Genomic DNA, 103,351 nt, shown 5'->3' with positions numbered 1-103,351 from the left:
ATCACAGCAGCAATGCAGCTTAAGGCTTGGCAAGTACCAGCATGGGAGACTGGCTGGGAATCCCAAGTTCCGTTGACCTTTTTGAACCTGAAAATTGTGTTAGTTTCTCTATGAGATAGTAAAAGAAGGTTCAAATTGAACAGCTGCTGTCAACGGCCATTCTAAGCTGAATGTGCGTGCTCTTGTCGGAGCACAGCAGCGATGCGGCTTAAGGCTTGGCAAGTACCAGCATGGGAGACTGGCTGCGAATTCCAAGTTCCGTTGACCTTTTTGAACCTGAAAATTGTGTTAGTTTCTCTATGAGATAGTAAAAGAAGGTTCAAACTGAACAGCTGCTGTCAACGGCCATTCTAAGCTGAATGTGCCTGCTCTCGTCAGATGGCAGCAGCAATGCAGCTTAAGGCTTGGCAAGTACCAGCATGGGAGACTGGCTGGGAATCCCAAGTTCTGTTGAGCTTTTTGAACCTGAAAATTGTGTTAGTTTCTCTATGAGATAGTAAAAGAAGGTTCAAATTGAACAGCTGCTGTCAACGGCCATTCTAAGCTGAATGTGCGTGCTCTTGTCGGATCACAGCAGCGATGCGGCTTAAGGCTTGGCAAGTACCAGCATGGGAGACTGGCTGCGAATTCCAAGTTCCGTTGACCTTTTTGAACCTGAAAATTGTGTTAGTTTCTCTATGAGATAGTAAAAGAAGGTTCAAACTGAACAGCTGCTGTCAACGGCCATTCTAAGCTGAATGTGCCTGCTCTCGTCAGATCGCAGCATCAATGCAGCTTAAGGCTTGGCAAGTACCAGCATGGGAGACTGGCTGGGAATCCCAAGTTCTGTTGACCTTTTTGAACCTGAAAATTGTTAGTTTCTCTGTCAAAGATGGTAAAAGAAGGTTCAAATTGAACAGCTGCTGTCAACGGCCATTCTAAGCTGAATGTGCCTGCTCTCGTCAGATCGCAGCAGCAATGCAGCTTAAGGCTTGGCAAGTACCAGCATGGGAGACTGGCTGGGAATACCAAGTTCCGTTGACCTTTTTGAACCTGAAAATTGTGTTAGTTTCTCTATGAGATAGTAAAAGAAGGTTCAAATTGAACAGCTGCTGTCAACGGCCATTCTAAGCTGAATGTGCGTGCTCTTGTCGGATCACAGCAGCGATGCGGCTTAAGGCTTGGCAAGTACCAGCATGGGAGACTGGCTGCGAATTCCAAGTTCCGTTGACCTTTTTGAACCTGAAAATTGTGTTAGTTTCTCTATGAGATAGTAAAAGAAGGTTCAAACTGAACAGCTGCTGTCAACGGCCATTCTAAGCTGAATGTGCCTGCTCTCGTCAGATCGCAGCATAAATGCAGCTTAAGGCTTGGCAAGTACCAGCATGGGAGACTGGCTGGGAATCCCAAGTTCTGTTGACCTTTTTGAACTTGAAAATTGTTAGTTTCTCTGTCAAAGATGGTAAAAGAAGGTTCAAATTGAACAGCTGCTGTCAACGGCCATTCTAAGCTGAATGTGCCTGCTCTCGTCAGATCGCAGCAGCAATGCAGCTTAAGGCTTGGCAAGTACCAGCATGGGAGACTGGCTGGGAATCCCAAGTTCTGTTGACCTTTTTGAACCTGAAAATTGTGTTAGTTTCTCTATGAGATAGTAAAAGAAGGTTCAAATTGAACAGCTGCTGTCAACGGCCATTCTAAGCTGAATGTGCCTGCTCTCGTCAGATCGCAGCAACAATGCAGCTTAAGGCTTGGCAAGTACAAGCATGGGAGACTGGCTGGGAATCCCAAGTTCTGTTGACCTTTTTGAACCTGAAAATTGTTAGTTTCTCTGTCAAAGATGGTAAAAGAAGGTTCAAATTGAACAGCTGCTGTCAACGGCCATTCTAAGCTGAATGTGCCTGCTCTCGTCAGATCGCAGCAGCAATGCAGCTTAAGGCTTGGCAAGTACCAGCATGGGAGACTGGCTGCGAATTCCAAGTTCCGTTGACCTTTTTGAACCTGAAAATTGTGTTAGTTTCTCTATGAGATAGTAAAAGAAGGTTCAAACTGAACAGCTGCTGTCAACGGCCATTCTAAGCTGAATGTGCCTGCTCTCGTCAGATCGCAGCATCAATGCAGCTTAAGGCTTGGCAAGTACCAGCATGGGAGACTGGCTGGGAATCCCAAGTTCTGTTGACCTTTTTGAACCTGAAAATTGTTAGTTTCTCTGTCAAAGATGGTAAAAGAAGGTTCAAATTGAACAGCTGCTGTCAACGGCCATTCTAAGCTGAATGTGCCTGCTCTCGTCAGATCGCAGCAGCAATGCAGCTTAAGGCTTGGCAAGTACCAGCATGGGAGACTGGCTGGGAATACCAAGTTCCGTTGACCTTTTTGAACCTGAAAATTGTGTTAGTTTCTCTATGAGATAGTAAAAGAAGGTTCAAACTGAACAGCTGCTGTCAACGGCCATTCTAAGCTGAATGTGCCTGCTCTCATCAGATCAGAGCAGCAATGCAGCTTAAGGCTTGGCAAGTACCAGCATGGGAGACTGGCTGGGAATCCCAAGTTCCGTTGACCTTTTTGAACCTGAAAATTGTGTTAGTTTCTCTATGAGATAGTAAAAGAAGGTTCAAATTGAACAGCTGCTGTCAACGGCCATTCTAAGCTGAATGTGCGTGCTCTTGTCGGATCACAGGAGCGATGCGGCTTAAGGCTTGGCAAGTACCAGCATGGGAGACTGGCTGCGAATTCCAAGTTCCGTTGACCTTTTTGAACCTGAAAATTGTGTTAGTTTCTCTATGAGATAGTGAAAGAAGGTTCAAACTGAACAGCTGCTGTCAACGGCCATTCTAAGCTGAATGTGCCTGCTCTCGTCAGATCGCAGCATCAATGCAGCTTAAGGCTTGGCAAGTACCAGCATGGGAGACTGGCTGGGAATCCCAAGTTCTGTTGACCTTTTTGAACCTGAAAATTGTTAGTTTCTCTGTCAAAGATGGTAAAAGAAGGTTCAAATTGAACAGCTGCTGTCAACGGCCATTCTAAGCTGAATGTGCCTGCTCTCGTCAGATCGCAGCAGCAATGCAGCTTAAGGCTTGGCAAGTACCAGCATGGGAGACTGGCTGGGAATCCCAAGTTCCGTTGACCTTTTTGAACCTGAAAATTGTGTTAGTTTCTCTATGAGATAGTAAAAGAAGGTTCAAATTGAACAGCTGCTGTCAACGGCCATTCTAAGCTGAATGTGCCTGCTCTCGTCAGATCGCAGCAGCAATGCAGCTTAAGGCTTGGCAAGTACCAGCATGGGAGACTGGCTGGGAATCCCAAGTTCTGTTGACCTTTTTGAACCTGAAAATTGTGTTAGTTTCTCTGTCAAAGATGGTTAAAGAAGGTTCAAATTGAACAGCTGCTGTCAACGGCCATTCTAAGCTGAATGTGCCTGCTCTCGTCAGATGGCAGCAGCAATGCAGCTTAAGGTTTGGCAAGTACCAGCATGGGAGACTGGCTGGGAATCTCAAGTTCTGTTGACCTTTTTGAACCTGAAAATTGTGTTAGTTTCTCTATGAGATAGTAAAAGAAGGTTCAAATTGAACAGCTGCTGTCAACGGCCATTCTAAGCTGAATGTGCGTGCTCTCGTCAGATCGCAGCAGCAATGCAGCTTAAGGCTTGGCAAGTACCAGCATGGGAGACTGGCTGGGAATCCCAAGTTCTGTTGACCTTTTTGAACCTGAAAATTGTGTTAGTTTCTCTATGAGATAGTAAAAGAAGGTTCAAATTGAACAGCTGCTGTCAACGGCCATTCTAAGCTGAATGTGCCTGCTCTCGTCAGATCGCAGCAGCAATGCAGCTTAAGGCTTGGCAAGTACCAGCATGGGAGACTGGCTGGGAATCCCAAGTTCCGTTGACCTTTTTGAACCTGAAAATTGTGTTAGTTTCTCTATGAGATAGTAAAAGAAGGTTCAAATTGAACAGCTGCTGTCAACGGCCATTCTAAGCTGAATGTGCCTGCTCTCGTCAGATCGCAGCAGCAATGCAGCTTAAGGCTTGGCAAGTACCAGCATGGGAGACTGGCTGGGAATCCCAAGTTCTGTTGACCTTTTTGAACCTGAAAATTGTGTTAGTTTCTCTGTCAAAGATGGTAAAAGAAGGTTCAAATTGAACAGCTGCTGTCAACGGCCATTCTAAGCTGAATGTGCCTGCTCTCGTCAGATGGCAGCAGCAATGCAGCTTAAGGCTTGGTAAGTACCAGCATGGGAGACTGGCTGGGAATCCCAAGTTCCGTTGACCTTTTTGAACCTGAAAATTGTGTTAGTTTCTCTATGAGATAGTAAAAGAAGGTTCAAATTGAACAGCTGCTGTCAACGGCCATTCTAAGCTGAATGTGCCTGCTCTCGTCAGATCGCAGCAGCAATGCAGCTTAAGGCTTGGCAAGTACCAGCATGGGAGACTGGCTGGGAATCCCAAGTTCTGTTGACCTTTTTGAACCTGAAAATTGTGTTAGTTTCTCTATGAGATAGTAAAAGAAGGTTCAAATTGAACAGCTGCTGTCAACGGCCATTCTAAGCTGAATGTGCCTGCTCTCGTCAGATGGCAGCAGCAATGCAGCTTAAGGCTTGGTAAGTACCAGCATGGGAGACTGGCTGGGAATCCCAAGTTCTGTTGACCTTTTTGAACCTGAAAATTGTGTTAGTTTCTCTATGAGATAGTAAAAGAAGGTTCAAATTGAACAGCTGCTGTCAACGGCCATTCTAAGCTGAATGTGCGTGCTCTTGTCGGATCACAGCAGCGATGCGGGTTAAGGCTTGGCAAGTACCAGCATGGGAGACTGGCTGCGAATTCCAAGTTCCGTTGACCTTTTTGAACCTGAAAATTGTGTTAGTTTCTCTATGAGATAGTAAAAGAAGGTTCAAACTGAACAGCTGCTGTCAACGGCCATTCTAAGCTGAATGTGCCTGCTCTCGTCAGATCGCAGCAGCAATGCAGCTTAAGGCTTGGCAAGTACCAGCATGGGAGACTGGCTGGGAATACCAAGTTCCGTTGACCTTTTTGAACCTGAAAATTGTGTTAGTTTCTCTATGAGATAGTAAAAGAAGGTTCAAATTGAACAGCTGCTGTCAACGGCCATTCTAAGCTGAATGTGCCTGCTCTCGTCAGATCGCAGCAGCAATGCAGCTTAAGGCTTGGCAAGTACCAGCATGGGAGACTGTCTGGGAATCCCAAGTTCCGTTGACCTTTTTGAACCTGAAAATTGTGTTAGTTTCTCTATGAGATAGTAAAAGAAGGTTCAAATTGAACAGCTGCTGTCAACGGCCATTCTAAGCTGAATGTGCCTGCTCTCGTCAGATGGCAGCAGCAATGCAGCTTAAGGCTTGGTAAGTACCAGCATGGGAGACTGGCTGGGAATCCCAAGTTCTGTTGACCTTTTTGAACCTGAAAATTGTGTTAGTTTCTCTATGAGATAGTAAAAGAAGGTTCAAATTGAACAGCTGCTGTCAACGGCCATTCTAAGCTGAATGTGCCTGCTCTCGTCAGATCGCAGCAGCAATGCAGCTTAAGGTTTGGCAAGTACCAGCATGGGAGACTGGCTGGGAATCTCAAGTTCTGTTGACCTTTTTGAACCTGAAAATTGTGTTAGTTTCTCTATGAGATAGTAAAAGAAGGTTCAAATTGAACAGCTGCTGTCAACGGCCATTCTAAGCTGAATGTGCGTGCTCTTGTCGGATCACAGCAGCGATGCGGCTTAAGGCTTGGCAAGTACCAGCATGGGAGACTGGCTGCGAATTCCAAGTTCCGTTGACCTTTTTGAACCTGAAAATTGTGTTAGTTTCTCTATGAGATAGTAAAAGAAGGTTCAAACTGAACAGCTGCTGTCAACGGCCATTCTAAGCTGAATGTGCCTGCTCTCGTCAGATCGCAGCAGCAATGCAGCTTAAGGCTTGGCAAGTACCAGCATGGGAGACTGGCTGGGAATCCCAAGTTCCGTTGACCTTTTTGAACCTGAAAATTGTGTTAGTTTCTCTATGAGATAGTAAAAGAAGGTTCAAATTGAACAGCTGCTGTCAACGGCCATTCTAAGCTGAATGTGCCTGCTCTCGTCAGATCGCAGCAGCAATGCAGCTTAAGGCTTGGCAAGTACCAGCATGGGAGACTGGCTGGGAATCCCAAGTTCCGTTGACCTTTTTGAACCTGAAAATTGTGTTAGTTTCTCTATGAGATAGTAAAAGAAGGTTCAAATTGAACAGCTGCTGTCAACGGCCATTCTAAGCTGAATGTGCCTGCTCTCGTCAGATCGCAGCAGCAATGCAGCTTAAGGCTTGGCAAGTACCAGCATGGGAGACTGGCTGGGAATCCCAAGTTCTGTTGACCTTTTTGAACCTGAAAATTGTGTTAGTTTCTCTGTCAAAGATGGTAAAAGAAGGTTCAAATTGAACAGCTGCTGTCAACGGCCATTCTAAGCTGAATGTGCCTGCTCTCGTCAGATGGCAGCAGCAATGCAGCTTAAGGCTTGGTAAGTACCAGCATGGGAGACTGGCTGGGAATCCCAAGTTCCGTTGACCTTTTTGAACCTGAAAATTGTGTTAGTTTCTCTATGAGATAGTAAAAGAAGGTTCAAATTGAACAGCTGCTGTCAACGGCCATTCTAAGCTGAATGTGCCTGCTCTCGTCAGATCGCAGCAGCAATGCAGCTTAAGGCTTGGCAAGTACCAGCATGGGAGACTGGCTGGGAATCCCAAGTTCTGTTGACCTTTTTGAACCTGAAAATTGTGTTAGTTTCTCTATGAGATAGTAAAAGAAGGTTCAAATTGAACAGCTGCTGTCAACGGCCATTCTAAGCTGAATGTGCCTGCTCTCGTCAGATCGCAGCAGCAATGCAGCTTAAGGTTTGGCAAGTACCAGCATGGGAGACTGGCTGGGAATCTCAAGTTCTGTTGACCTTTTTGAACCTGAAAATTGTGTTAGTTTCTCTATGAGATAGTAAAAGAAGGTTCAAATTGAACAGCTGCTGTCAACGGCCATTCTAAGCTGAATGTGCGTGCTCTTGTCGGATCACAGCAGCGATGCGGCTTAAGGCTTGGCAAGTACCAGCATGGGAGACTGGCTGCGAATTCCAAGTTCCGTTGACCTTTTTGAACCTGAAAATTGTGTTAGTTTCTCTATGAGATAGTAAAAGAAGGTTCAAACTGAACAGCTGCTGTCAACGGCCATTCTAAGCTGAATGTGCCTGCTCTCGTCAGATCGCAGCAGCAATGCAGCTTAAGGCTTGGCAAGTACCAGCATGGGAGACTGGCTGGGAATCCCAAGTTCCGTTGACCCTTTTGAACCTGAAAATTGTGTTAGTTTCTCTATGAGATAGTAAAAGAAGGTTCAAATTGAACAGCTGCTGTCAACGGCCATTCTAAGCTGAATGTGCCTGCTCTCGTCAGATCGCAGCAGCAATGCAGCTTAAGGCTTGGCAAGTACCAGCATGGGAGACTGGCTGGGAATCCCAAGTTCCGTTGACCTTTTTGAACCTGAAAATTGTGTTAGTTTCTCTATGAGATAGTAAAAGAAGGTTCAAATTGAACAGCTGCTGTCAACGGCCATTCTAAGCTGAATGTGCCTGCTCTCGTCAGATGGCAGCAGCAATGCAGCTTAAGGCTTGGTAAGTACCAGCATGGGAGACTGGCTGGGAATCCCAAGTTCTGTTGACCTTTTTGAACCTGAAAATTGTGTTAGTTTCTCTATGAGATAGTAAAAGAAGGTTCAAATTGAACAGCTGCTGTCAACGGCCATTCTAAGCTGAATGTGCGTGCTCTTGTCGGATCACAGCAGCGATGCGGCTTAAGGCTTGGCAAGTACCAGCATGGGAGACTGGCTGCGAATTCCAAGTTCCGTTGACCTTTTTGAACCTGAAAATTGTGTTAGTTTCTCTATGAGATAGTAAAAGAAGGTTCAAACTGAACAGCTGCTGTCAACGGCCATTCTAAGCTGAATGTGCCTGCTCTCGTCAGATCGCAGCAGCAATGCAGCTTAAGGCTTGGCAAGTACCAGCATGGGAGACTGGCTGGGAATCCCAAGTTCCGTTGACCTTTTTGAACCTGAAAATTGTGTTAGTTTCTCTATGAGATAGTAAAAGAAGGTTCAAATTGAACAGCTGCTGTCAACGGCCATTCTAAGCTGAATGTGCCTGCTCTCGTCAGATCGCAGCAGCAATGCAGCTTAAGGCTTGGCAAGTACCAGCATGGGAGACTGTCTGGGAATCCCAAGTTCCGTTGACCTTTTTGAACCTGAAAATTGTGTTAGTTTCTCTATGAGATAGTAAAAGAAGGTTCAAATTGAACAGCTGCTGTCAACGGCCATTCTAAGCTGAATGTGCCTGCTCTCGTCAGATCGCAGCAGCAATGCAGCTTAAGGCTTGGCAAGTACCAGCATGGGAGACTGGCTGGGAATCCCAAGTTCTGTTGACCTTTTTGAACCTGAAAATTGTGTTAGTTTCTCTATGAGATAGTAAAAGAAGGTTCAAACTGAACAGCTGCTGTCAACGGCCATTCTAAGCTGAATGTGCCTGCTCTCGTCAGATCACAGCAGCAATGCAGCTTAAGGCTTGCCAAGTACCAGCATGGGAGACTGGCTGGGAATCCCAAGTTCCGTTGACCTTTTTGAACCTGAAAATTGTGTTAGTTTCTCTATGAGATAGTAAAAGAAGGTTCAAATTGAACAGCTGCTGTCAACGGCCATTCTAAGCTGAATGTGCGTGCTCTTGTCGGATCACAGCAGCGATGCGGCTTAAGGCTTGGCAAGTACCAGCATGGGAGACTGGCTGCGAATTCCAAGTTCCGTTGACCTTTTTGAACCTGAAAATTGTGTTAGTTTCTCTATGAGATAGTAAAAGAAGGTTCAAACTGAACAGCTGCTGTCAACGGCCATTCTAAGCTGAATGTGCCTGCTCTCGTCAGATCGCAGCATAAATGCAGCTTAAGGCTTGGCAAGTACCAGCATGGGAGACTGGCTGGGAATCCCAAGTTCTGTTGACCTTTTTGAACTTGAAAATTGTTAGTTTCTCTGTCAAAGATGGTAAAAAAAGGTTCAAATTGAACAGCTGCTGTCAACGGCCATTCTAAGCTGAATGTGCCTGCTCTCGTCAGATCGCAGCAGCAATGCAGCTTAAGGCTTGGCAAGTACCAGCATGGGAGACTGGCTGGGAATCCCAAGTTCTGTTGACCTTTTTGAACCTGAAAATTGTGTTAGTTTCTCTATGAGATAGTAAAAGAAGGTTCAAATTGAACAGCTGCTGTCAACGGCCATTCTAAGCTGAATGTGCCTGCTCTCGTCAGATCGCAGCAACAATGCAGCTTAAGGCTTGGCAAGTACAAGCATGGGAGACTGGCTGGGAATCCCAAGTTCTGTTGACCTTTTTGAACCTGAAAATTGTTAGTTTCTCTGTCAAAGATGGTAAAAGAAGGTTCAAATTGAACAGCTGCTGTCAACGGCCATTCTAAGCTGAATGTGCCTGCTCTCGTCAGATCGCAGCAGCAATGCAGCTTAAGGCTTGGCAAGTACCAGCATGGGAGACTGGCTGGGAATACCAAGTTCCGTTGACCTTTTTGAACCTGAAAATTGTGTTAGTTTCTCTATGAGATAGTAAAAGAAGGTTCAAACTGAACAGCTGCTGTCAACGGCCATTCTAAGCTGAATGTGCCTGCTCTCGTCAGATCACAGCAGCAATGCAGCTTAAGGCTTGCCAAGTACCAGCATGGGAGACTGGCTGGGAATCCCAAGTTCCGTTGACCTTTTTGAACCTGAAAATTGTGTTAGTTTCTCTATGAGATAGTAAAAGAAGGTTCAAATTGAACAGCTGCTGTCAACGGCCATTCTAAGCTGAATGTGCGTGCTCTTGTCGGATCACAGCAGCGATGCGGCTTAAGGCTTGGCAAGTACCAGCATGGGAGACTGGCTGTGAATTCCAAGTTCCGTTGACCTTTTTGAACCTGAAAATTGTGTTAGTTTCTCTATGAGATAGTAAAAGAAGGTTCAAGCTGAACAGCTGCTGTCAACGGCCATTCTAAGCTGAATGTGCCTGCTCTCGTCAGATCGCAGCATGAATGCAGCTTAAGGCTTGGCAAGTACCAGCATGGGAGACTGGCTGGGAATCCCAAGTTCTGTTGACCTTTTTGAACCTGAAAATTGTTAGTTTCTCTGTCAAAGATGGTAAAAGAAGGTTCAAATTGAACAGCTGCTGTCAACGGCCATTCTAAGCTGAATGTGCCTGCTCTCGTCAGATGGCAGCAGCAATGCAGCTTAAGGCTTGGCAAGTACCAGCATGTGAGACTGGCTGGGAATCCCAAGTTCTGTTGAGCTTTTTGAACCTGAAAATTGTGTTAGTTTCTCTATGAGATAGTAAAAGAAGGTTCAAATTGAACAGCTGCTGTCAACGGCCATTCTAAGCTGAATGTGCGTGCTCTTGTCGGATCACAGCAGCGATGCGGCTTAAGGCTTGGCAAGTACCAGCATGGGAGACTGGCTGCGAATTCCAAGTTCCGTTGACCTTTTTGAACCTGAAAATTGTGTTAGTTTCTCTATGAGATAGTAAATGAAGGTTCAAACTGAACAGCTGCTGTCAACGGCCATTCTAAGCTGAATGTGCCTGCTCTCGTCAGATCGCAGCATCAATGCAGCTTAAGGCTTGGCAAGTACCAGCATGGGAGACTGGCTGGGAATCCCAAGTTCTGTTGACCTTTTTGAACCTGAAAATTGTTAGTTTCTCTGTCAAAGATGGTAAAAGAAGGTTCAAATTGAACAGCTGCTGTCAACGGCCATTCTAAGCTGAATGTGCCTGCTCTCGTCAGATCGCAGCAGCAATGCAGCTTAAGGCTTGGCAAGTACCAGCATGGAGACTGGCTGGGAATCCCAAGTTCCGTTGACCTTTTTGAACCTGAAAATTGTGTTAGTTTCTCTATGAGATAGTAAAAGAAGATTCAAATTGAACAGCTGCTGTCAACGGCCATTCTAAGCTGAATGTGCCTTCTCTCGTCAGATCGCAGCAGCTTAAGGCTTGGCAAGTACCAGCATGGGAGACTGGCTGGGAATCCCAAGTTCCGTTGACCTTTTTGAACCTGAAAATTGTGTTAGTTTCTCTATGAGATAGTAAAAGAAGGTTCAAATTGAACAGCTGCTGTCAACGGCCATTCTAAGCTGAATGTGCCTGCTCTCATCAGATCGCAGCAGCAATGCAGCTTAAGGCTTGGCAAGTACCAGCATGGGAGACTGGCTGGGAATCCCAAGTTCCTTTGACCTTTTTGAACCTGAAAATTGTGTTAGTTTCTCTATGAGATAGTAAAAGAAGGTTCAAATTGAACAGCTGCTGTCAACGGCCTTTCTAAGCTGAATGTGCCTGCTCTTGTCAGATCACAGCAGCAATGCAGCTTAAGGCTTGGCAAGTACCAGCATGGGAGACTGGCTGGGAATCCCAAGTTCCGTTGACCTTTTTGAACCTGAAAATTGTGTTAGTTTCTCTAAGAGATAGTAAAAGAAGGTTCAAATTGAACAGCTGCTGTCAACGGCCATTCTAAGCTGAATGTGCCTGCTCTAGTCAGATCGCAGCGACAATGCAGCTTAAGGCTTGGCAAGTACCAGCATGGGAGACTGGCTGGGAATCCCAAGTTCTGTTGACCTTTTTGAACCTTAAAATTGTTAGTTTCTCTGTCAAAGATGGTAAAAGAAGATTCAAATTGAACAGCTGCTGTCAACGGCCATTCTAAGCTGAATGTGCCTGCTCTCGTCAGATCGCAGCAGCAATGCAGCTTAAGGCTTGGCAAGTACCAGCATGGGAGACTGGCTGGGAATCCCAAGTTCCGTTGACCTTTTTGAACCTGAAAATTGTGTTAGTTTCTCTATGAGATAGTAAAAGAAGGTTCAAACTGAACAGCTGCTGTCAACGGCCATTCTAAGCTGAATGTGCCTGCTCTCGTCAGATCGCAGCAGCAATGCAGCTTAAGGCTTGGCAAGTACCAGCATGGGAGACTGGCTGGGAATCCCAAGTTCCGTTGACCTTTTTGAACCTGAAAATTGTGTTAGTTTCTCTATGAGATAGTAAAAGAAGGTTCAAATTGAACAGCTGCTGTCAACGGCCATTCTAAGCTGAATGTGCGTGCTCTTGTCGGATCACAGCAGCGATGCGGCTTAAGGCTTGGCAAGTACCAGCATGGGAGACTGGCTGCGAATCCCAAGTTCTGTTGACCTTTTTGAACCTGAAAATTTTGTTAGTTTCTCTATGAGATAGTAAAAGAAGGTTCAAACTGAACAGCTGCTGTCAACGGCCATTCTAAGCTGAATGTGCCTGCTCTCGTCAGATCGCAGCATCAATGCAGCTTAAGGCTTGGCAAGTACCAGCATGGGAGACTGGCTGGGAATCCCAAGTTCCGTTGACCTTTTTGAACCTGAAAATTGTGTTAGTTTCTCTATGAGATAGTAAAAGAAGGTTCAAATTGAACAGCTGCTGTCAACGGCCATTCTAAGCTGAATGTGCCTGCTCTCGTCAGATCGCAGCAGCAATGCAGCTTAAGGCTTGGCAAGTACCAGCATGGGAGACTGGCTGGGAATCCCAAGTTCCGTTGAGCTTTTTGAACCTGAAAATTGTGTTAGTTTCTCTATGAGATAGTAAAAGAAAGTAGAAATTAGGCAGCTGCTGTCAACGGCCATTCTAAGCTGAATGTGCCTGCTCTCATCAGATCGCAGCAGCAATGCAGCTTAAGGCTTGGCAAGTACCAGCATGGGAGACTGGCTGGGAATCCCAAGTTCCGTTGACCTTTTTGAACCTGAAAATTGTTAGTTTCTCTGTCAAAGATGGTAAAAGAAGGTTCAAATTGAACAGCTGCTGTCAACGGCCATTCTAAGCTGAATGTGCCTGCTCTCGTCAGATCGCAGCAGCAATGCAGCTTAAGGCTTGGCAAGTACCAGCATGGGAGACTGGCTGGGAATCCCAAGTTCTGTTGACCTTTTTGAACCTGAAAATTGTGTTAGTTTCTCTATGAGATAGTAAAAGAAGGTTCAAATTGAACAGCTGCTGTCAACGGCCATTCTAAGCTGAATGTGCCTGCTCTCGTCAGATCGCAGCAGCAATGCAGCTTAAGGCTTGGCAAGTACCAGCATGGGAGACTGGCTGGGAATCCCAAGTTCCGTTGACCTTTTTGAACCTGAAAATTGTGTTAGTTTCTCTATGAGATAGTAAAAGAAGGTTCAAATTGAACAGCTGCTGTCAACGGCCATTCTAAGCTGAATGTGCCTGCTCTCGTCAGAGCGCAGCAGCAATGCAGCTTAAGGCTTGGCAAGTACCAGCATGGGAGACTGGCTGGGAATCCCAAGTTCCGTTGACCTTTTTGAACCTGAAAATTGTTAGTTTCTCTGTCAAAGATGGTAAAAGAAGGTTCAAATTGAACAGCTGCTGTCAACGGCCATTCTAAGCTGAATGTGCCTGCTCTCGTCAGATCGCAGCAGCAATGCAGCTTAATGCTTGGCAAGTACCAGCATGGGAGACTGGCTGGGAATCCCAAGTTCCGTTGACCTTTTTGAACCTGAAAATTGTGTTAGTTTCTCTATGAGATAGTAAAAGAAGGTTCAAACTGAACAGCTGCTGTCAACGGCCATTCTAAGCTGAATGTGCCTGCTCTCGTCAGATCGCAGCAGCAATGCAGCTTAAGGCTTGGCAAGTACCAGCATGGGAGACTGGCTGGGAATCCCAAGTTCCGTTGACCTTTTTGAACCTGAAAATTGTGTTAGTTTCTCTATGAGATAGTAAAAGAAGGTTCAAATTGAACAGCTGCTGTCAGCGGCCATTCTAAGCTGAATGTGCCTGCTCTCGTCAGATCGCAGCAGCAATGCAGCTTAAGGCTTGGCAAGTACCAGCATGGGAGACTGGCTGGGAATCCCAAGTTCCGTTGACCTTTTTGAACCTGAAAATTGTGTTAGTTTCTCTATGAGATAGTAAAAGAAGGTTCAAATTGAACAGCTGCTGTCAACGGCCATTCTAAGCTGAATGTGCCTGCTCTCGTCAGATCGCAGCAGCAATGCAGCTTAAGGCTTGGCAAGTACAAGCATGGGAGACTGGCTGGAAATCCCAAGTTCTGTTGACCTTTTTGAACCTGAAAATTGTGTTAGTTTTTCTATGAGATAGTAAAAGAAGGTTCAAATTGAACAGCTGCTGTCAACGGCCATTCTAAGCTGAATGTGCCTGCTCTCGTCAGATCGCAGCAGCAATGCAGCTTAAGGCTTGGCAAGTACCAGTATGGGAGACTGGCTGGGAATCCCAAGTTCCGTTGACCTTTTTGAACCTGAAAATTGTGTTAGTTTCTCTATGAGATAGTAAAAGAAGGTTCAAATTGAACAGCTGCTGTCAGCGGCCATTCTAAGCTGAATGTGCCTGCTCTCGTCAGATCGCAGCAGCAATGCAGCTTAAGGCTTGGCAAGTACCAGCATGGGAGACTGGCTGGGAATCCCAAGTTCCGTTGACCTTTTTGAACCTGAAAATTGTGTTAGTTTCTCTATGAGATAGTAAAAGAAGGTTCAAATTGAACAGCTGCTGTCAACGGCCATTCTAAGCTGAATGTGCCTGCTCTCGTCAGATCGCAGCAGCAATGCAGCTTAAGGCTTGGCAAGTACCAGCATGGGAGACTGGCTGGAAATCCCAAGTTCTGTTGACCTTTTTGAACCTGAAAATTGTGTTAGTTTTTCTATGAGATAGTAAAAGAAGGTTCAAATTGAACAGCTGCTGTCAACGGCCATTCTAAGCTGAATGTGCCTGCTCTCGTCAGATCGCAGCAGCAATGCAGCTTAAGGCTTGGCAAGTACCAGTATGGGAGACTGGCTGGGAATCCCAAGTTCTGTTGACCTTTTTGAACCTGAAAATTGTGTTAGTTTCTCTATGAGATAGTAAAAGAAGGTTCAAATTGAACAGCTGCTGTCAACGGCCATTCTAAGCTGAATGTGCCTGCTCTTGTCAGATCGCAGCAGCAATGCAGCTTAAGGCTTGGCAAGTACCAGCATGGGAGACTGGCTGGGAATCCCAAGTTCCGTTGACCTTTTTGAACCTGAAAATTGTGTTAGTTTCTCTATGAGATAGTAAAAGAAGGTTCAAATTGAACAGCTGCTGTCAACAGCCATTCTAAGCTGAATGTGCCTGCTCTAGTCAGATCGCAGCGACAATGCAGCTTAAGGCTTGGCAAGTACCAGCATGGGAGACTGGCTGGGAATCCCAAGTTCTGTTGACCTTTTTGAACCTTAAAATTGTTAGTTTCTCTGTCAAAGATGGTAAAAGAAGATTCAAATTGAACAGCTGCTGTCAACGGCCATTCTAAGCTGAATGTGCCTGCTCTCGTCAGATCGCAGCAGCAATGCAGCTTAAGGCTTGGCAAGTACCAGCATGGCAGAATGGCTGGGAAACCCAAGTTCCGTTGACCTTTTTGAACCTGAAAATTGTGTTAGTTTCTCTATGAGATAGTAAAAGAAGGTTCAAACTGAACAGCTGCTGTCAACGGCCATTCTAAGCTGAATGTGCCTGCTCTCGTCAGATCGCAGCAGCAATGCAGCTTAAGGCTTGGCAAGTACCAGCATGGGAGACTGGCTGGGAATCCCAAGTTCCGTTGACCTTTTTGAACCTGAAAATTGTGTTAGTTTCTCTATGAGATAGTAAAAGAAGGTTCAAATTGAACAGCTGCTGTCAACGGCCATTCTAAGCTGAATGTGCGTGCTCTTGTCGGATCACAGCAGCGATGCGGCTTAAGGCTTGGCAAGTACCAGCATGGGAGACTGGCTGCGAATCCCAAGTTCTGTTGACCTTTTTGAACCTGAAAATTGTGTTAGTTTCTCTATGAGATAGTAAAAGAAGGTTCAAACTGAACAGCTGCTGTCAACGGCCATTCTAAGCTGAATGTGCCTGCTCTCGTCAGATCGCAGCATCAATGCAGCTTAAGGCTTGGCAAGTACCAGCATGGGAGACTGGCTGGGAATCCCAAGTTCCGTTGACCTTTTTGAACCTGAAAATTGTGTTAGTTTCTCTATGAGATAGTAAAAGAAGGTTCAAATTGAACAGCTGCTGTCAACGGCCATTCTAAGCTGAATGTGCCTGCTCTCGTCAGATCGCAGCAGCAATGCAGCTTAAGGCTTGGCAAGTACCAGCATGGGAGACTGGCTGGGAATCCCAAGTTCCGTTGAGCTTTTTGAACCTGAAAATTGTGTTAGTTTCTCTATGAGATAGTAAAAGAAAGTAGAAATTAGGCAGCTGCTGTCAACGGCCATTCTAAGCTGAATGTGCCTGCTCTCGTCAGATCGCAGCAGCAATGCAGCTTAAGGCTTGGCAAGTACCAGCATGGGAGACTGGCTGGGAATCCCAAGTTCCGTTGACCTTTTTGAACCTGAAAATTGTTAGTTTCTCTGTCAAAGATGGTAAAAGAAGGTTCAAATTGAACAGCTGCTGTCAACGGCCATTCTAAGCTGAATGTGCCTGCTCTCGTCAGATCGCAGCAGCAATGCAGCTTAAGGCTTGGCAAGTACCAGCATGGGAGACTGGCTGGGAATCCCAAGTTCTGTTGACCTTTTTGAACCTGAAAATTGTGTTAGTTTCTCTATGAGATAGTAAAAGAAGGTTCAAATTGAACAGCTGCTGTCAACGGCCATTCTAAGCTGAATGTGCCTGCTCTCGTCAGATCGCAGCAGCAATGCAGCTTAAGGCTTGGCAAGTACCAGCATGGGAGACTGGCTGGGAATCCCAAGTTCCGTTGACCTTTTTGAACCTGAAAATTGTGTTAGTTTCTCTATGAGATAGTAAAAGAAGGTTCAAATTGAACAGCTTCTGTCAACGGCCATTCTAAGCTGAATGTGCCTGCTCTCGTCAGATCGCAGCAGCAATGCAGCTTAAGGCTTGGCAAGTACCATCATGGGAGACTGGCTGGGAATCCCAAGTTCCGTTGACCTTTTTGAACCTGAAAATTGTTAGTTTCTCTGTCAAAGATGGTAAAAGAAGGTTCAAATTGAACAGCTGCTGTCAACGGCCATTCTAAGCTGAATGTGCCTGCTCTCGTCAGATCGCAGCAGCAATGCAGCTTAAGGCTTGGCAAGTACCAGCATGGGAGACTGGCTGGGAATCCCAAGTTCCGTTGACTTTTTTGAACCTGAAAATTGTGTTAGTTTCTCTATGAGATAGTAAAAGAAGGTTCAAATTGAACAGCTGCTGTCAACGGCCATTCTAAGCTGAATGTGCCTGCTCTCGTCAGATCGCAGCAGCAATGCAGCTTAAGGCTTGGCAAGTACCAGCATGGGAGACTGGCTGGAAATCCCAAGTTCTGTTGACCTTTTTGAACCTGAAAATTGTGTTAGTTTTTCTATGAGATAGTAAAAGAAGGTTCAAATTGAACAGCTGCTGTCAACGGCCATTCTAAGCTGAATGTGCCTGCTCTCGTCAGATCGCAGCAGCAATGCAGCTTAAGGCTTGGCAAGTACCAGCATGGGAGGCTGGCTGGAAATCCCAAGTTCTGTTGACCTTTTTGAACCTGAAAATTGTGTTAGTTTTTCTATGAGATAGTAAAAGAAGGTTCAAATTGAACAGCTGCTGTCAACGGCCATTCTAAGCTGAATGTGCCTGCTCTCGTCAGATCGCAGCAGCAATGCAGCTTAAGGCTTGGCAAGTACCAGTATGGGAGACTGGCTGGGAATCCCAAGTTCCGTTGACCTTTTTGAACCTGAAAATTGTGTTAGTTTCTCTATGAGATAGTAAAAGAAGGTTCAAATTGAACAGCTGCTGTCAGCGGCCATTCTAAGCTGAATGTGCCTGCTCTCGTCAGATCGCAGCAGCAATGCAGCTTAAGGCTTGGCAAGTACCAGCATGGGAGACTGGCTGGGAATCCCAAGTTCTGTTGACCTTTTTGAACCTGAAAATTGTGTTAGTTTCTCTATGAGATAGTAAAAGAAGGTTCAAATTGAACAGCTGCTGTCAACGGCCATTCTAAGCTGAATGTGCCTGCTCTCGTCAGATCGCAGCAGCAATGCAGCTTAAGGCTTGGCAAGTACCAGCATGGGAGACTGGCTGGAAATCCCAAGTTCTGTTGACCTTTTTGAACCTGAAAATTGTGTTAGTTTTTCTATGAGATAGTAAAAGAAGGTTCAAATTGAACAGCTGCTGTCAACGGCCATTCTAAGCTGAATGTGCCTGCTCTCGTCAGATCGCAGCAGCAATGCAGCTTAAGGCTTGCCAAGTACCAGTATGGGAGACTGGCTGGGAATCCCAAGTTCTGTTGACCTTTTTGAACCTGAAAATTGTGTTAGTTTCTCTATGAGATAGTAAAAGAAGGTTCAAATTGAACAGCTGCTGTCAACGGCCATTCTAAGCTGAATGTGCGTGCTCTCGTCAGATCGCAGCAGCAATGCAGCTTAAGGCTTGGCAAGTACCAGTTTGGGAGACTGGCTGGGAATCCCAAGTTCTGTTGACCTTTTTGAACCTGAAAATTGTGTTAGTTTCTCTATGAGATAGTAAAAGAAGGTTCAAATTGAACAGCTGCTGTCAACGGCCATTCTAAGCTGAATGTGCGTGCTCTCGTCAGATCGCAGCAGCAATGCAGCTTAAGGCTTGGCAAGTACCAGCATGGGAGACTGGCTGGGAATCCCAAGTTCCGTTGACCTTTTTGAACCTGAAAATTGTGTTAGTTTCTCTATGAGATAGTAAAAGAAGGTTCAAACTGAACAGCTGCTGTCAACGGCCATTCTAAGCTGAATGTGCCTGCTCTCGTCAGATCGCAGCAGCAATGCAGCTTAAGGCTTGGCAAGTACCAGCATGGGAGACTGGCTGGGAATCCCAAGTTCCGTTGACCTTTTTGAACCTGAAAATTGTGTTAGTTTCTCTATGAGATATTAAAAGAAGGTTCAAATTGAACAGCTGCTGTCAATGGCCATTCTAAGCTGAATGTGCCTGATCTCGTCAGATCGCAGCAGCAATGCAGCTTAAGGCTTGGCAAGTACCAGCATGGGAGACTGGCTGGGAATCCCAAGTTCCGTTGACCTTTTTGAACCTGAAAATTGTGTTAGTTTCTCTATGAGATAGTAAAAGAAGGTTCAAACTGAACAGCTGCTGTCAACGGCCATTCTAAGCTGAATGTGCCTGCTCTCGTCAGATCGCAGCAGCAATGCAGCTTAAGGCTTGGCAAGTACCAGCATGGGAGACTGGCTGGGAATCCCAAGTTCCGTTGACCTTTTTGAACCTGAAAATTGTGTTAGTTTCTCTATGAGATAGTAAAAGAAGGTTCAAATTGAACAGCTGCTGTCAGCGGCCATTCTAAGCTGAATGTGCCTGCTCTTGTCAGATCGCAGCAGCAATGCAGCTTAAGGCTTGGCAAGTACCAGCATGGGAGACTGGCTGGGAATCCCAAGTTCCGTTGACCTTTTTGAACCTGAAAATTGTGTTAGTTTCTCTATGAGATAGTAAAAGAAGGTTCAAATTGAACAGCTGCTGTCAACGGCCATTCTAAGCTGAATGTGCCTGCTCTCGTCAGATCGCAGCAGCAATGCAGCTTAAGGCTTGGCAAGTACCAGCATGGGAGACTGGCTGGAAATCCCAAGTTCCGTTGACCTTTTTGAACCTGAAAATTGTGTTAGTTTTTCTATGAGATAGTAAAAGAAGGTTCAAATTGAACAGCTGCTGTCAACGGCCATTCTAAGCTGAATGTGCCTGCTCTCGTCAGATCGCAGCAGCAATGCAGCTTAAGGCTTGGCAAGTACCAGTATGGGAGACTGGCTGGGAATCCCAAGTTCCGTTGACCTTTTTGAACCTGAAAATTGTGTTAGTTTCTCTATGAGATAGTAAAAGAAGGTTCAAATTGAACAGCTGCTGTCAGCGGCCATTCTAAGCTGAATGTGCCTGCTCTCGTCAGATCGCAGCAGCAATGCAGCTTAAGGCTTGGCAAGTACCAGCATGGGAGACTGGCTGGGAATCCCAAGTTCCGTTGACCTTTTTGAACCTGAAAATTGTGTTAGTTTCTCTATGAGATAGTAAAAGAAGGTTCAAATTGAACAGCTGCTGTCAACGGCCATTCTAAGCTGAATGTGCCTGCTCTCGTCAGATCGCAGCAGCAATGCAGCTTAAGGCTTGGCAAGTACCAGCATGGGAGACTGGCTGGAAATCCCAAGTTCTGTTGACCTTTTTGAACCTGAAAATTGTGTTAGTTTTTCTATGAGATAGTAAAAGAAGGTTCAAATTGAACAGCTGCTGTCAACGGCCATTCTAAGCTGAATGTGCCTGCTCTCGTCAGATCGCAGCAGCAATGCAGCTTAAGGCTTGGCAAGTACCAGTATGGGAGACTGGCTGGGAATCCCAAGTTCTGTTGACCTTTTTGAACCTGAAAATTGTGTTAGTTTCTCTATGAGATAGTAAAAGAAGGTTCAAATTGAACAGCTGCTGTCAACGGCCTTTCTAAGCTGAATGTGCCTGCTCTTGTCAGATCGCAGCAGCAATGCAGCTTAAGGCTTGGCAAGTACCAGCATGGGAGACTGGCTGGGAATCCCAAGTTCCGTTGACCTTTTTGAACCTGAAAATTGTGTTAGTTTCTCTATGAGATAGTAAAAGAAGGTTCAAATTGAACAGCTGCTGTCAACAGCCATTCTAAGCTGAATGTGCCTGCTCTAGTCAGATCGCAGCGACAATGCAGCTTAAGGCTTGGCAAGTACCAGCATGGGAGACTGGCTGGGAATCCCAAGTTCTGTTGACCTTTTTGAACCTTAAAATTGTTAGTTTCTCTGTCAAAGATGGTAAAAGAAGATTCAAATTGAACAGCTGCTGTCAACGGCCATTCTAAGCTGAATGTGCCTGCTCTCGTCAGATCGCAGCAGCAATGCAGCTTAAGGCTTGGCAAGTACCAGCATGGCAGACTGGCTGGGAAACCCAAGTTCCGTTGACCTTTTTGAACCTGAAAATTGTGTTAGTTTCTCTATGAGATAGTAAAAGAAGGTTCAAACTGAACAGCTGCTGTCAACGGCCATTCTAAGCTGAATGTGCCTGCTCTCGTCAGATCGCAGCAGCAATGCAGCTTAAGGCTTGGCAAGTACCAGCATGGGAGACTGGCTGGGAATCCCAAGTTCCGTTGACCTTTTTGAACCTGAAAATTGTGTTAGTTTCTCTATGAGATAGTAAAAGAAGGTTCAAATTGAACAGCTGCTGTCAACGGCCATTCTAAGCTGAATGTGCGTGCTCTTGTCGGTTCACAGCAGCGATGCGGCTTAAGGCTTGGCAAGTACCAGCATGGGAGACTGGCTGCGAATCCCAAGTTCTGTTGACCTTTTTGAACCTGAAAATTGTGTTAGTTTCTCTATGAGATAGTAAAAGAAGGTTCAAACTGAACAGCTGCTGTCAACGGCCATTCTAAGCTGAATGTGCCTGCTCTCGTCAGATCGCAGCATCAATGCAGCTTAAGGCTTGGCAAGTACCAGCATGGGAGACTGGCTGGGAATCCCAAGTTCCGTTGACCTTTTTGAACCTGAAAATTGTGTTAGTTTCTCTATGAGATAGTAAAAGAAGGTTCAAATTGAACAGCTGCTGTCAACGGCCATTCTAAGCTGAATGTGCCTGCTCTCGTCAGATTGCAGCAGCTTAAGGCTTGGCAAGTACCAGCATGGGAGACTGGCTGGGAATCCCAAGTTCCGTTGACCTTTTTGAACCTGAAAATTGTGTTAGTTTCTCTATGAGATAGTAAAAGAAGGTTCAAACTGAACAGCTGCTGTCAACGGCCATTCTAAGCTGAATGTGCCTGCTCTCGTCAGATCGCAGCAGCAATGCAGCTTAAGGCTTGGCAAGTACCAGCATGGGAGACTGGCTGGGAATCCCAAGTTCCGTTGACCTTTTTGAACCTGAAAATTGTGTTAGTTTCTCTATGAGATAGTAAAAGAAGGTTCAAATTGAACAGCTGCTGTCAACAGCCATTCTAAGCTGAATGTGCCTGCTCTCGTCAGATCGCAGCAGCAATGCAGCTTAAGGCTTGGCAAGTACCAGCATGGGAGACTGGCTGGGAATCCCAAGTTCCGTTGACCTTTTTGAACCTGAAAATTGTGTTAGTTTCTCTATGAGATAGTAAAAGAAGGTTCAAATTGAACAGCTGCTGTCAACGGCCATTCTAAGCTGAATGTGCGTGCTCTTTTCGGATCACAGCAGCGATGCAGCTTAAGGCTTGGCAAGTACCAGCATGGGAGACTGGCTGCGAATCCCAAGTTCCGTTGACCTTTTTGAACCTGAAAATTGTGTTAGTTTCTCTATGAGATAGTAAAAGAAGGTTCAAACTGAACAGCTGCTGTCAACGGCCATTCTAAGCTGAATGTGCCTGCTCTCGTCAGATCGCAGCATCAATGCAGCTTAAGGCTTGGCAAGTACCAGCATGGGAGACTGGCTGGGAATCCCAAGTTCCGTTGACCTTTTTGAACCTGAAAATTGTGTTAGTTTCTCTATGAGATAGTAAAAGAAGGTTCAAATTGAACAGCTGCTGTCAACGGCCATTCTAAGCTGAATGTGCCTGCTCTCGTCAGATCGCAGCAGCAATGCAGCTTAAGGCTTGGCAAGTACCAGCATGGGAGACTGGCTGGGAATCCCAAGTTCCGTTGACCTTTTTGAACCTGAAAATTGTGTTAGTTTCTCTATGAGATAGTAAAAGAAAGTAGAAATTAGGCAGCTGCTGTCAACGGCCATTCTAAGCTGAATGTGCCTGCTCTCGTCAGATCGCAGCAGCAATGCAGCTTAAGGCTTGGCAAGTACCAGCATGGGAGACTGGCTGGGAATCCCAAGTTCTGTTGACCTTTTTGAACCTGAAAATTGTGTTAGTTTCTCTATGAGATAGTAAAAGAAGGTTCAAATTGAACAGCTGCCGTCAACGGCCATTCTAAGCTGAATGTGCCTGCTCTCATCAGATCGCAGCAGATTAAGGCTTGGCAAGTACCAGCATGGGAGACTGGCTGGGAATCCCAAGTTCCGTTGACCTTTTTGAACCTGAAAATTGTGTTAGTTTCTCTATGAGATAGTAAAAGAAGGTTCAAACTGAACAGCTGCTGTCAACGGCCATTCTAAGCTGAATGTGCCTGCTCTCGTCAGATCGCAGCAGCAATGCAGCTTAAGGCTTGGCAAGTACCAGCATGGGAGACTGGCTGGGAATCCCAAGTTCCGTTGACCTTTTTGAACCTGAAAATTGTGTTAGTTTCTCTATGAGATAGTAAAAGAAGGTTCAAATTGAACAGCTGCTGTCAACAGCCATTCTAAGCTGAATGTGCGTGCTCTCGTCAGATCGCAGCAGCAATGCAGCTTAAGGCTTGGCAAGTACCAGCATGGGAGACTGGCTTTGAATTCCAAGTTCTGTTGACCTTTTTGAACCTGAAAATTGTGATAGTTTCTCTATGAGATAGTAAAAGAAGGTTCAAATTGAACAGCTGCTGTCAACGGCCATTCTAAGCTTAATGTGCCTGCTCTCGTCAGATAGCAGCAGCAATGCAGCTTAAGGCTTGGCAAGTACCAGCATGGGAGACTGCCTGGGAATCCCAAGTTCCGTTGACCTTTTTGAACCTGAAAATTGTGTTAGTTTCTCTATGAGATAGTAAAAGAAGGTTCAAATTGAACAGCTGCTGTCAACGGCCATTCTAAGCTGAATGTGCGTGCTCTCATCAGATTGCAGCAGCTTAAGGCTTGGCAAGTACCAGCATGGGAGACTGGCTGGGAATCCCAAGTTCCGTTGACCTTTTTGAACCTGAAAATTGTGTTAGTTTCTCTATGAGATAGTAAAAGAAAGTAGAAATTAGGCAGCTGCTGTCAACGGCCATTCTAAGCTGAATGTGCCTGCTCTCGTCAGATCGCAGCAGCAATGCAGCTTAAGGCTTGGCAAGTACCAGCATGGGAGACTGGCTGGGAATCCCAAGTTCTGTTGACCTTTTTGAACCTGAAAATTGTGTTAGTTTCTCTATGAGATAGTAAAAGAAGGTTCAAATTGAACAGCTGCTGTCAACGGCCATTCTAAGCTGAATGTGCCTGCTCTCATCAGATCGCAGCAGCTTAAGGCTTGGCAAGTACCAGCATGGGAGACTGGCTGGGAATCCCAAGTTCCGTTGACCTTTTTGAACCTGAAAATTGTGTTAGTTTCTCTATGAGATAGTAAAAGAAGGTTCAAACTGAACAGCTGCTGTCAACGGCCATTCTAAGCTGAATGTGCCTGCTCTCGTCAGATCGCAGCAGCAATGCAGCTTAGGGCTTGGCAAGTACCAGCATGGGAGACTGGCTGGGAATCCCAAGTTCCGTTGACCTTTTTGAACCTGAAAATTGTGTTAGTTTCTCTATGAGATAGTAAAAGAAAGTAGAAATTAGGCAGCTGCTGTCAACGGCCATTCTAAGCTGAATGTGCCTGCTCTCGTCAGATCGCAGCAGCAATGCAGCTTAAGGCTTGGCAAGTACCAGCATGGGAGACTGGCTGGGAATCCCAAGTTCTGTTGACCTTTTTGAACCTGAAAATTGTGTTAGTTTCTCTATGAGATAGTAAAAGAAGGTTCAAATTGAACAGCTGCTGTCAACGGCCATTCTAAGCTGAATGTGCCTGCTCTCGTCAGATCGCAGCAGCTTAAGGCTTGGCAAGTACCAGCATGGGAGACTGGCTGGGAATCCCAAGTTCCGTTGACCTTTTTGAACCTGAAAATTGTGTTAGTTTCTCTATGAGATAGTAAAAGAAGGTTCAAACTGAACAGCTGCTGTCAACGGCCATTCTAAGCTGAATGTGCCTGCTCTCGTCAGATCGCAGCAGCAATGCAGCTTAAGGCTTGGCAAGTACCAGCATGGGAGACTGGCTGGGAATCCCAAGTTCCGTTGACCTTTTTGAACCTGAAAATTGTGTTAGTTTCTCTATGAGATAGTAAAAGAAGGTTCAAATTGAACAGCTGCTGTCAACAGCCATTCTAAGCTGAATGTGCCTGCTCTCGTCAGATCGCAGCAGCAATGCAGCTTAAGGCTTGGAAAGTACCAGCATGGGAGACTGGCTGGGAATTCCAAGTTCTGTTGACCTTTTTGAACCTGAAAATTGTGTTAGTTTCTCTATGAGATAGTAAAAGAAGGTTCAAATTGAACAGCTGCTGTCAACGGCCATTCTAAGCTGAATGTGCCTGCTCTCGTCAGATCGCAGCATCAATGCAGCTTAAGGCTTGGCAAGTACCAGCATGGGAGACTGGCTGGGAATCCCAAGTTCCGTTGACCTTTTTGAACCTGAAAATTGTGTTAGTTTCTCTATGAGATAGTAAAAGAAGGTTCAAATTGAACAGCTGCTGTCAACGGCCATTCTAAGCTGAATGTGCGTGCTCTTGTCGGATCACAGCAGCGATGCAGCTTAAGGCTTGGCAAGTACCAACATGGAAGACTGGCTGCGAATCCCAAGTTCCGTTGACCTTTTTGAACCTGAAAATTGTGTTAGTTTCTCTATGAGATAGTAAAAGAAGGTTCAAACTGAACAGCTGCTGTCAACGGCCATTCTAAGCTGAATGTGCCTGCTCTCGTCAGATCGCAGCATCAATGCAGCTTAAGGCTTGGCAAGTACCAGCATGGGAGACTGGCTGGGAATCCCAAGTTCCGTTGACCTTTTTGAACCTGAAAATTGTGTTAGTTTCTCTATGAGATAGTAAAAGAAAGTAGAAATTAGGCAGCTGCTGTCAACGGCCATTCTAAGCTGAATGTGCCTGCTCTCGTCAGATCGCAGCAGCAATGCAGCTTAAGGCTTGGCAAGTACCAGCATGGGAGACTGGCTGGGAATCCCAAGTTCTGTTGACCTTTTTGAACCTGAAAATTGTGTTAGTTTCTCTATGAGATAGTAAAAGAAGGTTCAAATTGAACAGCTGCTGTCAACGGCCATTCTAAGCTGAATGTGCCTGCTCTCATCAGATCGCAGCAGATTAAGGCTTGGCAAGTACCAGCATGGGAGACTGGCTGGGAATCCCAAGTTCCGTTGACCTTTTTGAACCTGAAAATTGTGTTAGTTTCTCTATGAGATAGTAAAAGAAGGTTCAAATTGAACAGCTGCTGTCAACGGCCATTCTAAGCTGAATGTGCCTGCTCTCGTCAGATCGCAGCAGCAATGCAGCTTAAGGCTTGGCAAGTACCAGCATGGGAGACTGGCTGGGAATTCCAAGTTCTGTTGACCTTTTTGAACCTGAAAATTGTGTTAGTTTCTCTATGAGATAGTAAAAGAAGGTTCAAATTGAACAGCTGCTGTCAACGGCCATTCTAAGCTGAATGTGCCTGCTCTCGTCAGATCGCAGCATCAATGCAGCTTAAGGCTTGGCAAGTACCAGCATGGGAGACTGGCTGGGAATCCCAAGTTCCGTTGACCTTTTTGAACCTGAAAATTGTGTTAGTTTCTCTATGAGATAGTAAAAGAAGGTTCAAATTGAACAGCTGCTGTCAACGGCCATTCTAAGCTGAATGTGCGTGCTCTTTTCGGATCACAGCAGCGATGCAGCTTAAGGCTTGGCAAGTACCAGCATGGGAGACTGGCTGCGAATCCCAAGTTCCGTTGACCTTTTTGAACCTGAAAATTGTGTTAGTTTCTCTATGAGATAGTAAAAGAAGGTTCAAACTGAACAGCTGCTGTCAACGGCCATTCTAAGCTGAATGTGCCTGCTCTCGTCAGATCGCAGCATCAATGCAGCTTAAGGCTTGGCAAGTACCAGCATGGGAGACTGGCTGGGAATCCCAAGTTCCGTTGACCTTTTTGAACCTGAAAATTGTGTTAGTTTCTCTATGAGATAGTAAAAGAAGGTTCAAATTGAACAGCTGCTGTCAACGGCCATTCTAAGCTGAATGTGCCTGCTCTCGTCAGATCGCAGCAGCAATGCAGCTTAAGGCTTGGCAAGTACCAGCATGGGAGACTGGCTGGGAATCCCAAGTTCCGTTGACCTTTTTGAACCTGAAAATTGTGTTAGTTTCTCTATGAGATAGTAAAAGAAAGTAGAAATTAGGCAGCTGCTGTCAACGGCCATTCTAAGCTGAATGTGCCTGCTCTCGTCAGATCGCAGCAGCAATGCAGCTTAAGGCTTGGCAAGTACCAGCATGGGAGACTGGCTGGGAATCCCAAGTTCTGTTGACCTTTTTGAACCTGAAAATTGTGTTAGTTTCTCTATGAGATAGTAAAAGAAGGTTCAAATTGAACAGCTGCTGTCAACGGCCATTCTAAGCTGAATGTGCCTGCTCTCATCAGATCGCAGCAGATTAAGGCTTGGCAAGTACCAGCATGGGAGACTGGCTGGGAATCCCAAGTTCCGTTGACCTTTTTGAACCTGAAAATTGTGTTAGTTTCTCTATGAGATAGTAAAAGAAGGTTCAAACTGAACAGCTGCTGTCAACGGCCATTCTAAGCTGAATGTGCCTGCTCTCGTCAGATCGCAGCAGCAATGCAGCTTAAGGCTTGGCAAGTACCAGCATGGGAGACTGGCTGGGAATCCCAAGTTCCGTTGACCTTTTTGAACCTGAAAATTGTGTTAGTTTCTCTATGAGATAGTAAAAGAAGGTTCAAATTGAACAGCTGCTGTCAACAGCCATTCTAAGCTGAATGTGCCTGCTCTCGTCAGATCGCAGCAGCAATGCAGCTTAAGGCTTGGCAAGTACCAGCATGGGAGACTGGCTTTGAATTCCAAGTTCTGTTGACCTTTTTGAACCTGAAAATTGTGATAGTTTCTCTATGAGATAGTAAAAGAAGGTTCAAATTGAACAGCTGCTGTCAACGGCCATTCTAAGCTTAATGTGCCTGCTCTCGTCAGATAGCAGCAGCAATGCAGCTTAAGGCTTGGCAAGTACCAGCATGGGAGACTGCCTGGGAATCCCAAGTTCCGTTGACCTTTTTGAACCTGAAAATTGTGTTAGTTTCTCTATGAGATAGTAAAAGAAGGTTCAAATTGAACAGCTGCTGTCAACGGCCATTCTAAGCTGAATGTGCGTGCTCTCATCAGATTGCAGCAGCTTAAGGCTTGGCAAGTACCAGCATGGGAGACTGGCTGGGAATCCCAAGTTCCGTTGACCTTTTTGAACCTGAAAATTGTGTTAGTTTCTCTATGAGATAGTAAAAGAAAGTAGAAATTAGGCAGCTGCTGTCAACGGCCATTCTAAGCTGAATGTGCCTGCTCTCGTCAGATCGCAGCAGCAATGCAGCTTAAGGCTTGGCAAGTACCAGCATGGGAGACTGGCTGGGAATCCCAAGTTCTGTTGACCTTTTTGAACCTGAAAATTGTGTTAGTTTCTCTATGAGATAGTAAAAGAAGGTTCAAATTGAACAGCTGCTGTCAACGGCCATTCTAAGCTGAATGTGCCTGCTCTCATCAGATCGCAGCAGCTTAAGGCTTGGCAAGTACCAGCATGGGAGACTGGCTGGGAATCCCAAGTTCCGTTGACCTTTTTGAACCTGAAAATTGTGTTAGTTTCTCTATGAGATAGTAAAAGAAGGTTCAAACTGAACAGCTGCTGTCAACGGCCATTCTAAGCTGAATGTGCCTGCTCTCGTCAGATCGCAGCAGCAATGCAGCTTAGGGCTTGGCAAGTACCAGCATGGGAGACTGGCTGGGAATCCCAAGTTCCGTTGACCTTTTTGAACCTGAAAATTGTGTTAGTTTCTCTATGAGATAGTAAAAGAAAGTAGAAATTAGGCAGCTGCTGTCAACGGCCATTCTAAGCTGAATGTGCCTGCTCTCGTCAGATCGCAGCAGCAATGCAGCTTAAGGCTTGGCAAGTACCAGCATGGGAGACTGGCTGGGAATCCCAAGTTCTGTTGACCTTTTTGAACCTGAAAATTGTGTTAGTTTCTCTATGAGATAGTAAAAGAAGGTTCAAATTGAACAGCTGCTGTCAACGGCCATTCTAAGCTGAATGTGCCTGCTCTCGTCAGATCGCAGCAGCTTAAGGCTTGGCAAGTACCAGCATGGGAGACTGGCTGGGAATCCCAAGTTCCGTTGACCTTTTTGAACCTGAAAATTGTGTTAGTTTCTCTATGAGATAGTAAAAGAAGGTTCAAACTGAACAGCTGCTGTCAACGGCCATTCTAAGCTGAATGTGCCTGCTCTCGTCAGATCGCAGCAGCAATGCAGCTTAAGGCTTGGCAAGTACCAGCATGGGAGACTGGCTGGGAATCCCAAGTTCCGTTGACCTTTTTGAACCTGAAAATTGTGTTAGTTTCTCTATGAGATAGTAAAAGAAGGTTCAAATTGAACAGCTGCTGTCAACAGCCATTCTAAGCTGAATGTGCCTGCTCTCGTCAGATCGCAGCAGCAATGCAGCTTAAGGCTTGGAAAGTACCAGCATGGGAGACTGGCTGGGAATTCCAAGTTCTGTTGACCTTTTTGAACCTGAAAATTGTGTTAGTTTCTCTATGAGATAGTAAAAGAAGGTTCAAATTGAACAGCTGCTGTCAACGGCCATTCTAAGCTGAATGTGCCTGCTCTCGTCAGATCGCAGCATCAATGCAGCTTAAGGCTTGGCAAGTACCAGCATGGGAGACTGGCTGGGAATCCCAAGTTCCGTTGACCTTTTTGAACCTGAAAATTGTGTTAGTTTCTCTATGAGATAGTAAAAGAAGGTTCAAATTGAACAGCTGCTGTCAACGGCCATTCTAAGCTGAATGTGCGTGCTCTTGTCGGATCACAGCAGCGATGCAGCTTAAGGCTTGGCAAGTACCAGCATGGAAGACTGGCTGCGAATCCCAAGTTCCGTTGACCTTTTTGAACCTGAAAATTGTGTTAGTTTCTCTATGAGATAGTAAAAGAAGGTTCAAACTGAACAGCTGCTGTCAACGGCCATTCTAAGCTGAATGTGCCTGCTCTCGTCAGATCGCAGCATCAATGCAGCTTAAGGCTTGGCAAGTACCAGCATGGGAGACTGGCTGGGAATCCCAAGTTCCGTTGACCTTTTTGAACCTGAAAATTGTGTTAGTTTCTCTATGAGATAGTAAAAGAAAGTAGAAATTAGGCAGCTGCTGTCAACGGCCATTCTAAGCTGAATGTGCCTGCTCTCGTCAGATCGCAGCAGCAATGCAGCTTAAGGCTTGGCAAGTACCAGCATGGGAGACTGGCTGGGAATCCCAAGTTCTGTTGACCTTTTTGAACCTGAAAATTGTGTTAGTTTCTCTATGAGATAGTAAAAGAAGGTTCAAATTGAACAGCTGCTGTCAACGGCCATTCTAAGCTGAATGTGCCTGCTCTCATCAGATCGCAGCAGATTAAGGCTTGGCAAGTACCAGCATGGGAGACTGGCTGGGAATCCCAAGTTCCGTTGACCTTTTTGAACCTGAAAATTGTGTTAGTTTCTCTATGAGATAGTAAAAGAAGGTTCAAATTGAACAGCTGCTGTCAACGGCCATTCTAAGCTGAATGTGCCTGCTCTCGTCAGATCGCAGCAGCAATGTAGCTTAAGGCTTGGCAAGTACCAGCATGGGAGACTGGCTGGGAATCCCAAGTTCCGTTGACCTTTTTGAACCTGAAAATTGTTAGTTTCTCTGTCAAAGATGGTAAAAGAAGGTTCAAATTGAACAGCTGCTGTCAACGGCCATTCTAAGCTGAATGTGCCTGCTCTCGTCAGATCGCAGCAGCAATGTAGCTTTAGGCTTGGCAAGTATCAGCATGGGAGACTGGCTGGGAATCCCAAGTTCCGTTGACCTTTTTGAACCTGAAAATTGTGTTAGTTTCTCTATGAGATAGTAAAAGAAGGTTCAAACTGAACAGCTGCTGTCAACGGCCATTCTAAGCTGAATGTGCCTGCTCTCGTCAGATCGCAGCAGCAATGCAGCTTAAGGCTTGGCAAGTACCAGCATGGGAGACTGGCTGGGAATCCCAAGTTCTGTTGACCTTTTTGAACCTGAAAATTGTGTTAGTTTCTCTATGAGATAGTAAAAGAAGGTTCAAATTGAACAGCTGCTGTCAACGGCCATTCTAAGCTGAATGTGCCTGCTCTCGTCAGATCGCAGCAACAATGAAGCTTAAGGCTTGGCAAGTACCAGCATGGGAGACTGGCTGGGAATCCCAAGTTCTGTTGACCTTTTTGAACCTTAAAATTGTGTTAGTTTCTCTATGAGATAGTAAAAGAAGGTTCAAATTGAACAGCTGCTGTCAACGGCCATTCTAAGCTGAATGTGCCTGCTCTCGTCAGATCGCAGCAGCAATGCAGCTTAAGGCTTGGCAAGTAACAGCATGGGAGACTGGCTGGGAATCCCAAGTTCCGTTGACCTTTTTGAACCTGAAAATTGTGTTAGTTTCTCTATGAGATAGTAAAAGAAGGTTCAAATTGAACAGCTGCTGTCAACGGCCATTCTAAGCTGAATGTGCCTGCTCTCGTCAGATCGCAGCAGCAATGCAGCTTAAGGCTTGGCAAGTACCAGCATGGGAGACTGGCTGGGAATCCCAAGTTCCGTTGACCTTTTTGAACCTGAAAATTGTGTTAGTTTCTCTATGAGATAGTAAAAGAAAGTAGAAATTAGGCAGCTGCTGTCAACGGCCATTCTAAGCTGAATGTGCCTGCTCTCGTCAGATCGCAGCAGCAATGCAGCTTAAGGCTTGGCAAGTACCAGCATGGGAGACTGGCTGGGAATCCCAAGTTCTGTTGACCTTTTTGAACCTGAAAATTGTGTTAGTTTCTCTATGAGATAGTAAAAGAAGGTTCAAATTGAACAGCTGCTGTCAACGGCCATTCTAAGCTGAATGTGCCTGCTCTCATCAGATCGCAGCAGATTAAGGCTTGGCAAGTACCAGCATGGGAGACTGGCTGGGAATCCCAAGTTCCGTTGACCTTTTTGAACCTGAAAATTGTGTTAGTTTCTCTATGAGATAGTAAAAGAAGGTTCAAACTGAATAGCTGCTGTCAACGGCCATTCTAAGCTGAATGTGCCTGTTCTCGTCAGATCGCAGCAGCAATGCAGCTTAAGGCTTGGCAAGTACCAGCATGGGAGACTGGCTGGGAATCCCAAGTTCCGTTGACCTTTTTGAACCTGAAAATTGTGTTAGTTTCTCTATGAGATAGTAAAAGAAGGTTCAAATTGAACAGCTGCTGTCAACAGCCATTCTAAGCTGAATGTGCCTGCTCTCGTCAGATCGCAGCAGCAATGCAGCTTAAGGCTTGGCAAGTACCAGCATGGGAGACTGGCTTTGAATTCCAAGTTCTGTTGACCTTTTTGAACCTGAAAATTGTGATAGTTTCTCTATGAGATAGTAAAAGAAGGTTCAAATTGAACAGCTGCTGTCAACGGCCATTCTAAGCTTAATGTGCCTGCTCTCGTCAGATGGCAGCAGCAATGCAGCTTAAGGCTTGGCAAGTACCAGCATGGGAGACTGCCTGGGAATCCCAAGTTCCGTTGACCTTTTTGAACCTGAAAATTGTGTTAGTTTCTCTATGAGATAGTAAAAGAAGGTTCAAATTGAACAGCTGCTGTCAACGGCCATTCTAAGCTGAATGTGCGTGCTCTCATCAGATTGCAGCAGCTTAAGGCTTGGCAAGTACCAGCATGGGAGACTGGCTGGGAATCCCAAGTTCCGTTGACCTTTTTGAACCTGAAAATTGTGTTAGTTTCTCTATGAGATAGTAAAAGAAAGTAGAAATTAGGCAGCTGCTGTCAACGGCCATTCTAAGCTGAATGTGCCTGCTCTCGTCAGATCGCAGCAGCAATGCAGCTTAAGGCTTGGCAAGTACCAGCATGGGAGACTGGCTGGGAATCCCAAGTTCTGTTGACCTTTTTGAACCTGAAAATTGTGTTAGTTTCTCTATGAGATAGTAAAAGAAGGTTCAAATTGAACAGCTGCTGTCAACGGCCATTCTAAGCTGAATGTGCCTGCTCTCATCAGATCGCAGCAGCTTAAGGCTTGGCAAGTACCAGCATGGGAGACTGGCTGGGAATCCCAAGTTCCGTTGACCTTTTTGAACCTGAAAATTGTGTTAGTTTCTCTATGAGATAGTAAAAGAAGGTTCAAACTGAACAGCTGCTGTCAACGGCCATTCTAAGCTGAATGTGCCTGCTCTCGTCAGATCGCAGCAGCAATGCAGCTTAAGGCTTGGCAAGTACCAGCATGGGAGACTGGCAGGGAATCCCAAGTTCCGTTGACCTTTTTGAACCTGAAAATTGTGTTAGTTTCTCTATGAGATAGTAAAAGAAGGTTCAAATTGAACAGCTGCTGTCAACGGCCATTCTAAGCTGAATGTGCGTGCTCTTGTCGGATCACAGCAGCGATGCAGCTTAAGGCTTGGCAAGTACCAGCATGGGAGACTGGCTGCGAATCCCAAGTTCCGTTGACCTTTTTGAACCTGAAAATTGTGTTAGTTTCTCTATGAGATAGTAAAAGAAGGTTCAAACTGAACAGCTGCTGTCAACGGCCATTCTAAGCTGAATGTGCCTGCTCTCGTCAGATCGCAGCAGCAATGCAGCTTAAGGCTTGGCAAGTACCAGCATGGGAGACTGGCTGGGAATCCCAAGTTCCGTTGACCTTTTTGAACCTGAAAATTGTGTTAGTTTCTCTATGAGATAGTAAAAGAAAGTAGAAATTAGGCAGCTGCTGTCAACGGCCATTCTAAGCTGAATGTGCCTGCTCTCGTCAGATCGCAGCAGCAATGCAGCTTAAGGCTTGGCAAGTACCAGCATGGGAGACTGGCTGGGAATCCCAAGTTCTGTTGACCTTTTTGAACCTGAAAATTGTGTTAGTTTCTCTATGAGATAGTAAAAGAAGGTTCAAATTGAACAGCTGCTGTCAACGGCCATTCTAAGCTGAATGTGCCTGCTCTCGTCAGATCGCAGCAGCTTAAGGCTTGGCAAGTACCAGCATGGGAGACTGGCTGGGAATCCCAAGTTCCGTTGACCTTTTTGAACCTGAAAATTGTGTTAGTTTCTCTATGAGATAGTAAAAGAAGGTTCAAACTGAACAGCTGCTGTCAACGGCCATTCTAAGCTGAATGTGCCTGCTCTCGTCAGATCGCAGCAGCAATGCAGCTTAAGGCTTGGCAAGTACCAGCATGGGAGACTGGCTGGGAATCCCAAGTTCCGTTGACCTTTTTGAACCTGAAAATTGTGTTAGTTTCTCTATGAGATAGTAAAAGAAGGTTCAAATTGAACAGCTGCTGTCAACAGCCATTCTAAGCTGAATGTGCCTGCTCTCGTCAGATCGCAGTAGCAATGCAGCTTAAGGCTTGGCAAGTACCAGCATGGGAGACTGGCTGGGAATTCCAAGTTCTGTTGACCTTTTTGAACCTGAAAATTGTGTTAGTTTCTCTATGAGATAGTAAAAGAAGGTTCAAATTGAACAGCTGCTGTCAACGGCCATTCTAAGCTGAATGTGCCTGCTCTCGTCAGATCGCAGCATCAATGCAGCTTAAGGCTTGGCAAGTACCAGCATGGGAGACTGGCTGGGAATCCCAAGTTCCGTTGACCTTTTTGAACCTGAAAATTGTGTTAGTTTCTCTATGAGATAGTAAAAGAAGGTTCAAATTGAACAGCTGCTGTCAACGGCCATTCTAAGCTGAATGTGCGTGCTCTTGTCGGATCACAGCAGCGATGCAGCTTAAGGCTTGGCAAGTACCAGCATGGGAGACTGGCTGCGAATCCCAAGTTCCGTTGACCTTTTTGAACCTGAAAATTGTGTTAGTTTCTCTATGAGATAGTAAAAGAAGGTTCAAACTGAACAGCTGCTGTCAACGGCCATTCTAAGCTGAATGTGCCTGCTCTCGTCAGATCGCAGCATCAATGCAGCTTAAGGCTTGGCAAGTACCAGCATGGGAGACTGGCTGGGAATCCCAAGTTCCGTTGACCTTTTTGAACCTGAAAATTGTGTTAGTTTCTCTATGAGATAGTAAAAGAAGGTTCAAATTGAACAGCTGCTGTCAACGGCCATTCTAAGCTGAATGTGCCTGCTCTCGTCAGATCGCAGCAGCAATGCAGCTTAAGGCTTGGCAAGTACCAGCATGGGAGACTGGCTGGGAATCCCAAGTTCCGTTGACCTTTTTGAACCTGAAAATTGTGTTAGTTTCTCTATGAGATAGTAAAAGAAAGTAGAAATTAGGCAGCTGCTGTCAACGGCCATTCTAAGCTGAATGTGCCTGCTCTCGTCAGATCGCAGCAGCAATGCAGCTTAAGGCTTGGCAAGTACCAGCATGGGAGACTGGCTGGGAATCCCAAGTTCCGTTGACCTTTTTGAACCTGAAAATTGTGTTAGTTTCTCTATGAGATAGTAAAAGAAGGTTCAAACTGAATAGCTGCTGTCAACGGCCATTCTAAGCTGAATGTGCCTGCTCTCGTCAGATCGCAGCAGCAATGCAGCTTAAGGCTTGGCAAGTACCAGCATGGGAGACTGGCTGGGAATCCCAAGTTCCGTTGACCTTTTTGAACCTGAAAATTGTGTTAGTTTCTCTATGAGATAGTAAAAGAAGGTTCAAATTGAACAGCTGCTGTCAACAGCCATTCTAAGCTGAATGTGCCTGCTCTCGTCAGATCGCAGCAGCAATGCAGCTTAAGGCTTGGCAAGTACCAGCATGGGAGACTGGCTTTGAATTCCAAGTTCTGTTGACCTTTTTGAACCTGAAAATTGTGATAGTTTCTCTATGAGATAGTAAAAGAAGGTTCAAATTGAACAGCTGCTGTCAACGGCCATTCTAAGCTTAATGTGCCTGCTCTCGTCAGATAGCAGCAGCAATGCAGCTTAAGGCTTGGCAAGTACCAGCATGGGAGACTGCCTGGGAATCCCAAGTTCCGTTGACCTTTTTGAACCTGAAAATTGTGTTAGTTTCTCTATGAGATAGTAAAAGAAGGTTCAAATTGAACAGCTGCTGTCAACGGCCATTCTAAGCTGAATGTGCGTGCTCTCATCAGATTGCAGCAGCTTAAGGCTTGGCAAGTACCAGCATGGGAGACTGGCTGGGAATTCCAAGTTCCGTTGACCTTTTTGAACCTGAAAATTGTGTTAGTTTCTCTATGAGATAGTAAAAGAAAGTAGAAATTAGGCAGCTGCTGTCAACGGCCATTCTAAGCTGAATGTGCCTGCTCTCGTCAGATCGCAGCAGCAATGCAGCTTAAGGCTTGGCAAGTACCAGCATGGGAGACTGGCTGGGAATCCCAAGTTCTGTTGACCTTTTTGAACCTGAAAATTGTGTTAGTTTCTCTATGAGATAGTAAAAGAAGGTTCAAATTGAACAGCTGCTGTCAACGGCCATTCTAAGCTGAATGTGCCTGCTCTCATCAGATCGCAGCAGCTTAAGGCTTGGCAAGTACCAGCATGGGAGACTGGCTGGGAATCCCAAGTTCCGTTGACCTTTTTGAACCTGAAAATTGTGTTAGTTTCTCTATGAGATAGTAAAAGAAGGTTCAAACTGAACAGCTGCTGTCAACGGCCATTCTAAGCTGAATGTGCCTGCTCTCGTCAGATCGCAGCAGCAATGCAGCTTAAGGCTTGGCAAGTACCAGCATGGGAGACTGGCTGGGAATCCCAAGTTCCGTTGACCTTTTTGAACCTGAAAATTGTGTTAGTTTCTCTATGAGATAGTAAAAGAAGGTTCAAATTGAACAGCTGCTGTCAACGGCCATTCTAAGCTGAATGTGCCTGCTCTCGTCAGATAGCAGCAGCAATGCAGCTTAAGGCTTGGCAAGTACCAGCATGGGAGACTGGCAGGGAATCCCAAGTTCCGTTGACCTTTTTGAACCTGAAAATTGTGTTAGTTTCTCTATGAGATAGTAAAAGAAGGTTCAAATTGAACAGCTGCTGTCAACGGCCATTCTAAGCTGAATGTGCGTGCTCTTGTCGGATCACAGCAGCGATGCAGCTTAAGGCTTGGCAAGTACCAGCATGGGAGACTGGCTGCGAATCCCAAGTTCCGTTGACCTTTTTGAACCTGAAAATTGTGTTAGTTTCTCTATGAGATAGTAAAAGAAGGTTCAAACTGAACAGCTGCTGTCAACGGCCATTCTAAGCTGAATGTGCCTGCTCTCGTCAGATCGCAGCAGCAATGCAGCTTAAGGCTTGGCAAGTACCAGCATGGGAGACTGGCTGGGAATCCCAAGTTCCGTTGACCTTTTTGAACCTGAAAATTGTGTTAGTTTCTCTATGAGATAGTAAAAGAAAGTAGAAATTAGGCAGCTGCTGTCAACGGCCATTCTAAGCTGAATGTGCCTGCTCTCGTCAGATCGCAGCAGCAATGCAGCTTAAGGCTTGGCAAGTACCAGCATGGGAGACTGGCTGGGAATCCCAAGTTCTGTTGACCTTTTTGAACCTGAAAATTGTGTTAGTTTCTCTATGAGATAGTAAAAGAAGGTTCAAATTGAACAGCTGCTGTCAACGGCCATTCTAAGCTGAATGTGCCTGCTCTCGTCAGATCGTAGCAGCTTAAGGCTTGGCAAGTACCAGCATGGGAGACTGGCTGGGAATCCCAAGTTCCGTTGACCTTTTTGAACCTGAAAATTGTGTTAGTTTCTCTATGAGATAGTAAAAGAAGGTTCAAACTGAACAGCTGCTGTCAACGGCCATTCTAAGCTGAATGTGCCTGCTCTCGTCAGATCGCAGCAGCAATGCAGCTTAAGGCTTGGCAAGTACCAGCATGGGAGACTGGCTGGAAATCCCAAGTTCCGTTGACCTTTTTGAACCTGAAAATTGTGTTAGTTTCTCTATGAGATAGTAAAAGAAGGTTCAAATTGAACAGCTGCTGTCAACAGCCATTCTAAGCTGAATGTGCCTGCTCTCGTCAGATCGCAGTAGCAATGCAGCTTAAGGCTTGGCAAGTACCAGCATGGGAGACTGGCTGGGAATTCCAAGTTCTGTTGACCTTTTTGAACCTGAAAATTGTGTTAGTTTCTCTATGAGATAGTAAAAGAAGGTTCAAATTGAACAGCTGCTGTCAACGGCCATTCTAAGCTGAATGTGCCTGCTCTCGTCAGATCGCAGCATCGATGCAGCTTAAGGCTTGGCAAGTACCAGCATGGGAGACTGGCTGGGAATCCCAAGTTCCGTTGACCTTTTTGAACCTGAAAATTGTGTTAGTTTCTCTATGAGATAGTAAAAGAAGGTTCAAATTGAACAGCTGCTGTCAACGGCCATTCTAAGCTGAATGTGCGTGCTCTTGTCGGATCACAGCAGCGATGCAGCTTAAGGCTTGGCAAGTACCAGCATGGGAGACTGGCTGCGAATCCCAAGTTCCGTTGACCTTTTTGAACCTGAAAATTGTGTTAGTTTCTCTATGAGATAGTAAAAGAAGGTTCAAACTGAACAGCTGCTGTCAACGGCCATTCTAAGCTGAATGTGCCTGCTCTCGTCAGATCGCAGCATCAATGCAGCTTAAGGCTTGGCAAGTACCAGCATGGGAGACTGGCTGGGAATCCCAAGTTCCGTTGACCTTTTTGAACCTGAAAATTGTGTTAGTTTCTCTATGAGATAGTAAAAGAAGGTTCAAATTGAACAGCTGCTGTCAACGGCCATTCTAAGCTGAATGTGCCTGCTCTCGTCAGATCGCAGCAGCAATGCAGCTTAAGGCTTGGCAAGTACCAGCATGGGAGACTGGCTGGGAATCCCAAGTTCCGTTGACCTTTTTGAACCTGAAAATTGTGTTAGTTTCTCTATGAGATAGTAAAAGAAAGTAGAAATTAGGCAGCTGCTGTCAACGGCCATTCTAAGCTGAATGTGCCTGCTCTCGTCAGATCGCAGCAGCAATGCAGCTTAAGGCTTGGCAAGTACCAGCATGGGAGACTGGCTGGGAATCCCAAGTTCTGTTGACCTTTTTGAACCTGAAAATTGTGTTAGTTTCTCTATGAGATAGTAAAAGAAGGTTCAAATTGAACAGCTGCTGTCAACGGCCATTCTAAGCTGAATGTGCCTGCTCTCATCAGATCGCAGCAGATTAAGGCTTGGCAAGTACCAGCATGGGAGACTGGCTGGGAATCCCAAGTTCCGTTGACCTTTTTGAACCTGAAAATTGTGTTAGTTTCTCTATGAGATAGTAAAAGAAGGTTCAAATTGAACAGCTGCTGTCAACGGCCATTCTAAGCTGAATGTGCCTGCTCTCGTCAGATCGCAGCAGCAATGTAGCTTAAGGCTTGGCAAGTACCAGCATGGGAGACTGGCTGGGAATCCCAAGTTCCGTTGACCTTTTTGAACCTGAAAATTGTTAGTTTCTCTGTCAAAGATGGTAAAAGAAGGTTCAAATTGAACAGCTGCTGTCAACAGCCATTCTAAGCTGAATGTGCCTGCTCTCGTCAGATCGCAGCAGCAATGCAGCTTAAGGCTTGGCAAGTACCAGCATGGGAGACTGGCTGGGAATTCCAAGTTCTGTTGACCTTTTTGAACCTGAAAATTGTGATAGTTTCTCTATGAGATAGTAAAAGAAGGTTCAAATTGAACAGCTGCTGTCAACGGCCATTCTAAGCTTAATGTGCCTGCTCTCGTCAGATAGCAGCAGCAATGCAGCTTAAGGCTTGGCAAGTACCAGCATGGGAGACTGGCTGGGAATCCCAAGTTCCGTTGACCTTTTTGAACCTGAAAATTGTGTTAGTTTCTCTATGAGATAGTAAAAGAAGGTTCAAATTGAACAGCTGCTGTCAACGGCCATTCTAAGCTGAATGTGCGTGCTCTTGTCGGATCACAGCAGCAATGCAGCTTAAGGCTTGGCAAGTACCAGCATGGGAGACTGGCTGGGAATCCCAAGTTCCGTTGACCTTTTTGAACCTGAAAATTGTGTTAGTTTCTCTATGAGATAGTAAAAGAAGGTTCAAACTGAACAGCTGCTGTCAACGGCCATTCTAAGCTGAATGTGCCTGCTCTCGTCAGATCGCAGCAGCAATGCAGCTTAAGGCTTGGCAAGTACCAGCATGGGAGACTGGCTGGGAATCCCAAGTTCCGTTGACCTTTTTGAACCTGAAAATTGTGTTAGTTTCTCTATGAGATAGTAAAAGAAAGTAGAAATTAGGCAGCTGCTGTCAACGGCCATTCTAAGCTGAATGTGCCTGCTCTCGTCAGATCGCAGCAGCAATGCAGCTTAAGGCTTGGCAAGTACCAGCATGGGAGACTGGCTGGGATTCCCAAGTTCTGTTGACCTTTTTGAACCTGAAAATTGTGTTAGTTTCTCTATGAGATAGTAAAAGAAGGTTCAAATTGAACAGCTGCTGTCAACGGCCATTCTAAGCTGAATGTGCCTGCTCTCGTCAGATCGCAGCAGCTTAAGGCTTGGCAAGTACCAGCATGGGAGACTGGCTGGGAATCCCAAGTTCCGTTGACCTTTTTGAACCTGAAAATTGTGTTAGTTTCTCTATGAGATAGTAAAAGAAGGTTCAAACTGAACAGCTGCTGTCAACGGCCATTCTAAGCTGAATGTGCCTGCTCTCGTCAGATCGCAGCAGCAATGCAGCTTAAGGCTTGGCAAGTACCAGCATGGGAGACTGGCTGGGAATCCCAAGTTCCGTTGACCTTTTTGAACCTGAAAATTGTGTTAGTTTCTCTATGAGATAGTAAAAGAAGGTTCAAATTGAACAGCTGCTGTCAACGGCCATTCTAAGCTGAATGTGCGTGCTCTTGTCGGATCACAGCAGCGATGCAGCTTAAGGCTTGGCAAGTACCAGCATGGGAGACTGGCTGCGAATCCCAAGTTCCGTTGACCTTTTTGAACCTGAAAATTGTGTTAGTTTCTCTATGAGATAGTAAAAGAAGGTTCAAACTGAACAGCTGCTGTCAACGGCCATTCTAAGCTGAATGTGCCTGCTCTCGTCAGATCGCAACATCAATGCAGCTTAAGGCTTGGCAAGTACCAGCATGGGAGACTGGCTGGGAATCCCAAGTTCCGTTGACCTTTTTGAACCTGAAAATTGTGTTAGTTTCTCTATGAGATAGTAAAAGAAGGTTCAAATTGAACAGCTGCTGTCAACGGCCATTCTAAGCTGAATGTGCCTGCTCTCGTCAGATCGCAGCAGCAATGCAGCTTAAGGCTTGGCAAGTACCAGCATGGGAGACTGGCTGGGAATCCCAAGTTCCGTTGACCTTTTTGAACCTGAAAATTGTGTTAGTTTCTCTATGAGATAGTAAAAGAAAGTAGAAATTAGGCAGCTGCTGTCAACGGCCATTCTAAGCTGAATGTGCCTGCTCTCGTCAGATCGCAGCAGCAATGCAGCTTAAGGCTTGGCAAGTACCAGCATGGGAGACTGGCTGGGAATCCCAAGTTCTGTTGACCTTTTTGAACCTGAAAATTGTGTTAGTTTCTCTATGAGATAGTAAAAGAAGGTTCAAATTGAACAGCTGCTGTCAACGGCCATTCTAAGCTGAATGTGCCTGCTCTCATCAGATCACAGCAGATTAAGGCTTGGCAAGTACCAGCATGGGAGACTGGCTGGGAATCCCAAGTTCCGTTGACCTTTTTGAACCTGAAAATTGTGTTAGTTTCTCTATGAGATAGTAAAAGAAGGTTCAAACTGAACAGCTGCTGTCAACGGCCATTCTAAGCTGAATGTGCCTGCTCTCGTCAGATCGCAGCAGCAATGCAGCTTAAGGCTTGGCAAGTACCAGCATGGGAGACTGGCTGGGAATCCCAAGTTCCGTTGACCTTTTTGAACCTGAAAATTGTGTTAGTTTCTCTATGAGATAGTAAAAGAAGGTTCAAACTGAACAGCTGCTGTCAACGGCCATTCTAAGCTGAATGTGCCTGCTCTCGTCAGATCGCAGCAGCAATGCAGCTTAAGGCTTGGCAAGTAACAGCATGGGAGACTGGCTGGGAATCCCAAGTTCTGTTGACCTTTTTGAACCTGAAAATTGTGTTAGTTTCTCTATGAGATAGTAAAAGAAGGTTCAAATTGAACAGCTGCTGTCAACGGCCATTCTAAGCTGAATGCGCGTGCTCTTGTCGGATCACAGCAGCGATGCAGCTTAAGGCTTGGCAAGTACCAGCATGGGAGACTGGCTGCGAATCCCAAGTTCCGTTGACCTTTTTGAACCTGAAAATTGTGTTAGTTTCTCTATGAGATAGTAAAAGAAGGTTCAAACTGAACAGCTGCTGTCAACGGCCATTCTAAGCTGAATGTGCCTGCTCTCGTCAGATCGCAGCATCAATGCAGCTTAAGGCTTGGCAAGTACCAGCATGGGAGACTGGCTGGGAATCCCAAGTTCCGTTGACCTTTTTGAACCTGAAAATTGTGTTAGTTTCTCTATGAGATAGTAAAAGAAGGTTCAAATTGAACAGCTGCTGTCAACGGCCATTCTAAGCTGAATGTGCCTGCTCTCGTCAGATCGCAGCAGCAATGCAGCTTAAGGCTTGGCAAGTACCAGCATGGGAGACTGGCTGGGAATCCCAAGTTCCGTTGACCTTTTTGAACCTGAAAATTGTGTTAGTTTCTCTATGAGATAGTAAAAGAAAGTAGAAATTGAACAGCTGCTGTCAACGGCCATTCTAAGCTGAATGTGCCTGCTCTCGTCAGATCGCTGCAGCAATGCAGCTTAAGGCTTGGCAAGTACTAGCATGGGAGACTGGCTGGGAATCCCAAGTTCCGTTGACCTTTTTGAACCTGAAAATTGTGTTAGTTTCTCTATGGGATAGTAAAAGAAGGTTCAAATTGAACAGCTGCTGTCAACGGCCATTCTAAGCTGAATGTGCCTGCTCTCGTCAGATCGCAGCAGCAATGCAGCTTAAGGCTTGGCAAGTACCAGCATGGGAGACTGGCTGGGAATCCCAAGTTCTGTTGACCTTTTTGAACCTGAAAATTGTGTTAGTTTCTCTATGAGATAGTAAAAGAAGGTTCAAATTGAACAGCTGCTGTCAACGGCCATTCTAAGCTGAATGTGCCTGCTCTCGTCAGATCGCAGCAACAATGCAGCTTAAGGCTTGGCAAGTACAAGCATGGGAGACTGGCTGGGAATCCCAAGTTCCGTTGACCTTTTTGAACCTGAAAATTGTTAGTTTCTCTGTCAAAGATGGTAAAAGAAGGTTCAAATTGAACAGCTGCTGTCAACGGCCATTCTAAGCTGAATGTGCCTGCTCTCGTCAGATCGCAGCAGCAATGCAGCTTAAGGCTTGGCAAGTACCAGCATGGGAGACTGGCTGGGAATCCCAAGTTCTGTTGACCTTTTTGAACCTGAAAATTGTGTTAGTTTCTCTATGAGATAGTAAAAGAAGGTTCAAATTGGACAGCTGCTGTCAACGGCCATTCTAAGCTGAATGTGCCTGCTCTCGTCAGATCGCAGCAGCTTAAGGCTTGGCAAGTACCAGCATGGGAGACTGGCTGGGAATCCCAAGTTCCGTTGACCTTTTTGAACCTGAAAATTGTGTTAGTTTCTCTATGAGATAGTAAAAGAAGGTTCAAATTGAACAGCTGCTGTCAACGGCCATTCTAAGCTGAATGTGCCTGCTCTCATCAGATCGCAGCAGCAATGTAGCTTAAGGCTTGGCAAGTACCAGCATGGGAGACTGGCTGGGAATCCCAAGTTCCGTTGACCTTTTTGAACCTGAAAATTGTGTTAGTTTCTCTATGAGATAGTAAAAGAAGGTTCAAATTGAAAAGCTGCTGTCAACGGCCATTCTAAGCTGAATGTGCCTGCTCTCGTCAGATCGCAGCAGCAATGCAGCTTAAGGCTTGGCAAGTACCAGCATGGGAGACTGGCTGGGAATCCCAAGTTCCGTTGACCTTTTTGAACCTGAAAATTGTTAGTTTCTCTGTCAAAGATGGTAAAAGAAGGTTCAAATTGAACAGCTGCTGTCAACGGCCATTCTAAGCTGAATGTGCCTGCTCTCGTCAGATCGCAGCAGCTTAAGGCTTGGCAAGTACCAGCATGGGAGACTGGCTGGGAATCCCAAGTTCCGTTGACCTTTTTGAACCTGAAAATTGTGTTAGTTTCTCTATGAGATAGTAAAAGAAGGTTCAAATTGAACAGCTGCTGTCAACGGCCATTCTAAGCTGAATGTGCCTGCTCTCGTCAGATCGCAGCAGCAATGCAGCTTAAGGCTTGGCAAGTACCAGCATGGGAGACTGGCTGGGAATCCCAAGTTCTGTTGACCTTTTTGAACCTGAAAATTGTGCTAGTTTTTCTATGAGATAGTAAAAGAAGGTTCAAATTGAACAGCTGCTGTCAACGGCCATTCTAAGCTGAATGTGCCTGCTCTCGTCAGATCGCAGCAACAATGAAGCTTAAGGCTTGGCAAGTACCAGCATGGGAGACTGGCTGGGAATCCCAAGTTCTGTTGACCTTTTTGAACCTGAAAATTGTGTTAGTTTCTCTATGAGATAGTAAAAGAAGGTTCAAATTGAACAGCTGCTGTCAACGGCCATTCTAAGCTGAATGTGCCTGCTCTTGTCAGATCGCAGCAGCTTAAGGCTTGGCAAGTACCAGCATGGGAGACTGGCTGGGAATCCCAAGTTCCGTTGACCTTTTTGAACCTGAAAATTGTGTTAGTTTCTCTATGAGATAGTAAAAGAAGGTTCAAACTGAACAGCTGCTGTCAACGGCCATTCTAAGCTGAATGTGCCTGCTCTCGTCAGATCGCAGCAGCAATGCAGCTTAAGGCTTGGCAAGTAACAGCATGGGAGACTGGCTGGGAATCCCAAGTTCCTTTGACCTTTTTGAACCTGAAAATTGTGTTAGTTTCTTTATGAGATAGTAAAAGAAGGTTCAAATTGAACAGCTGCTGTCAACGGCCATTCTAAGCTGAATGTGCCTGCTCTCGTCAGATCGCAGCAGCAATGCAGCTTAAGGCTTGGCAAGTACCAGCATGGGAGACTGGCTGGGAATCCCAAGTTCTGTTGAACTTTTTGAACCTGAAAATTGTGTTAGTTTCTCTATGAGATAGTAAAAGAAGGTTCAAATTGAACAGCTGCTGTCAACGGCCATTCTAAGCTGAATGTGCCTGCTCTCGTCAGATAGCAGCAGCAATGCAGCTTAAGGCTTGGCAAGTACCAGCATGGGAGACTGGCTGGGAATCCCAAGTTCCGTTGACCTTTTTGAACCTGAAAATTGTGTTAGTTTCTCTATGAGATAGTAAAAGAAGGTTCAAATTGAACAGCTGCTGTCAACGGCCATTCTAAGCTGAATGTGCGTGCTCTTGTCGGATCACAGCAGCGATGCAGCTTAAGGCTTGGCAAGTACCAGCATGGGAGACTGGCTGCGAATCCCAAGTTCCGTTGACCTTTTTGAACCTGAAAATTGTGTTAGTTTCTCTATGAGATAGTAAAAGAAGGTTCAAACTGAACAGCTGCTGTCAACGGCCATTCTAAGCTGAATGTGCCTGCTCTCGTCAGATCGCAGCAGCAATGCAGCTTAAGGCTTGGCAAGTACCAGCATGGGAGACTGGCTGGGAATCCCAAGTTCTGTTGACCTTTTTGAACCTGAAAATTGTGTTAGTTTCTCTATGAGATAGTAAAAGAAGGTTCAAATTGAACAGCTGCTGTCAACGGCCATTCTAAGCTGAATGTGCCTGCTCTCGTCAGATAGCAGCAGCAATGCAGCTTAAGGCTTGGCAAGTACCAGCATGGGAGACTGGCTGGGAATCCCAAGTTCCGTTGACCTTTTTGAACCTGAAAATTGTGTTAGTTTCTCTATGAGATAGTAAAAGAAGGTTCAAATTGAACAGCTGCTGTCAACGGCCATTCTAAGCTGAATGTGCGTGCTCTTGTCGGATCACAGCAGCGATGCAGCTTAAGGCTTGGCAAGTACCAGCATGGGAGTCTGGCTGCGAATCCCAAGTTCCGTTGACCTTTTTGAACCTGAAAATTGTGTTAGTTTCTCTATGAGATAGTAAAAGAAGGTTCAAACTGAACAGCTGCTGTCAACGGCCATTCTAAGCTGAATGTGCCTGCTCTCGTCAGATCGCAGCAGCAATGCAGCTTAAGGCTTGGCAAGTACCAGCATGGGAGACTGGCTGGGAATCCCAAGTTCTGTTGACCTTTTTGAACCTGAAAATTGTGTTAGTTTCTCTATGAGATAGTAAAAGAAGGTTCAAATTGAACAGCTGCTGTCAACGGCCATTCTAAGCTGAATGTGCCTGCTCTTGTCAGATCGCAGCAGCTTAAGGCTTGGCAAGTACCAGCATGGGAGACTGGCTGGGAATCCCAAGTTCCGTTGACCTTTTTGAACCTGAAAATTGTGTTAGTTTCTCTATGAGATAGTAAAAGAAGGTTCAAACTGAACAGCTGCTGTCAACGGCCATTCTAAGCTGAATGTGCCTGCTCTCGTCAGATCGCAGCAGCAATGCAGCTTAAGGCTTGGCAAGTAACAGCATGGGAGACTGGCTGGGAATCCCAAGTTCCTTTGACCTTTTTGAACCTGAAAATTGTGTTAGTTTCTTTATGAGATAGTAAAAGAAGGTTCAAATTGAACAGCTGCTGTCAACGGCCATTCTAAGCTGAATGTGCCTGCTCTCGTCAGATCGCAGCAGCAATGCAGCTTAAGGCTTGGCAAGTACCAGCATGGGAGACTGGCTGGGAATCCCAAGTTCTGTTGAACTTTTTGAACCTGAAAATTGTGTTAGTTTCTCTATGAGATAGTAAAAGAAGGTTCAAATTGAACAGCTGCTGTCAACGGCCATTCTAAGCTGAATGTGCCTGCTCTCGTCAGATAGCAGCAGCAATGCAGCTTAAGGCTTGGCAAGTACCAGCATGGGAGACTGGCTGGGAATCCCAAGTTCCGTTGACCTTTTTGAACCTGAAAATTGTGTTAGTTTCTCTATGAGATAGTAAAAGAAGGTTCAAATTGAACAGCTGCTGTCAACGGCCATTCTAAGCTGAATGTGCGTGCTCTTGTCGGATCACAGCAGCGATGCAGCTTAAGGCTTGGCAAGTACCAGCATGGGAGACTGGCTGCGAATCCCAAGTTCCGTTGACCTTTTTGAACCTGAAAATTGTGTTAGTTTCTCTATGAGATAGTAAAAGAAGGTTCAAACTGAACAGCTGCTGTCAACGGCCATTCTAAGCTGAATGTGCCTGCTCTCGTCAGATCGCAGCAGCAATGCAGCTTAAGGCTTGGCAAGTACCAGCATGGGAGACTGGCTGGGAATCCCAAGTTCTGTTGACCTTTTTGAACCTGAAAATTGTGTTAGTTTCTCTATGAGATAGTAAAAGAAGGTTCAAATTGAACAGCTGCTGTCAACGGCCATTCTAAGCTGAATGTGCCTGCTCTCGTCAGATAGCAGCAGCAATGCAGCTTAAGGCTTGGCAAGTACCAGCATGGGAGACTGGCTGGGAATCCCAAGTTCCGTTGACCTTTTTGAACCTGAAAATTGTGTTAGTTTCTCTATGAGATAGTAAAAGAAGGTTCAAATTGAACAGCTGCTGTCAACGGCCATTCTAAGCTGAATGTGCGTGCTCTTGTCGGATCACAGCAGCGATGCAGCTTAAGGCTTGGCAAGTACCAGCATGGGAGTCTGGCTGCGAATCCCAAGTTCCGTTGACCTTTTTGAACCTGAAAATTGTGTTAGTTTCTCTATGAGATAGTAAAAGAAGGTTCAAACTGAACAGCTGCTGTCAACGGCCATTCTAAGCTGAATGTGCCTGCTCTCGTCAGATCGCAGCAGCAATGCAGCTTAAGGCTTGGCAAGTACCAGCATGGGAGACTGGCTGGGAATCCCAAGTTCCGTTGACCTTTTTGAACCTGAAAATTGTGTTAGTTTCTCTATGAGATAGTAAAAGAAAGTAGAAATTAGGCAGCTGCTGTCAACGGCCATTCTAAGCTGAATGTGCCTGCTCTCGTCAGATCGCAGCAGCAATGCAGCTTAAGGCTTGGCAAGTACCAGCATGGGAGACTGGCTGGGAATCCCAAGTTCTGTTGACCTTTTTGAACCTGAAAATTGTGTTAGTTTCTCTATGAGATAGTAAAAGAAGGTTCAAATTGAACAGCTGCGGTCAACGGCCATTCTAAGCTGAATGTGCCTGCTCTCGTCAGATCGCAGCAGCTTAAGGCTTGGCAAGTACCAGCATGGGAGACTGGCTGGGAATCCCAAGTTCTGTTGACCTTTTTGAACCTGAAAATTGTGTTAGTTTCTCTATGAGATAGTAAAAGAAGGTTCAAACTGAACAGCTGCTGTCAACGGCCATTCTAAGCTGAATGTGCCTGCTCTCGTCAGATCGCAGCAGCAATGCAACTTAAGGCTTGGCAAGTACCAGCATGGGAGACTGGCTGGGAATCCCAAGTTCCGTTGACCTTTTTGAACCTGAAAATTGTGTTAGTTTCTCTATGAGATAGTAAAAGAAGGTTCAAATTGAACAGCTGCTGTCAACAGCCATTCTAAGCTGAATGTGCCTGCTCTCGTCAGATCGAAGCAGCAATGCAGCTTAAGGCTTGGCAAGTACCAGCATGGGAGACTGGCTGGGAATCCCAAGTTCTGTTGACCTTTTTGAACCTGAAAATTGTGTTAGTTTCTCTATGAGATAGTAAAAGAAGGTTCAAATTGAACAGCTGCTGTCAACGGCCATTCTAAGCTGAATGTGCCTGCTCTCGTCAGATAGCAGCAGCAATGCAGCTTAAGGCTTGGCAAGTACCAGCATGGGAGACTGGCTGGGAATCCCAAGTTCCGTTGACCTTTTTGAACCTGAAAATTGTGTTAGTTTCTCTATGAGATAGTAAAAGAAGGTTCAAATTGAACAGCTGCTGTCAACGGCCATTCTAAGCTGAATGTGCGTGCTCTTGTCGGATCACAGCAGCGATGCAGCTTAAGGCTTGGCAAGTACCAGCATGGGAGACTGGCTGGGAATCCCAAGTTCTGTTGACCTTTTTGAACCTGAAAATTGTGTTAGTTTCTCTATGAGATAGTAAAAGAAGGTTCAAATTGAACAGCTGCTGTCAACGGCCATTCTAAGCTGAATGTGCCTGCTCTCGTCAGATAGCAGCAGCAATGCAGCTTAAGGCTTGGCAAGTACCAGCATGGGAGACTGGCTGGGAATCCCAAGTTCCGTTGACCTTTTTGAACCTGAAAATTGTGTTAGTTTCTCTATGAGATAGTAAAAGAAGGTTCAAATTGAACAGCTGCTGTCAACGGCCATTCTAAGCTGAATGTGCGTGCTCTTGTCGGATCACAGCAGCGATGCAGCTTAAGGCTTGGCAAGTACCAGCATGGGAGACTGGCTGCGAATCCCAAGTTCCGTTGACCTTTTAGAACCTGAAAATTGTGTTAGTTTCTCTATGAGATAGTAAAAGAAGGTTCAAACTGAACAGCTGCTGTCAACGGCCATTCTAAGCTGAATGTGCCTGCTCTCATCAGATCGCAGCAGCTTAAGGCTTGGCAAGTACCAGCATGGGAGACTGGCTGGGAATCCCAAGTTCTGTTGACCTTTTTGAACCTGAAAATTGTGTTAGTTTCTCTATGAGATAGTAAAAGAAGGTTCAAATTGAACAGCTGCGGTCAACGGCCATTCTAAGCTGAATGTGCCTGCTCTCGTCAGATCGCAGCAGCTTAAGGCTTGGCAAGTACCAGCATGGGAGACTGGCTGGGAATCCCAAGTTCCGTTGACCTTTTTGAACCTGAAAATTGTGTTAGTTTCTCTATGAGATAGTAAAAGAAGGTTCAAACTGAACAGCTGCTGTCAACGGCCATTCTAAGCTGAATGTGCCTGCTCTCGTCAGATCGCAGCAGCAATGCAGCTTAAGGCTTGGCAAGTACCAGCATGGGAGACTGGCTGGGAATCCCAAGTTCCGTTGACCTTTTTGAACCTGAAAATTGTGTTAGTTTCTCTATGAGATAGTAAAAGAAGGTTCAAATTGAACAGCTGCTGTCAACAGCCATTCTAAGCTGAATGTGCCTGCTCTCGTCAGATCGCAGCAGCAATGCAGCTTAAGGCTTGGCAAGTACCAGCATGGGAGACTGGCTGGGAATCCCAAGTTCTGTTGACCTTTTTGAACCTGAAAATTGTGTTAGTTTCTCTATGAGATAGTAAAAGAAGGTTCAAATTGAACAGCTGCTGTCAACGGCCATTCTAAGCTGAATGTGCGTGCTCTTGTCGGATCACAGCAGCGATGCAGCTTAAGGCTTGGCAAGTACCAGCATGGGAGACTGGCTGCGAATCCCAAGTTCCGTTGACCTTTTTGAACCTGAAAATTGTGTTAGTTTCTCTATGAGATAGTAAAAGAAGGTTCAAACTGAACAGCTGCTGTCAACGGCCATTCTAAGCTGAATGTGCCTGCTCTCGTCAGACCGCAGCATCAATGCAGCTTAAGGCTTGGCAAGTACCAGCATGGGAGACTGGCTGGGAATCCCAAGTTCCGTTGACCTTTTTGAACCTGAAAATTGTGTTAGTTTCTCTATGAGATAGTAAAAGAAGGTTCAAATTGAACAGCTGCTGTCAACGGCCATTCTAAGCTGAATGTGCCTGCTCTCGTCAGATCGCAGCATCAATGCAGCTTAAGGCTTGGCAAGTACCAGCATGGGAGACTGGCTGGGAATCCCAAGTTCCGTTGACCTTTTTGAACCTGAAAATTGTGTTAGTTTCTCTATGAGATAGTAAAAGAAGGTTCAAATTGAACAGCTGCTGTCAACGGCCATTCTAAGCTGAATTTGCCTGCTCTCGTCAGATCGCAGCAGCAATGCAGCTTAAGGCTTGGCAAGTACCAGCATGGGAGACTGGCTGGGAATCCCAAGTTCTGTTGACCTTTTTGAACCTGAAAATTGTGTTAGTTTCTCTATGAGATAGTAAAAGAAGGTTCAAATTGAACAGCTGCTGTCAACGGCCATTCTAAGCTGAATGTGCCTGCTCTCATCAGATCGCAGCAGCTTAAGGCTTGGCAAGTACCAGCATGGGAGACTGGCTGGGAATCCCAAGTTCCGTTGACCTTTTTGAACCTGAAAATTGTGTTAGTTTCTCTATGAGATAGTAAAAGAAGGTTCAAACTGAACAGCTGCTGTCAACGGCCATTCTAAGCTGAATGTGCCTGCTCTCGTCAGATCGCAGCAGCAATGCAGCTTAAGGCTTGGCAAGTACCAGCATGGGAGACTCGCTGGGAATCCCAAGTTCTGTTGACCTTTTTGAACCTGAAAATTGTGTTAGTTTCTCTATGAGATAGTAAAAGAAGGTTCAAATTGAACAGCTGCTGTCAACGGCCATTCTAAGCTGAATGTGCCTGCTCTCGTCAGATCGCAGCAACAATGAAGCTTAAGGCTTGGCAAGTACCAGCATGGGAGACTGGCTGGGAATCCCAAGTTCTGTTGACCTTTTTGAACCTTAAAATTGTGTTAGTTTCTCTATGAGATAGTAAAAGAAGGTTCAAATTGAACAGCTGCTGTCAACGGCCATTCTAAGCTGAATGTGCCTGCTCTCGTCAGATCGCAGCAGCTTAAGGCTTGGCAAGTAACAGCATGGGAGACTGGCTGGGAATCCCAAGTTCCGTTGACCTTTTTGAACCTGAAAATTGTGTTAGTTTCTCTATGAGATAGTAAAAGAAGGTTCAAACTGAACAGCTGCTGTCAACGGCCATTCTAAGCTGAATGTGCCTGCTCTCGTCAGACCGCAGCATCAATGCAGCTTAAGGCTTGGCAAGTACCAGCATGGGAGACTGGCTGGGAATCCCAAGTTCCGTTGACCTTTTTGAACCTGAAAATTGTGTTAGTTTCTCTATGAGATAGTAAAAGAAGGTTCAAATTGAACAGCTGCTGTCAACGGCCATTCTAAGCTGAATGTGCCTGCTCTCGTCAGATCGCAGCATCAATGCAGCTTAAGGCTTGGCAAGTACCAGCATGGGAGACTGGCTGGGAATCCCAAGTTCCGTTGACCTTTTTGAACCTGAAAATTGTGTTAGTTTCTCTATGAGATAGTAAAAGAAGGTTCAAATTGAACAGCTGCTGTCAACGGCCATTCTAAGCTGAATGTGCCTGCTCTCGTCAGATCGCAGCAGCAATGCAGCTTAAGGCTTGGCAAGTACCAGCATGGGAGACTGGCTGGGAATCCCAAGTTCTGTTGACCTTTTTGAACCTGAAAATTGTGTTAGTTTCTCTATGAGATAGTAAAAGAAGGTTCAAATTGAACAGCTGCTGTCAACGGCCATTCTAAGCTGAATGTGCCTGCTCTCATCAGATCGCAGCAGCTTAAGGCTTGGCAAGTACCAGCATGGGAGACTGGCTGGGAATCCCAAGTTCCGTTGACCTTTTTGAACCTGAAAATTGTGTTAGTTTCTCTATGAGATAGTAAAAGAAGGTTCAAACTGAACAGCTGCTGTCAACGGCCATTCTAAGCTGAATGTGCCTGCTCTCGTCAGATCGCAGCAGCAATGCAGCTTAAGGCTTGGCAAGTACCAGCATGGGAGACTCGCTGGGAATCCCAAGTTCTGTTGACCTTTTTGAACCTGAAAATTGTGTTAGTTTCTCTATGAGATAGTAAAAGAAGGTTCAAATTGAACAGCTGCTGTCAACGGCCATTCTAAGCTGAATGTGCCTGCTCTCGTCAGATCGCAGCAACAATGAAGCTTAAGGCTTGGCAAGTACCAGCATGGGAGACTGGCTGGGAATCCCACGTTCTGTTGACCTTTTTGAACCTTAAAATTGTGTTAGTTTCTCTATGAGATAGTAAAAGAAGGTTCAAATTGAACAGCTGCTGTCAACGGCCATTCTAAGCTGAATGTGCCTGCTCTCGTCAGATCGCAGCAGCTTAAGGCTTGGCAAGTAACAGCATGGGAGACTGGCTGGGAATCCCAAGTTCCGTTGACCTTTTTGAACCTGAAAATTGTGTTAGTTTCTCTATGAGATAGTAACAGAAGGTTCAAACTGAACAGCTGCTGTCAACGGCCATTCTAAGCTGAATGTGCCTGCTCTCGTCAGATCGCAGCAGCAATGCAGCTTAAGGCTTGGCAAGTAACAGCATGGGAGACTGGCTGGGAATCCCAAGTTCCGTTGACCTTTTTGAACCTGAAAATTGTGTTAGTTTCTCTATGAGATAGTAAAAGAAGGTTCAAATTGAACAGCTGCTGTCAACGGCCATTCTAAGCTGAATGTGCCTGCTCTCGTCAGATCGCAGCAGCAATGCACCTTAAGGCTTGGCAAGTACCAGCATGGGAGACTGGCTGGGAATCCCAAGTTCTGTTGACCTTTTTGAACCTGAAAATTGTGTTAGTTTCTCTATGAGATAGTAAAAGAAGGTTCAAATTGAACAGCTGCTGTCAACGGCCATTCTAAGCTGAATGTGCCTGCTCTCGTCAGATAGCAGCAGCAATGCAGCTTAAGGCTTGGCAAGTACCAGCATGGGAGACTGGCTGGGAATCCCAAGTTCCGTTGACTTTTTTGAACCTGAAAATTGTGTTAGTTTCTCTATGAGATAGTAAAAGAAGGTTCAAATTGAACAGCTGCTGTCAACGGCCATTCTAAGCTGAATGTGCGTGCTCTTGTCGGATCACAGCAGCGATGCAGCTTAAGGCTTGGCAAGTACCAGCATGGGAGACTGGCTGCGAATCCCAAGTTCCGTTGACCTTTTTGAACCTGAAAATTGTGTTAGTTTCTCTATGAGATAGTAAAAGAAGGTTCAAACTGAACAGCTGCTGTCAACGGCCATTCTAAGCTGAATGTGCCTGCTCTCGTCAGATCGCAGCAGCAATGCAGCTTAAGGCTTGGCAAGTACCAGCATGGGAGACTGGCTGGGAATCCCAAGTTCCGTTGACCTTTTTGAACCTGAAAATTGTGTTAGTTTCTCTATGAGATAGTAAAAGAAAGTAGAAATTAGGCAGCTGCTGTCAACGGCCATTCTAAGCTGAATGTGCCTGCTCTCGTCAGATCGCAGCAGCAATGCAGCTTAAGGCTTGGCAAGTACCAGCATGGGAGACTGGCTGGGAATCCCAAGTTCTGTTGACCTTTTTGAACCTGAAAATTGTGTTAGTTTCTCTATGAGATAGTAAAAGAAGGTTCAAATTAAACAGCTGCGGTCAACGGCCATTCTAAGCTGAATGTGCCTGCTCTCGTCAGATCGCAGCAGCTTAAGGCTTGGCAAGTACCAGCATGGGAGACTGGCTGGGAATCCCAAGTTCTGTTGACCTTTTTGAACCTGAAAATTGTGTTAGTTTCTCTATGAGATAGTAAAAGAAGGTTCAAACTGAACAGCTGCTGTCAACGGCCATTCTAAGCTGAATGTGCCTGCTCTCGTCAGATCGCAGCAGCAATGCAACTTAAGGCTTGGCAAGTACCAGCATGGGAGACTGGCTGGGAATCCCAAGTTCCGTTGACCTTTTTGAACCTGAAAATTGTGTTAGTTTCTCTATGAGATAGTAAAAGAAGGTTCAAATTGAACAGCTGCTGTCAACAGCCATTCTAAGCTGAATGTGCCTGCTCTCGTCAGATCGCAGCAGCAATGCAGCTTAAGGCTTGGCAAGTACCAGCATGGGAGACTGGCTGGGAATCCCAAGTTCTGTTGACCTTTTTGAACCTGAAAATTGTGTTAGTTTCTCTATGAGATAGTAAAAGAAGGTTCAAATTGAACAGCTGCTGTCAACGGCCATTCTAAGCTGAATGTGCCTGCTCTCATCAGATCGCAGCAGCTTAAGGCTTGGCAAGTACCAGCATGGGAGACTGGCTGGGAATCCCAAGTTCCGTTGACCTTTTTGAACCTGAAAATTGTGTTAGTTTCTCTATGAGATAGTAAAAGAAGGTTCAAACTGAACAGCTGCTGTCAACGGCCATTCTAAGCTGAATGTGCCTGCTCTCGTCAGATCGCAGCAGCAATGCAGCTTAAGGCTTGGCAAGTACCAGCATGGGAGACTGGCTGGGAATCCCAAGTTCTGTTGACCTTTTTGAACCTGAAAATTGTGTTAGTTTCTCTATGAGATAGTAAAAGAAGGTTCAAATTGAACAGCTGCTGTCAACGGCCATTCTAAGCTGAATGTGCCTGCTCTCATCAGATCGCAGCAGCTTAAGGCTTGGCAAGTACCAGCATGGGAGACTGGCTGGGAATCCCAAGTTCCGTTGACCTTTTTGAACCTGAAAATTGTGTTAGTTTCTCTATGAGATAGTAAAAGAAGGTTCAAACTGAACAGCTGCTGTCAACGGCCATTCTAAGCTGAATGTGCCTGCTCTCGTCAGATTGCAGCAGCAATGCAGCTTAAGGCTTGGCAAGTACCAGCATGGGAGACTGGCTGGGAATCCCAAGTTCCGTTGACCTTTTTGAACCTGAAAATTGTGTTACTTTCTCTATGAGATAGTAAAAGAAGGTTCAAATTGAACAGCTGCTGTCAACAGCCATTCTAAGCTGAATGTGCCTGCTCTCGTCAGATCGCAGCAGCAATGCAGCTTAAGGCTTGGCAAGTACCAGCATGGGAGACTGGCTGGGAATCCCAAGTTCTGTTGACCTTTTTGAACATGAAAATTGTGTTAGTTTCTCTATGAGATAGTAAAAGAAGGTTCAAATTGAACAGCTGCTGTCAACGGCCATTCTAAGCTGAATGTGCCTGCTCTCGTCAGATAGCAGCAGCAATGCAGCTTAAGGCTTGGCAAGTACCAGCATGGGAGACTGGCTGGGAATCCCAAGTTCCGTTGACCTTTTTGAACCTGAAAATTGTGTTAGTTTCTCTATGAGATAGTAAAAGAAGGTTCAAACTGAACAGCTGCTGTCAACGGCCATTCTAAGCTGAATGTGCGTGCTCTTGTCGGATCACAGCAGCGATGCAGCTTAAGGCTTGGCAAGTACCAGCATGGGAGACTGGCTGCGAATCCCAAGTTCTGTTGACCTTTTTGAACCTGAAAATTGTGTTAGTTTCTCTATGAGATAGTAAAAGAAGGTTCAAACTGAACAGCTGCTGTCAACGGCCGTTCTAAGCTGAATGTGCCTGCTCTCGTCAGATCGCAGCATCAATGCAGCTTAAGGCTTGGCAAGTACCAGCATGGGAGACTGGCTGGGAATCCCAAGTTCCGTTGACCTTTTAGAAACTGAAAATTGTGTTAGTTTCTCTATGAGATAGTAAAAGAAGGTTCAAATTGAACAGCTGCTGTCAACGGCCATTCTAAGCTGAATGTGCCTGCTCTCGTCAGATCGCAGCAGCAATGCAGCTTAAGGCTTGGCAAGTACCAGCATGGGAGACTGGCTGGGAATCCCAAGTTCCGTTGACCTTTTTGAACCTGAAAATTGTGTTAGTTTCTCTATGAGATAGTAAAAGAAAGTAGAAATTAGGCAGCTGCTGTCAACGGCCATTCTAAGCTGAATGTGCCTGCTCTCGTCAGATTGCAGCAGCAATGCAGCTTAAGGCTTGGCAAGTACCAGCATGGGAGACTGGCTGGGAATCCCAAGTTCCGTTGACCTTTTTGAACCTGAAAATTGTGTTAGTTTCTCTATGAGATAGTAAAAGAAGGTTCAAACTGAACAGCTGCTGTCAACGGCCATTCTAAGCTGAATGTGCCTGCTCTCGTCAGATCGCAGCAGCAATGCAGCTTAAGGCTTGGCAAGTACCAGCATGGGAGACTGGCTGGGAATCCCAAGTTCCGTTGACCTTTTTGAACCTGAAAATTGTGTTAGTTTCTCTATGAGATAGTAAAAGAAGGTTCAAATTGAACAGCTGCTGTCAACAGCCATTCTAAGCTGAATGTGCCTGCTCTCGTCAGATCGCAGCAGCAATGCAGCTTAAGGCTTGGCAAGTACCAGCATGGGAGACTGGCTGGGAATCCCAAGTTCTGTTGACCTTTTTGAACCTGAAAATTGTGTTAGTTTCTCTATGAGATAGTAAAAGAAGGTTCAAATTGAACAGCTGCTGTCAACGGCCATTCTAAGCTGAATGTGCCTGCTCTCGTCAGATAGCAGCAGCAATGCAGCTTAAGGCTTGGCAAGTACCAGCATGGGAGACTGGCTGGGAATCCCAAGTTCCGTTGACCTTTTTGAACCTGAAAATTGTGTTAGTTTCTCTATGAGATAGTAAAAGAAGGTTCAAATTGAACAGCTGCTGTCAACGGCCATTCTAAGCTGAATGTGCGTGCTCTTGTCGGATCACAGCAGCGATGCAGCTTAAGGCTTGGCAAGTACCAGCATGGGAGACTGGCTGCGAATCCCAAGTTCTGTTGACCTTTTTGAACCTGAAAATTGTGTTAGTTTCTCTATGAGATAGTAAAAGAAGGTTCAAACTGAACAGCTGCTGTCAACGGCCATTCTAAGCTGAATGTGCCTGCTCTCGTCAGATCGCAGCATCAATGCAGCTTAAGGCTTGGCAAGTACCAGCATGGGAGACTGGCTGGGAATCCCAAGTTCCGTTGACCTTTTAGAACCTGAAAATTGTGTTAGTTTCTCTATGAGATAGTAAAAGAAGGTTCAAACTGAACAGCTGCTGTCAACGGCCATTCTAAGCTGAATGTGCCTGCTCTCGTCAGATCGCAGCAGCAATGCAGCTTAAGGCTTGGCAAGTACCAGCATGGGAGACTGGCTGGGAATCCCAAGTTCCGTTGACCTTTTTGAACCTGAAAATTGTGTTAGTTTCTCTATGAGATAGTAAAAGAAGGTTCAAATTGAACAGCTGCTGTCAACGGCCATTCTAAGCTGAATGTGCCTGCTCTCGACAGATCGCAGCAGCAATGCAGCTTAAGGCTTGGCAAGTACCAGCATGGGAGACTGGCTGGGAATCCCAAGTTCTGTTGACCTTTTTGAACCTGAAAATTGTGTTAGTTTCTCTATGAGATAGTAAAAGAAGGTTCAAACTGAACAGCTGCTGTCAACGGCCATTCTAAGCTGAATGTGCCTGCTCTCGTCAGATCGCAGCATCAATGCAGCTTAAGGCTTGGCAAGTACCAGCATGGGAGACTGGCTGGGAATCCCAAGTTCCGTTGACCTTTTAGAAACTGAAAATTGTGTTAGTTTCTCTATGAGATAGTAAAAGAAGGTTCAAATTGAACAGCTGCTGTCAACGGCCATTCTAAGCTGAATGTGCCTGCTCTCGTCAGATCGCAGCAGCAATGCAGCTTAAGGCTTGGCAAGTACCAGCATGGGAGACTGGCTGGGAATCCCAAGTTCCGTTGACCTTTTTGAACCTGAAAATTGTGTTAGTTTCTCTATGAGATAGTAAAAGAAGGTTCAAATTGAACAGCTGCTGTCAATGGCCATTCTAAGCTGAATGTGCGTGCTCTTGTCGGATCACAGCAGCGATGCAGCTTAAGGCTTGGCAAGTACCAGCATGGGAGACTGGCTGCGAATCCCAAGTTCCGTTGACCTTTTAGAACCTGAAAATTGTGTTAGTTTCTCTATGAGATAGTAAAAGAAGGTTCAAACTGAACAGCTGCTGTCAACGGCCATTCTAAGCTGAATGTGCCTGCTCTCGTCAGATCGCAGCATCAATGCAGCTTAAGGCTTGGCAAGTACCAGCATGGGAGACTGGCTGGGAATCCCAAGTTCCGTTGACCTTTTTGAACCTGAAAATTGTGTTAGTTTCTCTTTGAGATAGTAAAAGAAAGTAGAAATTAGGCAGCTGCTGTCAACGGCCATTCTAAGCTGAATGTGCCTGCTCTCGTCAAATCGCAGCAGCAATGCAGCTTAAGGCTTGGCAAGTACCAGCATGGGAGACTGGCTGGGAATCCCAAGTTCTGTTGACCTTTTTGAACCTGAAAATTGTGTTAGTTTCTCTATGAGATAGTAAAAGAAGGTTCAAATTGAACAGCTGCTGTCAACGGCCATTCTAAGCTGAATGTGCCTGCTCTCATCAGATCGCAGCAGATTAAGGCTTGGCAAGTACCAGCATGGGAGACTGGCTGGGAATCCCAAGTTCCGTTGACCTTTTTGAACCTGAAAATTGTGTTAGTTTCTCTATGAGATAGTAAAAGAAGGTTCAAACTGAACAGCTGCTGTCAACGGCCATTCTAAGCTGAATGTGCCTGCTCTCGTCAGATCGCAGCAGCAATGCAGCTTAAGGCTTGGCAAGTACCAGCATGGGAGACTGGCTGGGAATCCCAAGTTCCGTTGACCTTTTTGAACCTGAAAATTGTGTTAGTTTCTCTATGAGATAGTAAAAGAAGGTTCAAATTGAACAGCTGCTGTCAACAGCCATTCTAAGCTGAATGTGCGTGCTCTCGTCAGATCGCAGCAGCAATGCAGCTTAAGGCTTGGCAAGTACCAGCATGGGAGACTGGCTTTGAATTCCAAGTTCTGTTGACCTTTTTGAACCTGAAAATTGTGATAGTTTCTCTATGAGATAGTAAAAGAAGGTTCAAATTGAACAGCTGCTGTCAACGGCCATTCTAAGCTTAATGTGCCTGCTCTCGTCAGATAGCAGCAGCAATGCAGCTTAAGGCTTGGCAAGTACCAGCATGGGAGACTGCCTGGGAATCCCAAGTTCCGTTGACCTTTTTGAACCTGAAAATTGTGTTAGTTTCTCTATGAGATAGTAAAAGAAGGTTCAAATTGAACAGCTGCTGTCAACGGCCATTCTAAGCTGAATGTGCGTGCTCTCATCAGATTGCAGCAGCTTAAGGCTTGGCAAGTACCAGCATGGGAGACTGGCTGGGAATCCCAAGTTCCGTTGACCTTTTTGAACCTGAAAATTGTGTTAGTTTCTCTATGAGATAGTAAAAGAAAGTAGAAATTAGGCAGCTGCTGTCAACGGCCATTCTAAGCTGAATGTGCCTGCTCTCGTCAGATCGCAGCAGCAATGCAGCTTAAGGCTTGGCAAGTACCAGCATGGGAGACTGGCTGGGAATCCCAAGTTCTGTTGACCTTTTTGAACCTGAAAATTGTGTTAGTTTCTCTATGAGATAGTAAAAGAAGGTTCAAATTGAACAGCTGCTGTCAACGGCCATTCTAAGCTGAATGTGCCTGCTCTCATCAGATCGCAGCAGCTTAAGGCTTGGCAAGTACCAGCATGGGAGACTGGCTGGGAATCCCAAGTTCCGTTGACCTTTTTGAACCTGAAAATTGTGTTAGTTTCTCTATGAGATAGTAAAAGAAGGTTCAAACTGAACAGCTGCTGTCAACGGCCATTCTAAGCTGAATGTGCCTGCTCTCGTCAGATCGCAGCAGCAATGCAGCTTAGGGCTTGGCAAGTACCAGCATGGGAGACTGGCTGGGAATCCCAAGTTCCGTTGACCTTTTTGAACCTGAAAATTGTGTTAGTTTCTCTATGAGATAGTAAAAGAAAGTAGAAATTAGGCAGCTGCTGTCAACGGCCATTCTAAGCTGAATGTGCCTGCTCTCGTCAGATCGCAGCAGCAATGCAGCTTAAGGCTTGGCAAGTACCAGCATGGGAGACTGGCTGGGAATCCCAAGTTCTGTTGACCTTTTTGAACCTGAAAATTGTGTTAGTTTCTCTATGAGATAGTAAAAGAAGGTTCAAATTGAACAGCTGCTGTCAACGGCCATTCTAAGCTGAATGTGCCTGCTCTCGTCAGATCGCAGCAGCTTAAGGCTTGGCAAGTACCAGCATGGGAGACTGGCTGGGAATCCCAAGTTCCGTTGACCTTTTTGAACCTGAAAATTGTGTTAGTTTCTCTATGAGATAGTAAAAGAAGGTTCAAACTGAACAGCTGCTGTCAACGGCCATTCTAAGCTGAATGTGCCTGCTCTCGTCAGATCGCAGCAGCAATGCAGCTTAAGGCTTGGCAAGTACCAGCATGGGAGACTGGCTGGGAATCCCAAGTTCCGTTGACCTTTTTGAACCTGAAAATTGTGTTAGTTTCTCTATGAGATAGTAAAAGAAGGTTCAAATTGAACAGCTGCTGTCAACAGCCATTCTAAGCTGAATGTGCCTGCTCTCGTCAGATCGCAGCAGCAATGCAGCTTAAGGCTTGGAAAGTACCAGCATGGGAGACTGGCTGGGAATTCCAAGTTCTGTTGACCTTTTTGAACCTGAAAATTGTGTTAGTTTCTCTATGAGATAGTAAAAGAAGGTTCAAATTGAACAGCTGCTGTCAACGGCCATTCTAAGCTGAATGTGCCTGCTCTCGTCAGATCGCAGCATCAATGCAGCTTAAGGCTTGGCAAGTACCAGCATGGGAGACTGGCTGGGAATCCCAAGTTCCGTTGACCTTTTTGAACCTGAAAATTGTGTTAGTTTCTCTATGAGATAGTAAAAGAAGGTTCAAATTGAACAGCTGCTGTCAACGGCCATTCTAAGCTGAATGTGCGTGCTCTTGTCGGATCACAGCAGCGATGCAGCTTAAGGCTTGGCAAGTACCAACATGGAAGACTGGCTGCGAATCCCAAGTTCCGTTGACCTTTTTGAACCTGAAAATTGTGTTAGTTTCTCTATGAGATAGTAAAAGAAGGTTCAAACTGAACAGCTGCTGTCAACGGCCATTCTAAGCTGAATGTGCCTGCTCTCGTCAGATCGCAGCATCAATGCAGCTTAAGGCTTGGCAAGTACCAGCATGGGAGACTGGCTGGGAATCCCAAGTTCCGTTGACCTTTTTGAACCTGAAAATTGTGTTAGTTTCTCTATGAGATAGTAAAAGAAAGTAGAAATTAGGCAGCTGCTGTCAACGGCCATTCTAAGCTGAATGTGCCTGCTCTCGTCAGATCGCAGCAGCAATGCAGCTTAAGGCTTGGCAAGTACCAGCATGGGAGACTGGCTGGGAATCCCAAGTTCTGTTGACCTTTTTGAACCTGAAAATTGTGTTAGTTTCTCTATGAGATAGTAAAAGAAGGTTCAAATTGAACAGCTGCTGTCAACGGCCATTCTAAGCTGAATGTGCCTGCTCTCATCAGATCGCAGCAGATTAAGGCTTGGCAAGTACCAGCATGGGAGACTGGCTGGGAATCCCAAGTTCCGTTGACCTTTTTGAACCTGAAAATTGTGTTAGTTTCTCTATGAGATAGTAAAAGAAGGTTCAAATTGAACAGCTGCTGTCAACGGCCATTCTAAGCTGAATGTGCCTGCTCTCGTCAGATCGCAGCAGCAATGCAGCTTAAGGCTTGGCAAGTACCAGCATGGGAGACTGGCTGGGAATTCCAAGTTCTGTTGACCTTTTTGAACCTGAAAATTGTGTTAGTTTCTCTATGAGATAGTAAAAGAAGGTTCAAATTGAACAGCTGCTGTCAACGGCCATTCTAAGCTGAATGTGCCTGCTCTCGTCAGATCGCAGCATCAATGCAGCTTAAGGCTTGGCAAGTACCAGCATGGGAGACTGGCTGGGAATCCCAAGTTCCGTTGACCTTTTTGAACCTGAAAATTGTGTTAGTTTCTCTATGAGATAGTAAAAGAAGGTTCAAATTGAACAGCTGCTGTCAACGGCCATTCTAAGCTGAATGTGCGTGCTCTTTTCGGATCACAGCAGCGATGCAGCTTAAGGCTTGGCAAGTACCAGCATGGGAGACTGGCTGCGAATCCCAAGTTCCGTTGACCTTTTTGAACCTGAAAATTGTGTTAGTTTCTCTATGAGATAGTAAAAGAAGGTTCAAACTGAACAGCTGCTGTCAACGGCCATTCTAAGCTGAATGTGCCTGCTCTCGTCAGATCGCAGCATCAATGCAGCTTAAGGCTTGGCAAGTACCAGCATGGGAGACTGGCTGGGAATCCCAAGTTCCGTTGACCTTTTTGAACCTGAAAATTGTGTTAGTTTCTCTATGAGATAGTAAAAGAAGGTTCAAATTGAACAGCTGCTGTCAACGGCCATTCTAAGCTGAATGTGCCTGCTCTCGTCAGATCGCAGCAGCAATGCAGCTTAAGGCTTGGCAAGTACCAGCATGGGAGACTGGCTGGGAATCCCAAGTTCCGTTGACCTTTTTGAACCTGAAAATTGTGTTAGTTTCTCTATGAGATAGTAAAAGAAAGTAGAAATTAGGCAGCTGCTGTCAACGGCCATTCTAAGCTGAATGTGCCTGCTCTCGTCAGATCGCAGCAGCAATGCAGCTTAAGGCTTGGCAAGTACCAGCATGGGAGACTGGCTGGGAATCCCAAGTTCTGTTGACCTTTTTGAACCTGAAAATTGTGTTAGTTTCTCTATGAGATAGTAAAAGAAGGTTCAAATTGAACAGCTGCTGTCAACGGCCATTCTAAGCTGAATGTGCCTGCTCTCATCAGATCGCAGCAGATTAAGGCTTGGCAAGTACCAGCATGGGAGACTGGCTGGGAATCCCAAGTTCCGTTGACCTTTTTGAACCTGAAAATTGTGTTAGTTTCTCTATGAGATAGTAAAAGAAGGTTCAAACTGAACAGCTGCTGTCAACGGCCATTCTAAGCTGAATGTGCCTGCTCTCGTCAGATCGCAGCAGCAATGCAGCTTAAGGCTTGGCAAGTACCAGCATGGGAGACTGGCTGGGAATCCCAAGTTCCGTTGACCTTTTTGAACCTGAAAATTGTGTTAGTTTCTCTATGAGATAGTAAAAGAAGGTTCAAATTGAACAGCTGCTGTCAACAGCCATTCTAAGCTGAATGTGCCTGCTCTCGTCAGATCGCAGCAGCAATGCAGCTTAAGGCTTGGCAAGTACCAGCATGGGAGACTGGCTTTGAATTCCAAGTTCTGTTGACCTTTTTGAACCTGAAAATTGTGATAGTTTCTCTATGAGATAGTAAAAGAAGGTTCAAATTGAACAGCTGCTGTCAACGGCCATTCTAAGCTTAATGTGCCTGCTCTCGTCAGATAGCAGCAGCAATGCAGCTTAAGGCTTGGCAAGTACCAGCATGGGAGACTGCCTGGGAATCCCAAGTTCCGTTGACCTTTTTGAACCTGAAAATTGTGTTAGTTTCTCTATGAGATAGTAAAAGAAGGTTCAAATTGAACAGCTGCTGTCAACGGCCATTCTAAGCTGAATGTGCGTGCTCTCATCAGATTGCAGCAGCTTAAGGCTTGGCAAGTACCAGCATGGGAGACTGGCTGGGAATCCCAAGTTCCGTTGACCTTTTTGAACCTGAAAATTGTGTTAGTTTCTCTATGAGATAGTAAAAGAAAGTAGAAATTAGGCAGCTGCTGTCAACGGCCATTCTAAGCTGAATGTGCCTGCTCTCGTCAGATCGCAGCAGCAATGCAGCTTAAGGCTTGGCAAGTACCAGCATGGGAGACTGGCTGGGAATCCCAAGTTCTGTTGACCTTTTTGAACCTGAAAATTGTGTTAGTTTCTCTATGAGATAGTAAAAGAAGGTTCAAATTGAACAGCTGCTGTCAACGGCCATTCTAAGCTGAATGTGCCTGCTCTCATCAGATCGCAGCAGCTTAAGGCTTGGCAAGTACCAGCATGGGAGACTGGCTGGGAATCCCAAGTTCCGTTGACCTTTTTGAACCTGAAAATTGTGTTAGTTTCTCTATGAGATAGTAAAAGAAGGTTCAAACTGAACAGCTGCTGTCAACGGCCATTCTAAGCTGAATGTGCCTGCTCTCGTCAGATCGCAGCAGCAATGCAGCTTAGGGCTTGGCAAGTACCAGCATGGGAGACTGGCTGGGAATCCCAAGTTCCGTTGACCTTTTTGAACCTGAAAATTGTGTTAGTTTCTCTATGAGATAGTAAAAGAAAGTAGAAATTAGGCAGCTGCTGTCAACGGCCATTCTAAGCTGAATGTGCCTGCTCTCGTCAGATCGCAGCAGCAATGCAGCTTAAGGCTTGGCAAGTACCAGCATGGGAGACTGGCTGGGAATCCCAAGTTCTGTTGACCTTTTTGAACCTGAAAATTGTGTTAGTTTCTCTATGAGATAGTAAAAGAAGGTTCAAATTGAACAGCTGCTGTCAACGGCCATTCTAAGCTGAATGTGCCTGCTCTCGTCAGATCGCAGCAGCTTAAGGCTTGGCAAGTACCAGCATGGGAGACTGGCTGGGAATCCCAAGTTCCGTTGACCTTTTTGAACCTGAAAATTGTGTTAGTTTCTCTATGAGATAGTAAAAGAAGGTTCAAACTGAACAGCTGCTGTCAACGGCCATTCTAAGCTGAATGTGCCTGCTCTCGTCAGATCGCAGCAGCAATGCAGCTTAAGGCTTGGCAAGTACCAGCATGGGAGACTGGCTGGGAATCCCAAGTTCCGTTGACCTTTTTGAACCTGAAAATTGTGTTAGTTTCTCTATGAGATAGTAAAAGAAGGTTCAAATTGAACAGCTGCTGTCAACAGCCATTCTAAGCTGAATGTGCCTGCTCTCGTCAGATCGCAGCAGCAATGCAGCTTAAGGCTTGGAAAGTACCAGCATGGGAGACTGGCTGGGAATTCCAAGTTCTGTTGACCTTTTTGAACCTGAAAATTGTGTTAGTTTCTCTATGAGATAGTAAAAGAAGGTTCAAATTGAACAGCTGCTGTCAACGGCCATTCTAAGCTGAATGTGCCTGCTCTCGTCAGATCGCAGCATCAATGCAGCTTAAGGCTTGGCAAGTACCAGCATGGGAGACTGGCTGGGAATCCCAAGTTCCGTTGACCTTTTTGAACCTGAAAATTGTGTTAGTTTCTCTATGAGATAGTAAAAGAAGGTTCAAATTGAACAGCTGCTGTCAACGGCCATTCTAAGCTGAATGTGCGTGCTCTTGTCGGATCACAGCAGCGATGCAGCTTAAGGCTTGGCAAGTACCAGCATGGAAGACTGGCTGCGAATCCCAAGTTCCGTTGACCTTTTTGAACCTGAAAATTGTGTTAGTTTCTCTATGAGATAGTAAAAGAAGGTTCAAACTGAACAGCTGCTGTCAACGGCCATTCTAAGCTGAATGTGCCTGCTCTCGTCAGATCGCAGCATCAATGCAGCTTAAGGCTTGGCAAGTACCAGCATGGGAGACTGGCTGGGAATCCCAAGTTCCGTTGACCTTTTTGAACCTGAAAATTGTGTTAGTTTCTCTATGAGATAGTAAAAGAAAGTAGAAATTAGGCAGCTGCTGTCAACGGCCATTCTAAGCTGAATGTGCCTGCTCTCGTCAGATCGCAGCAGCAATGCAGCTTAAGGCTTGGCAAGTACCAGCATGGGAGACTGGCTGGGAATCCCAAGTTCTGTTGACCTTTTTGAACCTGAAAATTGTGTTAGTTTCTCTATGAGATAGTAAAAGAAGGTTCAAATTGAACAGCTGCTGTCAACGGCCATTCTAAGCTGAATGTGCCTGCTCTCATCAGATCGCAGCAGATTAAGGCTTGGCAAGTACCAGCATGGGAGACTGGCTGGGAATCCCAAGTTCCGTTGACCTTTTTGAACCTGAAAATTGTGTTAGTTTCTCTATGAGATAGTAAAAGAAGGTTCAAATTGAACAGCTGCTGTCAACGGCCATTCTAAGCTGAATGTGCCTGCTCTCGTCAGATCGCAGCAGCAATGTAGCTTAAGGCTTGGCAAGTACCAGCATGGGAGACTGGCTGGGAATCCCAAGTTCCGTTGACCTTTTTGAACCTGAAAATTGTTAGTTTCTCTGTCAAAGATGGTAAAAGAAGGTTCAAATTGAACAGCTGCTGTCAACGGCCATTCTAAGCTGAATGTGCCTGCTCTCGTCAGATCGCAGCAGCAATGTAGCTTTAGGCTTGGCAAGTATCAGCATGGGAGACTGGCTGGGAATCCCAAGTTCCGTTGACCTTTTTGAACCTGAAAATTGTGTTAGTTTCTCTATGAGATAGTAAAAGAAGGTTCAAACTGAACAGCTGCTGTCAACGGCCATTCTAAGCTGAATGTGCCTGCTCTCGTCAGATCGCAGCAGCAATGCAGCTTAAGGCTTGGCAAGTACCAGCATGGGAGACTGGCTGGGAATCCCAAGTTCTGTTGACCTTTTTGAACCTGAAAATTGTGTTAGTTTCTCTATGAGATAGTAAAAGAAGGTTCAAATTGAACAGCTGCTGTCAACGGCCATTCTAAGCTGAATGTGCCTGCTCTCGTCAGATCGCAGCAACAATGAAGCTTAAGGCTTGGCAAGTACCAGCATGGGAGACTGGCTGGGAATCCCAAGTTCTGTTGACCTTTTTGAACCTTAAAATTGTGTTAGTTTCTCTATGAGATAGTAAAAGAAGGTTCAAATTGAACAGCTGCTGTCAACGGCCATTCTAAGCTGAATGTGCCTGCTCTCGTCAGATCGCAGCAGCAATGCAGCTTAAGGCTTGGCAAGTAACAGCATGGGAGACTGGCTGGGAATCCCAAGTTCCGTTGACCTTTTTGAACCTGAAAATTGTGTTAGTTTCTCTATGAGATAGTAAAAGAAGGTTCAAATTGAACAGCTGCTGTCAACGGCCATTCTAAGCTGAATGTGCCTGCTCTCGTCAGATCGCAGCAGCAATGCAGCTTAAGGCTTGGCAAGTACCAGCATGGGAGACTGGCTGGGAATCCCAAGTTCCGTTGACCTTTTTGAACCTGAAAATTGTGTTAGTTTCTCTATGAGATAGTAAAAGAAAGTAGAAATTAGGCAGCTGCTGTCAACGGCCATTCTAAGCTGAATGTGCCTGCTCTCGTCAGATCGCAGCAGCAATGCAGCTTAAGGCTTGGCAAGTACCAGCATGGGAGACTGGCTGGGAATCCCAAGTTCTGTTGACCTTTTTGAACCTGAAAATTGTGTTAGTTTCTCTATGAGATAGTAAAAGAAGGTTCAAATTGAACAGCTGCTGTCAACGGCCATTCTAAGCTGAATGTGCCTGCTCTCATCAGATCGCAGCAGATTAAGGCTTGGCAAGTACCAGCATGGGAGACTGGCTGGGAATCCCAAGTTCCGTTGACCTTTTTGAACCTGAAAATTGTGTTAGTTTCTCTATGAGATAGTAAAAGAAGGTTCAAACTGAATAGCTGCTGTCAACGGCCATTCTAAGCTGAATGTGCCTGTTCTCGTCAGATCGCAGCAGCAATGCAGCTTAAGGCTTGGCAAGTACCAGCATGGGAGACTGGCTGGGAATCCCAAGTTCCGTTGACCTTTTTGAACCTGAAAATTGTGTTAGTTTCTCTATGAGATAGTAAAAGAAGGTTCAAATTGAACAGCTGCTGTCAACAGCCATTCTAAGCTGAATGTGCCTGCTCTCGTCAGATCGCAGCAGCAATGCAGCTTAAGGCTTGGCAAGTACCAGCATGGGAGACTGGCTTTGAATTCCAAGTTCTGTTGACCTTTTTGAACCTGAAAATTGTGATAGTTTCTCTATGAGATAGTAAAAGAAGGTTCAAATTGAACAGCTGCTGTCAACGGCCATTCTAAGCTTAATGTGCCTGCTCTCGTCAGATGGCAGCAGCAATGCAGCTTAAGGCTTGGCAAGTACCAGCATGGGAGACTGCCTGGGAATCCCAAGTTCCGTTGACCTTTTTGAACCTGAAAATTGTGTTAGTTTCTCTATGAGATAGTAAAAGAAGGTTCAAATTGAACAGCTGCTGTCAACGGCCATTCTAAGCTGAATGTGCGTGCTCTCATCAGATTGCAGCAGCTTAAGGCTTGGCAAGTACCAGCATGGGAGACTGGCTGGGAATCCCAAGTTCCGTTGACCTTTTTGAACCTGAAAATTGTGTTAGTTTCTCTATGAGATAGTAAAAGAAAGTAGAAATTAGGCAGCTGCTGTCAACGGCCATTCTAAGCTGAATGTGCCTGCTCTCGTCAGATCGCAGCAGCAATGCAGCTTAAGGCTTGGCAAGTACCAGCATGGGAGACTGGCTGGGAATCCCAAGTTCTGTTGACCTTTTTGAACCTGAAAATTGTGTTAGTTTCTCTATGAGATAGTAAAAGAAGGTTCAAATTGAACAGCTGCTGTCAACGGCCATTCTAAGCTGAATGTGCCTGCTCTCATCAGATCGCAGCAGCTTAAGGCTTGGCAAGTACCAGCATGGGAGACTGGCTGGGAATCCCAAGTTCCGTTGACCTTTTTGAACCTGAAAATTGTGTTAGTTTCTCTATGAGATAGTAAAAGAAGGTTCAAACTGAACAGCTGCTGTCAACGGCCATTCTAAGCTGAATGTGCCTGCTCTCGTCAGATCGCAGCAGCAATGCAGCTTAAGGCTTGGCAAGTACCAGCATGGGAGACTGGCAGGGAATCCCAAGTTCCGTTGACCTTTTTGAACCTGAAAATTGTGTTAGTTTCTCTATGAGATAGTAAAAGAAGGTTCAAATTGAACAGCTGCTGTCAACGGCCATTCTAAGCTGAATGTGCGTGCTCTTGTCGGATCACAGCAGCGATGCAGCTTAAGGCTTGGCAAGTACCAGCATGGGAGACTGGCTGCGAATCCCAAGTTCCGTTGACCTTTTTGAACCTGAAAATTGTGTTAGTTTCTCTATGAGATAGTAAAAGAAGGTTCAAACTGAACAGCTGCTGTCAACGGCCATTCTAAGCTGAATGTGCCTGCTCTCGTCAGATCGCAGCAGCAATGCAGCTTAAGGCTTGGCAAGTACCAGCATGGGAGACTGGCTGGGAATCCCAAGTTCCGTTGACCTTTTTGAACCTGAAAATTGTGTTAGTTTCTCTATGAGATAGTAAAAGAAAGTAGAAATTAGGCAGCTGCTGTCAACGGCCATTCTAAGCTGAATGTGCCTGCTCTCGTCAGATCGCAGCAGCAATGCAGCTTAAGGCTTGGCAAGTACCAGCATGGGAGACTGGCTGGGAATCCCAAGTTCTGTTGACCTTTTTGAACCTGAAAATTGTGTTAGTTTCTCTATGAGATAGTAAAAGAAGGTTCAAATTGAACAGCTGCTGTCAACGGCCATTCTAAGCTGAATGTGCCTGCTCTCGTCAGATCGCAGCAGCTTAAGGCTTGGCAAGTACCAGCATGGGAGACTGGCTGGGAATCCCAAGTTCCGTTGACCTTTTTGAACCTGAAAATTGTGTTAGTTTCTCTATGAGATAGTAAAAGAAGGTTCAAACTGAACAGCTGCTGTCAACGGCCATTCTAAGCTGAATGTGCCTGCTCTCGTCAGATCGCAGCAGCAATGCAGCTTAAGGCTTGGCAAGTACCAGCATGGGAGACTGGCTGGGAATCCCAAGTTCCGTTGACCTTTTTGAACCTGAAAATTGTGTTAGTTTCTCTATGAGATAGTAAAAGAAGGTTCAAATTGAACAGCTGCTGTCAACAGCCATTCTAAGCTGAATGTGCCTGCTCTCGTCAGATCGCAGTAGCAATGCAGCTTAAGGCTTGGCAAGTACCAGCATGGGAGACTGGCTGGGAATTCCAAGTTCTGTTGACCTTTTTGAACCTGAAAATTGTGTTAGTTTCTCTATGAGATAGTAAAAGAAGGTTCAAATTGAACAGCTGCTGTCAACGGCCATTCTAAGCTGAATGTGCCTGCTCTCGTCAGATCGCAGCATCAATGCAGCTTAAGGCTTGGCAAGTACCAGCATGGGAGACTGGCTGGGAATCCCAAGTTCCGTTGACCTTTTTGAACCTGAAAATTGTGTTAGTTTCTCTATGAGATAGTAAAAGAAGGTTCAAATTGAACAGCTGCTGTCAACGGCCATTCTAAGCTGAATGTGCGTGCTCTTGTCGGATCACAGCAGCGATGCAGCTTAAGGCTTGGCAAGTACCAGCATGGGAGACTGGCTGCGAATCCCAAGTTCCGTTGACCTTTTTGAACCTGAAAATTGTGTTAGTTTCTCTATGAGATAGTAAAAGAAGGTTCAAACTGAACAGCTGCTGTCAACGGCCATTCTAAGCTGAATGTGCCTGCTCTCGTCAGATCGCAGCATCAATGCAGCTTAAGGCTTGGCAAGTACCAGCATGGGAGACTGGCTGGGAATCCCAAGTTCCGTTGACCTTTTTGAACCTGAAAATTGTGTTAGTTTCTCTATGAGATAGTAAAAGAAGGTTCAAATTGAACAGCTGCTGTCAACGGCCATTCTAAGCTGAATGTGCCTGCTCTCGTCAGATCGCAGCAGCAATGCAGCTTAAGGCTTGGCAAGTACCAGCATGGGAGACTGGCTGGGAATCCCAAGTTCCGTTGACCTTTTTGAACCTGAAAATTGTGTTAGTTTCTCTATGAGATAGTAAAAGAAAGTAGAAATTAGGCAGCTGCTGTCAACGGCCATTCTAAGCTGAATGTGCCTGCTCTCGTCAGATCGCAGCAGCAATGCAGCTTAAGGCTTGGCAAGTACCAGCATGGGAGACTGGCTGGGAATCCCAAGTTCCGTTGACCTTTTTGAACCTGAAAATTGTGTTAGTTTCTCTATGAGATAGTAAAAGAAGGTTCAAACTGAATAGCTGCTGTCAACGGCCATTCTAAGCTGAATGTGCCTGCTCTCGTCAGATCGCAGCAGCAATGCAGCTTAAGGCTTGGCAAGTACCAGCATGGGAGACTGGCTGGGAATCCCAAGTTCCGTTGACCTTTTTGAACCTGAAAATTGTGTTAGTTTCTCTATGAGATAGTAAAAGAAGGTTCAAATTGAACAGCTGCTGTCAACAGCCATTCTAAGCTGAATGTGCCTGCTCTCGTCAGATCGCAGCAGCAATGCAGCTTAAGGCTTGGCAAGTACCAGCATGGGAGACTGGCTTTGAATTCCAAGTTCTGTTGACCTTTTTGAACCTGAAAATTGTGATAGTTTCTCTATGAGATAGTAAAAGAAGGTTCAAATTGAACAGCTGCTGTCAACGGCCATTCTAAGCTTAATGTGCCTGCTCTCGTCAGATAGCAGCAGCAATGCAGCTTAAGGCTTGGCAAGTACCAGCATGGGAGACTGCCTGGGAATCCCAAGTTCCGTTGACCTTTTTGAACCTGAAAATTGTGTTAGTTTCTCTATGAGATAGTAAAAGAAGGTTCAAATTGAACAGCTGCTGTCAACGGCCATTCTAAGCTGAATGTGCGTGCTCTCATCAGATTGCAGCAGCTTAAGGCTTGGCAAGTACCAGCATGGGAGACTGGCTGGGAATTCCAAGTTCCGTTGACCTTTTTGAACCTGAAAATTGTGTTAGTTTCTCTATGAGATAGTAAAAGAAAGTAGAAATTAGGCAGCTGCTGTCAACGGCCATTCTAAGCTGAATGTGCCTGCTCTCGTCAGATCGCAGCAGCAATGCAGCTTAAGGCTTGGCAAGTACCAGCATGGGAGACTGGCTGGGAATCCCAAGTTCTGTTGACCTTTTTGAACCTGAAAATTGTGTTAGTTTCTCTATGAGATAGTAAAAGAAGGTTCAAATTGAACAGCTGCTGTCAACGGCCATTCTAAGCTGAATGTGCCTGCTCTCATCAGATCGCAGCAGCTTAAGGCTTGGCAAGTACCAGCATGGGAGACTGGCTGGGAATCCCAAGTTCCGTTGACCTTTTTGAACCTGAAAATTGTGTTAGTTTCTCTATGAGATAGTAAAAGAAGGTTCAAACTGAACAGCTGCTGTCAACGGCCATTCTAAGCTGAATGTGCCTGCTCTCGTCAGATCGCAGCAGCAATGCAGCTTAAGGCTTGGCAAGTACCAGCATGGGAGACTGGCTGGGAATCCCAAGTTCCGTTGACCTTTTTGAACCTGAAAATTGTGTTAGTTTCTCTATGAGATAGTAAAAGAAGGTTCAAATTGAACAGCTGCTGTCAACGGCCATTCTAAGCTGAATGTGCCTGCTCTCGTCAGATAGCAGCAGCAATGCAGCTTAAGGCTTGGCAAGTACCAGCATGGGAGACTGGCAGGGAATCCCAAGTTCCGTTGACCTTTTTGAACCTGAAAATTGTGTTAGTTTCTCTATGAGATAGTAAAAGAAGGTTCAAATTGAACAGCTGCTGTCAACGGCCATTCTAAGCTGAATGTGCGTGCTCTTGTCGGATCACAGCAGCGATGCAGCTTAAGGCTTGGCAAGTACCAGCATGGGAGACTGGCTGCGAATCCCAAGTTCCGTTGACCTTTTTGAACCTGAAAATTGTGTTAGTTTCTCTATGAGATAGTAAAAGAAGGTTCAAACTGAACAGCTGCTGTCAACGGCCATTCTAAGCTGAATGTGCCTGCTCTCGTCAGATCGCAGCAGCAATGCAGCTTAAGGCTTGGCAAGTACCAGCATGGGAGACTGGCTGGGAATCCCAAGTTCCGTTGACCTTTTTGAACCTGAAAATTGTGTTAGTTTCTCTATGAGATAGTAAAAGAAAGTAGAAATTAGGCAGCTGCTGTCAACGGCCATTCTAAGCTGAATGTGCCTGCTCTCGTCAGATCGCAGCAGCAATGCAGCTTAAGGCTTGGCAAGTACCAGCATGGGAGACTGGCTGGGAATCCCAAGTTCTGTTGACCTTTTTGAACCTGAAAATTGTGTTAGTTTCTCTATGAGATAGTAAAAGAAGGTTCAAATTGAACAGCTGCTGTCAACGGCCATTCTAAGCTGAATGTGCCTGCTCTCGTCAGATCGTAGCAGCTTAAGGCTTGGCAAGTACCAGCATGGGAGACTGGCTGGGAATCCCAAGTTCCGTTGACCTTTTTGAACCTGAAAATTGTGTTAGTTTCTCTATGAGATAGTAAAAGAAGGTTCAAACTGAACAGCTGCTGTCAACGGCCATTCTAAGCTGAATGTGCCTGCTCTCGTCAGATCGCAGCAGCAATGCAGCTTAAGGCTTGGCAAGTACCAGCATGGGAGACTGGCTGGAAATCCCAAGTTCCGTTGACCTTTTTGAACCTGAAAATTGTGTTAGTTTCTCTATGAGATAGTAAAAGAAGGTTCAAATTGAACAGCTGCTGTCAACAGCCATTCTAAGCTGAATGTGCCTGCTCTCGTCAGATCGCAGTAGCAATGCAGCTTAAGGCTTGGCAAGTACCAGCATGGGAGACTGGCTGGGAATTCCAAGTTCTGTTGACCTTTTTGAACCTGAAAATTGTGTTAGTTTCTCTATGAGATAGTAAAAGAAGGTTCAAATTGAACAGCTGCTGTCAACGGCCATTCTAAGCTGAATGTGCCTGCTCTCGTCAGATCGCAGCATCGATGCAGCTTAAGGCTTGGCAAGTACCAGCATGGGAGACTGGCTGGGAATCCCAAGTTCCGTTGACCTTTTTGAACCTGAAAATTGTGTTAGTTTCTCTATGAGATAGTAAAAGAAGGTTCAAATTGAACAGCTGCTGTCAACGGCCATTCTAAGCTGAATGTGCGTGCTCTTGTCGGATCACAGCAGCGATGCAGCTTAAGGCTTGGCAAGTACCAGCATGGGAGACTGGCTGCGAATCCCAAGTTCCGTTGACCTTTTTGAACCTGAAAATTGTGTTAGTTTCTCTATGAGATAGTAAAAGAAGGTTCAAACTGAACAGCTGCTGTCAACGGCCATTCTAAGCTGAATGTGCCTGCTCTCGTCAGATCGCAGCATCAATGCAGCTTAAGGCTTGGCAAGTACCAGCATGGGAGACTGGCTGGGAATCCCAAGTTCCGTTGACCTTTTTGAACCTGAAAATTGTGTTAGTTTCTCTATGAGATAGTAAAAGAAGGTTCAAATTGAACAGCTGCTGTCAACGGCCATTCTAAGCTGAATGTGCCTGCTCTCGTCAGATCGCAGCAGCAATGCAGCTTAAGGCTTGGCAAGTACCAGCATGGGAGACTGGCTGGGAATCCCAAGTTCCGTTGACCTTTTTGAACCTGAAAATTGTGTTAGTTTCTCTATGAGATAGTAAAAGAAAGTAGAAATTAGGCAGCTGCTGTCAACGGCCATTCTAAGCTGAATGTGCCTGCTCTCGTCAGATCGCAGCAGCAATGCAGCTTAAGGCTTGGCAAGTACCAGCATGGGAGACTGGCTGGGAATCCCAAGTTCCGTTGACCTTTTTGAACCTGAAAATTGTGTTAGTTTCTCTATGAGATAGTAAAAGAAGGTTCAAATTGAACAGCTGCTGTCAACGGCCATTCTAAGCTGAATGTGCCTGCTCTCATCAGATCGCAGCAGATTAAGGCTTGGCAAGTACCAGCATGGGAGACTGGCTGGGAATCCCAAGTTCCGTTGACCTTTTTGAACCTGAAAATTGTGTTAGTTTCTCTATGAGATAGTAAAAGAAGGTTCAAATTGAACAGCTGCTGTCAACGGCCATTCTAAGCTGAATGTGCCTGCTCTCGTCAGATCGCAGCAGCAATGTAGCTTAAGGCTTGGCAAGTACCAGCATGGGAGACTGGCTGGGAATCCCAAGTTCCGTTGACCTTTTTGAACCTGAAAATTGTTAGTTTCTCTGTCAAAGATGGTAAAAGAAGGTTCAAATTGAACAGCTGCTGTCAACAGCCATTCTAAGCTGAATGTGCCTGCTCTCGTCAGATCGCAGCAGCAATGCAGCTTAAGGCTTGGCAAGTACCAGCATGGGAGACTGGCTGGGAATTCCAAGTTCTGTTGACCTTTTTGAACCTGAAAATTGTGATAGTTTCTCTATGAGATAGTAAAAGAAGGTTCAAATTGAACAGCTGCTGTCAACGGCCATTCTAAGCTTAATGTGCCTGCTCTCGTCAGATAGCAGCAGCAATGCAGCTTAAGGCTTGGCAAGTACCAGCATGGGAGACTGGCTGGGAATCCCAAGTTCCGTTGACCTTTTTGAACCTGAAAATTGTGTTAGTTTCTCTATGAGATAGTAAAAGAAGGTTCAAATTGAACAGCTGCTGTCAACGGCCATTCTAAGCTGAATGTGCGTGCTCTTGTCGGATCACAGCAGCAATGCAGCTTAAGGCTTGGCAAGTACCAGCATGGGAGACTGGCTGGGAATCCCAAGTTCCGTTGACCTTTTTGAACCTGAAAATTGTGTTAGTTTCTCTATGAGATAGTAAAAGAAGGTTCAAACTGAACAGCTGCTGTCAACGGCCATTCTAAGCTGAATGTGCCTGCTCTCGTCAGATCGCAGCAGCAATGCAGCTTAAGGCTTGGCAAGTACCAGCATGGGAGACTGGCTGGGAATCCCAAGTTCCGTTGACCTTTTTGAACCTGAAAATTGTGTTAGTTTCTCTATGAGATAGTAAAAGAAAGTAGAAATTAGGCAGCTGCTGTCAACGGCCATTCTAAGCTGAATGTGCCTGCTCTCGTCAGATCGCAGCAGCAATGCAGCTTAAGGCTTGGCAAGTACCAGCATGGGAGACTGGCTGGGATTCCCAAGTTCTGTTGACCTTTTTGAACCTGAAAATTGTGTTAGTTTCTCTATGAGATAGTAAAAGAAGGTTCAAATTGAACAGCTGCTGTCAACGGCCATTCTAAGCTGAATGTGCCTGCTCTCGTCAGATCGCAGCAGCTTAAGGCTTGGCAAGTACCAGCATGGGAGACTGGCTGGGAATCCCAAGTTCCGTTGACCTTTTTGAACCTGAAAATTGTGTTAGTTTCTCTATGAGATAGTAAAAGAAGGTTCAAACTGAACAGCTGCTGTCAACGGCCATTCTAAGCTGAATGTGCCTGCTCTCGTCAGATCGCAGCAGCAATGCAGCTTAAGGCTTGGCAAGTACCAGCATGGGAGACTGGCTGGGAATCCCAAGTTCCGTTGACCTTTTTGAACCTGAAAATTGTGTTAGTTTCTCTATGAGATAGTAAAAGAAGGTTCAAATTGAACAGCTGCTGTCAACGGCCATTCTAAGCTGAATGTGCGTGCTCTTGTCGGATCACAGCAGCGATGCAGCTTAAGGCTTGGCAAGTACCAGCATGGGAGACTGGCTGCGAATCCCAAGTTCCGTTGACCTTTTTGAACCTGAAAATTGTGTTAGTTTCTCTATGAGATAGTAAAAGAAGGTTCAAACTGAACAGCTGCTGTCAACGGCCATTCTAAGCTGAATGTGCCTGCTCTCGTCAGATCGCAACATCAATGCAGCTTAAGGCTTGGCAAGTACCAGCATGGGAGACTGGCTGGGAATCCCAAGTTCCGTTGACCTTTTTGAACCTGAAAATTGTGTTAGTTTCTCTATGAGATAGTAAAAGAAGGTTCAAATTGAACAGCTGCTGTCAACGGCCATTCTAAGCTGAATGTGCCTGCTCTCGTCAGATCGCAGCAGCAATGCAGCTTAAGGCTTGGCAAGTACCAGCATGGGAGACTGGCTGGGAATCCCAAGTTCCGTTGACCTTTTTGAACCTGAAAATTGTGTTAGTTTCTCTATGAGATAGTAAAAGAAAGTAGAAATTAGGCAGCTGCTGTCAACGGCCATTCTAAGCTGAATGTGCCTGCTCTCGTCAGATCGCAGCAGCAATGCAGCTTAAGGCTTGGCAAGTACCAGCATGGGAGACTGGCTGGGAATCCCAAGTTCTGTTGACCTTTTTGAACCTGAAAATTGTGTTAGTTTCTCTATGAGATAGTAAAAGAAGGTTCAAATTGAACAGCTGCTGTCAACGGCCATTCTAAGCTGAATGTGCCTGCTCTCATCAGATCACAGCAGATTAAGGCTTGGCAAGTACCAGCATGGGAGACTGGCTGGGAATCCCAAGTTCCGTTGACCTTTTTGAACCTGAAAATTGTGTTAGTTTCTCTATGAGATAGTAAAAGAAGGTTCAAACTGAACAGCTGCTGTCAACGGCCATTCTAAGCTGAATGTGCCTGCTCTCGTCAGATCGCAGCAGCAATGCAGCTTAAGGCTTGGCAAGTACCAGCATGGGAGACTGGCTGGGAATCCCAAGTTCCGTTGACCTTTTTGAACCTGAAAATTGTGTTAGTTTCTCTATGAGATAGTAAAAGAAGGTTCAAACTGAACAGCTGCTGTCAACGGCCATTCTAAGCTGAATGTGCCTGCTCTCGTCAGATCGCAGCAGCAATGCAGCTTAAGGCTTGGCAAGTAACAGCATGGGAGACTGGCTGGGAATCCCAAGTTCTGTTGACCTTTTTGAACCTGAAAATTGTGTTAGTTTCTCTATGAGATAGTAAAAGAAGGTTCAAATTGAACAGCTGCTGTCAACGGCCATTCTAAGCTGAATGCGCGTGCTCTTGTCGGATCACAGCAGCGATGCAGCTTAAGGCTTGGCAAGTACCAGCATGGGAGACTGGCTGCGAATCCCAAGTTCCGTTGACCTTTTTGAACCTGAAAATTGTGTTAGTTTCTCTATGAGATAGTAAAAGAAGGTTCAAACTGAACAGCTGCTGTCAACGGCCATTCTAAGCTGAATGTGCCTGCTCTCGTCAGATCGCAGCATCAATGCAGCTTAAGGCTTGGCAAGTACCAGCATGGGAGACTGGCTGGGAATCCCAAGTTCCGTTGACCTTTTTGAACCTGAAAATTGTGTTAGTTTCTCTATGAGATAGTAAAAGAAGGTTCAAATTGAACAGCTGCTGTCAACGGCCATTCTAAGCTGAATGTGCCTGCTCTCGTCAGATCGCAGCAGCAATGCAGCTTAAGGCTTGGCAAGTACCAGCATGGGAGACTGGCTGGGAATCCCAAGTTCCGTTGACCTTTTTGAACCTGAAAATTGTGTTAGTTTCTCTATGAGATAGTAAAAGAAAGTAGAAATTGAACAGCTGCTGTCAACGGCCATTCTAAGCTGAATGTGCCTGCTCTCGTCAGATCGCAGCAGCAATGCAGCTTAAGGCTTGGCAAGTACTAGCATGGGAGACTGGCTGGGAATCCCAAGTTCCGTTGACCTTTTTGAACCTGAAAATTGTGTTAGTTTCTCTATGGGATAGTAAAAGAAGGTTCAAATTGAACAGCTGCTGTCAACGGCCATTCTAAGCTGAATGTGCCTGCTCTCGTCAGATCGCAGCAGCAATGCAGCTTAAGGCTTGGCAAGTACCAGCATGGGAGACTGGCTGGGAATCCCAAGTTCTGTTGACCTTTTTGAACCTGAAAATTGTGTTAGTTTCTCTATGAGATAGTAAAAGAAGGTTCAAATTGAACAGCTGCTGTCAACGGCCATTCTAAGCTGAATGTGCCTGCTCTCGTCAGATCGCAGCAACAATGCAGCTTAAGGCTTGGCAAGTACAAGCATGGGAGACTGGCTGGGAATCCCAAGTTCCGTTGACCTTTTTGAACCTGAAAATTGTTAGTTTCTCTGTCAAAGATGGTAAAAGAAGGTTCAAATTGAACAGCTGCTGTCAACGGCCATTCTAAGCTGAATGTGCCTGCTCTCGTCAGATCGCAGCAGCAATGCAGCTTAAGGCTTGGCAAGTACCAGCATGGGAGACTGGCTGGGAATCCCAAGTTCTGTTGACCTTTTTGAACCTGAAAATTGTGTTAGTTTCTCTATGAGATAGTAAAAGAAGGTTCAAATTGGACAGCTGCTGTCAACGGCCATTCTAAGCTGAATGTGCCTGCTCTCGTCAGATCGCAGCAGCTTAAGGCTTGGCAAGTACCAGCATGGGAGACTGGCTGGGAATCCCAAGTTCCGTTGACCTTTTTGAACCTGAAAATTGTGTTAGTTTCTCTATGAGATAGTAAAAGAAGGTTCAAATTGAACAGCTGCTGTCAACGGCCATTCTAAGCTGAATGTGCCTGCTCTCATCAGATCGCAGCAGCAATGTAGCTTAAGGCTTGGCAAGTACCAGCATGGGAGACTGGCTGGGAATCCCAAGTTCCGTTGACCTTTTTGAACCTGAAAATTGTGTTAGTTTCTCTATGAGATAGTAAAAGAAGGTTCAAATTGAAAAGCTGCTGTCAACGGCCATTCTAAGCTGAATGTGCCTGCTCTCGTCAGATCGCAGCAGCAATGCAGCTTAAGGCTTGGCAAGTACCAGCATGGGAGACTGGCTGGGAATCCCAAGTTCCGTTGACCTTTTTGAACCTGAAAATTGTTAGTTTCTCTGTCAAAGATGGTAAAAGAAGGTTCAAATTGAACAGCTGCTGTCAACGGCCATTCTAAGCTGAATGTGCCTGCTCTCGTCAGATCGCAGCAGCTTAAGGCTTGGCAAGTACCAGCATGGGAGACTGGCTGGGAATCCCAAGTTCCGTTGACCTTTTTGAACCTGAAAATTGTGTTAGTTTCTCTATGAGATAGTAAAAGAAGGTTCAAATTGAACAGCTGCTGTCAACGGCCATTCTAAGCTGAATGTGCCTGCTCTCGTCAGATCGCAGCAGCAATGCAGCTTAAGGCTTGGCAAGTACCAGCATGGGAGACTGGCTGGGAATCCCAAGTTCTGTTGACCTTTTTGAACCTGAAAATTGTGCTAGTTTTTCTATGAGATAGTAAAAGAAGGTTCAAATTGAACAGCTGCTGTCAACGGCCATTCTAAGCTGAATGTGCCTGCTCTCGTCAGATCGCAGCAACAATGAAGCTTAAGGCTTGGCAAGTACCAGCATGGGAGACTGGCTGGGAATCCCAAGTTCTGTTGACCTTTTTGAACCTGAAAATTGTGTTAGTTTCTCTATGAGATAGTAAAAGAAGGTTCAAATTGAACAGCTGCTGTCAACGGCCATTCTAAGCTGAATGTGCCTGCTCTTGTCAGATCGCAGCAGCTTAAGGCTTGGCAAGTACCAGCATGGGAGACTGGCTGGGAATCCCAAGTTCCGTTGACCTTTTTGAACCTGAAAATTGTGTTAGTTTCTCTATGAGATAGTAAAAGAAGGTTCAAACTGAACAGCTGCTGTCAACGGCCATTCTAAGCTGAATGTGCCTGCTCTCGTCAGATCGCAGCAGCAATGCAGCTTAAGGCTTGGCAAGTAACAGCATGGGAGACTGGCTGGGAATCCCAAGTTCCTTTGACCTTTTTGAACCTGAAAATTGTGTTAGTTTCTTTATGAGATAGTAAAAGAAGGTTCAAATTGAACAGCTGCTGTCAACGGCCATTCTAAGCTGAATGTGCCTGCTCTCGTCAGATCGCAGCAGCAATGCAGCTTAAGGCTTGGCAAGTACCAGCATGGGAGACTGGCTGGGAATCCCAAGTTCTGTTGAACTTTTTGAACCTGAAAATTGTGTTAGTTTCTCTATGAGATAGTAAAAGAAGGTTCAAATTGAACAGCTGCTGTCAACGGCCATTCTAAGCTGAATGTGCCTGCTCTCGTCAGATAGCAGCAGCAATGCAGCTTAAGGCTTGGCAAGTACCAGCATGGGAGACTGGCTGGGAATCCCAAGTTCCGTTGACCTTTTTGAACCTGAAAATTGTGTTAGTTTCTCTATGAGATAGTAAAAGAAGGTTCAAATTGAACAGCTGCTGTCAACGGCCATTCTAAGCTGAATGTGCGTGCTCTTGTCGGATCACAGCAGCGATGCAGCTTAAGGCTTGGCAAGTACCAGCATGGGAGACTGGCTGCGAATCCCAAGTTCCGTTGACCTTTTTGAACCTGAAAATTGTGTTAGTTTCTCTATGAGATAGTAAAAGAAGGTTCAAACTGAACAGCTGCTGTCAACGGCCATTCTAAGCTGAATGTGCCTGCTCTCGTCAGATCGCAGCAGCAATGCAGCTTAAGGCTTGGCAAGTACCAGCATGGGAGACTGGCTGGGAATCCCAAGTTCTGTTGACCTTTTTGAACCTGAAAATTGTGTTAGTTTCTCTATGAGATAGTAAAAGAAGGTTCAAATTGAACAGCTGCTGTCAACGGCCATTCTAAGCTGAATGTGCCTGCTCTCGTCAGATAGCAGCAGCAATGCAGCTTAAGGCTTGGCAAGTACCAGCATGGGAGACTGGCTGGGAATCCCAAGTTCCGTTGACCTTTTTGAACCTGAAAATTGTGTTAGTTTCTCTATGAGATAGTAAAAGAAGGTTCAAATTGAACAGCTGCTGTCAACGGCCATTCTAAGCTGAATGTGCGTGCTCTTGTCGGATCACAGCAGCGATGCAGCTTAAGGCTTGGCAAGTACCAGCATGGGAGTCTGGCTGCGAATCCCAAGTTCCGTTGACCTTTTTGAACCTGAAAATTGTGTTAGTTTCTCTATGAGATAGTAAAAGAAGGTTCAAACTGAACAGCTGCTGTCAACGGCCATTCTAAGCTGAATGTGCCTGCTCTCGTCAGATCGCAGCAGCAATGCAGCTTAAGGCTTGGCAAGTACCAGCATGGGAGACTGGCTGGGAATCCCAAGTTCTGTTGACCTTTTTGAACCTGAAAATTGTGTTAGTTTCTCTATGAGATAGTAAAAGAAGGTTCAAATTGAACAGCTGCTGTCAACGGCCATTCTAAGCTGAATGTGCCTGCTCTTGTCAGATCGCAGCAGCTTAAGGCTTGGCAAGTACCAGCATGGGAGACTGGCTGGGAATCCCAAGTTCCGTTGACCTTTTTGAACCTGAAAATTGTGTTAGTTTCTCTATGAGATAGTAAAAGAAGGTTCAAACTGAACAGCTGCTGTCAACGGCCATTCTAAGCTGAATGTGCCTGCTCTCGTCAGATCGCAGCAGCAATGCAGCTTAAGGCTTGGCAAGTAACAGCATGGGAGACTGGCTGGGAATCCCAAGTTCCTTTGACCTTTTTGAACCTGAAAATTGTGTTAGTTTCTTTATGAGATAGTAAAAGAAGGTTCAAATTGAACAGCTGCTGTCAACGGCCATTCTAAGCTGAATGTGCCTGCTCTCGTCAGATCGCAGCAGCAATGCAGCTTAAGGCTTGGCAAGTACCAGCATGGGAGACTGGCTGGGAATCCCAAGTTCTGTTGAACTTTTTGAACCTGAAAATTGTGTTAGTTTCTCTATGAGATAGTAAAAGAAGGTTCAAATTGAACAGCTGCTGTCAACGGCCATTCTAAGCTGAATGTGCCTGCTCTCGTCAGATAGCAGCAGCAATGCAGCTTAAGGCTTGGCAAGTACCAGCATGGGAGACTGGCTGGGAATCCCAAGTTCCGTTGACCTTTTTGAACCTGAAAATTGTGTTAGTTTCTCTATGAGATAGTAAAAGAAGGTTCAAATTGAACAGCTGCTGTCAACGGCCATTCTAAGCTGAATGTGCGTGCTCTTGTCGGATCACAGCAGCGATGCAGCTTAAGGCTTGGCAAGTACCAGCATGGGAGACTGGCTGCGAATCCCAAGTTCCGTTGACCTTTTTGAACCTGAAAATTGTGTTAGTTTCTCTATGAGATAGTAAAAGAAGGTTCAAACTGAACAGCTGCTGTCAACGGCCATTCTAAGCTGAATGTGCCTGCTCTCGTCAGATCGCAGCAGCAATGCAGCTTAAGGCTTGGCAAGTACCAGCATGGGAGACTGGCTGGGAATCCCAAGTTCTGTTGACCTTTTTGAACCTGAAAATTGTGTTAGTTTCTCTATGAGATAGTAAAAGAAGGTTCAAATTGAACAGCTGCTGTCAACGGCCATTCTAAGCTGAATGTGCCTGCTCTCGTCAGATAGCAGCAGCAATGCAGCTTAAGGCTTGGCAAGTACCAGCATGGGAGACTGGCTGGGAATCCCAAGTTCCGTTGACCTTTTTGAACCTGAAAATTGTGTTAGTTTCTCTATGAGATAGTAAAAGAAGGTTCAAATTGAACAGCTGCTGTCAACGGCCATTCTAAGCTGAATGTGCGTGCTCTTGTCGGATCACAGCAGCGATGCAGCTTAAGGCTTGGCAAGTACCAGCATGGGAGTCTGGCTGCGAATCCCAAGTTCCGTTGACCTTTTTGAACCTGAAAATTGTGTTAGTTTCTCTATGAGATAGTAAAAGAAGGTTCAAACTGAACAGCTGCTGTCAACGGCCATTCTAAGCTGAATGTGCCTGCTCTCGTCAGATCGCAGCAGCAATGCAGCTTAAGGCTTGGCAAGTACCAGCATGGGAGACTGGCTGGGAATCCCAAGTTCCGTTGACCTTTTTGAACCTGAAAATTGTGTTAGTTTCTCTATGAGATAGTAAAAGAAAGTAGAAATTAGGCAGCTGCTGTCAACGGCCATTCTAAGCTGAATGTGCCTGCTCTCGTCAGATCGCAGCAGCAATGCAGCTTAAGGCTTGGCAAGTACCAGCATGGGAGACTGGCTGGGAATCCCAAGTTCTGTTGACCTTTTTGAACCTGAAAATTGTGTTAGTTTCTCTATGAGATAGTAAAAGAAGGTTCAAATTGAACAGCTGCGGTCAACGGCCATTCTAAGCTGAATGTGCCTGCTCTCGTCAGATCGCAGCAGCTTAAGGCTTGGCAAGTACCAGCATGGGAGACTGGCTGGGAATCCCAAGTTCTGTTGACCTTTTTGAACCTGAAAATTGTGTTAGTTTCTCTATGAGATAGTAAAAGAAGGTTCAAACTGAACAGCTGCTGTCAACGGCCATTCTAAGCTGAATGTGCCTGCTCTCGTCAGATCGCAGCAGCAATGCAACTTAAGGCTTGGCAAGTACCAGCATGGGAGACTGGCTGGGAATCCCAAGTTCCGTTGACCTTTTTGAACCTGAAAATTGTGTTAGTTTCTCTATGAGATAGTAAAAGAAGGTTCAAATTGAACAGCTGCTGTCAACAGCCATTCTAAGCTGAATGTGCCTGCTCTCGTCAGATCGAAGCAGCAATGCAGCTTAAGGCTTGGCAAGTACCAGCATGGGAGACTGGCTGGGAATCCCAAGTTCTGTTGACCTTTTTGAACCTGAAAATTGTGTTAGTTTCTCTATGAGATAGTAAAAGAAGGTTCAAATTGAACAGCTGCTGTCAACGGCCATTCTAAGCTGAATGTGCCTGCTCTCGTCAGATAGCAGCAGCAATGCAGCTTAAGGCTTGGCAAGTACCAGCATGGGAGACTGGCTGGGAATCCCAAGTTCCGTTGACCTTTTTGAACCTGAAAATTGTGTTAGTTTCTCTATGAGATAGTAAAAGAAGGTTCAAATTGAACAGCTGCTGTCAACGGCCATTCTAAGCTGAATGTGCGTGCTCTTGTCGGATCACAGCAGCGATGCAGCTTAAGGCTTGGCAAGTACCAGCATGGGAGACTGGCTGGGAATCCCAAGTTCTGTTGACCTTTTTGAACCTGAAAATTGTGTTAGTTTCTCTATGAGATAGTAAAAGAAGGTTCAAATTGAACAGCTGCTGTCAACGGCCATTCTAAGCTGAATGTGCCTGCTCTCGTCAGATAGCAGCAGCAATGCAGCTTAAGGCTTGGCAAGTACCAGCATGGGAGACTGGCTGGGAATCCCAAGTTCCGTTGACCTTTTTGAACCTGAAAATTGTGTTAGTTTCTCTATGAGATAGTAAAAGAAGGTTCAAATTGAACAGCTGCTGTCAACGGCCATTCTAAGCTGAATGTGCGTGCTCTTGTCGGATCACAGCAGCGATGCAGCTTAAGGCTTGGCAAGTACCAGCATGGGAGACTGGCTGCGAATCCCAAGTTCCGTTGACCTTTTAGAACCTGAAAATTGTGTTAGTTTCTCTATGAGATAGTAAAAGAAGGTTCAAACTGAACAGCTGCTGTCAACGGCCATTCTAAGCTGAATGTGCCTGCTCTCATCAGATCGCAGCAGCTTAAGGCTTGGCAAGTACCAGCATGGGAGACTGGCTGGGAATCCCAAGTTCTGTTGACCTTTTTGAACCTGAAAATTGTGTTAGTTTCTCTATGAGATAGTAAAAGAAGGTTCAAATTGAACAGCTGCGGTCAACGGCCATTCTAAGCTGAATGTGCCTGCTCTCGTCAGATCGCAGCAGCTTAAGGCTTGGCAAGTACCAGCATGGGAGACTGGCTGGGAATCCCAAGTTCCGTTGACCTTTTTGAACCTGAAAATTGTGTTAGTTTCTCTATGAGATAGTAAAAGAAGGTTCAAACTGAACAGCTGCTGTCAACGGCCATTCTAAGCTGAATGTGCCTGCTCTCGTCAGATCGCAGCAGCAATGCAGCTTAAGGCTTGGCAAGTACCAGCATGGGAGACTGGCTGGGAATCCCAAGTTCCGTTGACCTTTTTGAACCTGAAAATTGTGTTAGTTTCTCTATGAGATAGTAAAAGAAGGTTCAAATTGAACAGCTGCTGTCAACAGCCATTCTAAGCTGAATGTGCCTGCTCTCGTCAGATCGCAGCAGCAATGCAGCTTAAGGCTTGGCAAGTACCAGCATGGGAGACTGGCTGGGAATCCCAAGTTCTGTTGACCTTTTTGAACCTGAAAATTGTGTTAGTTTCTCTATGAGATAGTAAAAGAAGGTTCAAATTGAACAGCTGCTGTCAACGGCCATTCTAAGCTGAATGTGCGTGCTCTTGTCGGATCACAGCAGCGATGCAGCTTAAGGCTTGGCAAGTACCAGCATTGGAGACTGGCTGCGAATCCCAAGTTCCGTTGACCTTTTTGAACCTGAAAATTGTGTTAGTTTCTCTATGAGATAGTAAAAGAAGGTTCAAACTGAACAGCTGCTGTCAACGGCCATTCTAAGCTGAATGTGCCTGCTCTCGTCAGACCGCAGCATCAATGCAGCTTAAGGCTTGGCAAGTACCAGCATGGGAGACTGGCTGGGAATCCCAAGTTCCGTTGACCTTTTTGAACCTGAAAATTGTGTTAGTTTCTCTATGAGATAGTAAAAGAAGGTTCAAATTGAACAGCTGCTGTCAACGGCCATTCTAAGCTGAATGTGCCTGCTCTCGTCAGATCGCAGCATCAATGCAGCTTAAGGCTTGGCAAGTACCAGCATGGGAGACTGGCTGGGAATCCCAAGTTCCGTTGACCTTTTTGAACCTGAAAATTGTGTTAGTTTCTCTATGAGATAGTAAAAGAAGGTTCAAATTGAACAGCTGCTGTCAACGGCCATTCTAAGCTGAATTTGCCTGCTCTCGTCAGATCGCAGCAGCAATGCAGCTTAAGGCTTGGCAAGTACCAGCATGGGAGACTGGCTGGGAATCCCAAGTTCTGTTGACCTTTTTGAACCTGAAAATTGTGTTAGTTTCTCTATGAGATAGTAAAAGAAGGTTCAAATTGAACAGCTGCTGTCAACGGCCATTCTAAGCTGAATGTGCCTGCTCTCATCAGATCGCAGCAGCTTAAGGCTTGGCAAGTACCAGCATGGGAGACTGGCTGGGAATCCCAAGTTCCGTTGACCTTTTTGAACCTGAAAATTGTGTTAGTTTCTCTATGAGATAGTAAAAGAAGGTTCAAACTGAACAGCTGCTGTCAACGGCCATTCTAAGCTGAATGTGCCTGCTCTCGTCAGATCGCAGCAGCAATGCAGCTTAAGGCTTGGCAAGTACCAGCATGGGAGACTCGCTGGGAATCCCAAGTTCTGTTGACCTTTTTGAACCTGAAAATTGTGTTAGTTTCTCTATGAGATAGTAAAAGAAGGTTCAAATTGAACAGCTGCTGTCAACGGCCATTCTAAGCTGAATGTGCCTGCTCTCGTCAGATCGCAGCAACAATGAAGCTTAAGGCTTGGCAAGTACCAGCATGGGAGACTGGCTGGGAATCCCAAGTTCTGTTGACCTTTTTGAACCTTAAAATTGTGTTAGTTTCTCTATGAGATAGTAAAAGAAGGTTCAAATTGAACAGCTGCTGTCAACGGCCATTCTAAGCTGAATGTGCCTGCTCTCGTCAGATCGCAGCAGCTTAAGGCTTGGCAAGTAACAGCATGGGAGACTGGCTGGGAATCCCAAGTTCCGTTGACCTTTTTGAACCTGAAAATTGTGTTAGTTTCTCTATGAGATAGTAAAAGAAGGTTCAAACTGAACAGCTGCTGTCAACGGCCATTCTAAGCTGAATGTGCCTGCTCTCGTCAGATCGCAGCAGCAATGCAGCTTAAGGCTTGGCAAGTACCAGCATGGGAGACTGGCTGGGAATCCCAAGTTCTGTTGACCTTTTTGAACCTGAAAATTGTGTTAGTTTCTCTATGAGATAGTAAAAGAAGGTTCAAATTGAACAGCTGCTGTCAACGGCCATTCTAAGCTGAATGTGCCTGCTCTCGTCAGATAGCAGCAGCAATGCAGCTTAAGGCTTGGCAAGTACCAGCATGGGAGACTGGCTGGGAATCCCAAGTTCCGTTGACCTTTTTGAACCTGAAAATTGTGTTAGTTTCTCTATGAGATAGTAAAAGAAGGTTCAAATTGAACAGCTGCTGTCAACGGCCATTCTAAGCTGAATGTGCGTGCTCTTGTCGGATCACAGCAGCGATGCAGCTTAAGGCTTGGCAAGTACCAGCATGGGAGTCTGGCTGCGAATCCCAAGTTCCGTTGACCTTTTTGAACCTGAAAATTGTGTTAGTTTCTCTATGAGATAGTAAAAGAAGGTTCAAACTGAACAGCTGCTGTCAACGGCCATTCTAAGCTGAATGTGCCTGCTCTCGTCAGATCGCAGCAGCAATGCAGCTTAAGGCTTGGCAAGTACCAGCATGGGAGACTGGCTGGGAATCCCAAGTTCCGTTGACCTTTTTGAACCTGAAAATTGTGTTAGTTTCTCTATGAGATAGTAAAAGAAAGTAGAAATTAGGCAGCTGCTGTCAACGGCCATTCTAAGCTGAATGTGCCTGCTCTCGTCAGATCGCAGCAGCAATGCAGCTTAAGGCTTGGCAAGTACCAGCATGGGAGACTGGCTGGGAATCCCAAGTTCTGTTGACCTTTTTGAACCTGAAAATTGTGTTAGTTTCTCTATGAGATAGTAAAAGAAGGTTCAAATTGAACAGCTGCGGTCAACGGCCATTCTAAGCTGAATGTGCCTGCTCTCGTCAGATCGCAGCAGCTTAAGGCTTGGCAAGTACCAGCATGGGAGACTGGCTGGGAATCCCAAGTTCTGTTGACCTTTTTGAACCTGAAAATTGTGTTAGTTTCTCTATGAGATAGTAAAAGAAGGTTCAAACTGAACAGCTGCTGTCAACGGCCATTCTAAGCTGAATGTGCCTGCTCTCGTCAGATCGCAGCAGCAATGCAACTTAAGGCTTGGCAAGTACCAGCATGGGAGACTGGCTGGGAATCCCAAGTTCCGTTGACCTTTTTGAACCTGAAAATTGTGTTAGTTTCTCTATGAGATAGTAAAAGAAGGTTCAAATTGAACAGCTGCTGTCAACAGCCATTCTAAGCTGAATGTGCCTGCTCTCGTCAGATCGAAGCAGCAATGCAGCTTAAGGCTTGGCAAGTACCAGCATGGGAGACTGGCTGGGAATCCCAAGTTCTGTTGACCTTTTTGAACCTGAAAATTGTGTTAGTTTCTCTATGAGATAGTAAAAGAAGGTTCAAATTGAACAGCTGCTGTCAACGGCCATTCTAAGCTGAATGTGCCTGCTCTCGTCAGATAGCAGCAGCAATGCAGCTTAAGGCTTGGCAAGTACCAGCATGGGAGACTGGCTGGGAATCCCAAGTTCCGTTGACCTTTTTGAACCTGAAAATTGTGTTAGTTTCTCTATGAGATAGTAAAAGAAGGTTCAAATTGAACAGCTGCTGTCAACGGCCATTCTAAGCTGAATGTGCGTGCTCTTGTCGGATCACAGCAGCGATGCAGCTTAAGGCTTGGCAAGTACCAGCATGGGAGACTGGCTGCGAATCCCAAGTTCTGTTGACCTTTTAGAACCTGAAAATTGTGTTAGTTTCTCTATGAGATAGTAAAAGAAGGTTCAAACTGAACAGCTGCTGTCAACGGCCATTCTAAGCTGAATGTGCCTGCTCTCGTCAGATCGCAGCATCAATGCAGCTTAAGGCTTGGCAAGTACCAGCATGGGAGACTGGCTGGGAATCCCAAGTTCCGTTGACCTTTTTGAACCTGAAAATTGTGTTAGTTTCTCTATGAGATAGTAAAAGAAGGTTCAAATTGAACAGCTGCTGTCAACGGCCATTCTAAGCTGAATGTGCCTGCTCTCGTCAGATCGCAGCAGCAATGCAGCTTAAGGCTTGGCAAGTACCAGCATGGGAGACTGGCTGGGAATCCCAAGTTCCGTTGACCTTTTTGAACCTGAAAATTGTGTTAGTTTCTCTTTGAGATAGTAAAAGAAAGTAGAAATTAGGCAGCTGCTGTCAACGGCCATTCTAAGCTGAATGTGCCTGCTCTCGTCAGATCGCAGCAGCAATGCAGCTTAAGGCTTGGCAAGTACCAGCATGGGAGACTGGCTGGGAATCCCAAGTTCTGTTGACCTTTTTGAACCTGAAAATTGTGTTAGTTTCTCTATGAGATAGTAAAAGAAGGTTCAAATTGAACAGCTGCTGTCAACGGCCATTCTAAGCTGAATGTGCCTGCTCTCATCAGATCGCAGCAGCTTAAGGCTTGGCAAGTACCAGCATGGGAGACTGGCTGGGAATCCCAAGTTCTGTTGACCTTTTTGAACCTGAAAATTGTGTTAGTTTCTCTATGAGATAGTAAAAGAAGGTTCAAATTGAACAGCTGCGGTCAACGGCCATTCTAAGCTGAATGTGCCTGCTCTCGTCAGATCGCAGCAGCTTAAGGCTTGGCAAGTACCAGCATGGGAGACTGGCTGGGAATCCCAAGTTCCGTTGACCTTTTTGAACCTGAAAATTGTGTTAGTTTCTCTATGAGATAGTAAAAGAAGGTTCAAATTGAACAGCTGCTGTCAACGGCCATTCTAAGCTGAATGTGCGTGCTCTTGTCGGATCACAGCAGCGATGCAGCTTAAGGCTTGGCAAGTACCAGCATGGGAGTCTGGCTGCGAATCCCAAGTTCCGTTGACCTTTTTGAACCTGAAAATTGTGTTAGTTTCTCTATGAGATAGTAAAAGAAGGTTCAAACTGAACAGCTGCTGTCAACGGCCATTCTAAGCTGAATGTGCCTGCTCTCGTCAGATCGCAGCAGCAATGCAGCTTAAGGCTTGGCAAGTACCAGCATGGGAGACTGGCTGGGAATCCCAAGTTCCGTTGACCTTTTTGAACCTGAAAATTGTGTTAGTTTCTCTATGAGATAGTAAAAGAAAGTAGAAATTAGGCAGCTGCTGTCAACGGCCATTCTAAGCTGAATGTGCCTGCTCTCGTCAGATCGCAGCAGCAATGCAGCTTAAGGCTTGGCAAGTACCAGCATGGGAGACTGGCTGGGAATCCCAAGTTCTGTTGACCTTTTTGAACCTGAAAATTGTGTTAGTTTCTCTATGAGATAGTAAAAGAAGGTTCAAATTGAACAGCTGCGGTCAACGGCCATTCTAAGCTGAATGTGCCTGCTCTCGTTAGATCGCAGCAGCTTAAGGCTTGGCAAGTACCAGCATGGGAGACTGGCTGGGAATCCCAAGTTCTGTTGACCTTTTTGAACCTGAAAATTGTGTTAGTTTCTCTATGAGATAGTAAAAGAAGGTTCAAACTGAACAGCTGCTGTCAACGGCCATTCTAAGCTGAATGTGCCTGCTCTCGTCAGATCGCAGCAGCAATGCAACTTAAGGCTTGGCAAGTACCAGCATGGGAGACTGGCTGGGAATCCCAAGTTCCGTTGACCTTTTTGAACCTGAAAATTGTGTTAGTTTCTCTATGAGATAGTAAAAGAAGGTTCAAATTGAACAGCTGCTGTCAACAGCCATTCTAAGCTGAATGTGCCTGCTCTCGTCAGATCGAAGCAGCAATGCAGCTTAAGGCTTGGCAAGTACCAGCATGGGAGACTGGCTGGGAATCCCAAGTTCTGTTGACCTTTTTGAACCTGAAAATTGTGTTAGTTTCTCTATGAGATAGTAAAAGAAGGTTCAAATTGAACAGCTGCTGTCAACGGCCATTCTAAGCTGAATGTGCCTGCTCTCGTCAGATAGCAGCAGCAATGCAGCTTAAGGCTTGGCAAGTACCAGCATGGGAGACTGGCTGGGAATCCCAAGTTCCGTTGACCTTTTTGAACCTGAAAATTGTGTTAGTTTCTCTATGAGATAGTAAAAGAAGGTTCAAATTGAACAGCTGCTGTCAACGGCCATTCTAAGCTGAATGTGCGTGCTCTTGTCGGATCACAGCAGCGATGCAGCTTAAGGCTTGGCAAGTACCAGCATGGGAGACTGGCTGCGAATCCCAAGTTCCGTTGACCTTTTAGAACCTGAAAATTGTGTTAGTTTCTCTATGAGATAGTAAAAGAAGGTTCAAACTGAACAGCTGCTGTCAACGGCCATTCTAAGCTGAATGTGCCTGCTCTCGTCAGATCGCAGCATCAATGCAGCTTAAGGCTTGGCAAGTACCAGCATGGGAGACTGGCTGGGAATCCCAAGTTCCGTTGACCTTTTTGAACCTGAAAATTGTGTTAGTTTCTCTATGAGATAGTAAAAGAAGGTTCAAATTGAACAGCTGCTGTCAACGGCCATTCTAAGCTGAATGTGCCTGCTCTCGTCAGATCGCAGCAGCAATGCAGCTTAAGGCTTGGCAAGTACCAGCATGGGAGACTGGCTGGGAATCCCAAGTTCCGTTGACCTTTTTGAACCTGAAAATTGTGTTAGTTTCTCTTTGAGATAGTAAAAGAAAGTAGAAATTAGGCAGCTGCTGTCAACGGCCATTCTAAGCTGAATGTGCCTGCTCTCGTTAGATCGCAGCAGCTTAAGGCTTGGCAAGTACCAGCATGGGAGACTGGCTGGGAATCCCAAGTTCTGTTGACCTTTTTGAACCTGAAAATTGTGTTAGTTTCTCTATGAGATAGTAAAAGAAGGTTCAAACTGAACAGCTGCTGTCAACGGCCATTCTAAGCTGAATGTGCCTGCTCTCGTCAGATCGCAGCAGCAATGCAACTTAAGGCTTGGCAAGTACCAGCATGGGAGACTGGCTGGGAATCCCAAGTTCCGTTGACCTTTTTGAACCTGAAAATTGTGTTAGTTTCTCTATGAGATAGTAAAAGAAGGTTCAAATTGAACAGCTGCTGTCAACAGCCATTCTAAGCTGAATGTGCCTGCTCTCGTCAGATCGAAGCAGCAATGCAGCTTAAGGCTTGGCAAGTACCAGCATGGGAGACTGGCTGGGAATCCCAAGTTCTGTTGACCTTTTTGAACCTGAAAATTGTGTTAGTTTCTCTATGAGATAGTAAAAGAAGGTTCAAATTGAACAGCTGCTGTCAACGGCCATTCTAAGCTGAATGTGCCTGCTCTCGTCAGATAGCAGCAGCAATGCAGCTTAAGGCTTGGCAAGTACCAGCATGGGAGACTGGCTGGGAATCCCAAGTTCCGTTGACCTTTTTGAACCTGAAAATTGTGTTAGTTTCTCTATGAGATAGTAAAAGAAGGTTCAAATTGAACAGCTGCTGTCAACGGCCATTCTAAGCTGAATGTGCGTGCTCTTGTCGGATCACAGCAGCGATGCAGCTTAAGGCTTGGCAAGTACCAGCATGGGAGACTGGCTGCGAATCCCAAGTTCCGTTGACCTTTTAGAACCTGAAAATTGTGTTAGTTTCTCTATGAGATAGTAAAAGAAGGTTCAAACTGAACAGCTGCTGTCAACGGCCATTCTAAGCTGAATGTGCCTGCTCTCGTCAGATCGCAGCATCAATGCAGCTTAAGGCTTGGCAAGTACCAGCATGGGAGACTGGCTGGGAATCCCAAGTTCCGTTGACCTTTTTGAACCTGAAAATTGTGTTAGTTTCTCTATGAGATAGTAAAAGAAGGTTCAAATTGAACAGCTGCTGTCAACGGCCATTCTAAGCTGAATGTGCCTGCTCTCGTCAGATCGCAGCAGCAATGCAGCTTAAGGCTTGGCAAGTACCAGCATGGGAGACTGGCTGGGAATCCCAAGTTCCGTTGACCTTTTTGAACCTGAAAATTGTGTTAGTTTCTCTTTGAGATAGTAAAAGAAAGTAGAAATTAGGCAGCTGCTGTCAACGGCCATTCTAAGCTGAATGTGCCTGCTCTCGTCAGATCGCAGCAGCAATGCAGCTTAAGGCTTGGCAAGTACCAGCATGGGAGACTGGCTGGGAATCCCAAGTTCTGTTGACCTTTTTGAACCTGAAAATTGTGTTAGTTTCTCTATGAGATAGTAAAAGAAGGTTCAAATTGAACAGCTGCTGTCAACGGCCATTCTAAGCTGAATGTGCCTGCTCTCATCAGATCGCAGCAGCTTAAGGCTTGGCAAGTACCAGCATGGGAGACTGGCTGGGAATCCCAAGTTCTGTTGACCTTTTTGAACCTGAAAATTGTGTTAGTTTCTCTATGAGATAGTAAAAGAAGGTTCAAATTGAACAGCTGCGGTCAACGGCCATTCTAAGCTGAATGTGCCTGCTCTCGTCAGATCGCAGCAGCTTAAGGCTTGGCAAGTACCAGCATGGGAGACTGGCTGGGAATCCCAAGTTCCGTTGACCTTTTTGAACCTGAAAATTGTGTTAGTTTCTCTATGAGATAGTAAAAGAAGGTTCAAACTGAACAGCTGCTGTCAACGGCCATTCTAAGCTGAATGTGCCTGCTCTCGTCAGATCGCAGCAGCAATGCAGCTTAAGGCTTGGCAAGTACCAGCATGGGAGACTGGCTGGGAATCCCAAGTTCCGTTGACCTTTTTGAACCTGAAAATTGTGTTAGTTTCTCTATGAGATAGTAAAAGAAGGTTCAAATTGAACAGCTGCTGTCAACAGCCATTCTAAGCTGAATGTGCCTGCTCTCGTCAGATCGCAGCAGCAATGCAGCTTAAGGCTTGGCAAGTACCAGCATGGGAGACTGGCTGGGAATCCCAAGTTCTGTTGACCTTTTTGAACTTGAAAATTGTGTTAGTTTCTCTATGAGATAGTAAAAGAAGGTTCAAATTGAACAGCTGCTGTCAACGGCCATTCTAAGCTGAATGTGCGTGCTCTTGTCGGATCACAGCAGCGATGCAGCTTAAGGCTTGGCAAGTACCAGCATGGGAGACTGGCTGCGAATCCCAAGTTCCGTTGACCTTTTTGAACCTGAAAATTGTGTTAGTTTCTCTATGAGATAGTAAAAGAAGGTTCAAACTGAACAGCTGCTGTCAACGGCCATTCTAAGCTGAATGTGCCTGCTCTCGTCAGACCGCAGCATCAATGCAGCTTAAGGCTTGGCAAGTACCAGCATGGGAGACTGGCTGGGAATCCCAAGTTCCGTTGACCTTTTTGAACCTGAAAATTGTGTTAGTTTCTCTATGAGATAGTAAAAGAAGGTTCAAATTGAACAGCTGCTGTCAACGGCCATTCTAAGCTGAATGTGCCTGCTCTCGTCAGATCGCAGCATCAATGCAGCTTAAGGCTTGGCAAGTACCAGCATGGGAGACTGGCTGGGAATCCCAAGTTCCGTTGACCTTTTTGAACCTGAAAATTGTGTTAGTTTCTCTATGAGATAGTAAAAGAAGGTTCAAATTGAACAGCTGCTGTCAACGGCCATTCTAAGCTGAATGTGCCTGCTCTCGTCAGATCGCAGCAGCAATGCAGCTTAAGGCTTGGCAAGTACCAGCATGGGAGACTGGCTGGGAATCCCAAGTTCTGTTGACCTTTTTGAACCTGAAAATTGTGTTAGTTTCTCTATGAGATAGTAAAAGAAGGTTCAAATTGAACAGCTGCTGTCAACGGCCATTCTAAGCTGAATGTGCCTGCTCTCATCAGATCGCAGCAGCTTAAGGCTTGGCAAGTACCAGCATGGGAGACTGGCTGGGAATCCCAAGTTCCGTTGACCTTTTTGAACCTGAAAATTGTGTTAGTTTCTCTATGAGATAGTAAAAGAAGGTTCAAACTGAACAGCTGCTGTCAACGGCCATTCTAAGCTGAATGTGCCTGCTCTCGTCAGATCGCAGCAGCAATGCAGCTTAAGGCTTGGCAAGTACCAGCATGGGAGACTCGCTGGGAATCCCAAGTTCTGTTGACCTTTTTGAACCTGAAAATTGTGTTAGTTTCTCTATGAGATAGTAAAAGAAGGTTCAAATTGAACAGCTGCTGTCAACGGCCATTCTAAGCTGAATGTGCCTGCTCTCGTCAGATCGCAGCAACAATGAAGCTTAAGGCTTGGCAAGTACCAGCATGGGAGACTGGCTGGGAATCCCACGTTCTGTTGACCTTTTTGAACCTTAAAATTGTGTTAGTTTCTCTATGAGATAGTAAAAGAAGGTTCAAATTGAACAGCTGCTGTCAACGGCCATTCTAAGCTGAATGTGCCTGCTCTCGTCAGATCGCAGCAGCTTAAGGCTTGGCAAGTAACAGCATGGGAGACTGGCTGGGAATCCCAAGTTCCGTTGACCTTTTTGAACCTGAAAATTGTGTTAGTTTCTCTATGAGATAGTAACAGAAGGTTCAAACTGAACAGCTGCTGTCAACGGCCATTCTAAGCTGAATGTGCCTGCTCTCGTCAGATCGCAGCAGCAATGCAGCTTAAGGCTTGGCAAGTAACAGCATGGGAGACTGGCTGGGAATCCCAAGTTCCGTTGACCTTTTTGAACCTGAAAATTGTGTTAGTTTCTCTATGAGATAGTAAAAGAAGGTTCAAATTGAACAGCTGCTGTCAACGGCCATTCTAAGCTGAATGTGCCTGCTCTCGTCAGATCGCAGCAGCAATGCACCTTAAGGCTTGGCAAGTACCAGCATGGGAGACTGGCTGGGAATCCCAAGTTCTGTTGACCTTTTTGAACCTGAAAATTGTGTTAGTTTCTCTATGAGATAGTAAAAGAAGGTTCAAATTGAACAGCTGCTGTCAACGGCCATTCTAAGCTGAATGTGCCTGCTCTCGTCAGATAGCAGCAGCAATGCAGCTTAAGGCTTGGCAAGTACCAGCATGGGAGACTGGCTGGGAATCCCAAGTTCCGTTGACTTTTTTGAACCTGAAAATTGTGTTAGTTTCTCTATGAGATAGTAAAAGAAGGTTCAAATTGAACAGCTGCTGTCAACGGCCATTCTAAGCTGAATGTGCGTGCTCTTGTCGGATCACAGCAGCGATGCAGCTTAAGGCTTGGCAAGTACCAGCATGGGAGACTGGCTGCGAATCCCAAGTTCCGTTGACCTTTTTGAACCTGAAAATTGTGTTAGTTTCTCTATGAGATAGTAAAAGAAGGTTCAAACTGAACAGCTGCTGTCAACGGCCATTCTAAGCTGAATGTGCCTGCTCTCGTCAGATCGCAGCAGCAATGCAGCTTAAGGCTTGGCAAGTACCAGCATGGGAGACTGGCTGGGAATCCCAAGTTCCGTTGACCTTTTTGAACCTGAAAATTGTGTTAGTTTCTCTATGAGATAGTAAAAGAAAGTAGAAATTAGGCAGCTGCTGTCAACGGCCATTCTAAGCTGAATGTGCCTGCTCTCGTCAGATCGCAGCAGCAATGCAGCTTAAGGCTTGGCAAGTACCAGCATGGGAGACTGGCTGGGAATCCCAAGTTCTGTTGACCTTTTTGAACCTGAAAATTGTGTTAGTTTCTCTATGAGATAGTAAAAGAAGGTTCAAATTAAACAGCTGCGGTCAACGGCCATTCTAAGCTGAATGTGCCTGCTCTCGTCAGATCGCAGCAGCTTAAGGCTTGGCAAGTACCAGCATGGGAGACTGGCTGGGAATCCCAAGTTCTGTTGACCTTTTTGAACCTGAAAATTGTGTTAGTTTCTCTATGAGATAGTAAAAGAAGGTTCAAACTGAACAGCTGCTGTCAACGGCCATTCTAAGCTGAATGTGCCTGCTCTCGTCAGATCGCAGCAGCAATGCAACTTAAGGCTTGGCAAGTACCAGCATGGGAGACTGGCTGGGAATCCCAAGTTCCGTTGACCTTTTTGAACCTGAAAATTGTGTTAGTTTCTCTATGAGATAGTAAAAGAAGGTTCAAATTGAACAGCTGCTGTCAACAGCCATTCTAAGCTGAATGTGCCTGCTCTCGTCAGATCGCAGCAGCAATGCAGCTTAAGGCTTGGCAAGTACCAGCATGGGAGACTGGCTGGGAATCCCAAGTTCTGTTGACCTTTTTGAACCTGAAAATTGTGTTAGTTTCTCTATGAGATAGTAAAAGAAGGTTCAAATTGAACAGCTGCTGTCAACGGCCATTCTAAGCTGAATGTGCCTGCTCTCATCAGATCGCAGCAGCTTAAGGCTTGGCAAGTACCAGCATGGGAGACTGGCTGGGAATCCCAAGTTCCGTTGACCTTTTTGAACCTGAAAATTGTGTTAGTTTCTCTATGAGATAGTAAAAGAAGGTTCAAACTGAACAGCTGCTGTCAACGGCCATTCTAAGCTGAATGTGCCTGCTCTCGTCAGATCGCAGCAGCAATGCAGCTTAAGGCTTGGCAAGTACCAGCATGGGAGACTGGCTGGGAATCCCAAGTTCTGTTGACCTTTTTGAACCTGAAAATTGTGTTAGTTTCTCTATGAGATAGTAAAAGAAGGTTCAAATTGAACAGCTGCTGTCAACGGCCATTCTAAGCTGAATGTGCCTGCTCTCATCAGATCGCAGCAGCTTAAGGCTTGGCAAGTACCAGCATGGGAGACTGGCTGGGAATCCCAAGTTCCGTTGACCTTTTTGAACCTGAAAATTGTGTTAGTTTCTCTATGAGATAGTAAAAGAAGGTTCAAACTGAACAGCTGCTGTCAACGGCCATTCTAAGCTGAATGTGCCTGCTCTCGTCAGATTGCAGCAGCAATGCAGCTTAAGGCTTGGCAAGTACCAGCATGGGAGACTGGCTGGGAATCCCAAGTTCCGTTGACCTTTTTGAACCTGAAAATTGTGTTACTTTCTCTATGAGATAGTAAAAGAAGGTTCAAATTGAACAGCTGCTGTCAACAGCCATTCTAAGCTGAATGTGCCTGCTCTCGTCAGATCGCAGCAGCAATGCAGCTTAAGGCTTGGCAAGTACCAGCATGGGAGACTGGCTGGGAATCCCAAGTTCTGTTGACCTTTTTGAACATGAAAATTGTGTTAGTTTCTCTATGAGATAGTAAAAGAAGGTTCAAATTGAACAGCTGCTGTCAACGGCCATTCTAAGCTGAATGTGCCTGCTCTCGTCAGATAGCAGCAGCAATGCAGCTTAAGGCTTGGCAAGTACCAGCATGGGAGACTGGCTGGGAATCCCAAGTTCCGTTGACCTTTTTGAACCTGAAAATTGTGTTAGTTTCTCTATGAGATAGTAAAAGAAGGTTCAAACTGAACAGCTGCTGTCAACGGCCATTCTAAGCTGAATGTGCGTGCTCTTGTCGGATCACAGCAGCGATGCAGCTTAAGGCTTGGCAAGTACCAGCATGGGAGACTGGCTGCGAATCCCAAGTTCTGTTGACCTTTTTGAACCTGAAAATTGTGTTAGTTTCTCTATGAGATAGTAAAAGAAGGTTCAAACTGAACAGCTGCTGTCAACGGCCGTTCTAAGCTGAATGTGCCTGCTCTCGTCAGATCGCAGCATCAATGCAGCTTAAGGCTTGGCAAGTACCAGCATGGGAGACTGGCTGGGAATCCCAAGTTCCGTTGACCTTTTAGAAACTGAAAATTGTGTTAGTTTCTCTATGAGATAGTAAAAGAAGGTTCAAATTGAACAGCTGCTGTCAACGGCCATTCTAAGCTGAATGTGCCTGCTCTCGTCAGATCGCAGCAGCAATGCAGCTTAAGGCTTGGCAAGTACCAGCATGGGAGACTGGCTGGGAATCCCAAGTTCCGTTGACCTTTTTGAACCTGAAAATTGTGTTAGTTTCTCTATGAGATAGTAAAAGAAAGTAGAAATTAGGCAGCTGCTGTCAACGGCCATTCTAAGCTGAATGTGCCTGCTCTCGTCAGATTGCAGCAGCAATGCAGCTTAAGGCTTGGCAAGTACCAGCATGGGAGACTGGCTGGGAATCCCAAGTTCCGTTGACCTTTTTGAACCTGAAAATTGTGTTAGTTTCTCTATGAGATAGTAAAAGAAGGTTCAAACTGAACAGCTGCTGTCAACGGCCATTCTAAGCTGAATGTGCCTGCTCTCGTCAGATCGCAGCAGCAATGCAGCTTAAGGCTTGGCAAGTACCAGCATGGGAGACTGGCTGGGAATCCCAAGTTCCGTTGACCTTTTTGAACCTGAAAATTGTGTTAGTTTCTCTATGAGATAGTAAAAGAAGGTTCAAATTGAACAGCTGCTGTCAACAGCCATTCTAAGCTGAATGTGCCTGCTCTCGTCAGATCGCAGCAGCAATGCAGCTTAAGGCTTGGCAAGTACCAGCATGGGAGACTGGCTGGGAATCCCAAGTTCTGTTGACCTTTTTGAACCTGAAAATTGTGTTAGTTTCTCTATGAGATAGTAAAAGAAGGTTCAAATTGAACAGCTGCTGTCAACGGCCATTCTAAGCTGAATGTGCCTGCTCTCGTCAGATAGCAGCAGCAATGCAGCTTAAGGCTTGGCAAGTACCAGCATGGGAGACTGGCTGGGAATCCCAAGTTCCGTTGACCTTTTTGAACCTGAAAATTGTGTTAGTTTCTCTATGAGATAGTAAAAGAAGGTTCAAATTGAACAGCTGCTGTCAACGGCCATTCTAAGCTGAATGTGCGTGCTCTTGTCGGATCACAGCAGCGATGCAGCTTAAGGCTTGGCAAGTACCAGCATGGGAGACTGGCTGCGAATCCCAAGTTCTGTTGACCTTTTTGAACCTGAAAATTGTGTTAGTTTCTCTATGAGATAGTAAAAGAAGGTTCAAACTGAACAGCTGCTGTCAACGGCCATTCTAAGCTGAATGTGCCTGCTCTCGTCAGATCGCAGCATCAATGCAGCTTAAGGCTTGGCAAGTACCAGCATGGGAGACTGGCTGGGAATCCCAAGTTCCGTTGACCTTTTAGAACCTGAAAATTGTGTTAGTTTCTCTATGAGATAGTAAAAGAAGGTTCAAACTGAACAGCTGCTGTCAACGGCCATTCTAAGCTGAATGTGCCTGCTCTCGTCAGATCGCAGCAGCAATGCAGCTTAAGGCTTGGCAAGTACCAGCATGGGAGACTGGCTGGGAATCCCAAGTTCCGTTGACCTTTTTGAACCTGAAAATTGTGTTAGTTTCTCTATGAGATAGTAAAAGAAGGTTCAAATTGAACAGCTGCTGTCAACGGCCATTCTAAGCTGAATGTGCCTGCTCTCGACAGATCGCAGCAGCAATGCAGCTTAAGGCTTGGCAAGTACCAGCATGGGAGACTGGCTGGGAATCCCAAGTTCTGTTGACCTTTTTGAACCTGAAAATTGTGTTAGTTTCTCTATGAGATAGTAAAAGAAGGTTCAAACTGAACAGCTGCTGTCAACGGCCATTCTAAGCTGAATGTGCCTGCTCTCGTCAGATCGCAGCATCAATGCAGCTTAAGGCTTGGCAAGTACCAGCATGGGAGACTGGCTGGGAATCCCAAGTTCCGTTGACCTTTTAGAAACTGAAAATTGTGTTAGTTTCTCTATGAGATAGTAAAAGAAGGTTCAAATTGAACAGCTGCTGTCAACGGCCATTCTAAGCTGAATGTGCCTGCTCTCGTCAGATCGCAGCAGCAATGCAGCTTAAGGCTTGGCAAGTACCAGCATGGGAGACTGGCTGGGAATCCCAAGTTCCGTTGACCTTTTTGAACCTGAAAATTGTGTTAGTTTCTCTATGAGATAGTAAAAGAAGGTTCAAATTGAACAGCTGCTGTCAATGGCCATTCTAAGCTGAATGTGCGTGCTCTTGTCGGATCACAGCAGCGATGCAGCTTAAGGCTTGGCAAGTACCAGCATGGGAGACTGGCTGCGAATCCCAAGTTCCGTTGACCTTTTAGAACCTGAAAATTGTGTTAGTTTCTCTATGAGATAGTAAAAGAAGGTTCAAACTGAACAGCTGCTGTCAACGGCCATTCTAAGCTGAATGTGCCTGCTCTCGTCAGATCGCAGCATCAATGCAGCTTAAGGCTTGGCAAGTACCAGCATGGGAGACTGGCTGGGAATCCCAAGTTCCGTTGACCTTTTTGAACCTGAAAATTGTGTTAGTTTCTCTTTGAGATAGTAAAAGAAAGTAGAAATTAGGCAGCTGCTGTCAACGGCCATTCTAAGCTGAATGTGCCTGCTCTCGTCAAATCGCAGCAGCAATGCAGCTTAAGGCTTGGCAAGTACCAGCATGGGAGACTGGCTGGGAATCCCAAGTTCTGTTGACCTTTTTGAACCTGAAAATTGTGTTAGTTTCTCTATGAGATAGTAAAAGAAGGTTCAAATTGAACAGCTGCTGTCAACGGCCATTCTAAGCTGAATGTGCCTGCTCTCATCAGATCGCAGCAGCTTAAGGCTTGGCAAGTACCAGCATGGGAGACTGGCTGGGAATCCCAAGTTCTGTTGACCTTTTTGAACCTGAAAATTGTGTTAGTTTCTCTATGAGATAGTAAAAGAAGGTTCAAATTGAACAGCTGCGGTCAACGGCCATTCTAAGCTGAATGTGCCTGCTCTCGTCAGATCGCAGCAGCTTAAGGCTTGGCAAGTACCAGCATGGGAGACTGGCTGGGAATCCCAAGTTCCGTTGACCTTTTTGAACCTGAAAATTGTGTTAGTTTCTCTATGAGATAGTAAAAGAAGGTTCAAACTGAACAGCTGCTGTCAACGGCCATTCTAAGCTGAATGTGCCTGCTCTCGTCAGATCGCAGCAGCAATGCAGCTTAAGGCTTGGCAAGTACCAGCATGGGAGACTGGCTGGGAATCCCAAGTTCTGTTGACCTTTTTGAACCTGAAAATTGTGTTAGTTTCTCTATGAGATAGTAAAAGAAGGTTCAAATTGAACAGCTGCTGTCAACGGCCATTCTAAGCTGAATGTGCCTGCTCTCATCAGATCGCAGCAGCTTAAGGCTTGGCAAGTACCAGCATGGGAGACTGGCTGGGAATCCCAAGTTCCGTTGACCTTTTTGAACCTGAAAATTGTGTTAGTTTCTCTATGAGATAGTAAAAGAAGGTTCAAACTGAACAGCTGCTGTCAACGGCCATTCTAAGCTGAATGTGCCTGCTCTCGTCAGATTGCAGCAGCAATGCAGCTTAAGGCTTGGCAAGTACCAGCATGGGAGACTGGCTGGGAATCCCAAGTTCCGTTGACCTTTTTGAACCTGAAAATTGTGTTACTTTCTCTATGAGATAGTAAAAGAAGGTTCAAATTGAACAGCTGCTGTCAACAGCCATTCTAAGCTGAATGTGCCTGCTCTCGTCAGATCGCAGCAGCAATGCAGCTTAAGGCTTGGCAAGTACCAGCATGGGAGACTGGCTGGGAATCCCAAGTTCTGTTGACCTTTTTGAACATGAAAATTGTGTTAGTTTCTCTATGAGATAGTAAAAGAAGGTTCAAATTGAACAGCTGCTGTCAACGGCCATTCTAAGCTGAATGTGCCTGCTCTCGTCAGATAGCAGCAGCAATGCAGCTTAAGGCTTGGCAAGTACCAGCATGGGAGACTGGCTGGGAATCCCAAGTTCCGTTGACCTTTTTGAACCTGAAAATTGTGTTAGTTTCTCTATGAGATAGTAAAAGAAGGTTCAAACTGAACAGCTGCTGTCAACGGCCATTCTAAGCTGAATGTGCGTGCTCTTGTCGGATCACAGCAGCGATGCAGCTTAAGGCTTGGCAAGTACCAGCATGGGAGACTGGCTGCGAATCCCAAGTTCTGTTGACCTTTTTGAACCTGAAAATTGTGTTAGTTTCTCTATGAGATAGTAAAAGAAGGTTCAAACTGAACAGCTGCTGTCAACGGCCATTCTAAGCTGAATGTGCCTGCTCTCGTCAGATCGCAGCATCAATGCAGCTTAAGGCTTGGCAAGTACCAGCATGGGAGACTGGCTGGGAATCCCAAGTTCCGTTGACCTTTTAGAAACTGAAAATTGTGTTAGTTTCTCTATGAGATAGTAAAAGAAGGTTCAAATTGAACAGCTGCTGTCAACGGCCATTCTAAGCTGAATGTGCCTGCTCTCGTCAGATCGCAGCAGCAATGCAGCTTAAGGCTTGGCAAGTACCAGCATGGGAGACTGGCTGGGAATCCCAAGTTCCGTTGACCTTTTTGAACCTGAAAATTGTGTTAGTTTCTCTATGAGATAGTAAAAGAAAGTAGAAATTAGGCAGCTGCTGTCAACGGCCATTCTAAGCTGAATGTGCCTGCTCTCGTCAGATTGCAGCAGCAATGCAGCTTAAGGCTTGGCAAGTACCAGCATGGGAGACTGGCTGGGAATCCCAAGTTCCGTTGACCTTTTTGAACCTGAAAATTGTGTTAGTTTCTCTATGAGATAGTAAAAGAAGGTTCAAACTGAACAGCTGCTGTCAACGGCCATTCTAAGCTGAATGTGCCTGCTCTCGTCAGATCGCAGCAGCAATGCAGCTTAAGGCTTGGCAAGTA

General features: G+C 45.6%; 229 pseudogenes; all 229 read left to right on the top strand.

The window, feature by feature from the left end:
* The first annotated feature begins 5,066 nt into the window (after positions 1–5,066).
* LOC140098357 (5S ribosomal RNA) lies at positions 5,067–5,184 on the top strand (annotated as a pseudogene).
* A 2,908-nt stretch (positions 5,185–8,092) lies between these two features.
* LOC140098356 (5S ribosomal RNA) lies at positions 8,093–8,210 on the top strand (annotated as a pseudogene).
* A 4,409-nt stretch (positions 8,211–12,619) lies between these two features.
* On the top strand, positions 12,620–12,737 carry LOC140098639 (5S ribosomal RNA; annotated as a pseudogene).
* A 9,513-nt stretch (positions 12,738–22,250) lies between these two features.
* Positions 22,251–22,369, top strand: LOC140084233 (5S ribosomal RNA; annotated as a pseudogene).
* A 70-nt stretch (positions 22,370–22,439) lies between these two features.
* On the top strand, positions 22,440–22,558 carry LOC140099534 (5S ribosomal RNA; annotated as a pseudogene).
* A 70-nt stretch (positions 22,559–22,628) lies between these two features.
* LOC140080307 (5S ribosomal RNA) lies at positions 22,629–22,747 on the top strand (annotated as a pseudogene).
* A 251-nt stretch (positions 22,748–22,998) lies between these two features.
* Positions 22,999–23,117, top strand: LOC140099533 (5S ribosomal RNA; annotated as a pseudogene).
* A 259-nt stretch (positions 23,118–23,376) lies between these two features.
* LOC140087541 (5S ribosomal RNA) lies at positions 23,377–23,495 on the top strand (annotated as a pseudogene).
* A 251-nt stretch (positions 23,496–23,746) lies between these two features.
* LOC140080305 (5S ribosomal RNA) lies at positions 23,747–23,865 on the top strand (annotated as a pseudogene).
* A 251-nt stretch (positions 23,866–24,116) lies between these two features.
* LOC140081993 (5S ribosomal RNA) lies at positions 24,117–24,235 on the top strand (annotated as a pseudogene).
* Positions 24,236–24,305: 70 nt separating this feature from the next.
* LOC140080304 (5S ribosomal RNA) lies at positions 24,306–24,424 on the top strand (annotated as a pseudogene).
* A 251-nt stretch (positions 24,425–24,675) lies between these two features.
* LOC140099531 (5S ribosomal RNA) lies at positions 24,676–24,794 on the top strand (annotated as a pseudogene).
* A 70-nt stretch (positions 24,795–24,864) lies between these two features.
* LOC140078357 (5S ribosomal RNA) lies at positions 24,865–24,983 on the top strand (annotated as a pseudogene).
* A 70-nt stretch (positions 24,984–25,053) lies between these two features.
* On the top strand, positions 25,054–25,172 carry LOC140084232 (5S ribosomal RNA; annotated as a pseudogene).
* Positions 25,173–25,431: 259 nt separating this feature from the next.
* LOC140084231 (5S ribosomal RNA) lies at positions 25,432–25,550 on the top strand (annotated as a pseudogene).
* A 70-nt stretch (positions 25,551–25,620) lies between these two features.
* Positions 25,621–25,739, top strand: LOC140080303 (5S ribosomal RNA; annotated as a pseudogene).
* Positions 25,740–25,990: 251 nt separating this feature from the next.
* Positions 25,991–26,109, top strand: LOC140078418 (5S ribosomal RNA; annotated as a pseudogene).
* A 70-nt stretch (positions 26,110–26,179) lies between these two features.
* Positions 26,180–26,298, top strand: LOC140084230 (5S ribosomal RNA; annotated as a pseudogene).
* A 259-nt stretch (positions 26,299–26,557) lies between these two features.
* On the top strand, positions 26,558–26,676 carry LOC140084229 (5S ribosomal RNA; annotated as a pseudogene).
* A 70-nt stretch (positions 26,677–26,746) lies between these two features.
* LOC140099530 (5S ribosomal RNA) lies at positions 26,747–26,865 on the top strand (annotated as a pseudogene).
* Positions 26,866–26,935: 70 nt separating this feature from the next.
* LOC140080302 (5S ribosomal RNA) lies at positions 26,936–27,054 on the top strand (annotated as a pseudogene).
* A 251-nt stretch (positions 27,055–27,305) lies between these two features.
* Positions 27,306–27,424, top strand: LOC140099529 (5S ribosomal RNA; annotated as a pseudogene).
* A 70-nt stretch (positions 27,425–27,494) lies between these two features.
* Positions 27,495–27,613, top strand: LOC140095357 (5S ribosomal RNA; annotated as a pseudogene).
* Positions 27,614–27,683: 70 nt separating this feature from the next.
* LOC140087540 (5S ribosomal RNA) lies at positions 27,684–27,802 on the top strand (annotated as a pseudogene).
* Positions 27,803–28,053: 251 nt separating this feature from the next.
* Positions 28,054–28,172, top strand: LOC140080301 (5S ribosomal RNA; annotated as a pseudogene).
* Positions 28,173–28,423: 251 nt separating this feature from the next.
* LOC140081990 (5S ribosomal RNA) lies at positions 28,424–28,542 on the top strand (annotated as a pseudogene).
* A 70-nt stretch (positions 28,543–28,612) lies between these two features.
* On the top strand, positions 28,613–28,731 carry LOC140080300 (5S ribosomal RNA; annotated as a pseudogene).
* A 251-nt stretch (positions 28,732–28,982) lies between these two features.
* Positions 28,983–29,101, top strand: LOC140099527 (5S ribosomal RNA; annotated as a pseudogene).
* Positions 29,102–29,171: 70 nt separating this feature from the next.
* LOC140078356 (5S ribosomal RNA) lies at positions 29,172–29,290 on the top strand (annotated as a pseudogene).
* A 70-nt stretch (positions 29,291–29,360) lies between these two features.
* On the top strand, positions 29,361–29,479 carry LOC140084228 (5S ribosomal RNA; annotated as a pseudogene).
* A 259-nt stretch (positions 29,480–29,738) lies between these two features.
* Positions 29,739–29,857, top strand: LOC140084227 (5S ribosomal RNA; annotated as a pseudogene).
* A 70-nt stretch (positions 29,858–29,927) lies between these two features.
* Positions 29,928–30,046, top strand: LOC140080299 (5S ribosomal RNA; annotated as a pseudogene).
* A 251-nt stretch (positions 30,047–30,297) lies between these two features.
* Positions 30,298–30,416, top strand: LOC140084955 (5S ribosomal RNA; annotated as a pseudogene).
* A 70-nt stretch (positions 30,417–30,486) lies between these two features.
* Positions 30,487–30,605, top strand: LOC140092872 (5S ribosomal RNA; annotated as a pseudogene).
* A 70-nt stretch (positions 30,606–30,675) lies between these two features.
* LOC140080297 (5S ribosomal RNA) lies at positions 30,676–30,794 on the top strand (annotated as a pseudogene).
* A 70-nt stretch (positions 30,795–30,864) lies between these two features.
* Positions 30,865–30,983, top strand: LOC140091140 (5S ribosomal RNA; annotated as a pseudogene).
* Positions 30,984–31,053: 70 nt separating this feature from the next.
* LOC140091448 (5S ribosomal RNA) lies at positions 31,054–31,172 on the top strand (annotated as a pseudogene).
* A 70-nt stretch (positions 31,173–31,242) lies between these two features.
* LOC140099526 (5S ribosomal RNA) lies at positions 31,243–31,361 on the top strand (annotated as a pseudogene).
* Positions 31,362–31,431: 70 nt separating this feature from the next.
* Positions 31,432–31,550, top strand: LOC140080296 (5S ribosomal RNA; annotated as a pseudogene).
* Positions 31,551–31,801: 251 nt separating this feature from the next.
* Positions 31,802–31,920, top strand: LOC140083137 (5S ribosomal RNA; annotated as a pseudogene).
* Positions 31,921–31,990: 70 nt separating this feature from the next.
* Positions 31,991–32,109, top strand: LOC140095356 (5S ribosomal RNA; annotated as a pseudogene).
* A 70-nt stretch (positions 32,110–32,179) lies between these two features.
* On the top strand, positions 32,180–32,298 carry LOC140091201 (5S ribosomal RNA; annotated as a pseudogene).
* A 251-nt stretch (positions 32,299–32,549) lies between these two features.
* On the top strand, positions 32,550–32,668 carry LOC140080295 (5S ribosomal RNA; annotated as a pseudogene).
* Positions 32,669–32,919: 251 nt separating this feature from the next.
* On the top strand, positions 32,920–33,038 carry LOC140083993 (5S ribosomal RNA; annotated as a pseudogene).
* Positions 33,039–33,297: 259 nt separating this feature from the next.
* Positions 33,298–33,416, top strand: LOC140099525 (5S ribosomal RNA; annotated as a pseudogene).
* Positions 33,417–33,486: 70 nt separating this feature from the next.
* Positions 33,487–33,605, top strand: LOC140080294 (5S ribosomal RNA; annotated as a pseudogene).
* A 251-nt stretch (positions 33,606–33,856) lies between these two features.
* LOC140099524 (5S ribosomal RNA) lies at positions 33,857–33,975 on the top strand (annotated as a pseudogene).
* Positions 33,976–34,045: 70 nt separating this feature from the next.
* On the top strand, positions 34,046–34,164 carry LOC140081609 (5S ribosomal RNA; annotated as a pseudogene).
* A 70-nt stretch (positions 34,165–34,234) lies between these two features.
* LOC140084225 (5S ribosomal RNA) lies at positions 34,235–34,353 on the top strand (annotated as a pseudogene).
* A 259-nt stretch (positions 34,354–34,612) lies between these two features.
* LOC140084224 (5S ribosomal RNA) lies at positions 34,613–34,731 on the top strand (annotated as a pseudogene).
* A 70-nt stretch (positions 34,732–34,801) lies between these two features.
* On the top strand, positions 34,802–34,920 carry LOC140099523 (5S ribosomal RNA; annotated as a pseudogene).
* A 70-nt stretch (positions 34,921–34,990) lies between these two features.
* On the top strand, positions 34,991–35,109 carry LOC140099522 (5S ribosomal RNA; annotated as a pseudogene).
* A 70-nt stretch (positions 35,110–35,179) lies between these two features.
* Positions 35,180–35,298, top strand: LOC140099520 (5S ribosomal RNA; annotated as a pseudogene).
* Positions 35,299–35,368: 70 nt separating this feature from the next.
* LOC140095355 (5S ribosomal RNA) lies at positions 35,369–35,487 on the top strand (annotated as a pseudogene).
* A 70-nt stretch (positions 35,488–35,557) lies between these two features.
* LOC140087539 (5S ribosomal RNA) lies at positions 35,558–35,676 on the top strand (annotated as a pseudogene).
* Positions 35,677–35,927: 251 nt separating this feature from the next.
* On the top strand, positions 35,928–36,046 carry LOC140080293 (5S ribosomal RNA; annotated as a pseudogene).
* Positions 36,047–36,297: 251 nt separating this feature from the next.
* On the top strand, positions 36,298–36,416 carry LOC140099519 (5S ribosomal RNA; annotated as a pseudogene).
* Positions 36,417–36,486: 70 nt separating this feature from the next.
* LOC140095009 (5S ribosomal RNA) lies at positions 36,487–36,605 on the top strand (annotated as a pseudogene).
* A 259-nt stretch (positions 36,606–36,864) lies between these two features.
* LOC140099518 (5S ribosomal RNA) lies at positions 36,865–36,983 on the top strand (annotated as a pseudogene).
* A 70-nt stretch (positions 36,984–37,053) lies between these two features.
* On the top strand, positions 37,054–37,172 carry LOC140080292 (5S ribosomal RNA; annotated as a pseudogene).
* Positions 37,173–37,423: 251 nt separating this feature from the next.
* Positions 37,424–37,542, top strand: LOC140088408 (5S ribosomal RNA; annotated as a pseudogene).
* A 70-nt stretch (positions 37,543–37,612) lies between these two features.
* Positions 37,613–37,731, top strand: LOC140081608 (5S ribosomal RNA; annotated as a pseudogene).
* A 70-nt stretch (positions 37,732–37,801) lies between these two features.
* Positions 37,802–37,920, top strand: LOC140083289 (5S ribosomal RNA; annotated as a pseudogene).
* Positions 37,921–38,179: 259 nt separating this feature from the next.
* Positions 38,180–38,298, top strand: LOC140084223 (5S ribosomal RNA; annotated as a pseudogene).
* Positions 38,299–38,368: 70 nt separating this feature from the next.
* LOC140099517 (5S ribosomal RNA) lies at positions 38,369–38,487 on the top strand (annotated as a pseudogene).
* Positions 38,488–38,557: 70 nt separating this feature from the next.
* Positions 38,558–38,676, top strand: LOC140080291 (5S ribosomal RNA; annotated as a pseudogene).
* Positions 38,677–38,927: 251 nt separating this feature from the next.
* LOC140084954 (5S ribosomal RNA) lies at positions 38,928–39,046 on the top strand (annotated as a pseudogene).
* Positions 39,047–39,116: 70 nt separating this feature from the next.
* On the top strand, positions 39,117–39,235 carry LOC140078645 (5S ribosomal RNA; annotated as a pseudogene).
* A 70-nt stretch (positions 39,236–39,305) lies between these two features.
* Positions 39,306–39,424, top strand: LOC140094666 (5S ribosomal RNA; annotated as a pseudogene).
* A 259-nt stretch (positions 39,425–39,683) lies between these two features.
* LOC140099515 (5S ribosomal RNA) lies at positions 39,684–39,802 on the top strand (annotated as a pseudogene).
* A 70-nt stretch (positions 39,803–39,872) lies between these two features.
* Positions 39,873–39,991, top strand: LOC140094223 (5S ribosomal RNA; annotated as a pseudogene).
* A 251-nt stretch (positions 39,992–40,242) lies between these two features.
* Positions 40,243–40,361, top strand: LOC140099514 (5S ribosomal RNA; annotated as a pseudogene).
* A 259-nt stretch (positions 40,362–40,620) lies between these two features.
* LOC140092338 (5S ribosomal RNA) lies at positions 40,621–40,739 on the top strand (annotated as a pseudogene).
* Positions 40,740–40,809: 70 nt separating this feature from the next.
* Positions 40,810–40,928, top strand: LOC140099513 (5S ribosomal RNA; annotated as a pseudogene).
* Positions 40,929–40,998: 70 nt separating this feature from the next.
* Positions 40,999–41,117, top strand: LOC140080290 (5S ribosomal RNA; annotated as a pseudogene).
* Positions 41,118–41,368: 251 nt separating this feature from the next.
* Positions 41,369–41,487, top strand: LOC140099512 (5S ribosomal RNA; annotated as a pseudogene).
* A 70-nt stretch (positions 41,488–41,557) lies between these two features.
* On the top strand, positions 41,558–41,676 carry LOC140092903 (5S ribosomal RNA; annotated as a pseudogene).
* A 259-nt stretch (positions 41,677–41,935) lies between these two features.
* On the top strand, positions 41,936–42,054 carry LOC140084222 (5S ribosomal RNA; annotated as a pseudogene).
* A 70-nt stretch (positions 42,055–42,124) lies between these two features.
* Positions 42,125–42,243, top strand: LOC140099511 (5S ribosomal RNA; annotated as a pseudogene).
* Positions 42,244–42,313: 70 nt separating this feature from the next.
* LOC140084722 (5S ribosomal RNA) lies at positions 42,314–42,432 on the top strand (annotated as a pseudogene).
* Positions 42,433–42,502: 70 nt separating this feature from the next.
* On the top strand, positions 42,503–42,621 carry LOC140080289 (5S ribosomal RNA; annotated as a pseudogene).
* A 70-nt stretch (positions 42,622–42,691) lies between these two features.
* LOC140085238 (5S ribosomal RNA) lies at positions 42,692–42,810 on the top strand (annotated as a pseudogene).
* Positions 42,811–42,880: 70 nt separating this feature from the next.
* Positions 42,881–42,999, top strand: LOC140080288 (5S ribosomal RNA; annotated as a pseudogene).
* Positions 43,000–43,250: 251 nt separating this feature from the next.
* Positions 43,251–43,369, top strand: LOC140082291 (5S ribosomal RNA; annotated as a pseudogene).
* Positions 43,370–43,439: 70 nt separating this feature from the next.
* LOC140099509 (5S ribosomal RNA) lies at positions 43,440–43,558 on the top strand (annotated as a pseudogene).
* A 251-nt stretch (positions 43,559–43,809) lies between these two features.
* LOC140080286 (5S ribosomal RNA) lies at positions 43,810–43,928 on the top strand (annotated as a pseudogene).
* A 70-nt stretch (positions 43,929–43,998) lies between these two features.
* Positions 43,999–44,117, top strand: LOC140091139 (5S ribosomal RNA; annotated as a pseudogene).
* Positions 44,118–44,557: 440 nt separating this feature from the next.
* LOC140089693 (5S ribosomal RNA) lies at positions 44,558–44,676 on the top strand (annotated as a pseudogene).
* Positions 44,677–44,746: 70 nt separating this feature from the next.
* On the top strand, positions 44,747–44,865 carry LOC140089787 (5S ribosomal RNA; annotated as a pseudogene).
* A 259-nt stretch (positions 44,866–45,124) lies between these two features.
* LOC140080284 (5S ribosomal RNA) lies at positions 45,125–45,243 on the top strand (annotated as a pseudogene).
* Positions 45,244–45,313: 70 nt separating this feature from the next.
* Positions 45,314–45,432, top strand: LOC140089786 (5S ribosomal RNA; annotated as a pseudogene).
* Positions 45,433–45,691: 259 nt separating this feature from the next.
* On the top strand, positions 45,692–45,810 carry LOC140080283 (5S ribosomal RNA; annotated as a pseudogene).
* A 440-nt stretch (positions 45,811–46,250) lies between these two features.
* LOC140089692 (5S ribosomal RNA) lies at positions 46,251–46,369 on the top strand (annotated as a pseudogene).
* A 70-nt stretch (positions 46,370–46,439) lies between these two features.
* Positions 46,440–46,558, top strand: LOC140089785 (5S ribosomal RNA; annotated as a pseudogene).
* A 259-nt stretch (positions 46,559–46,817) lies between these two features.
* LOC140080282 (5S ribosomal RNA) lies at positions 46,818–46,936 on the top strand (annotated as a pseudogene).
* Positions 46,937–47,006: 70 nt separating this feature from the next.
* LOC140089783 (5S ribosomal RNA) lies at positions 47,007–47,125 on the top strand (annotated as a pseudogene).
* Positions 47,126–47,384: 259 nt separating this feature from the next.
* LOC140099508 (5S ribosomal RNA) lies at positions 47,385–47,503 on the top strand (annotated as a pseudogene).
* A 70-nt stretch (positions 47,504–47,573) lies between these two features.
* Positions 47,574–47,692, top strand: LOC140080281 (5S ribosomal RNA; annotated as a pseudogene).
* A 251-nt stretch (positions 47,693–47,943) lies between these two features.
* Positions 47,944–48,062, top strand: LOC140087292 (5S ribosomal RNA; annotated as a pseudogene).
* Positions 48,063–48,132: 70 nt separating this feature from the next.
* On the top strand, positions 48,133–48,251 carry LOC140096189 (5S ribosomal RNA; annotated as a pseudogene).
* Positions 48,252–48,321: 70 nt separating this feature from the next.
* LOC140089781 (5S ribosomal RNA) lies at positions 48,322–48,440 on the top strand (annotated as a pseudogene).
* Positions 48,441–48,699: 259 nt separating this feature from the next.
* Positions 48,700–48,818, top strand: LOC140089780 (5S ribosomal RNA; annotated as a pseudogene).
* A 621-nt stretch (positions 48,819–49,439) lies between these two features.
* Positions 49,440–49,558, top strand: LOC140099507 (5S ribosomal RNA; annotated as a pseudogene).
* Positions 49,559–49,628: 70 nt separating this feature from the next.
* On the top strand, positions 49,629–49,747 carry LOC140081828 (5S ribosomal RNA; annotated as a pseudogene).
* Positions 49,748–50,006: 259 nt separating this feature from the next.
* LOC140087240 (5S ribosomal RNA) lies at positions 50,007–50,125 on the top strand (annotated as a pseudogene).
* A 70-nt stretch (positions 50,126–50,195) lies between these two features.
* LOC140084220 (5S ribosomal RNA) lies at positions 50,196–50,314 on the top strand (annotated as a pseudogene).
* A 70-nt stretch (positions 50,315–50,384) lies between these two features.
* LOC140086521 (5S ribosomal RNA) lies at positions 50,385–50,503 on the top strand (annotated as a pseudogene).
* Positions 50,504–50,754: 251 nt separating this feature from the next.
* LOC140081594 (5S ribosomal RNA) lies at positions 50,755–50,873 on the top strand (annotated as a pseudogene).
* Positions 50,874–50,943: 70 nt separating this feature from the next.
* On the top strand, positions 50,944–51,062 carry LOC140091138 (5S ribosomal RNA; annotated as a pseudogene).
* Positions 51,063–51,313: 251 nt separating this feature from the next.
* LOC140087238 (5S ribosomal RNA) lies at positions 51,314–51,432 on the top strand (annotated as a pseudogene).
* A 70-nt stretch (positions 51,433–51,502) lies between these two features.
* On the top strand, positions 51,503–51,621 carry LOC140084219 (5S ribosomal RNA; annotated as a pseudogene).
* A 70-nt stretch (positions 51,622–51,691) lies between these two features.
* LOC140080280 (5S ribosomal RNA) lies at positions 51,692–51,810 on the top strand (annotated as a pseudogene).
* A 251-nt stretch (positions 51,811–52,061) lies between these two features.
* LOC140081593 (5S ribosomal RNA) lies at positions 52,062–52,180 on the top strand (annotated as a pseudogene).
* A 70-nt stretch (positions 52,181–52,250) lies between these two features.
* LOC140098234 (5S ribosomal RNA) lies at positions 52,251–52,369 on the top strand (annotated as a pseudogene).
* Positions 52,370–52,620: 251 nt separating this feature from the next.
* Positions 52,621–52,739, top strand: LOC140091447 (5S ribosomal RNA; annotated as a pseudogene).
* A 70-nt stretch (positions 52,740–52,809) lies between these two features.
* LOC140090015 (5S ribosomal RNA) lies at positions 52,810–52,928 on the top strand (annotated as a pseudogene).
* A 70-nt stretch (positions 52,929–52,998) lies between these two features.
* On the top strand, positions 52,999–53,117 carry LOC140091318 (5S ribosomal RNA; annotated as a pseudogene).
* A 259-nt stretch (positions 53,118–53,376) lies between these two features.
* Positions 53,377–53,495, top strand: LOC140099506 (5S ribosomal RNA; annotated as a pseudogene).
* Positions 53,496–53,565: 70 nt separating this feature from the next.
* LOC140080279 (5S ribosomal RNA) lies at positions 53,566–53,684 on the top strand (annotated as a pseudogene).
* Positions 53,685–53,935: 251 nt separating this feature from the next.
* On the top strand, positions 53,936–54,054 carry LOC140087291 (5S ribosomal RNA; annotated as a pseudogene).
* Positions 54,055–54,124: 70 nt separating this feature from the next.
* On the top strand, positions 54,125–54,243 carry LOC140081827 (5S ribosomal RNA; annotated as a pseudogene).
* A 251-nt stretch (positions 54,244–54,494) lies between these two features.
* On the top strand, positions 54,495–54,613 carry LOC140080278 (5S ribosomal RNA; annotated as a pseudogene).
* A 251-nt stretch (positions 54,614–54,864) lies between these two features.
* On the top strand, positions 54,865–54,983 carry LOC140086887 (5S ribosomal RNA; annotated as a pseudogene).
* Positions 54,984–55,053: 70 nt separating this feature from the next.
* Positions 55,054–55,172, top strand: LOC140081826 (5S ribosomal RNA; annotated as a pseudogene).
* A 70-nt stretch (positions 55,173–55,242) lies between these two features.
* Positions 55,243–55,361, top strand: LOC140089779 (5S ribosomal RNA; annotated as a pseudogene).
* Positions 55,362–55,620: 259 nt separating this feature from the next.
* On the top strand, positions 55,621–55,739 carry LOC140092143 (5S ribosomal RNA; annotated as a pseudogene).
* Positions 55,740–55,809: 70 nt separating this feature from the next.
* On the top strand, positions 55,810–55,928 carry LOC140099505 (5S ribosomal RNA; annotated as a pseudogene).
* A 70-nt stretch (positions 55,929–55,998) lies between these two features.
* On the top strand, positions 55,999–56,117 carry LOC140086886 (5S ribosomal RNA; annotated as a pseudogene).
* Positions 56,118–56,187: 70 nt separating this feature from the next.
* Positions 56,188–56,306, top strand: LOC140099503 (5S ribosomal RNA; annotated as a pseudogene).
* Positions 56,307–56,376: 70 nt separating this feature from the next.
* Positions 56,377–56,495, top strand: LOC140081825 (5S ribosomal RNA; annotated as a pseudogene).
* Positions 56,496–56,565: 70 nt separating this feature from the next.
* LOC140089778 (5S ribosomal RNA) lies at positions 56,566–56,684 on the top strand (annotated as a pseudogene).
* A 259-nt stretch (positions 56,685–56,943) lies between these two features.
* On the top strand, positions 56,944–57,062 carry LOC140084218 (5S ribosomal RNA; annotated as a pseudogene).
* Positions 57,063–57,132: 70 nt separating this feature from the next.
* On the top strand, positions 57,133–57,251 carry LOC140099502 (5S ribosomal RNA; annotated as a pseudogene).
* A 70-nt stretch (positions 57,252–57,321) lies between these two features.
* Positions 57,322–57,440, top strand: LOC140090007 (5S ribosomal RNA; annotated as a pseudogene).
* A 70-nt stretch (positions 57,441–57,510) lies between these two features.
* Positions 57,511–57,629, top strand: LOC140084217 (5S ribosomal RNA; annotated as a pseudogene).
* Positions 57,630–57,699: 70 nt separating this feature from the next.
* LOC140099501 (5S ribosomal RNA) lies at positions 57,700–57,818 on the top strand (annotated as a pseudogene).
* A 259-nt stretch (positions 57,819–58,077) lies between these two features.
* LOC140084216 (5S ribosomal RNA) lies at positions 58,078–58,196 on the top strand (annotated as a pseudogene).
* A 70-nt stretch (positions 58,197–58,266) lies between these two features.
* Positions 58,267–58,385, top strand: LOC140093661 (5S ribosomal RNA; annotated as a pseudogene).
* Positions 58,386–58,636: 251 nt separating this feature from the next.
* Positions 58,637–58,755, top strand: LOC140099500 (5S ribosomal RNA; annotated as a pseudogene).
* A 259-nt stretch (positions 58,756–59,014) lies between these two features.
* Positions 59,015–59,133, top strand: LOC140087537 (5S ribosomal RNA; annotated as a pseudogene).
* Positions 59,134–59,384: 251 nt separating this feature from the next.
* On the top strand, positions 59,385–59,503 carry LOC140080277 (5S ribosomal RNA; annotated as a pseudogene).
* Positions 59,504–59,754: 251 nt separating this feature from the next.
* LOC140081989 (5S ribosomal RNA) lies at positions 59,755–59,873 on the top strand (annotated as a pseudogene).
* A 70-nt stretch (positions 59,874–59,943) lies between these two features.
* LOC140080276 (5S ribosomal RNA) lies at positions 59,944–60,062 on the top strand (annotated as a pseudogene).
* A 251-nt stretch (positions 60,063–60,313) lies between these two features.
* On the top strand, positions 60,314–60,432 carry LOC140099498 (5S ribosomal RNA; annotated as a pseudogene).
* A 70-nt stretch (positions 60,433–60,502) lies between these two features.
* LOC140078355 (5S ribosomal RNA) lies at positions 60,503–60,621 on the top strand (annotated as a pseudogene).
* Positions 60,622–60,691: 70 nt separating this feature from the next.
* Positions 60,692–60,810, top strand: LOC140084215 (5S ribosomal RNA; annotated as a pseudogene).
* A 259-nt stretch (positions 60,811–61,069) lies between these two features.
* LOC140084213 (5S ribosomal RNA) lies at positions 61,070–61,188 on the top strand (annotated as a pseudogene).
* A 70-nt stretch (positions 61,189–61,258) lies between these two features.
* LOC140080274 (5S ribosomal RNA) lies at positions 61,259–61,377 on the top strand (annotated as a pseudogene).
* Positions 61,378–61,628: 251 nt separating this feature from the next.
* Positions 61,629–61,747, top strand: LOC140078416 (5S ribosomal RNA; annotated as a pseudogene).
* A 70-nt stretch (positions 61,748–61,817) lies between these two features.
* Positions 61,818–61,936, top strand: LOC140084212 (5S ribosomal RNA; annotated as a pseudogene).
* A 259-nt stretch (positions 61,937–62,195) lies between these two features.
* On the top strand, positions 62,196–62,314 carry LOC140084211 (5S ribosomal RNA; annotated as a pseudogene).
* Positions 62,315–62,384: 70 nt separating this feature from the next.
* On the top strand, positions 62,385–62,503 carry LOC140099496 (5S ribosomal RNA; annotated as a pseudogene).
* Positions 62,504–62,573: 70 nt separating this feature from the next.
* Positions 62,574–62,692, top strand: LOC140080273 (5S ribosomal RNA; annotated as a pseudogene).
* Positions 62,693–62,943: 251 nt separating this feature from the next.
* On the top strand, positions 62,944–63,062 carry LOC140099495 (5S ribosomal RNA; annotated as a pseudogene).
* A 70-nt stretch (positions 63,063–63,132) lies between these two features.
* LOC140095354 (5S ribosomal RNA) lies at positions 63,133–63,251 on the top strand (annotated as a pseudogene).
* A 70-nt stretch (positions 63,252–63,321) lies between these two features.
* Positions 63,322–63,440, top strand: LOC140087536 (5S ribosomal RNA; annotated as a pseudogene).
* A 251-nt stretch (positions 63,441–63,691) lies between these two features.
* On the top strand, positions 63,692–63,810 carry LOC140080272 (5S ribosomal RNA; annotated as a pseudogene).
* A 251-nt stretch (positions 63,811–64,061) lies between these two features.
* LOC140081988 (5S ribosomal RNA) lies at positions 64,062–64,180 on the top strand (annotated as a pseudogene).
* A 70-nt stretch (positions 64,181–64,250) lies between these two features.
* LOC140080271 (5S ribosomal RNA) lies at positions 64,251–64,369 on the top strand (annotated as a pseudogene).
* Positions 64,370–64,620: 251 nt separating this feature from the next.
* On the top strand, positions 64,621–64,739 carry LOC140099494 (5S ribosomal RNA; annotated as a pseudogene).
* Positions 64,740–64,809: 70 nt separating this feature from the next.
* On the top strand, positions 64,810–64,928 carry LOC140078353 (5S ribosomal RNA; annotated as a pseudogene).
* A 70-nt stretch (positions 64,929–64,998) lies between these two features.
* Positions 64,999–65,117, top strand: LOC140084210 (5S ribosomal RNA; annotated as a pseudogene).
* Positions 65,118–65,376: 259 nt separating this feature from the next.
* Positions 65,377–65,495, top strand: LOC140084209 (5S ribosomal RNA; annotated as a pseudogene).
* A 70-nt stretch (positions 65,496–65,565) lies between these two features.
* On the top strand, positions 65,566–65,684 carry LOC140080270 (5S ribosomal RNA; annotated as a pseudogene).
* A 251-nt stretch (positions 65,685–65,935) lies between these two features.
* Positions 65,936–66,054, top strand: LOC140084953 (5S ribosomal RNA; annotated as a pseudogene).
* A 70-nt stretch (positions 66,055–66,124) lies between these two features.
* On the top strand, positions 66,125–66,243 carry LOC140092870 (5S ribosomal RNA; annotated as a pseudogene).
* A 70-nt stretch (positions 66,244–66,313) lies between these two features.
* Positions 66,314–66,432, top strand: LOC140080268 (5S ribosomal RNA; annotated as a pseudogene).
* Positions 66,433–66,502: 70 nt separating this feature from the next.
* On the top strand, positions 66,503–66,621 carry LOC140091137 (5S ribosomal RNA; annotated as a pseudogene).
* Positions 66,622–66,691: 70 nt separating this feature from the next.
* LOC140091446 (5S ribosomal RNA) lies at positions 66,692–66,810 on the top strand (annotated as a pseudogene).
* A 70-nt stretch (positions 66,811–66,880) lies between these two features.
* Positions 66,881–66,999, top strand: LOC140099493 (5S ribosomal RNA; annotated as a pseudogene).
* Positions 67,000–67,069: 70 nt separating this feature from the next.
* Positions 67,070–67,188, top strand: LOC140080267 (5S ribosomal RNA; annotated as a pseudogene).
* A 251-nt stretch (positions 67,189–67,439) lies between these two features.
* LOC140083136 (5S ribosomal RNA) lies at positions 67,440–67,558 on the top strand (annotated as a pseudogene).
* Positions 67,559–67,628: 70 nt separating this feature from the next.
* LOC140095353 (5S ribosomal RNA) lies at positions 67,629–67,747 on the top strand (annotated as a pseudogene).
* A 70-nt stretch (positions 67,748–67,817) lies between these two features.
* LOC140091200 (5S ribosomal RNA) lies at positions 67,818–67,936 on the top strand (annotated as a pseudogene).
* Positions 67,937–68,187: 251 nt separating this feature from the next.
* On the top strand, positions 68,188–68,306 carry LOC140080266 (5S ribosomal RNA; annotated as a pseudogene).
* Positions 68,307–68,557: 251 nt separating this feature from the next.
* On the top strand, positions 68,558–68,676 carry LOC140083991 (5S ribosomal RNA; annotated as a pseudogene).
* Positions 68,677–68,935: 259 nt separating this feature from the next.
* LOC140099492 (5S ribosomal RNA) lies at positions 68,936–69,054 on the top strand (annotated as a pseudogene).
* A 70-nt stretch (positions 69,055–69,124) lies between these two features.
* Positions 69,125–69,243, top strand: LOC140080265 (5S ribosomal RNA; annotated as a pseudogene).
* Positions 69,244–69,494: 251 nt separating this feature from the next.
* On the top strand, positions 69,495–69,613 carry LOC140099490 (5S ribosomal RNA; annotated as a pseudogene).
* Positions 69,614–69,683: 70 nt separating this feature from the next.
* On the top strand, positions 69,684–69,802 carry LOC140081607 (5S ribosomal RNA; annotated as a pseudogene).
* Positions 69,803–69,872: 70 nt separating this feature from the next.
* LOC140084208 (5S ribosomal RNA) lies at positions 69,873–69,991 on the top strand (annotated as a pseudogene).
* Positions 69,992–70,250: 259 nt separating this feature from the next.
* On the top strand, positions 70,251–70,369 carry LOC140084207 (5S ribosomal RNA; annotated as a pseudogene).
* A 70-nt stretch (positions 70,370–70,439) lies between these two features.
* LOC140099489 (5S ribosomal RNA) lies at positions 70,440–70,558 on the top strand (annotated as a pseudogene).
* A 70-nt stretch (positions 70,559–70,628) lies between these two features.
* LOC140099487 (5S ribosomal RNA) lies at positions 70,629–70,747 on the top strand (annotated as a pseudogene).
* Positions 70,748–70,817: 70 nt separating this feature from the next.
* Positions 70,818–70,936, top strand: LOC140099486 (5S ribosomal RNA; annotated as a pseudogene).
* A 70-nt stretch (positions 70,937–71,006) lies between these two features.
* On the top strand, positions 71,007–71,125 carry LOC140095352 (5S ribosomal RNA; annotated as a pseudogene).
* A 70-nt stretch (positions 71,126–71,195) lies between these two features.
* LOC140087535 (5S ribosomal RNA) lies at positions 71,196–71,314 on the top strand (annotated as a pseudogene).
* A 251-nt stretch (positions 71,315–71,565) lies between these two features.
* Positions 71,566–71,684, top strand: LOC140080264 (5S ribosomal RNA; annotated as a pseudogene).
* A 251-nt stretch (positions 71,685–71,935) lies between these two features.
* LOC140099485 (5S ribosomal RNA) lies at positions 71,936–72,054 on the top strand (annotated as a pseudogene).
* Positions 72,055–72,124: 70 nt separating this feature from the next.
* On the top strand, positions 72,125–72,243 carry LOC140095008 (5S ribosomal RNA; annotated as a pseudogene).
* Positions 72,244–72,502: 259 nt separating this feature from the next.
* LOC140099484 (5S ribosomal RNA) lies at positions 72,503–72,621 on the top strand (annotated as a pseudogene).
* Positions 72,622–72,691: 70 nt separating this feature from the next.
* Positions 72,692–72,810, top strand: LOC140080262 (5S ribosomal RNA; annotated as a pseudogene).
* Positions 72,811–73,061: 251 nt separating this feature from the next.
* On the top strand, positions 73,062–73,180 carry LOC140088407 (5S ribosomal RNA; annotated as a pseudogene).
* A 70-nt stretch (positions 73,181–73,250) lies between these two features.
* On the top strand, positions 73,251–73,369 carry LOC140081606 (5S ribosomal RNA; annotated as a pseudogene).
* Positions 73,370–73,439: 70 nt separating this feature from the next.
* Positions 73,440–73,558, top strand: LOC140083288 (5S ribosomal RNA; annotated as a pseudogene).
* A 259-nt stretch (positions 73,559–73,817) lies between these two features.
* Positions 73,818–73,936, top strand: LOC140084206 (5S ribosomal RNA; annotated as a pseudogene).
* Positions 73,937–74,006: 70 nt separating this feature from the next.
* Positions 74,007–74,125, top strand: LOC140099483 (5S ribosomal RNA; annotated as a pseudogene).
* Positions 74,126–74,195: 70 nt separating this feature from the next.
* On the top strand, positions 74,196–74,314 carry LOC140099482 (5S ribosomal RNA; annotated as a pseudogene).
* A 251-nt stretch (positions 74,315–74,565) lies between these two features.
* On the top strand, positions 74,566–74,684 carry LOC140084952 (5S ribosomal RNA; annotated as a pseudogene).
* A 70-nt stretch (positions 74,685–74,754) lies between these two features.
* On the top strand, positions 74,755–74,873 carry LOC140078644 (5S ribosomal RNA; annotated as a pseudogene).
* A 70-nt stretch (positions 74,874–74,943) lies between these two features.
* LOC140094665 (5S ribosomal RNA) lies at positions 74,944–75,062 on the top strand (annotated as a pseudogene).
* A 259-nt stretch (positions 75,063–75,321) lies between these two features.
* Positions 75,322–75,440, top strand: LOC140099481 (5S ribosomal RNA; annotated as a pseudogene).
* Positions 75,441–75,510: 70 nt separating this feature from the next.
* On the top strand, positions 75,511–75,629 carry LOC140094220 (5S ribosomal RNA; annotated as a pseudogene).
* A 251-nt stretch (positions 75,630–75,880) lies between these two features.
* On the top strand, positions 75,881–75,999 carry LOC140099480 (5S ribosomal RNA; annotated as a pseudogene).
* Positions 76,000–76,258: 259 nt separating this feature from the next.
* LOC140092337 (5S ribosomal RNA) lies at positions 76,259–76,377 on the top strand (annotated as a pseudogene).
* Positions 76,378–76,447: 70 nt separating this feature from the next.
* LOC140099478 (5S ribosomal RNA) lies at positions 76,448–76,566 on the top strand (annotated as a pseudogene).
* Positions 76,567–76,636: 70 nt separating this feature from the next.
* On the top strand, positions 76,637–76,755 carry LOC140080261 (5S ribosomal RNA; annotated as a pseudogene).
* Positions 76,756–77,006: 251 nt separating this feature from the next.
* LOC140099476 (5S ribosomal RNA) lies at positions 77,007–77,125 on the top strand (annotated as a pseudogene).
* A 70-nt stretch (positions 77,126–77,195) lies between these two features.
* On the top strand, positions 77,196–77,314 carry LOC140092902 (5S ribosomal RNA; annotated as a pseudogene).
* A 259-nt stretch (positions 77,315–77,573) lies between these two features.
* LOC140084205 (5S ribosomal RNA) lies at positions 77,574–77,692 on the top strand (annotated as a pseudogene).
* Positions 77,693–77,762: 70 nt separating this feature from the next.
* On the top strand, positions 77,763–77,881 carry LOC140099475 (5S ribosomal RNA; annotated as a pseudogene).
* Positions 77,882–77,951: 70 nt separating this feature from the next.
* On the top strand, positions 77,952–78,070 carry LOC140079318 (5S ribosomal RNA; annotated as a pseudogene).
* Positions 78,071–78,140: 70 nt separating this feature from the next.
* On the top strand, positions 78,141–78,259 carry LOC140080260 (5S ribosomal RNA; annotated as a pseudogene).
* Positions 78,260–78,329: 70 nt separating this feature from the next.
* LOC140085237 (5S ribosomal RNA) lies at positions 78,330–78,448 on the top strand (annotated as a pseudogene).
* Positions 78,449–78,518: 70 nt separating this feature from the next.
* On the top strand, positions 78,519–78,637 carry LOC140080259 (5S ribosomal RNA; annotated as a pseudogene).
* Positions 78,638–78,888: 251 nt separating this feature from the next.
* Positions 78,889–79,007, top strand: LOC140082290 (5S ribosomal RNA; annotated as a pseudogene).
* A 70-nt stretch (positions 79,008–79,077) lies between these two features.
* On the top strand, positions 79,078–79,196 carry LOC140099474 (5S ribosomal RNA; annotated as a pseudogene).
* Positions 79,197–79,447: 251 nt separating this feature from the next.
* LOC140080258 (5S ribosomal RNA) lies at positions 79,448–79,566 on the top strand (annotated as a pseudogene).
* A 70-nt stretch (positions 79,567–79,636) lies between these two features.
* Positions 79,637–79,755, top strand: LOC140091136 (5S ribosomal RNA; annotated as a pseudogene).
* Positions 79,756–80,195: 440 nt separating this feature from the next.
* Positions 80,196–80,314, top strand: LOC140089691 (5S ribosomal RNA; annotated as a pseudogene).
* Positions 80,315–80,384: 70 nt separating this feature from the next.
* Positions 80,385–80,503, top strand: LOC140089777 (5S ribosomal RNA; annotated as a pseudogene).
* Positions 80,504–80,762: 259 nt separating this feature from the next.
* Positions 80,763–80,881, top strand: LOC140080256 (5S ribosomal RNA; annotated as a pseudogene).
* Positions 80,882–80,951: 70 nt separating this feature from the next.
* On the top strand, positions 80,952–81,070 carry LOC140089776 (5S ribosomal RNA; annotated as a pseudogene).
* Positions 81,071–81,329: 259 nt separating this feature from the next.
* On the top strand, positions 81,330–81,448 carry LOC140080255 (5S ribosomal RNA; annotated as a pseudogene).
* Positions 81,449–81,888: 440 nt separating this feature from the next.
* Positions 81,889–82,007, top strand: LOC140089690 (5S ribosomal RNA; annotated as a pseudogene).
* Positions 82,008–82,077: 70 nt separating this feature from the next.
* Positions 82,078–82,196, top strand: LOC140089775 (5S ribosomal RNA; annotated as a pseudogene).
* A 259-nt stretch (positions 82,197–82,455) lies between these two features.
* On the top strand, positions 82,456–82,574 carry LOC140080254 (5S ribosomal RNA; annotated as a pseudogene).
* A 70-nt stretch (positions 82,575–82,644) lies between these two features.
* On the top strand, positions 82,645–82,763 carry LOC140089774 (5S ribosomal RNA; annotated as a pseudogene).
* A 448-nt stretch (positions 82,764–83,211) lies between these two features.
* On the top strand, positions 83,212–83,330 carry LOC140080252 (5S ribosomal RNA; annotated as a pseudogene).
* The last annotated feature ends 20,021 nt before the right edge of the window (positions 83,331–103,351 follow it).

Source organism: Engystomops pustulosus, chromosome 9 (assembly GCF_040894005.1).
Source record: "Engystomops pustulosus chromosome 9, aEngPut4.maternal, whole genome shotgun sequence".
NCBI lineage: Eukaryota > Metazoa > Chordata > Amphibia > Anura > Leptodactylidae > Engystomops > Engystomops pustulosus.
Note: the sequence above shows the minus strand (reverse complement) of the source record. Positions and strands in the feature narration are given on the sequence as shown.